This window comes from Cydia amplana, chromosome 10 (genome assembly GCF_948474715.1).
Source record: "Cydia amplana chromosome 10, ilCydAmpl1.1, whole genome shotgun sequence".
NCBI classification, from domain to species: Eukaryota; Metazoa; Arthropoda; class Insecta; order Lepidoptera; family Tortricidae; genus Cydia; species Cydia amplana.
Genome location: NC_086078.1, coordinates 9188063 through 9324930, shown reverse-complemented (window position 1 = coordinate 9324930; position 136868 = coordinate 9188063). Strand labels below are relative to the sequence as shown.

Genomic DNA, 136868 nt, shown 5'->3' with positions numbered 1-136868 from the left:
TGCAGGTAACTATTGGTAGTCTCTATACTATAAGTTAACTCTGTACAAATTGTAAGTACAGGATGAGCAAGATTGTTATCCAGGGGTACTAGTCCAGCCCGGGGCATTGTTTGTTTTTTACACAATAAATTCAGATGTCACATCTCGCGTGATAAATGATCGGCCTGACACGCAAGTCATATGGCGAATTTGCGCACAAGTGCTTATTTCTGTAGTTTTAGGGGCTGGTGTTTTTTTTATGGTTAGTAAAATTGTTAAAGGTTATATTCCACCAATGCTTATTAAGTTCCTGACCTTTTATTTTGCTGTTTTTATGTACGCAAATCTTAATTATTATTCTTAATGTTTTTTTTTATAAATGACAGTGTTACCATCACAGAACATTATTAAAGAGGTTAGAACGGCTATCGCGCGCAGTTAGTATCGGAACCGGTGTCGCCGGTCGTTCCTCTCCACATTTCTCGCGCAACGGTAGTAAAAACTTGTGTGCCTAGTGAATGGATACGCCTCCTTTAGACAGATTTAATGTCTGGCTTCTTAATCTGAACGTTATTGTGGCGCAAAAGGCATGTTTACGTTTTTCGGTCAGCGCGGGCGAGTACTAGCATGCGAGCGTTTGCTCATAACCGGCGGCGACACGTACCCTGCTCGCATCGCCATTCTACTTGTTCTGTGGTTACCATGCTTTCTTTGAATTTACTTACTTAATAACATTTCACTAAACCGTTGTCGTTAAAAAAACATTACAAAGTCTGAGTACATCAATCTTACATATAGATAGGCAGAAATAAGTAGCTAAGCTAAGAGTTCTCAATCCATACATAGATAAAAAATCCATTTATAATAAGTTTTAGGCGAGCTATTCGAAGCTTAATAAGATTTAAGCTTAATAGGTAATTATTAAATTTTAAGCGAGTTTAAAACAACACATACTAATTAAGTAAGTATGGAAATCATTACCTATCAAAATCAATCATTTCAACATTAATAGAGTTCTTATTGATTTAAATACTTATATCAGTAGGTAGATAAATTTCTTTAATATTGTTTTGATACCAATTTCAGTGAAGCGACCCGTAACGCTGATATTATTACCATCATAACCTGGCAGCTAAGTACCCGGAGTGAACCTGAATAAGTTAGTGGGAGGCAAATCCATTTGGGGCGGTTTCCGCGTTTTTTCGCTGCATTATGGCGGCCAATTCTAAAATATTGAATAAGTAATAATAAACTCGCGGAGAGGATACGAAGAGTAGAAAAAGTATAGGCGATACACTGTTTAAAGAAGTAGATACTTACTTATTGTGGATGAAATACTCGTACCTACTCTTACTACCTTAATTTGGCAACGAAATTATAATAACTAGTGACTTTATGAGCTGTAGACCTCGCGGTAAGCTTAAAAATGCAAAAATTTAGAAAATACGTCGTTGTGTCGTTATCGCAGTGAACCTATAATGGTCTTAAGCACCACAGACCCTGGCTGACAGACTGCATGGCGTTTAAGTCTTTTATGCCAACTTTCACCATTGTAATCATTTTCCAAAAAAACGCAACGACAGAAAAGTTATATATCTAACTATTATCACGAGAGATTGAGGACCTGCGGGCTCAGCACGGTTCCATTATCGACTATCACTATAAACGTCACTTTCGCGCTTACATACTTGTTAGAACGTGACAGGCATGGTGACAAACGATAAAAATGCGACCGTGCTACTAGGGCTGAAGAGGAACATCCGGACATACGCAAGCATTTTTGCCGAAGCTCAAACAGACCTTTGCTAACACTCGTTCAAAAAAACATAAGTACTTAGTTAGGTGTGTAAGTAATTACTAATTAGACAACATTTATTTATTTATTAATGTGAGTTAACATTTATTTAAACAGTGACATGTGTCTGTAAAACATTTTGCTTATTTACTCAGATAAGGTTTTACGTTATTGGTTCAGACCACATTGGTCACCTTTAAACTGTCTGTAGCAGCGTATTCATTGGCCCACAGAAGGGCAACAGCTGAACGCATTACGACTTGTTACGCCGCTTCGTCATACACAAAATATTCCACCTCAACCGCCACCGTTCCCACACCATTATCCTGATCCTGACCGTACTACATTGCTATTGCTTGCAGAACGCGTGGGCGGGTGCGACGTTCAGGCTAACTAGTGACTGTGACCTTACAATCTGTACCAATTTGAATGGTGATTTTTTCTTTTCATCTGTCAGTCGATATCGTTGTTTTAGGAACCAAATATCTACATGGAACCAAAATACCTATAAAGACTAAGCGGATTTTTGCAGTGTTTTCAAAAACGCCGTATATTCGTATCTTTATTTGTAAAATGTATCATTTATGTATATACCAAAATGTAAAATGTATAAATATCTGAGCACGCCCTCTAACGCCTTGACAGTAGAGGCATATTCAGATATTTCTGAGCGCCTTGGCCGCTCCGATATATCTGATGGCGACTCTGCTATGAGGTTGTTGATTTACGTCGGTATGATCGCAGAGTTTATATCGTTTACTGGTTTTCAGAGTATTCACTTCAGTCGCGCTCGGCAAGCATTTAGATCAGCACCTGATGCTTTCAGGGAATTTTAATTTTTTACCACGCGGCATGAACGTTTTTACACTTCGCGTAACTGACATATTTCATAGTGCTAGTCTTTTTGCGCCCTGTCCGTTATTCTGACTATTAGAGAACAATTTTTGTTACTGATGTTAATTGTTTTTCGTGTTTAAAATAATATGCATATATTCCCTAGATAGTTTTAGTAATAACAACAAACACAATAATAGTTATATCTACAAAATATGTGGCCAATTATAATATGTTCCAAGCTTTTATAAGTAGTAATAACCCAACCTAACAACTATAATCACATTTCCTGAATATCCCAAGATAAGATGTAGTTGCATTATTCCTATTTCAATTTTACAGTTTCGTAGCCAAGTTGTATTTTCGTGACGTCCGTCCGTCTGTCCGTAAGGACATCCGTCTTTCCGTATGTCACAGCCCTTTTACTCGAAGGTAAGCTATATTTTAATGAAATTTTGAACATACATAGGTGTATTTTTTGAACCTCTACTTAGTTTAGACGTTAAAAAAAAATAACAAAATGTATACATTTAATGTAACAAAGATCACTAAAAAACAATTTGAAGAAATATCTTTGCAATTTTAATCCTGGTATCTGTAATTGACACAGCACGCTGCAACTGTGCGGCGAATCGCAAAGGTAACTTGCGGATTCGTTTTAAAATAAGTTTTTGAAAAAAAAAAAAACTTTTCTTACGACAGACAACTAATACTCATCGAGACAATTCTAAAAACCCCTAACACAATTAGGTTGCAACTTCAACTTCAACTTCAACATTTATTCAGCAAATAGGCCACAAGGGCACTTTTACACGTCAACATTGAATTTACATACAAGCAAAATAATAATAATTATACATCAACAATTATTAAATACAACTACAACTACCAAATCAAACTAACGTAATACAATTACTTAGAGATGTATAAGGTCTCTTAATGTCGAATTACATAAAAAAACTATAATAATAATATTAAAATAAAAACAAAACAGATACATGGAAAAAAAATCTAAACTTATTTAGAGGTGTAAATGTCTCTAAGTGTCAGAACTAAAAAATAACATAGTTTATCAAATTATCCTTAGAGATGTATAGGGTCTCCAAGAGTCACAATCCTGTATGATTAACACATTACGAGAAAAAAAAAAAACATACGAGAACCGAATGAGGCGTCTCACTGCAATTAAATTAAAAAATAAAGTTACTAAATATATTCGTGTTAGCTTAAACAGACCCGTCTCCACAAACAGCACCCGTTCACGAGTACGACGCGTATCTCAGCCATCGCCTCCCTCAACCTTCATTCGGGAAAGTGGCGACCCGATCAACGACGCCACCGTAAGCAAAGACTTTTAAGCGAGCATGACATGTTCAAGCTACCGGCCTATATTAATATTAAAATAGTGATAACACTTAGCTGTGAGACACATCATTTTGTGCTCGTATGTTACATAAAAGACGGTATAGCTTCACATAATTACTAGCCTAAATTGACTTAGAGATGTAAAGGTCTCTAAGTGTCCGAATCATTAAAAATATAAGTATGTACAATAAAATAAAAATAATAAAATGAATAAATACTTAGGGATGTAAAGGTCTCCAAGTGTCAGAATCATTAAAAATAAAATAAATAATTACTTAGAGATGTATATGGTCTCCAAGTGTCCAAAACTAAAATTAAATTAAACAATATAGTCAAGCGAGAACATGATTGTCTCATGTGTCAATTCTACTGGACACTAGCATATTTAATTTACAATGAAAAAACAATATTTATTGAACTCTTATCATACTATCGAAATCAAGCTACAGGCTTAAAGGCATCTCTATCGTGTATAAAATCATTTACAGTGTAGTACGCCTTACTTAACAAGGAGCGCTTAATGTGTGACTTAAATTTGGTAAGTGGTAAATTCGCTATGTCAGTAGGGACTTTGTTATAAAAACGTGTACAGTTCCCGACGAAAGACGTACTAACCTTACGGAGGCGGTGGGCGGGCACAGCAAGTTTATGTTTGTTTCTAGTGTTATAGTTATGGATGTCACTGTTAAGCTTGAATTCGTGGATGTTTTTCCGAACATACATAATATTCTCAAGTATGTATTGAGATGCAATGGTAAGAATGTTAACCTCTTTGAATTTCTCTCTCAGAGATACTCGAGCGCCCAGTCCATAGATGGAGCGTACAGCTCGTTTTTGCAGCACAAATATTGTCTGAATGTCTGCCGCTTTTCCCCACAACAGAATTCCATACGACATAACACTATGGAAATAACTAAAGTATACCAGCCTGGCCGTCTCTACGTTTGTTAGCTGTCTGATTCTCCTCACTGCATAGGCTGCTGAACTGAGTTTGCCGGCTAGAGTGGCTATATGTGCATGCCATTGCAGTTTTGAGTCTAAAGTGACTCCCAGGAAAACAGTTCGATCTTCAAATTCCAGCGTATCACCTTTTATTTTAATCTTGCTGTTAATTACCTGCTTGACGTTAGGTAGCGTAAACTTGATGCATTTGGTTTTCTTGGCGTTCAAAAGCAAATTGTTTGCCGTAAACCAGTTTACTACGGTAGATAGCGCTTCATTAATGCTATCGAAGCTATTTTCCTTTCTGTCCACTTTAAATATAAGGGAAGTATCATCTGCGAATAACACTATATCATGTCTATCTTGCACAACTTTTGGTAAATCATTAATGTATACCAAAAACAGGAAGGGACCAAGAATTGAACCTTGAGGCACTCCGAGGGCTACCGGGGACCCCGCTGATTGAGCTCCATTAATAACTACTCGCTGAGTTCTATCCGAAAGGTACGATGAGACTAGGTCAAGGGCACTAGCCTTTATCCCATAGCGGCTTAATTTTCTCTTTAAATTTTCGTGATCAACGCAATCAAATGCCTTTGACAGATCACAGAAAATTCCCACAGCATCTTGAGCTTTTTCCCAAGCGTCAAAGATGTGTTTTAGAAGTACCGCACCGGCGTCAGTAGTAGATCGACCTCTGGTAAAACCAAATTGATTGCTATCCAGCAGTTTATTTCTGTTGAAATGTGACAATAGTTGATTCAGAATAAGTTTCTCGAACACTTTGCTTAATGCCGGTAGTATTGAAATTGGTCTAAAGTTGCGTTGTTTCATCACAGAGTTCATATGGCCACCTCCTGTCTCCATCATCAGATCAGCTCGATGGTACCATAATATTGCATTGTCACCCGACTTACATGTGTATGCAAAATTTCAGCTCAATCGAAAACCGGGAAGTGGATCAAATTTAACTTGCAAGATTTGATTACAGACCGACAGACAACGGGACGGGACAGGTGAAACTAAATAAAAGCTTGTAATGATGTCGGCATATTCCACCCTGCTAAAAGCTTGACAAGCTGTCAAACCCCTTACTACCTACCCTTACTACTATTATCGCTACTTACTCGTAATTTTGAGCAGAAAGTCTCTGTTCTGCTTGGGTTGTTTTGTCAAATTGTTTGCTCTTTTGTTGATTTGTTTGTCGCAACAGGATATTTTAACCGCAAAGTAGTTAAAAGCTCGGGAGTTGACGTGATTGACACTTAAGTAAACAATTAAACAATAGTTGTCTTGTCAGATTAGCCAATTGACTATACAATAATATACTTTAGTTATTTGGATACCAGTTGAACTTAGAAAGTTAAGTGGATAAAATTGTCAAAACTGCAACGATTCTTGTGAATGAAGCTTATTGTAAGTAAGTACCTACTCACTAATTCTTTGAAAACGCGTAAGTTCAAGCTTCTCAACCGTCAGATGTTCACACTTTTTTGCAAATAAAAACAAACATCTGCGTATCGTGGTAGCGCCGTCGTTTGTTTTTATTTCCGCACTTCTTGTCAAAACCACTTCAAATGCAACTAAAAAAACACTAACCGCGAAATATAATGTTCGCACTAATCAAACCCTGATCAGCTTCCGGTCTCATCTGTCGCGTTGGACATTTCCTGCGCCTTCATAGAAAAGCAATCGGAACGTCGTAAATGTTAAGGGTCTGAAAAGGCCCCCTGGGGTGCAGCTAACGGCAGGACGATGTTTCTTGACACTGCCAGAAAAAGTACTTGGTAGCCCTTAAGTCCGTACAGTCGTCAGGGGTGTTATAAGGGCAGCAAAAAGCGTAATTTAAAGCTGACTTAAGGTTTCGAATTAAAATGAAGATGGGACGGGGTCACGGGTGTATGGGGAGTTAAAGGGATTGCTTTTGATACTAACATCGAAGGGACGATAACAAATTAGATATCTATACAGGGAATCTCTTTGGACATCATTGATAATGGCTTTTTATTGACCTATACTGATTATTTTTATTGAAACGACGAAATAGGTACAAGTAGGTAAATATAAATAGGTTTGTACCTATTTATATTTACTACAAGTAGGTAAAAAAAAAAAAAAAACTTAAGTTTAAAATACAAAGTTATTCATAGTAGGAAAGTCATTAAGTTTAAATAAATAAAATTAATTAATTAAAAATTAAAAAACACGACTGCAGTTTAAAAGCGAACTGAAAAGCTAAAAATAATTTTTAGTTATGTTAGGTACTCAACTTAATGAATGTAAAATATAATATATAGGTAAGTGTTCTGTCAGGGTCGTAAACAGCAAACGGAAAAGTTTAGGCTCATTTAGGATCGTGACTGTACCTGTATATTTTATTTCGATTGCAGTCGGGGACCTTGATATATTGAATTTTTCCCATTCACAGGTCCCCGACTGCATCGAAATAAAATATACAGGTACAGTCACGATCCTAAATGAGCCTAAACTTTTCCATTTGCTGTTTACGACCCTGACAGAACACTTACCTATATATTATATTTTACATTCATTAAGTTGAGTACCTAACATAACTAAAAATTATTTTTAGCTTTTCAGTTCGCTTTTAAACTGCAGTCGTGTTTTTTAATTTTTAATTAATTAATTTTATTTTATACATTTTAGTGACCATACAAACCAACCACATTTTTTATATGATTTAAAGCACTTAAGTTGCTTCAAGGAGCTTTCATCATGTTGATATTTTGATATGTTAGCATAAAACGTACTTAAAAACCTAAATAGGTCGGACCCAAAAACCAGACGTATTGAAAAGTGCTATGGCTTAATATCTCTGCAACTACATAATTATTGGCTTTCGGCCTTCGCAATTAAGATACTTAGGGAAGCTGCAGAAAGCATGCACCTTTCTTACGTTCCGGGCCTTCGGCCCTACGCGAAGCTCGGCCTTCGGCCTTTGTAATTAAGAATCTTGAGGAAGCTACAGAAAACGTGCACCTTTCTTACGCTCTGGGCCTTCTGCCCTACGCGAAGGTCGGCCTTCGGCAATTAAGAAACTTGGAAAAGCTGCAGAAAGCGTGCACGTTTTTTACGCTCCGGGCCTTCGGCCCTACGCGGAGATCGGCCTTCGGCCTTCGCAATTAAGATACTTCGAGCTGCAGAAAGCGTGCACCTTTCTTACGCTCCGGGCCTTCGGCCCTACGCGAAGCTCGGCCTTCGGCCTTCGCGATTAAGATTCTTGGGGAAGCTACAGAAAGCGTGCACCTTTCTTACGCTCTGGGCCTTCCGCCCTACGCGAAAGTCGGCCTTCGCAATTAAGAAACTTGGAAAAGCTGCAGAAAGCGTGCACCTTTCTTACGCTCCGGGCCTTCGGCCCTACGCGAAGCTCAGCCTTTAAGATTCTTGGGGATTTCGCAATTAAGATTCTTGGGGAAGCTGCAAAAAACGTGCACCTTTCTTACGCTCCGGGCCTTCGGCCCTACGCGAACCTTCGGCCTTCGCAATTAAGATACTTGGGAAAGCTGCAGAAAGCATGCACCTCTCTTACGCTCCGAGCCTTTGGCCCTACGCGAAGCTCGGCCTTCGGTATTTACAATTAAGAAACTTGGGGAAACTGCAAAAAGCGTGCACCTTTCTTAGGCTTCGGGCCTTCGGCCCTACGCGGAGCTCGGCCTTCGGCCTTCGCAATTAAGATACTTGGGGAATTTACAGGAAGCACGCACCTGCCTTACGCTTCGGAGCGTTCACCCTATGCCGAGTTCGGCCTTCGGCTTTCGTTATTAAAATACTCGTGGAAGTTGCAGGAAGAGCCCCTCTGTCTTAAGCTCCCAGTCTTTGCTTCTCGTAAAATATTGTTTCACAGCAGTAGCACGTGTGCCCCGGGATTTGCAAAATTTGTCGTGCAAAATTAAAATCATCATCAAAGACCTGCCTTCTACAGTCATGATAATAGTGTCTTCTATTCAAAGTCTCAAGTTAAATCTTATAATAAACAGCACAATATGTTTATTCAGAGTACCTGAGCATTTCTCAAGTAATTTGTACATTTCGATCACATCTTAGATTTCTATAAAAATTGGTATGCTGGTAAAGTACATGAAGCTGAACAATTTCCACCATATTTCCCAAAATGTCCAAGAAAGTTTGTATGAAACATTCCTTTTTTGTTACCAAATGTGTAAGGAAACCTGGTAACAAAAAAGGATACAATTTTTTTGAGAAAGGCTTACCTAGTCAATCGTTCAAACCGTTCCTTTCGTATTTGACACTTTCGCAATTGAAAATAACGTAAGCGCCACGTATGACGTTGTCGTATATAGCTGCAAAGAGAAATGTCATTAGCGCGATGTAGAACATTTCGTATTTTCTCTCCAACGATACAATTAAACATATAACTTATATATATTCGTATGATCGCCTTAAAAAATCCTTTCTTTTAATATCCCATTCAATAGATTTAGACAATTCATTTATCTTTACGTTATACTTATATTTTGTAAAATCTTGTCCTACCAAATTAATAGTTTAAACCATATTTTGTGTACAGTTTTAGAATCGTCTTTCAAAATCCTTTATTTTAATACCCAACTCGATAGGTTTATAAGTTTTATTTTTGTTTCGGTTGCACAATTTGCAGTGCATAATCCGCCATATTGGTTTTGTGATGACGTCACATAGCCTATGTTACTCGGGATGACGTAAGGATTCCAATGATATCTCAAACACCTAAATCGGTTCAGGCACTTAGCTGTTACGGTGTAACAAAGAAACTTACATACCCACATACAAACATGAACCCTGAAAACAATACACTCTTTTTTTGGGGCAGTCGTGTAATAATTTATAAATAAGTTTCGGAGACAATGTCACATAGATCGACCTAGCCACAAACTAACAAGGTTTTTACTGGTATGGGGCGAAACTGTTATCCTGGATTGCATTTTAGGATTTAGCAACCAAAACACAAGATGTTTTGGAGAGTAAAATTAAACGGCTTCGTAGGCAGACTCCGTTAGCCGTTATAATTTAACTGACAGCTTTATTGCATTTATGTGTATTGTATTACTCCAAATAAATATTTTCTTTTTATATTCCACCACGTCGAGTTAGCATGCGCAACCAGTTTCCGGCACCTTACCGGGAACAATGGATCTAGATCGGTATAGTAATCAGATCAGATGCCTAAGCGGTGGTCCGAGGGGAAATTACGCTTGCAGACTTAATTATTTATAGGTTGCCAGGTACTTGCTTGTGTTAATAATGTGTTATGCTTAGAATTTCCCATAAGAATAGGATGAAATCTCAGACTTAATCAGAAATTACATTTTCTAACGACCTATATCTACCTAGTATTCTCCATTTCGAAAAAAAAGTAATAACAACTGAAGAGTTTGATATTGTCTTCGGTTACCGCGATAGTTACTCATGAAATAAAACTATTAAAACGGATTATATCGCGTACCTATATTGAATTTATACTATACTAGCGACCCGCCCCGGCTTCGCACGGATTAACAAATTATACATAAACCTTCCTCTTGAGTCACTCTATCTATTAAAAAAAAACAACGGGTTGCACTCAGGGAGTGCCGGCAGAAGTGAAAACTCAATGACTAGTGCAAAATGCACTATGTATAATTGAGGTTAACGCCATCTAGCGTTAGCGTTAATTACTTGAAACCCCTAAGCACATCACTGTTAGTACTCGAGTTATATTAATACCAGTTAGAGCGAAACTCACTAGATGGCATTTAAATCAATAAAGAAAAACTCAATGACATTACATGTAACAGTTTTTCATGTAATGTTATTGAGTTTTTCTTTATTGATTTAAATGCCATCTAAACGAGTGGCCATCTCAATATTACGGTAACGTGATCGTCTTACGCTGTCTCGAGTTTAACATTTTTTCCCCACCTCAAAAAGTGCACAGCGCCGCTAAAGAAGTTTTCACTTCAAAAACCGCATCAAAATCCGTTGGGTAGTTTTAAAGATCTAAGCATACAGACAGACAGAGAGACAGCGGGAAGCGACTTTGTTTTATACTCGTTTCGAACCCTATACAGCGTTCGTGGTCAACGGGTGAATGAGGAAACGTCGGGATGTAGTATAAATTCAATATACGCGATATAATCCGTTTTAATAGTTTTATTTCAACTGAAGGGTTTGATAATATTGAATGCTGTTGGAAACATCTATGGACGTGAGGTACGGAGCTGAAAAGGTTGATACGTATAAACTTAATGATGTTTGCATTTTTTATTGATTGATTGTTCGAATGATTGATCATTTATTTGTCAATTATAGTGGGTTCACAAAGAAGTCTTAAAACTATTCATGTCATTCAAAGGTACTTGTGTGTGCATCGCAATGGTTGAAACAAAATTATTATTTAAATAACATCTACCATTAGTCTCCTGCCACCGAAGGCATTTTAAAAACTTTTTAAATTTATTGAAATATTAGTCTTATTCTATTGGAACAGTTACATTTAATTTTAATTGTTTTAGTTTGTTCTATCAAAAAAATAATAGGTATATACAGGTTGGCCTATATTGAAATTAAATGAAATTATCTTTATTTTCAGGCAACTATTGGCCCATAGATAAATACCTTAAAACCAGCATAGGTACCTATTATACAATATATCTTCAAAAGTAAAAACACACGCTATGGCTGCGATGCATTTCGGAACCCCGCTGCTGTGTCAGGGAACCATCCGCGGAATCTTCGAAACTTGACACCCTGCGGCCCAAACTCCTCCTTGGTGAAGGTCGCTACACGTTCAGTTGCATATTAAGCGTGACACTGCAAAATTGCGTGGCCATTACTACTTATGTAAATCTATTTTCCTCGACTCACAAAAAAAAGAATTACGTCCACGAGGAAATAAATTTATTTTTAAGCCAAAAAGTTACCTATTGCAAAGAATAAAAATATTATTTGTGTACAGTCAGCATCAAAGGTAGAATAGGATCTATACGTCAAAAGTATCTACCATTCTCTGATAGCGTAACAAAAAGAGATAAAACCCGTCTCTATAATATAAAGAACAATTAAACTGTTGCAGATATATGCACCTTTGAACGTAAACTGTCAGACATACATAAGGAAAAGTAATCGAGGCACTTTTGGCACTTTGTTTCATACGCTACTAGTGATGCAGACTATTTTTTATAGGTGTAGAGTGACGTAGTGAGTGTTGTGTGCAACCCATCGCTTGACAATAATGCCATAAATGAGGGTAGTTTCTCGCCTCCCCTGCCGCCACCGGCGCCTGCGCCGAGTCATCGGGCGCGGAGAGCTGCGGCCCGCAGTCTGCGCCGGTCCGCCACCGTAAACGCAAGCTCATGATGACACTTCTCGGTACGAAGTGAAACATGTCGAGCGTTTTTCGACTTAAAATACGTGAGTGACCCGTTTCTAATATATTTAATGTGTAGAAACACCATTTACGAACAAGTGTACAAGGCAAATTTGACAGACTTTTCAAATTAAAATGGCAGGTTTCTACCTTGGCGTGACGTCAAACAATTCCGGTTCGGATACTAGGTATCTACTTCGATCTACTAGTTAAACATTTTTGGATTTTTTTTCCTAAAGCCATTAAATAACTGCTTACACCCAATCCAGTGAATCTTGTTATAGGTACGCTATATCGCTACTAGTTATAAATTGTCCTTAAAACACATAAAGTCTGTATAAATAATTTACAAAGTAATTATATTTTAGAAAGCACCGTCTGCTAGGTACATATTTTGTTATAAATTAAAGCCCTAATATAGAATTCTCAATACGTCTTGTAGCGTATTCTCTAGGTACAGCGAGTGGGCGTGGCCAGAGGTGGGCGTGGCGGGGCGGTCCCTCCAGACCGCCCAGCACTCAGGAGACCCAAGTTTGTTACTGATGTTGGAAATTTGGGAATTGTTGGGAAAGGTTATTTTGATATCGGTAGTGATTATTAATATATTTTTGAGTAATGAGAAATCATGATAAGTCTTTCAATACACTTGGCTCTTAAACCATGTTCGTCAAAAGCAGAGAAAATACTTATATAACTACTTACGCAATCCGACAGTTTTTATATGTTAGTATTAGTAGTAGTAGTTACATACACTTTATTTATTTCTTGGTATTAACATTATTTATACTTGGTGCACTCGTATTTGCGTTATTTGACACATGATACTGACAACAGCAATAGAACGTAAAATATCTTGCACATCGAAATTACAAAGGAAGACAATTGCACTGTGAACGTTTACGTTCTACGTCTTTTTTTTAAATTTAGGGTTAGCCGGACACCACCGTTATGAATCGGTAGTCGTCTAAGTAAATCGATATAAATTTTTCATTTTAGGTCGCAACAATTCAATTCAATTCAATGTTTTATTTATAAAATATACGTTTTACACGTCAAATTTTTAAACTTTATTTAATCTAGGTAAATTTTGTTATAAATCATTCATATTACAATAGTTATTAGATATTTATAACAAAGCATTATTCAATTTATTATATCTTCTTATTATTATTTATTAACCATATAATTCTAGCTTTAATTAAATCTCAAATAAAAATTCATTAAACGTCACAATTCGATACCTCAGTCTAGGTGCCATCCAATCGTAATCGCTTGCTGTGACAATCGATTTGGGTTAGTTACATCTCTATATACGTCAGTCATAATGTGTCAAATAACGCAAATAAGAATAATTCCACTATAGTATCACTTGGAATGAAAACATGCACTGTAAGTACAGGGCGTCCTTATCCATTGGACAAAGCCGAAACGTACGAACACATTAGGGTATTTAGAACCAGTATACAAAGTATCATAACATTCATAACAATCGGTGCAGTGGTAACGAAGAAATTGACAAATTACGATTTCTTAGCTTGGAGCAGCCTGTATGTAATTAAAAGCTCGTGAGGAAATACATGCATCCTTATTAATTAGTATGAAAACTTCTTCACCCGATTTGATTTTTTTTTATTCATTACACTAGAGTCTGTGCGGAAAGAGAACAGTCGTGGGATGTATTGGGCCTCATACATTTCACGAATCTTTTGTTAGAACATTATTTTATAAATACCTATTTTGTTCTAATAAAAAAATGCGTTAGAGCATTCCTGAGAAGTAACCCTTTAGGGGATTTAAGGCTTTGTCCAACATATATACAAGAAAGGCTCGTTTAAATGTGATATTTACATGACTACGGCGACAGTAACATCACCTAATATTTTCCGTGGAGATCACCCTTGACAAAAATCAAATCACTAGTTGCAAAGTAGGTGCACACTAATTGCTTTCAGTTAAACTTTTAAGGTTAAGAAGCCGACTACGTAGACAAATAGGGAATTAGGGAAATCTTGGAGTATGTTCAGATTTAATGCTAATAGAAATCAAATCTACTATGTTTCATTTTTGATGTTATAAATGTTAGCGATATACGATTCCATTGATATCCTTGCGAGGTTTCTCTTTACAAATGCTATAATTTACCTACGATATTACTGCATAGGTACTTAATCACATCATAACTAATGAACCAACAAAACCTCATCTAGTGGTTAAAGTAAATTCCCAGTGAAATTTCATCATCGTCAGTCTAACGTGGTTTAATAAGTGATCCTCGAGGGCCGTCCCCGGGCGGCTGGTCCAGAGAGATGCTGTGCGTCTCATCTCTAAAGGCATCCCTTACCCGCGCGCCGCCGCACGGTCTCTGAGGGAAACCTCGGACCGACCTTCCATTAGACAACTCGACAACGCCCGCATCGCACGCGAATAAACATTAAAAATCTTTTAATAATAGAAAGATAAATACTGGCTGATTTTTAAAACGGAAAACGAGAGTTGATTAGTAATTTGAAGTTTGAATTGATATAGAAATGTGGCGCCACCTAGGGCGGTCGCGCCGTCCCGCTCGTGAGGCGAGGGCGTGTCCCCTGGGCGCCTCCCCCAGGGGGACGGGGGCTCCGCGGCAGGCACTCGGCGCTCTCCCGCGACGCTTGTTAGTGTTCCGCAAATCCACAGCGGGATCGCCCGTACAACCGGGACTCGATCCCCTAACGCACATACGATAACGAATCCTAGCTGTCATTTGCAAACTTTACACTTGCTATTTTGGGCTCACGTGCAATATTATCTATCTTTTCTAAGTGTTTTTGGATTAGAATTTAAGTAATATTTCGGGTTTTCTAAATTTTTGTCGAAGTTTGAAGAATTATGCAACGGACATTATAAAAATTCCCAACAACTTAACCACGTATACTCTTAATTTTAAAATTATCTTGCAAAGAATCCGTTAGCAAATTCGAAAATATTCGGTTCGCAATTCAAAAGCGGCGCGCTAACCGTTCGTGCGGGTCCGGGAGTGTTCGCGGGTGGTTCGGGCCGGTTCGCGATTCGGTCGGACGAGCTGAACGCGGCGGCGGGCGGGTACTCGGGCTCGCCGTGGCCGCCGCTCGAGCTCGACCCGGTGGGATGGGGACGGAAGCTGTACCCGCCGGCCGCGCCGAGGTCTTCAGGTATTTTCCATAAATTTTCACGTAGTACTTGTTACGATACTTAGTTTTTGGAGTATTATTAGTACTGAATGTTTTATACTTATTTTTGTGATGTAACGTTTTATGTTGGCTTAGTTTTTTATATTGATTTCATTCTTTACATCCAAAAACGCCAAACTGACCAAAGTATTGTTGATTTAGTTTTAAGAGATTAACACTATGAGATACTCATACCTATTAATGTATTTGCTTATTTCTCGCATTATTTCGACATATGGAGGTATTTTTTAATGCTTGACTTAATTTGCTATTCAGTTTTAAGTCCAGTTCTTGATATTATTTATTTTGCAATATGAGGAAGGTAGAAATTAATTTTCAACTTCTGGGCTGCCATCGGGCGTCGAGCTAGCTCCAATTTTTTATTTGTATATATGTGTACATATATAGGATAAGTAGATATTTTTAGTTAATTTAGTAGGTATTATTTCTGTTTTTATATTTTTTATGTTTATCAATAAAGAATTCACATTTTCAATACGCCAGACCCATTATAATTAAGTTAAATTTCTTACATGAATAATTTTATTTATAAATATTATAAAATTTATTTACATTTACTTGGAAAAAACAACTCCTTTATATATAGATTTTTAATTTTAGATGAATAAATAAGTAATTTTATATTATTTAAGTATGTACATATTTAAAGTTTTGTTTCAATGATGTCGAAGTCGCCTAAAGTTTCATTATTTGTTTGCTGAATCATTTTTGATAAATTGACGTCTTATTTTGAGATTTAAATTGCATCACATCATATTTGGAGTATTAAGATAACGGTTTTATTACGGATTTAACTTCAATAAATTGGGTTTATGTAAAAATATCTGGTAAGTATTTTAGCTTAATTAACCATTCTATACAATACACAATGCCAGTTACAAATATGTATTAGTATATATTTATTTGAACGAAGTAGCGAGCTTTTAAGTCTATTTTTATCCTTACACAAAATATTTTTTTGTATTAGAATTTAAATGGATGTTTTCCATGCCTACTCGTATTATAAAACGTTCGTTATTTTTGCAAAATTAAGTTTCTTTTCAAGTGTAAGTATGTACTTGTATTTTATGACATTTTTGTTTTATTTCACTTACTTACTACATTTTGACTAAGAAAGCCGCCATTTTATATCATGAAGATTTTAACTTTTTATACCTAAACGCAAAAATGTATTTCAATTGAAATTTCTATGTTTTTTTTTTCATTTAAACAAAATCAATCATATTTTTTATTTATACCCCAGCTATATATGTATGTACTCGTAAGTACCTACTTTGGCACTTTTCTTTTGTTCTGATGAAATCGACCGCCTACGACCGATGACTAACCGACCGCGAAAATTATTTAACCTAATTAATTTTGTCAGAAGCGACTCGTTTGCGGATTATTGTGTTAGCACCTTCAATATTAATTTATATAAGTATATAGTACCTATTACTTTAGGTCAGTCACGAATACTGTGTCAAATGTTATGTAAATTGGTATAAAAGACTATGATACACCTGCTGAACAGAACGACCACACAATTGATAGTACCTAGTAAGTCTTCTCATAGTAAAAGTTGAAATAAATTTTTTTTCTTAATGTATCTTTACCATGTATTGTTAACATCGTTATGTCCATTGCTTTCTTTCGTGTAGTTACTTACATTTTTATACGTATGAATCCTCTTGAGTTTTTTACTAATTGAGTGTTGGTAACTTGTGCAGGAGGCCTGATGTTTGGCCTGCACCACCAGGACGCGGGCGGGCTGCACGCGCAGCCGCGCGGCCCGGTCACGTCGCTCAAGGAAGAGCCGCTCACGCGCGCCTGGATGACGCCCAGCTCACTAGTTGACAACACCAAGTAAGTCTAGTTCTTTAAGACGAAACAGGAGCTGAGATTTAAATATTTTAGGTAAGTATAGGTATATTCCCGTCTCGCTAACGGAAGCGGCTCCTAAAACTAGTGCGATAAGGACAAGGTGAAAAATCCTGCGTAAAAATCTCAAAAATCGAGGTTTCGTTCTCGACTGTTTGCTCCTCCAAAACTTAAGGAATCGTAACCAAATTTGGAAATCTGAATGATTATGAAAATAACTGTGTTGAACCGTTTTGCTTTTTTGGCTAATTGATATCAGTTTTGAATACCACGCCTCTCATTGCGGCATAGTCAATTAGGCCATTTTGGCCATTTTAGAAGGGCTCTAAAAAACTAAAATATCAAAAAAAGCAAAACGGTCCGACACAGATATCGACAATATTAATCTGTGTTGAAAAAAGCGGCCAAGTGCGAGTCGGACTCGCCCATGAAGGGTAGCCGATTTATGACGTATAAAAAAAAAACTACTTACTAGATCTCGTTCAAACCAATTTTCGGTGGAAGTTTACATGGTAATGTACATCATATATTTTTTTTAGTTTTATCATTCTCTTATTTTAGAAGTTACAGGGGGGGACACACATTTTACCACTTTGGAAGTGTCTCTCGCGCAAACTATTCAGTTTAGAAAAAAATGATATTAGAAACCTCGATATCATTTTTGAAGACCTATCCATAGATACTCCACACGTATGGGTTTGATGAAAAAAAAATTTTTGAGTTTCAGTTCGAAGTATGGGGAACCCCAAAAATTTATTGTTTTTTTTTTCTATTTTTGTGTGAAAATCTTAATGCGGTTCACAGAATACATCTACTTACCAAGTTTCAACAGTATAGTTCGTATAGTTTCGGAGAAAAGTGGCTGTGACATACGGACGGACAGACAGACAGACATGACGAATCTATAAGGGTTCCGTTTTTTGCCATTTGGCTACGGAACCCTAAAAATCATTGCTCTAGCTTCAAATCCCACGGAGGAAACAGTCGAGTACGTTTGTATGGAGAAATTACCACTCCTGTTGGCTCTTAGCAGTCTTGTTTTTTAGGCTAAGAGCCGGCCAGAAAAGGCTAACATAAAGTTATTTGGCGAGTTTTTGACTTACTGTCTGTGACTTTAGCATAGTTACGTAGGTTACTTCTAGTAAAAATCGTGTGTGTATGTGTGACGTTCATTGAATACAATTTACGTATTAAAGCTAAAGTAGGTATATAAGGAAGCTCCAGAATTTTCCATAATACAATAAAGTTTTAATATCCCTCTATATTTACACTTTTCATAAACCTTTTAGCTACCGAAAAGAGCATCACAATAATGTTGTTACAGCAAATCGTATTAGAGCCGCAAAGTGAGCAAACGGCACCAAATGTCTGTGTGACATTAAATAGCTGCATAGGATTAACAAGGGGACTCTATGGTTATTTAAGCCTATGTTTATAAATAAAGATGCTGTTCGGTTAGAATTTACACTTACAGGAATAAATTCTGGAGTAAGTCCCATAAAATTTTGGTTTTTATAAAAAAATGGCTGCCATTTCCTATTGTAAGTAGGTCGGCAGTATTAAAACTGTCGATTCACTAGATAAACTAAAGACATAATTATTTGAGTTAGGTACTTACTTGTAATTGTATTTTTAAATTAATTAAAATTACCCAAATGCACTTTGAATTTTCTGGCAAAAATGTTACCTATACCAATACCACAAAAAATCGTAAAAAGAATAAAGTATGTATTTAAACTACATAAGATCGTACTATTTACAAGCTATTTATGTAAGTGTAATGTAAAACATTGGACCATGTTCCACTCTGCATTTTAAAATAAATATCAAGTTAGCGTAGGCAAAGTTGGCCGATAGGTAACATTCTAAACCGACCCAAGAAACTAAGTCCCACCGAAAACCCGCCTACTATTTTTGCAAACTAAACAAATACTAACAAGAGTCCCAAAAATGTATACACTTCGTAAAACCATTATTTCCCCGTCATTATTCAACCTGCTACCGACCTGCCGATGCAACAATGACTTCATTATCGACCAATCAGGGGCGAGCGTGCGATAATGAACAGTAACAAGTGCGTATTCATAGAGGGCGCCATTAATCATGCGAGGGGGGACACCGGTGTCCCGCTTTTTTGGGACGGTCTGTTATTGTAGCAAAAGCTATGTTGGTTGTATTGTTCTGTACAGTTGACTTGATTTTTTAAGAAATGCAAATGTTGGTTGTATTGTTCTGTACAGTTGACTTGATTTTTTAAGAAATGCAAATACATAGTAAGAAGTAAGAATTATTGTGATTTTTAGAATCTCGGAAATAAAGCGAACTGTAAGCAAAAAGGATAAATAAATATATTATTGTAGGGCCAAAAATATCATGACCGTATATGAATTTAAACAACACAATTGGATTACCTGGTTATTGTAAAAAGAACATACTCGTAGTGAACTATACTATAGGTCATACTGAACAACTTTTATTATGGGACCAATGCCGAAATCCGGTAAAAACATTTGGCTGTACCAAAGAAATCAGCGGCATTACATCATACGCCGAGTGGCTGGTGATTAAAATTTCACCCTGTATATCTGTTCTCTGCTTCTTTAATCAAGTGTTTTATTTTCTGAAAATGTATATTTCATTCAGGTAGGTATGCAATAAATAGTACCTACTACGAGTTAGTATATGCAAATAGAATATGCCGCAACAATATTAAAATTTCCATCGCGCCCATAACTAAGAACATCACATTTGTTTTCCCAACAACCCCCAAAAATAACGTATTTGTGCAACAAGAGTGAGCATTTGGTACAGTTAGCGTATAATATGACGTATCTATTGATGCTGGAATTAGCGCGCATTGTGTACACAGAGCAACCGCCCCATCTGTCGCGCGCGCTTCATGTTCAAGTGTTTGTTATTCTATCTGTACTTAATTTTAATATTTTATTACTTAATTTGAATCAATGGTGGTTTCTGATCGATTGATTTATAAGTGTTAGTAGTGACTCGAGTTTTTTGATTCTAAATGGCTTATTATTAACCGGGCAACTAAAATATTAAACAGGAACTTTCATTGGGCATATAATAATATAATTTGGCTGTGCATTAATATTTTGGCGCCAAAAAAAATATTTTAGCCTCAAATATAAGCATCATATGATTAAAAAAACTGGCAGCAAAATCAAGCCACCTAAAAAAATTATAGGGAACTTAAAGTGATAGGTTGGCATCTAAAATAATAAATTGGCAACTAATATTGTAAAGCGATCATAAAATTTAGTTGTCATCTAGTTGTTCACACCTAAGTAATCAACTAATTATCACAAAACACCTCAAATTAATTTACCAATACGCAATGGTCAGTATACTTATACTTAGTCGAAATTTCTAATCATGAAACGCCTAATGGCCATTATACCATTAGATCTTTAAATTTTTAATTACTAATTTCAATAGTTACCACTGTGTTCTACTAGAGCCAACAGATAGGTGTGACGACGAGCGAAGCGAGTAGGAGCGTGTTAGGTTGACCGTGTAATGACCAAACAAAATATTTTAAAAGAACTTCATTTTTAGGGTTCCGTAGCCAAATGGCAAAAACCGGAACCCTTATAGATTCGTCATGTCTGTCTGTCTGTCCGTCTGTCCGTCTGTCCGTCTGTCTGTCCGTCCGTATGTCACAGCCACTTTTCTCCGAAACTATAAGAACTATACTGTTGAAACTTGGTAAGTAGATGTATTCTGTGAACCGCATTAAGATTTTCACACAAAAATAGAAAAAAAAACAATAAATTTTTGGGGTTCCCCATACTTCGAACTGAAACTCAAAATTTTTTTTTTCATCAAACCCATACGTGTGGGGTATCTATGGATAGGTCTTCAAAAATGATATTGAGGTTTCTAATATCATTTTTTTCTAAACTGAATAGTTTACGCGAGAGATACTTCTAAAGTGGTAAAATGTGTGTCCCCCCCCCCCTGTAACTTCTAAAATAAGAGAATGATAAAACTAAAAAAAATATATGATGTACACTACCATGTAAACTTCCACCGAAAATTGGTTTGAACGAGATCTAGTAAGTAGTTTTTTTTTTATACGTCATAAATCGCCTAAATACGGAACCCTTCATGGGCGAGTCCGACTCGCACTTGGCCGCTTTTTAATTAATAGATAGCCGTTTTCTTTTTAAAATGTGCTTCATAAATGGTCTCCAATATATTAATTCAGTTGCCAAATAAATATGTACTTGGTACCTGCTTAAAAATAATCAAAAGCTGTAACGGCATTAAAATACAACTCATATTGATATATTTTAAGGCTCCGTTTTTGTTGCTAAACTATTAATTTTAGTAGCCGTTTCTATTTTTTTAATCTACCTAAATTCGATTAATTAGTTGACCGGTTAAATACGTGCCATTCTAAATTTGAAGAACACGACCCGTTTTTACGAGACTCGGCGTTTAAAAACTTCTTAGTGTATTAATCGAAAGTCGATTCTAATACCTATTACCTATGGAGTCTCTTTGAAGCGCAGCTCAAAAGGATTCCAGCCTCGTAAAAACAACGTAAAGAAAATAGGCGTTATTGTATGTTCCTACATAACCCATAAATTTTACATGAAGACAATGCATTTTGATTTTTTCTCGGAAAAGAACTCGTCGAAAGAGTCGCGTGTTTATCAATGAAATGAACTCGAGTTTCAACTTAATCAGAGTTAAGAGTCTTAAAAACTGATTTGAGTCCAAGACTCAAAAGGGATCAAGTCTTAACCTATAGGTAGTAATAAAATTATTGAGTTATGTTTAAAACATGTTTCTTATTTCACCATCAATGCCAATGAGGTCTTCATAAGTAATCAATTTAACTTATGTTTCAATAAAACCCCACATGGCACTCAATATTTTTAATAAGTTGAACAATCACAGTGATTATCCTCTATCATCAGTGATCACGCAGGGCGCGATGACAGCGTCATTTGTAACCAGCTCGGATCATTAAGCTCGCTACTAGAAGCTTTTAATAAATTGCATTGGTCTACTTGAACGCCAGTTTAAAAAACAACTGGCGTCGATTAGTTGGAGTAGGAGTGGAGAATAGGTCATGTTGATTAATTAAATATAGCTACTCGAGTAAAGTAAGTTCAAATTAAAAATAATGACAAACGCTGTAATAGGCTAGATGACAAATCTTCATTTATGGTATCAATCAATCAGGTTTGTTTTTAGGATCAAATGTCTATATGGGACCCATTGACCCAAGTCAGAAATGATAGTCAAAGTCCGACAGTCGCACTACTCGTACTTCACTCGCGAAACGCTCTTAACAAATCGCTATGTGAACGTGACTTCAAGGTCACTGAGATCGCATCTTGAAGTATGAAGAAAACAAGAAAATTGCATTTTTGTCGGTGAAACATTGCTTTTATATACAAGGTGTCCCAAGAAGTAGTGATATACTGAAGCTGGGAGGTAGAGGACCTAGAGCGCTATCTGAATCACCCCCATGTATGTTCCGCGATTTTTCGTATTTTCGGAGTATGTTCTTACACAGTATGTTCACAACTTCAAGGGCGCTTAAAAAATAAAACATACTGGGTAATTTTATCTTTCTTGGAATTAATTTTTTTTAAATTCCATTCAAAGATCTAACGATAGTAAATGTTACCATACTGAATTGGCCTATCTATCAGCTTAGCACACAAAAAAAAAATCAAGCATCTACCGCAATAATTCACGTCACCATAAATAGGGAGAAGCCACCGCGCTGCCATTGTGAGCGGTCGTGTTTGCGTTGCATCTCAATCGCTTATCAGTTACAATTATATTGTACCTATTTTCCTGTTACCGGGTGTCGTCTCGGCCACTTGTTTACATAACAAGTGATTGTTCGAGATGGTTCTTGTGTGATCTGATTATTCGTTACGAATAAATAAACCACAGACATTTCAATATGTCGAATTATAAAAGTGATGTGTTAGTAAACTATCCGTACGACACGAATACAAATAGTGACATAGTGAAGTGCTACCACTGTGACACAGATAACAAAATAAAAAACTTCTACGATTGGTTGGACAATCAAACTAAAATTAAAGTACTTTCTTGCGAAAAATGCGACAAAAAATCATGCGTCAAGTTATTTGCGCATACAACAGTTTCCCGAAATAAAGAAACAAACCAAATGATAACAACGACAAAATACTACACGTTCTGTGTTGCAGAGAATAAGACAAGACAGGGGCGTGGCCCAGAGTGCACGGGAAAGGACTGTAAGCAGCCTACTTACACCAGAGTAATAGATCAAGATAGATTCGTTAATAAAGAAATTATAGCATGCAAGTTCTGCGGTACAGTAAACGAAATTACTGCTACGAGCCCTTCACTGAGGGATTCGCCCAAAATACGTCGCGTCGGTGAATGGATCACTATAAACCATCATCAACAAATGCGGCGCGATAAAGAAAAGAGCAACATAGAAAAGTTCAATAATACCCACAACCCAAAACCTAAAAATATTCAGGTGCCCACTCAAAATAGGTTTGATGCGCTCAGAAATCTTGAAGATAACATGTTAGTTGATGAGGAAAACGCGTCACTAAACTCTTTCGACCAAAATAGTGTAGCAAGCATGAGTGGATCACGAAAACGTGCAACATCGCCTGTTAGCGACATAGTCCCCAAAAGAGGTAAAGGTAACAAACCGGGTGCATCGTTTCAACAAGATCGACGGCCACAAGACAAAAATAATGCAAAATTAAACAAACCTTCTTCGGAAATAAAAAGTGATCAGTCAACAAAGAAAGAATCGCAGCAGAAAACAACTCCACATAAAAAACTACCGACTGTTGTATGTACACACGAAGGATGGGTAGAATCAACGTATATGTTTAAAAATATTACCGAAATAGCACGTCTACACAATTCCGACCTAAAAACAGATAAACGTTCCGGGAAACTATTTTTCACACCGCGACAATTAGAAAACAGAAAAACACTAATAGAAGATTTGAAGAAACGGCCAGGCTTTGAATTCCATACACATGGGACCAAACTCGAAAGGAAACCGTCAAAAAAAGTTGTAGCCAAAGGAGTCATAACCAGTGGCTACAATGAAGACGAAATAAAACAGGACATTAAAGAAAGATACGGTATGACACCAGAACGGGCAGTACCACTACGAAACTCGGCACTCGTGTTAATATTCAGCGGTGAAACGGACATGAAAGATATTAAAAACATCACAACTATCCTATACCAAAAGGTAAAAATAGAAAAATACAGGGTAAAACCAACAGCTGTTACTCAATGTAAAAACTGCCTAGAGTTCGGCCATGTTCAAGCTCACTGTGGACGTAAACATATATCCGAAATCGAGACTGAACAGAACGATGAAGGTAAAATCTTAGAAATATGCTCAAAATGTCGTCAACCGGGGCACACTGCTAGGCAGGCAAAATGTCCTGTGTTTCAGGAGGAAATTAAGAAACAACGAGAAAGAAGACTTCGTTTTCAACAAGCTAAAAAAGAAAAATCAACACCTAATGCCAAACCTGGACAACAGAAAAAACATATTTCATCCGGTCTTGCGAAACCAGGAACATCATACGCTCAGATAATTACGAAGGAGGAGGAAACCTTGTTAGGAAAGGAAGATATAATAAACAAGATGTTTGCATTGTTTCAAACAATGCAACAACAATTTATGAAACAGATGCAACAACAAATGCAGCAACTCATTCAACTTATCAGAAATGGATAATAAAGGCAAGAGAACTACAACTAAGAACCTCAGAATTTTTCATTGTAACGTTCAGGGAGTTAGAAACAAATTTGCCGAAATTAAAAACCTAATAACAAAAACAAATCCACACATAATAGTGCTAAACGAATGTAAAGTTGATTTCGAAAAACAGAAATTTAACATAAATGGATATGACAAATTATATGATATGAGAGAAGCTCATCTTGGAACCGCTCTATATTTAAAAAAAGGGCTGCGATGGAGTCAAGTTGAGTTAATACCGGGGCATGGTAACAATGATAGAAAAATCGAGGGGGTGGCTATTAAACTGACGACAAACTTCGAGACTGGAGAATCTATCATAGTAAGAGGCATATATATACCCATAACAGGCTATAGAAATATTCGGGAAGAGGTAGAAGATCTCCTTGAAAGCAGCGATGCAGTTAACATCGGGGACTTAAATCTACGAATGCTACAGTTGAATCACACTAGAACTGTTGGTGCTGGACTAGAAGTGCAAAAACGTATCGACGATGGCCTGTGTACATTAAGACATACTGGTCTACCCTCAAGGCCATGCCATGCAGGAAACGGTATATTGGACGTAGCTCTTATTACTGGAGAAGTAAGACATTCATCCGTACATTGTAAACATCTTGAATCAATATCTTCAGATCATCTGCCCTGGCTTTTCTGTATGAATATTGACATGGAGGAAGAACAAAATGAAACTAGAAACATGCGACTGCTATATGAAGACGAAGGTCTAGCCAAGCATTACATAGAGCTAATTGAAAATAACATCGACCCAAGTGCGCAGCTACAGACCGACGAACAATGTGAATTGTATATAGAAAACCTCGAAAAAACTGTTAAAATGGCTCTGGATATTGTCGTTCCGAAAAAGATTCAGGATAAAAAAGAATTACTACCATTGGAAATACAAGACATGATTAAGGATCGCAACGCTGCAAAACGAAATGTAAAGAGGACTGGTGGACATTTGCAAGCTAGAATCAATTACAATAACGCTAAAAAACAACTTCAAAAAGCATTACAAGACTACAGAGAATCTACGTGGATAAAGATAATAGAAAACACAAAAGATAATAGAACAAAAATGTGGAGAATTCAAAAGTCCTTGAAAAAACCACCGCAAAGACTCCCATATCTTGAAAGCTGTAATACTGAAAAAGACACTATACATAAACTTGTCGATGTAGCAATAGTGAAGGAATCTCCGATACAAGAGACAGACGAAGGTAATGAACAATACACTCCATATCAACCACTTCAAGAATGTAATGTTTTAGAAGTAAAAAAAGCTATTTTCTGTTTTAAAAATAAAAAAGCACCTGGGCCAGACCAAATCAAAGTAGATGCACTGAAGTTAGCGGGTCCTGCATTTTATTGGGCTTTAACTAGAGTTATAAACTACGTCCTAATAACCGGTTACTATCCAAGGAGGTGGAAATTGGGAGAATGTATTTTTCTACACAAAGCTGGGAAAAACTACAAGGATGCTAAATCTTATAGACCCATTACTTTACTAAACGTTATGGGTAAGATTTGCGAAAAAATTATATATAGCCGCATTCTAAAGGCATGTCAACATTTAATTCCGGATTACCAACACGGTTTCATGCACAAACGAGGCACAGGAACACAGATTCTACGAACGTCAAAGTATATTTCAGATGCTTTAGAAGAAGGGCACAGTGTTGCTATGATTTCAACAGACTTGAGTAAGGCTTTTGATTCAATAAACCACAAAGGCCTCACATTCAAACTAATGGAAAAGGATGTCAGTAATAATATCATTAAAATGATTGAAAACTATCTACTAAATCGAAAGGTGCGGGGAAGGTTCCGAACAACCACTGGAGATGAAGTGGAAGTCCCGCACGGAGTGCCTCAAGGGTCTATCCTGGGGCCTTTAATATTTAATCTGTATGTACATGATATACCGAAGGCAAATATAGCAGGGCAGATGCTTTCACAGTATGCCGACGATTTGTGTATTTTAAATTCAGCACTTCGGCCAGATCAAGCTACACGGCGCGCTACATGGGCTGCCAATCAAATAGTCGATTATTATGAACGTTGGGGACTACGCTGCAACGTTGATAAAACAGAGTGCATAATGTTCACTAATAAAAGAGCACGCAGTGTACGTAACCCAAACGGTTATAAACCGACAGTCAAATTAAAAGGAGTCCATCTTGAATACAAAACCTGTGTTCGATACCTAGGTGTCCAATTAGATAAACGACTGAGCATGAACGAACACGTCAAAAGCGTTGTAAGAAAAGCTAAAAGTGTCAGAGGAATGTTAGCACCTATAATCGGCTACTACTCCAATGTAAACATAGAAACCAAACTAAAGGTTGTTCAGGCATGTCTCCTGCCCATACTAGATTATGGAATAGTACAACTACTCCCTCGAGTAAGTAAGACGAACCTTTTAACGCTTGAAAGGCAATACCGCATGGCTCTTAAGTCTGCGGGAGGTTTTCCTCGTTCAATACCAACAGAAATGTTATGGGATTTACTAGATGAAGACCCATGGCATCTCAGAATTCATGACTTACACCGAGACATGCTAGATAAGCTAAATAATTTGTGCATCCCGGGACTAGAAAACCCTGGTCCACAATATATTAAATACGGCCAATACAACCCGATGATGTACAGCAACAGAATCGGCGAAATAGATTACGTCAGTAAAAAAGATAGACATAAATACGTGAGTAAAAGGAGTCTACCTTCAAGGGAACGCATTTTAAAATAAAATTAAGGAACAATAAAAAAAAAAAAAAAAAAAAAAGTGTGATTACATTACTAACGTAGGTTATAACACTTTCCTGTGAGCTGCAAATTGGCTACACGACATAAAATAAATGTATAGATCTTTAAGACACATTACATTAAGGACACACCCCTTTTGGCGGACATATTTGTATGTAACAAAAATGATAAATAATAAAGAACTTTTCTATTCTATTCTATTCTATTCACCATAAATAAAAATCTCATTGTACTCGGCGATAGGTGAAAAATTTTAAAAAATCATAACTCCGAAAATACGAAAAATCGCGGAACATACATGGGGGTGATTCAGATAGCCCTCTAGGTCCTCTACCTCCCAGCTTCAGTATATCACTACTTCTTGGGACATCTTGTATATGTGTAATTGTGTAGTTGCTATACAATCTTTTTTTGGATAAAATGTGAGGAATCGAATGGTATCCTTACTTATTTCGTTTCTGAAAATTAAAAAAAAAACTAAAATTTTGAAACTTTCAGGTGCTGTATTTTTGTATTATTTCCATATATTTTTGTGATAAATTGGGAATTTGCTACCTATCTATTTTACTAGATTTTGTTATAAAATTCAATATGTGTCATCATCCCTATATGAATTTAAATTGGGTGAATCGATATTTGTATTTCACTGTACAGTTCACTAGATTAAATACCTTTACTAATCGTAAGTTCGTACAAACTTACATCTCATAACAGTTTACTTGGTACACTGTTTACAAAAACAGCTCACTACCGCAGCTGAGAGGCAAAAAATACCGCCACACGTTTTCGGTTGCCCGAAAATATTATGGTCATAAATTTTACATTCCTTCAACAGTGAACGTTCTATTTGTCTATAGACACCCGTATTCATGGACCGCAGGGCTGTAAAACGCTAAGAAAGACAATGGGATAGATTATAATCCTTTTAAAAATGATTTATTGAGTTACCGTTACTGTGCAGATTTAGGGGACTTACTTTGTTTGCGTTGTATTATAATTTTACCGAGCTATTGGCAATGATTAGGTAGAATACTGAGAAATGATCTATAGGAATAATTATACAAAAAGTCTAGTCGTCAATGATACTGAGCAGGTAATACCTACACATTACTAATAGGTACACATAGTTTAATATTTAATTTTGCGAATCAATTCACATTTAGATATTGTTTATTTTTTTAAATAGAAGAAACTACCTACGTACCTACCTCCTAGATAGAATTCGTTTGTAAGATTTATGTGCAATTCAACTAAAATATCGATAACACAAAATAGAGTGATGACACACAGAACAGCGCCACACACCTCGATATCGACACGTGGTCTCGATCTTAATAGAGGGACCGTAGTTTTAACTTCATGATACCTTATTGGAAGCAGGCAAGTGCTATTTTAGCTTATTCCTAAAGTCCACAAGTATATGTGTGCAATAAATAATACACCACATCATTCGTCTTATATCTCATTGAGGTCATTTAGAGGGACAAACAGAAATAGTATGAGCAAGTTGTAAAGTTATAAATAAATAGTGTCTATAAGTCGTTAGGATTAGATACGAGTAAAAATGTATTGCACTTATTACTTCCTAGTTCCCATGGCGATTTTTTTAGAACGAACTCTTTATTTTCTAAGTTCAAATTGTATTTTGTTTGAAGCAAGGCATAAAATGCAACATCATCATCATTAGCCCTCAAATGTCTCACTTCTCCACACAGGCCTCCGCTAAAAATCGGGTTTAGACACATGACTTTAATTTACCTGTAACAAAAATTGTAACACAACATTGTAAAATGAAAACATATTTTTTTTAGGTTAGGTACGTTTACACTTGTGTCAAATCCATTTATGGTTTAGCATCGTAACTTAAATTCGTGTTGATTCTGATTCCTTCTAAACACACAACTTAGGGTCTCGTTTCATAAAATTAATTTCAAAAATTAAATACGTATCTCATCGATGATAGGTAACGTTTCCGCACTATCGGAGCATTACCGTACCGTATTACGCTATGGTCGCCCATTCATCTCTCCCCGCTGCAGAATTTGCGTAAACAAATTGGTTTCGCGATTGCCATTTTATACTCTCGCACGCGACACTCCATTGTTTTATTTATCGCAACCAGTTTCGGCACGATGTTACGCGATTAGGTACCATCGGGATTTTTTGTTCACGGGCGCGAGTCTTTTGTCAATCTTTGTTGAGATTTACCTTTGTTTTTTTGTTTGAATTATTTATGAAATACAAGAGTATTAAGTACACTAACACTAGGTCAACATCAAAAACAAATTAGGGAGACGAGGAAAGTGCTTACATACTAATACAGTTACAGATTTAAATGCTTACCATTACCACACAGGCACACACACACATACATATATATTATATTTATAATACTTAAGATAATAGTAGACGAACGTAGTCCCCAGATATTTTTGCTCCTATCTAACTCTAAGTAGTAATTAAATAGCAAAAACCGGCCAAGTGCGAGTCGGACTCGCGTTCCAAGGGTTCCGTGTTACATTAAGTCCTTATTAAGTCCACGCTTGACTGCACATTTCTAATAAGTTTTCCTGTCATCTATTCTATAGGTAAAAAGCTATTTTGTGTATTTTTTTCAAAATTTTAGACCCAATAGTTTCGGAGATAAGGTCATTTTTTGCCTATTTTCACTGCTAAACTATTTATCCTAAATTATAAAAAAAAAAAAATTGAGATTCTTACAATGAGCTCTTTCATTTGATACCTATGTAACACGATACCTATAGTTTGAAAAACTTTATTTTTTAATTTTCTCATTTACCCACCAAAAATGGCCTCCATATTTAAAATTCATTTATTTACGTTACACGTTCATCTTTGGGTCACAAATTTACATATGTGTGCTAAATTTCAACTTATTGGTCCAGTAGTTTCGGTGAAAATAGGCTGTGACAGACGGACGGACAGACAGACAGACAGACGCATAAGTGTTCCTATTAGGGTTCCGTTTTTTCCTTTTGAGGTACGTAACCCTAAAAATCTTAAAAAAAACATCGAACGAAGGGGCATAGTTAAGGTTAATACATTAAATAGTGTATAATATTTTCTATGGGTCGTCAATATCCAAGGCGAAAAATGGGGACCACGTTTGTATGGAGAAACGGGCGTTGCCTTTCCTCTGAATACAATATCAATTGTAATCGATATACTACAATGCAGTTAGATAGACTAGTGATGGTTATTACTATTTTTGCTTGTTCTTTTTGTACAGTACCGTAGGCGTCGGGCGCGCACACTTCGAGAAGCAGCCGCCGAGCAACCTGCGCAAGAGCAACTTCTTCCACTTCGTGGTGGCGCTGTACGACCGCTCCGGTCAGCCCGTTGAAATTGAGCGCACCGCCTTCATCGGCTTCATTGAAAAGGACCAGGTATAGTACGGCCCTTCTGAGGTGAACTTTTCGCTTCAAACCTTAATCTTTCAAACAAAGGCCATTGTCTCTATTATCGCAAAACCGCTAGCTCCAGACTTAGCACGTGCCAGTACAACATTCATATTGAAAAACAACTGGTATCGTCATAGTATTAAGGTTCAAATTTAATGTCACTGATATTCTAGATATTACGTTTTGGTAGTGTAGGACGATAGACCGCGCCGAAGCGATACGGCACTCATATTATTTTGATACTTAGTGTGGTGTTAAAAATGATTTAATCACACATGTTCATATATTCAGGGTGCTTTTATTACTGTTATTTAGAGTACGTTATACCATAGAGAAATATAGTAAGACAAGAGTGCTCACTCCATACATCAATTTTGGTACCAAAAAGACTATTAATTTCAGTGTCTACATCTAGCATCGAGTAGCGGAACTATCAGTACTGCTACATCTATTGTCAAGTAGCAGTACTGATAGTTCCGCTACTCGATGCTAGATGTAGACACTGAAATTAATCGTCTTTCTGGTACCAAAACTGATGTATGGAGTGAGCAATCTATGTATTTTTTTCTCTATGGTCATACTAAACGAGACTCGAGGTAATAGATGGCAGTTTGATACATTATGATTTTGACCTCGAAGTTTAAAATGAGAACTTGTTACTTTGGTGCCAATTTTGTTAGTAAACAATACATTTACATCGCAGTTGCGAGAAAAATTCCTACACCTTGTGTAGACACATAATGAAAAGCACTTAGGTACACGTGCATAAAAACATGGACGACAGGAGTAAAGTCATGTAGGTATGTTTATTGTTCGTTATGGTTTACGTGATTATGATTGCTTTTCTACTGCGGTATTTCATCAGATTTATGGATAAAAACTTGAAACAGATGATACAGCATTTAATAAAATCTCGATCCCATACAGTCCATACCGTAATTACATATTAAACTCACACGCACAATGGTCGGCTGTCATGCGCAGCCTGATTGATGCTCCACTGATTTCTGATATCATCTACATGTCCAACTACGAAAATGTGCTGTTCGAAGACATTAAGCGAGGAATATACAGACTAGAGAGCGATTTAGGAGACATGATCGGAAATCAACTTTTCCAAGAATTTATATTATTTATAGTAGGGATTTCAATACATATTATTTTATGCATTTTATTCTGACCAAGTAACCCCTGCAGGATATATTTTTATGGATTTTCAGTCCCATCCTGAGGTAGGATTTCCAGTGTTAAGGAACCGTCGCTTCTTGTTGTGGTTTCAAGAGCATTAGTTACTTTGTGTGCATAAGGTAAATGCAGGTATTAACGCCCCCCTTAAGGCTATTTTAGAATCGACCATAGTTTTTAAGTATACAGGTTGCCCTCAAGAATACTTTTCAATTTTTATATGCTAATATTATGTTTATAAAAGGTAATTACAAAGCTACCTGTACCTAAATAAAGGATTATGATGTAAAAATTAATTTATAAAGTTACTGAGTCGATTGTTACTATTGCCGACCCATAATAATGGCTGTGAAGCTATTAACGATTTTTAAGCAGCTATTTCCGATCGTGATAAGCTGATAAGAGAAAGTATGTGCCCAGCAGTGAAACTCATATATATATATATATACATATATGTATATACCTGGGCAGGTGTGGTGACATAGTTTCCATAGTGAATTATTTTAAAAATTTCTAACACTTTATAACTTCCAATATGAACGAAAATTTCTAGGAATTTTCACGCATTGCTTAGTTTGGGGAGATTGATCTGTGTCAGTTTGAGTGTGTGTATTTATAATAATGGGTACCTATCGTGTCACAAGAGTAAGTATAAAATTAAATTATATATCTACGATCGGTAATAGCTTCTTATAGTTACTACTATTACCGATCCCTTTGAATCGGTGATAAAATAAGTAATTTTACAGCGTTAAAATAAGAAAACTAGATGATGAAGTGTATGTCGGTAATAGATTTTTAAAAAGACTAATTGTTTGAGTTTATTCGGGTCCATAAAAATACTTGTGTTGGTATGTTATGATAATATAAAATAACGCAAAAATTAAATATTACGTTGTGGCCGTTACCGACTTACGGATCGTTGATAGCTGCTACAACTAAAAGTGGTGATGCTATCACCGTTCTATTTTAATTTAAAGTTTTATGGTTTTCAATGTAATTTTTTAGATAAATTGTGATGTTAAAACAAGAATTTATAATTGAATTGATACATTTAGTAATAAAAGGTAAAGTACAGTAGTCAATTATTTCAAGAAATGTCTTAAGCAGAAAAGTCACGTACTTACTTGAAAGTACAAGCGCCAGTACTACATAACCTGCGTCCACGCTACCCGCGCCGTAATTGACGTAATTTATCTTTTTTTCGAACCACCACTCAAAATAACGTTAACCTACCCGATACCCAAGGAACAAACGCTTGTAGAAGTCTACCTACCTACCGCTGAAATGGTTCTGGTATCGAAAATACATCTAATTACCTAAATAGATCGGTAATACCTGCAGTTTTTCGAGGGGTCGTTAATAGCTGCGTTTACCTTAGTTTTCTTTAAATAGAAAATATGTGCCTTTGTTTATATTTAGATGTACGAATATACACGCCATATACGAACATCCACATGTGGCATTTAATTATTCAGGTTGTAAACTCGCGCGTTTTGTCACGCCATCATGGCGATACTATTTGTAGGTATTAGATGTACTTGTACATATAATTGTATGTTCAACTGCTAATTTATTTATTTAAACTTTATAGGATTAATTACTTATCTGTACAAATATATACCTATCTGGTTTAATGTCTACTGATATTCTCTACTAGAAAACCATAGAGTTAAATAGAGCCAGTAAATGAGGATTATTGTACCATCTCGAACAACTGCCCAATACAATATTATCGGACAATCAATAAAATTAGTTATAACTTATAATTATGGTGCTGACCATTATTTCTCTTTTTGGAGGAGGTTCTTATTATTTTTTATGTCGTTACAAATATATTCATATTCGTGCACTACCTGTTGACTTTTGTTTGATTTCTACAATTTCTACATTTCCAGCTACCCAAAGGTTGTCTGGAAGAGATCGCTTTTTAACGATAAGACCGCTTGTTGTTACCTGGTTCTATTTTTCTGTTAAAATTTCTTTGTAGTTTTACATGTATGTAAAACGTATATAATTATTGGTGCAATAAAGAATATTTACTTACTTATACACACTTACTTACTTGTAAAACGAGATATTTACATATATCTTTTAGAAGTTATTTTGTATGCATTACTTAATAACGATTGTGCTTTCAGGAAGCCGAAGGCCAGAAGACAAACAACGGAATCCAATATAGGCTACAATTACTTTACGCTAATGGTGAGTACGACAAAGTTCTACACGATATCTCATAACCATTGAACCTATTGATCTTAGAACCATTGACAAATAAACAGACACAAGATTCAGTTTATCAAATCCAGTGAGACAACTTACACGTCACTTATTCATAATGTCATAGTCCGGCTGCACACAAACTAGACAAATCTCGAATAACTGCTTTCAACCTAATTTTAACTCTATACCATTGAGATAAGGAATTTGAGACCTGAATAGGATATTTTGGTATTAAACGCTCTGCCAAATCTTAAGCTACCTCCAGAAACCTAATTTGAACTTTAAATTCATTGTCATAAGGTTATCGGTAGCTGCATAAGATAGCTTGGTGTTTGATAGATGTCGAAGACAATACAGACGTCGGTCGCATTGTAAATATTTGCCGTCTTGCCGTTAGAGCGGGATAATGGAAAATTGGCACTGAACGTACGGTCTCTTGGCCTATGAATGATGATTGCGTCTTCTCTTAGACTATGTTTGCTGTCAAGAATAGAGTATTGGAAGATAATGTGATCTAGTTTAGTTTGTATTTGTATTGCCTGCTCTCGGTAGTTCGGAAATGATTTGAACATGGAAAACAAAATCGTCACATCCAAAATTAGGTCGCAACATGTAAATTAAAAATGTATTACGAGACATATATGTATGACATTATCACGAAATGTATTACATTGATATCAGAATGATGTCATTTAATCATCGTGTATTTTGCTCGTACTTGTCCGTACATGTATTGGCGCAAGCGAAATGCGCGATAACTGAATGACATCATTTAGATCTCATTTTGACGTACATATGTACCTACATTCGAATGCCAATTCTTATGTAAAGTCATAGTAAGGAATCTGTGTATTGGATGGCATTGAATTTGAATGAATAGGTACAGTATACAATATCGCAATTAATGTATTTAGTTAATTATTGTTTTTTTTTTCACTATTTTTCGCATATCGATACCTTAAGTACACACTCGTACCTTCTAATTATGTACGGCAAAAATTGTGTTGTAATTAGTACCATAGTGCACAAACAAAAAGTCTTCATTGCAACCAAATATGTATTTACGATTTATCAATTTTAAGCAAAAGTTTTCTGTCTTCGAATTCTAGAATTTTGTAACGTGGCTCTTCTGCGTCAAATCCAGTAGTTCTGATTTTTTGCAGACTTATTTATGATGTTGGCCCAATTAATAATCCAGGTTTGTGATCTCGAGCGCCGAACGCAATTGTATGAAAATGATATATAACTTGCCCTAGTTGCTAAGAGTAGAAAGAATTATAGCAAAGATTGGACTTGGGGATCCGACCTTTCCCCTCCCTTTTTGAGGGGGTAGGCACGGTACGATCTCGTAGCTACTGGGCCAAATCAGCTTTGTTTGACCTTAGGAACAATCGTGCCAAGCGGCATCGCCTGAGTCAAAAGTGCATACTCACTGCACTCACTTAGCTTACGATCTCAATTTCAAAAAAATCTAAATTTTGAAAGCCTTTATCTCGGAAACTGTTCAATCTACAGAGACAATTCTAATCTCGTATTGTAGCAAATTTAGTCTTATTTAAAAACGTCTGAGGAAGGTACTATCAAAAACTAGACCTTTAGGGTTAGAATCGCCCAAAACTAAAAAAAAAAAACGAAATTACCGCGGTTTTTTCGATTTTTGACAAAGTTGCGTTCGGCGCTCGAGGTCACAAACTTGGATTATTCATTGGGTCAACATCATAAACAAGTCTGCAGAAAATCAGAACTACCGGATTTGACGCAAACGCAAAATGTATAAAATTACTGGGTCACAATGTGTATGTTTCTGTTACGAGTAGGTACTAAGTATAAACTCACTTGCTTGCGGAAAACTTTTTCTACGAGAATTTTACGTCTAGGTATTTTAATTCTTGTCGCGTGAAAAATGCAGAGAGGAAACGACTAGTGCAGGCAATTTCAGGAGGTTAACAAATTGTACAATGTCTCTACACTGCTACGAGTGCTACGCCGTAGCAAGCGCGTAGCCGGCTACGTGCTACTTTTTGTACAAAACTTAAATGGACTTTATGTTATGGAATTACGACTGATATTAGTTTGATCCCATTATTTCAAGTTGCAGGCAATAACTGCCAATTGCCAAGTGTGTCAATAAATATATCAAAATGGACTTTATGTAGTTCAATTAAAGTTCACAATTCATTGTGGTATATTTACAGTTGTTTTACTGCCAGCTAGTTTAATACTTGTGCCCTTATATTTATAATATTTTTATTTACAGGTATCAGACAAGAGCAGGACATATTTGTTCGACTAATAGACTCAGTGACCAAACAGGTAAGATGACGTGTTATTTGTTATTATTTGTTACGTGTTCGAAACCATATTTTCTCTTATTATTACTATTAAGTAAGAATAATTATGAAGTTAATTTACCGATTGCATCATTTTTAGGGTTCCGTACCCAAAGGGTAAAAACGGGACCCTATTACTAAGACTCCGCTGTCCGTCCGTCCGTCCGTCCGTCCGTCCGTCCGTCCGTCTGTCACCAGGCTGTATCTCACGAACCGTGATAGCTAGACAGTTGAAATTTTCACAGCTGATGTATTTCTGTTGCCGCTATAACAACAAATACTAAAAACAGAATAAAATAAAGATTTAAGTGGGGCTCCCATACAACAAACGTGATTTTTGACCGAAGTTAAGCAACGTCGGGCGGGGTAAGTTCTTGGATGGGTGACCGTTTTTTTGCTTGTTTTTTTTGCATGTTTTGCTCTATTTTTTGTTGATGGTGCGGAACCCTCCGTGCGCGAGTCCGACTCGCACTTGGCCGGTTTTTCTTAAATGATCATGTTTATACTTTACATAAGTACCTTAATTAACTAAGTAACTTCAAATAACTTAATTGCAACAAGATTAAAACAACGTATTCAGATTTAATTTAACATAGGATACCAAAAACCAATTGCACTAAACCGCTCAACCCTCCCACTGGCCAGAGTGCCCGGGTGCCAAACTGGCCCAACATTTGGCGCCACGCGCGCGCCACGTGGCGCTCAGATTGTCATCGCCGTCGCCCGATTAGAGCTAATCCCCACCCCGCCATCATTACCACTATCTCCGGTTGCAATTTTATATTCGATAGAATTTGAGGCGTGAGAGTCGTCAACTCGTCACAATTTTAAGTGACAGATATTTGGAACGGTATTCGAGTTGTTTTTATTTTTACCTCCTGTACCACTACCACCAGTTTGGCACTGACATAAACGTCATCAAGAACGTAATTTACTTTCTATGCATCTCGCTCGTACTCGCATATTAGTGCAAGCGGGATGTATAGAATGTAAATAACGTTCTCGAAAGCGTTTATGTCAGTTTTGACACTGTCAATGACTCATGGTACGGGCTCTGTTCGTGACATACCTGACCATTTAGGATCATTTTATGAAGAATGGCGATATAACCGCCCAAATATTAAAATTAGTAAATTTAAGTTTCCATTATCGTATCTTATCACTACAGGTATCTTTAATTCATTTTTCTTAACGCAAGCATTTTCCCTCTTCGAGCGAATTTCATTTTCATTAATTAGGTCTAATCATTTTTTTAGCATGTTGAAGTTGAAGTAGATAAATGTCAAATTTAATGTAACGGACTGTCAAACAGTAATGTGCAACTGTACCCTTGGCCATGGACTTTTATTATCATCTCGTGTTGCAATTTCATATAATCGATAGAATTTGATACGTGGGAGTAAAGTTTTTGACTGACAGCCCGAGAAGGGTTTAGTAATTTAGGGATTAATAAAGTAACGTGACGAGAAGTTTAGATAAATATTCTGCAATTTATATTTAAAATAAATATTTTTATTGCAAAGCCGTCATCATACCATAAGTTGACCATTAGTACAAACAAACAAAAAATATTTAACATTGTCTATAACGTACACTAAATAAAACAATTACCTTCAGACACACCCATTCTACAAATCCATAGGTACATGTACCTACAAAATAATAGGAAAAAACAATCGTTTTAAATAATCCTGTAGGTACCTTTAATAAATCCATCGAATATTAATAATATTAATATTCTAGGGGACACCTTTCACAGATCAAACTAGCCCCAAACTAAGCAAAGCTTGTACTATGGGTGCTAGGCGACGATATACATACTTATATAGATAAATACATACTTATACATATACATAGAAAACACCCATGACTCAGGAACAAATATTTGTGTTCATCACACAAATAAATGCCCTTACCGGGATTCGAACCCAGGGCCATCGGCTTCATATGCAGTATCCACTAGGCCAGACCGGTCGTCTTATATAATATAGCTGACAAAAACTTTATTTTAAATCGTTTCTGTACGTTTATATATAATATATGTAGGTACCTATATATCTAGCTTGAAACATGCCCTTACAGTATTCACGTGCGTAAATTCATAAGCAAATTAAGCGTAAAGATCATGAAACTTCGTCCACATATATAATTTCAACACGTCCTACCTCTCAGAGTTGCGTAACCAGAACCCAATTACTAGAGATTTATGCCGGCAACATAATTAACTTACGAACGTTAAACAAGAATTACGTACGTTTCTAGTTGGTGCAGCGTTTCGGGGTGCAGCCGACTTTGTTAAGATTAGGTTTAGGCGTGAGTTTACTGCTTGTAGATACGAAAAACTTAAGACTTATCCAATAACAAGACTTAAACTAATATATATTACCTACTTTAACTCGAGATGTTAACTTTGTAGTTGTTTTTTGTTTAGAACATTTTTAACCCGCATAAATGTCAATGTGGTTCAGTGAAGGGGACGGACTGAAAATCAGCGCTGCGCAGGCAATTTGTAATGAAATGACTGACGCAGCGTATGCTGAGCCCGTTCCTTTTGCCGCACAATTATTCTTTTTTTTTTCAATCCTTATGTTTTGTAACCTGTATGCTCTTTGTGTTGCAATAAATGGTTTCTTATTCTTATTCTTATTCTTAAAAGTTACGTCATTATACTTCAACGGCCTCTTTAGCCTAGTCGGTATATTCTTCTTCTTCGTGTAGAGGGATCAAACTTCATTAAACTAAATTTTTGTCTGCCAATGCTTTGCAGTACTGTAGTCGGTATATAGTGAGTACCTACGGAGCAGGAGGTTCCGGGTTCGAATCCTGGTAAGGACATTAATTTGTGTGTTTATCATAAATATTTTGTTCTTGAGTTATGGATGTTTGTATTTATATGTATATATCTATACGAGTATATTATATATATATCGTCGTCCAGTACTCACAAGATAAGCCTTTTTGATCTTACCTACTGTTGGACTTGGTCGAATTGTGAAATTTGTGTGCCAAGAACATCGATAACTAATGTAAGTATAATGTTTTTTCACTACAGCCCAAAGCAACGTCAGTGTTAAATTGATTGTCTAATTTTCATTAATAAACCAGCTCTTGTCCGCGACTTGGTCCACGTAAATAAATCTACTTATATTTATACAGGTTTAAAATCCTCATTTCCTCGGATATGCCCATAGGGGACAATTTCTAAGATATTATAAAGTAAATATGCTATGTATTCAAATTACACATGATATGTTTACCTTTTATTCGGAATATTTCAGCTATTTAACGTAACAAATTGTATGTAAGATTTCACAATGTCGTATGATCAAATAAGAATAGCTAATTAAATAACACGCATTTAAGTACTAATAATAAAGGTACACTAAGTTCGGGTAAAAGCTACACGATTAATAATTACACCAACATAACTGTACCACTTTGTCACCGACACGCAAGACAGTCGTTCCACAAAAATAGCGATTTCAAGATGGCGTCTAGATAATAGAGGACGATTTAATTGTATTAAAACGTTAGGCCGAGGGCACACGGCAATCAGCTAATGTTGGTGCATGCGAACGGGACACGCAACTCTAGTTTAGGAAAAATGTGATATTCGTGTGGTTCATGTAAGCTGTTCTGCTAAGCAAAACGCTTATCACGGATTGATTTATCGGAGATGGCATATCGAAAATTTAAATTGGTCAAGGTCATACACACGAAAAAAAAAAGCCTTTCTGTTCCTGGAAAGTAACGATAATGGAACCTACATCTGGTTGAAAAAACCAGTTTGAATCGGAATCTTTGTATTGATTCATTACTATAGGTTCTAAAATTTTGTTCTCAATAAAAAATATATACGTGAGTGAAAAGTCATATTTGCAAAAGAGAGACCAAGACTTGGTGTTTTTCATTATTGTATCCATTCCGATCTAACCTACCCCAATCTAACTTAAATAACCGGATTATTTGTGTTCCCATACTAAATCACTATCATATCAATATCTAAAACATCAATCTACTACCCTCTGTTTGAATTTAGTCTTAAGATTGTGACTCACTGGAATGAGATTCGGGCAAATCCCATACGAGCTGAATGGCGAGCCGTGCGCGGCGCACGTGGCCGACTGATTATGTTTACTTAACTATGTTCATACAACATATTAATTTGAAGCTTTTTGTTGGGAAAATGACTTTCGGATGCTGGGGTGGTATAGTATGTTCTTTATAGCGATAATTATAGTGTAGTAAAGTTGGTATAATAATTATTTAGTTGATAGGAATCATTGATTTGAACTCTCGATCTAATAACTAAATAATTGGTTTCACATTTGTCATTTGTAGACTACTATATTTTTGAATTACAATTTGCCCAATTTTGTACAAAATCGCATCTCCAATAAAAACCTAATCGAGTAAAAACTAGTAAACCTAATATATAAATAGTATTTAAAAAAATCCTTAATATGGAAATAAGGAATTACTCTTCAGAGAATGTATATCGTGTGCATAGGTATTTCGACTGGCTACTATTGACTAATTGTATACGCCCATTGCTTCGTTAGACCCAATGGAAAATAGTAGCTCCTAGTCATTAAAATGAGCCTGTAACCTCAAGGTCAGACCTAAACCTAGTTCTGGGCATATTATGGGTTAAGGAAAAATTAGGCATGTTTATTTTTGCTTCTAGATCTCCCATTTATAAAACAAAACTGCGACAATATGACAAATGTAAATAAGTCGTACTAGCGTCGCGCGGAAGCATAATATTGTCTTCAATTTAAAAGTCTCGGTGCGTTGTCGTTCATGTAAATCACGCTCCACGTTGTTTGGTGCACACTACGTCTTGCCGCTGCCTCAGTTTTTATTTCTTGTTTGTCCATAAATTGAGAACAACGTTGCATCCGGGCAAATAAAAGTTTATTTTTGAACATTTCAAAAATATATGGCGGTGCGCGCCAATGTTGTCTTTGTCTACATGTCGTGCCGTTTACTAGTTTTCTTAGTTGGGGCAGGCGTGTCTCACTCCGCGATTTCGTCGCTTTGCTACAGGTAGCTAAAAGTACATCCGTTCGGCCCCAATTTTGGGGAAAGCCATAAGCCGCGCGTGGCGCTGTCGCCACCTAGCGACCATAATTATCTGTGCTGATCGTAACAGACGCGTTTTGTTAGAGAGTGAGTCTTCTGTACTTAGTACTATTATTTATTCTGTGGTTGGGGAACGAAAGACATTTAGATGACACTTGGTTGCTTTTGCTGAATCGCGTCGCAAATTGACTATCACTTTACTTGGAACAAAATACTCAATTATGATAGTCTTGCAGCACTTTGTTAACTATGTACATCTGCGCCTTCCTTATATCTGTATGCAAAAAAGGAATGCATTTAAAATCGTAAACAAAGGTGCGTAAATGTAATAAGACAAGAGATGACAACAAGGAATAATCATTAGGCATTTTTTATTCGTTATTAGTCAATATAGAGATCTTAATTAAATATTAGGTGACTTTAAAAGCATAGAAACAAATAAAAAGAGAAAAAAATCACTGATTCAATTCCCACCCAAGACAGTGAATTTTTCCACTTTAAATTTATTTCTAAATTTAATAGAACCGTTCGCAGACGTTTCTGCTTGATACTAAATTAATTTAAAATCATAGTTTGAATGTATGACTAGACTACTTATATACTTATGTTCTAGCCACAAAATACATAAAAATGATATACAGTGTGTGGCCTCTGTAACACGGGCGAATAATCAAAACGTAGATTCTACTCCTCAGACAATAAAACTTTTGTTCAACAACTTTTTGAAATTATGTAGTCTTAAGATTGTCCCTTTTTCAAACAAACTAAATAATATTTTCAATGTACTTTAAATTCCGTCTAATTGACATTGCATGTCAGCCTTGTCACCGTACAGGCATAATCAATTTCGTAATACATTGCGTGTTCGAATAAATTATAAAGTGTTTTAAAATCCAAACCACAAGTTATTTTTAAAAGTCGCTGAACAAACATTGTCTAGTTTGAGGAGTAGAATCTACGTTTTAATTTTTCGCCCGTGTTACAGGCCACACACTGTATAATCGTATGTAGATTATAGTTAATAATAAACTAATCTGAATGTTATCTAAATTATGAATATGCATAATACTTAATATTGAGTACCCTCCAGGACAGTAGCGGGCACCAGTGTCTATTTTTTTTAAATCCCCCCAAATTCCCAAGAGATTGAATCCCATGCGACGGGCATGCCCAGCGCGGCATCCCACAGGAGTTGAGGGAATCAACTTGAAACGGTTCAACTATGCCACTGGTTTCATTTATATTGCGGCACTGACGTGGTTTTAGCTAAAGGACACTTCGCGACAATACTCTAAGGAGTTTAGTGACTTAAAATAATAGAAATAAGGAGAGGTACCTATTTATTAAATTAGTTTTTAGGGTTCTGTACCCAAAGGGTAAAAACGGGACCCTATTACTAAGACTCCGCTGTCCGTCCGTCCGTCTGTCACCAGGCTGTATCTCACGAACCGTGATAGCTAGACAGTTGAAATCTTTACAGATGATGTATTTCTGTTGCCGCTATAACAACAAATACTAAAAACAGAATAAAATAAAGATTTAAGTGGGGCTCCCATACAACAAACGTGATTTTTGACCGAAGTTAAGCAACGTCGGGCGGGGTCAGTACTTGGATGGGTGACCGTTTTTTTGCTTGTTTTGCTCTATTTTTTATTGATGGTGCGGAACCCTCCGTGCGCGAGTCCGACTCGCACTTGGCCGGTTTTATAAAACGCTAACCTTTTTAATATACCTAACTCCGACTGTAACGTGAGTTCAAACTCTAATTTAAAGTTTATTGTTTTCTCTTATGATGAGATGTGTCATAAATACTATAATATTATATTGTAGCTATCATTATACCAAATTAAATTTAACTTCCTATAGACTTTAAACAAGTTGACATGATTTCGCAACGACATTCCAGTACGGATATGATGGTCGTTCTTGTCTACGTGACAGCGTGATAAAACGGTGTCCGTCACTTTCTTTCCCACGGTGTTAAACAGTGACAGTTATTTTATCACGTGGATAAAGATGGATAAAGCTATCCATAATAGGCTGGCTGGTTGCCGCATTTAAATTTAATAACAGTTCTATTTAAATCTAAACGCATTATGATTCCAATCGTACCTCATCTGCCGCGCACCTGATGCCCCCTAACCTTAAGTCCGACCCCTAATGCTAGCTATGCTTAAATACTTTTTTCTGACCCTTGAACACCTATTATAAGACCCCACGAATACAAAATCCTACGAAATCCCTGCACAAAAGACTAATACCCCGTCATTTCATATTCAATTAAATATTTTGTAGGACGAAAAAATGATGTTTTGGATTTAGGGTGTTATATCATGGTAATGGTGGTGGTATTAGGGATGGATTACTAAACTGTAACTAGGCGACTCAGAGGCAATTGCGTCTTCACAACTTAGGGTAGCACGTTGTAGTAAATATTATATAAAACATGTATAAGTATTTTTTTTATTATAAGATTTTGCTGTCTCCATTAGTAACTATAGGTATATAACTTTCTTCGTCTCCTTTTTCTCTTTTTAGTAGGTTTTAAAAATTTGAAGTAAAATACATCTGAACAAATATTGAACATTTAAAATGACAAGAATATGATGAACTTGATACAAGTTATGAACAAGTGTCCTTCCCATATCTTCGTCAATGTAGATATCCTTAGACACACATAGAAATAAAATGTGTCGTTTCTTATAAAACTGACCTTAAGGCGGTTGGGTTTTACGTCTTAAAAAATGGCTTAATTTGCGACTTAATACCCATCGTCCTAAAGTTCCTTTTTGTACGGCACGACAAAAATGGTTTATGTGAACGATAAATAGTGTGCTAGCCCTGCAGGGCAGCTCAACCCTAAAAATAACATTGCACATTTGGTCCATATCGTGTAGGTCGGATTAGCCCCCTAACGCACTGATTAGATATTAATGTGCCAGCGCAGTGGGGCGCCCTGAACTACTGGTATGCTGCTCGACTCAATTATGGGTAAAATTTCAAGTGCAACTGGTTGACATCTTAGTTTGTGGTTACAGATTCACCAATCAGTCATACAGGGAATTCATTGTGTTTGTGTCAGTCAAATTCTCGTTTGAATGCCATGTACATAAACAACTTTTTGATGTCTTATAAAATTTTGATTATTTTGTATAATATATGTAGATACCTACAGCTGTTAAGAACATTGACGTTGCATTCGCTTTTTTAAAATTCGTAAAAAATCTTTAAATTATCAATTTCCATCTACATACATATATGTACCAACTATGTGCGTGTCACTTGTGGGTTAGTTACATGATATTTACCGAGTTTCTGTTTAACCTGTTTGTTATTTCACATTTTGAGCATACTAACACGTATTTTAATCGGTAATTACAACTTGTATTACCTATATACAGGGTGCTTCCTGTAACAGGAGCAATAAATTAAACTAAAGGCTGTAATCCTCAAACTCATCAACATCTGTTCAGCAACTTTTAAAAATTATGAATCCTTAGACTTCCTCTTTTTCATACAAAATAAATATTGCCTTCAATGTACGCTGACATCAGTGTGTTTGACGTTGCTTGTCACGCTTTAAACATAACAAAATTTGCAATACATTGCGTCTTAGAATAAACTTTAAAGTGTAATAAAAATCAAAACGAGTTATTTTCAAAAGTTGCTGAACAAATGTTGGTCAGTTTGAGGAGTACAGCCTACAGTTTAATTTATTGCTCCTGTTACAGGAAGCACCCTGTATAATACAACAAGTGTCTCTTATTAGACACATTTTGTGGTCAAATTTATAAATATTTATTTAGATAATAGTATTTAGTAAAATAAATAGGTATTTTATTAGACTTGGATATAAAGTAGCGCATGTTAATCCGGCTCGTAGATAACGCCTCGCGATTATGCGGAAGGGGTACATAAATTAGCAAAAATAATAACTTGATGAAGATGAAAAATGTTATCTTGCCGCTGATTTTTAATTAGATAACTCATTTGAGCGTGAAGATATTACTATTTTTCACAGATCATATTTTATAATAATAAAATCCTACATTGTTTAAGATGCAAAAATATAAAAATAATAATGTAAAACGTTACGATAGTCGCGTTTTACAAATAAAAAGCACGTAAATATGATGATAATGTTAATACAAAGTTCTAAACAAATTGACCTGTTTCCTTTTTATTTATTTATTTAAACTTTATTGCCCAAAATATATACAAAAATGTACAAATGATACATAAAAATCTATCTAGGACATAAAAATCCTTTTTATTTACGAATAAAATCTTACTAGTTTTGAAATCAAATCTAGTAGCGTGTAGCGTATACATATTAAAGTTGTTATGAACAATTTTGCCCTTTAGCAAGATTCAAATTAAAGATACATTTTCTTTGTTACAGCCAATAGTGTATGAAGGCCAGGACAAAAACCCCGAAATGTGCAGAGTTCTACTAACACACGAAGTTATGTGCAGGTAAGAACCTCACCAAATTATTAATTCCGATTATCTATGTGTTCAAACATTCTGAAGGAAAAAACTTTTAGTTCGTAGAACTGTCAAAACGTTCATTTGTCATAAACTTTGTATTTTCTGCGTGTCATCGTTCATACTAACTCACTATGCCACACATCAAGCTTTTTACTATATCAACAATGCATAAGACACTTATTTGGAACTGAAATCCAGACTTAAGTAATGTATTGTTTTGTATTTTTTATGCATTTAACTACCGTTTAAAACAAAATGTAACGAAACAATAGTAGTGACCAATTAAAAAAAAAACAAATCCTAACCCCGAGAACTAACTTCAAGTCCTAAATCCTAAACTTCACCAAAACAGCGAAGTGAGTCCACACTCCGTATTAATTTAACCATTTGTTTGCGGTTGTTTTTTCGGTCATAGGCTTTTATTTATATCGCTTACCTTGAGTAGGCGAGTCGAATCCTCACGTGAACTAGTATAAACGCGCTCTGCTATTACACATATTAGCAACCGGATACTAGGTCACAGTTACACTAGTTCGCGAAAGCGTTGTGCTAGGTAAGCTTAGGGAATTTGCGGCCGGCAATGAGTCTCGCCGTTGATGTGAACGATGTGTGCGTGGAATAGTAGCGTATCGACACAAAGCTGCATCTGTGTGAGCAATTAAAATTTTATTCCACCTTAGACGCAATATCGCGCACTCTTTCTGCGAGATATGTGCGTCTCGTCCGCACGTCTTCAGGGGAGGAGTCTCGGGGGAGTCTGTCCTTTCAATGTCTTTGCCCTTCGCGTCAAGGAGGCCCGGTAGGGCGCGCAATGTACACAACGCAAACATTGTGTGGAGTAGGCTTCTGGACAATGTTTTTGTATATCCACGTTCTGTAATGGATTGCCTTTTACTGATGCACAAAATGGCATGGTGTAAATGTAGAATCGAAATATGTACCTACCTGGTTTTTAAGAATAAACATCACAACCGGTCACAAACTTTTAAGAACGGATCATAAATACGTACGTATCAATAAGGACACAAAATGGTTTGTCATTGAACTACACGTTACATTACTATTTTTCCTTAAAAAGCCGAAAAAATAAGGTGTTTAGTTGGTCCATTCATTTTAACATATTTTGACCTGACAGGTTATAACTTATTATATATATTAGTTTAACGTTAAGTTTTCTATAATTCTTTACGCTTTTATCCAGCTCCGGTTGCGAGGACTTACGAATCCCTAAAATCTCTATCAAACAGCATTTGCGCGGGATTTTATTTAATTTAAAGGCCACGTAACCTTTCCACTCGCGACGCATTATACTGGGAGCACTATAAATGATACGGAACCCTTCGGCACAAATATTATTGATTTTCTTCCCTTCGGGCACAATTGCAAAGACGTGGAAAAGTCGACGAAGATTAAAGTTTGTGCAACAATACCTATGTAGTAAAATAATAAAAAAGAACTAGCTGGTTATGTTATGCGCCAGAGACCAATAACAAAAACTTTTAACACATTTCAACAAACAAATCATACTAAGTATAATACAATATATATTCCTACCTAGATGGAACAATAATCTAACAAATCATAATGTAAATAATGAATTACTAAATTCATAAATTTTAATGAAATATTTTTTATAGATGCCAAATCAAAAATTCTAAAACATGTTGTTGATATTGACAGATTTTTGTAGGTAGGTACCTACATATTTAATTTGATCTTAACACAAACAGATAATTGTCAACATTATCATGCTGCCCAATAAGTACTAGTATTCATGTTCACTTTATGATTATTATGATAAGGCAAATGTTAAAAATACTATATGCCAATCACAAACTAGATTAAACTGGTACAATTCAGGATGTATAGTTAAACAATTATATCCTCAACTAATTGACGATATTTAAAATGTAAGTATATTTTATTTCAGTCGGTGTTGTGACAAGAAGAGTTGTGGCAACAGAAACGAGACTCCTTCAGATCCTGTTATTATAGATAGGTAAGTGATTGTTTACCTTATACCGGACATTTTAACAAAGATGTTAGTATCCAAAAGGTATGTAATTTCAGGACGATACTAATGCCTTAACAAACCACTAAACCACTAAATTCAAAACCCGACGTCATATAAGTAGTAGTAGTAGTAGTAAACTCTTTATTGTACAAAAAGACATATTAAAAATAACATACAATTAGTAAGAAGTGTTGTTTGTTGACTTTGTTTATTGAAGTGACAACATACATCAATGGAATACATAATGTGTAGAAGAAGTATAAATTCAAAATATTGATTAGCCAGTATTATACAACATACTCCCCCGTAATCAAAATTATGATTATAAACATAAACCTATACCTTTCACACAATTCTGATGCTTTGTACGAGCTAACGGCTTAGTTAGCACATCAGCCCACATCTCCAAAGTAGGAGTGTAAATGACATTAACAATATTGTCATTTAATAAATCACGTATGAAATAAAATCTTGTATCTATGTGCTTGGTTCTGTTATGGTGAACTGGATTCAGTGCCAGTTTTTGCGCAGACTGTGAATCATTATAAATTGGTATAGTAGTCAACTTACCAGTAAGTTCAAACATCAACCGCCTCAGAAACACAGCATCCTTCGCCGCACTCGACAAGCTCATAAATTCCGCTTCACTTGATGAAAGGGCTATGGTGGACTGCTTCTTACTCTCCCAAGAAATAGCGCCACCGGCCATGGTGAAGAAAAATCCTGTGTAGGAACGACGATCTACAGGACAATTGGCCCAATCTGCATCAGCATAACCGTGTAGACATCCACCGCCTTTCCTGTAAATAATGCCCAAATCGATAGTGCCTTTTAAATACTGCAACAGTCGCTTTGCGGCAATCCAATGACTTTTGTCATATTTAGTGTTAAATTGACTTAAATACGATGTCGCATAAGCGATATCTGGTCTCGTATTTACAGCCAAAAACATCAGTGACCCAATTAATTGCTGATATGGATATAACGACGAATTGTTTACATTACCATCTTCACACGGTAACAACTTTTTTGCTTCCAATGGCGTAGGTATAGACTTGCAATCCGACATATTAAACTTTCGCAGTAAATCCTTAATGTAAGTTTCTTGAGATAATTTAATCTCATTAGGTTTGCTACTAATATTCAAACCTAAATAATAGCTCAACGGGCCTAGCACTTTTAAGCTAAAATAATTCTTTAAGTCAGTTATGACGTCTAACGTTTTATTTTCTCTATAGAATATGACAATGTCATCGACATGGAAGGCGAGTATTATAGACTCGGTACCAACCTTCTTAGTGTAAACGCATGATTCAGAAGGAGTTTGTTTAAAACCTAAACGATTTAAAATTTCGGTTAATTTTTTAAACAATGCCCTCGGTGCTGACTCATGTACACCTAAATAAAATATATTTATTGCCTTGAAATGAAGTTTCAGGCAGGGGACCACAGACATCTGAATGAATAAGTTCCAAAACTGAGGTTGACTTTTTGTGTGAAACCTTTTTAAAGGGTTTTCGACTTTGCTTACCTTCAATGCAGGAGATGCATGGTTCCTTGTCTACCGCTGTGTAGTCGACGCCTACTGCATTACCCTTTTTAGCTGATCCATTCCAATGCGGCACAGGTGACCTAAACGTCTATGCCAAAGCTTAAAGCTAGAAACATCGGAGTGTGTCTCAAATGCGGATAATTGACGAGGTGGGTTGACTGTACAGTCTAATGAATACAGTCCACCACAATCAGAACCATGTAAAATTACATCACCTTTACAGGAAAAAGCATCAGAATCATAAAAGTTACAACCAGTTTTATCAAAAACTACGCTAAAGCCTTTATCAACCGCCTTCTTGACTGAAATAAGATTAGACTTCAAGTTCGGTACGTGAACTACATCCGTAATCTTCTTTATATCAGTATTGTGACCGCAACTGGTAATAGAAATATCTCCGACGCCTTTGCTGGGTAATACTTCACCATTTGCAATAGTCACGGTCCCAGTTAAAGAACCTCGTACGTTTTCCATCCAATCTACTCTTGACGACATATGCGCCGAAGCACCAGAGTCAATAAAGAATTTATCATCTTGAAAGCCGTCATTAACATTCAGCGCACATAGAGAATTCTTATGATTAACGGGTTGTCTCTTCTCCTTCTTATGTGGACAATCTGGCCGCTTATGTCCTGGCTCCATACAATCATAACAGACTACCGGCTTCTTTTGTTTCGATTGAGGCTTGATCGGGTTCATTCGGGTTCGAAGAGCAGTACTAGGGTTATCTAAGGCTGGCTTATTCAGTTCATTCAATAATTTCGTCTTAATAAGGTCTACAGTAATGTCTATATTCGAGTTTTCTAAAGCCATTACTAAAGGTGCATATTGAGGACTTAAGCCACCAAGAAGAATTGCAGCTATTGAAGCATCTTCCATAGTTTTGCCTATATCGGCTAAATCTTGCACAGTTGACATGACAGCATTTATGTAAGTCTCTATATTAGAGTCAAAATCATCAAGGCAGTACCTGTACAGCTTCCGTTCGAGGCTTATACGCCGCCCTAAGCCTTTGTCCTCGTAAGCGGACGCCAGGGCATCCCAAGCTTCTTTAGCTGTCTTACATGACCTTACATGGGTAATAGCCATACCATCTACAGTGAGACATATTTTTGATAACGCCTTTTGATCGTTACGCAACTTCTTCTCAGCTGAGATATGATTACCTTCAGGGTATCCGATGACGGTCTCCCATAAATCTTCATGTATAAGGTACATACGAATTTTAAACTTCCATGATGAATATCCCTCTCTATTTGTAAGTGGTTTTATTGCACTAAGAGTATTATTTGACATGATTACAGCTGTTCCAATGTCAAAACAGAAAATATTGGAAAATTTGTGAACTGTTAAATCTTCACGGATTTTCACAAAATATACACGCACATATTGTAAAAACTTGCCGATTCACTTTTAATGCTAGAATACGCAGTTTTATACGTGTAAATCTATTTAAAATATAAATTCGTGCTGATAACGAATGTTGTTTGTTGACTTTGTTTATTGAAGTGACAACATACATCAATGGAATACATAATGTGTAGAAGAAGTATAAATTCAAAATATTGATTAGCCAGTATTATACAACAAGAAGTACAAAGGCGAACTTATACCTTTGAGGGATCTCTTCCAGTTAACCATTGAGTACATGAGAGGAGAAAGTGAAAAGTATTTATCATTTTTCTTCCCCTTTTAATCACAAACGAAAGGTGTGAAATTAGACGTGTACCGAAATGTTAATCAATCTCAAAACTCAGGCTAATGCATTTCCCCGATTCGGTAACTTTGTGTTCGGTTCGGTTTGCACTTTGGCTATTTTTGTTGCCTCGAAGTCTGCGGGGCAAAAGTTTACCTTCATTACACCACTCAATCATGATTTGAGAACAATGAAATGTAGAAAGTACGCCATATGCCACTTATTTGCGAATCTCTGAAAAAGTTGAAACCAACTGCGGAAGTATTTCTTAAAACGAATTATATTTATAAATGTTGCTGTGTATTTTTCACGTCACTAAAAGATGTCACTGTATGTACCTACATTTTGTATTGACTCATGAGTCTCATGAAGTCATGACAGAGCGTTTGAGGCCTACTTGGAGAATTCTATTTTTTTTTTGTGATAGTATTGGCCATCGCAGTTTACCTTAATTAGCAGTGAATAAGCTACGAAAATTAAAGTTAGCATTGAAACCTAATTTTTATTACAAGAGGGTCATGAGCAGGCCATTTTGAGCACGCCGTTCGCTTACATACGCCTGCGGCTGGCATCATATTTGACAAAAATCAAATTTAGAAAATACCACTAAAATACGCCCTTTAATTAGCTGCCGAAATAAAAACAAAAGCCGCCTAAAATACCCCATCGCGCTCACGCTGTGTCATTCATAAATTTGAATTTCGAATGTTTAGATTAATGCCCACGAGCTACTCAGACTGACAAATATCGAAATTTCAATGGAATTGAACTATTGGTAGGTGCTGTCGGGACGTGCCTTTATTTTTGGTCCTTTTTCGGGAATTCAATAGAGATAGGCGTCTCCCGATCGTACGTCGTTCGATATTCAAAATGTAGGGTTGCGAAAATGAATAAGTAAATGTAGAGGAAATTGATCGCAGAAAATGTTTAAAAATACTTATGATAGGTCAACGTGGAGAATACCGGCATATATGTAAAATACATATATTGCATGGAAGGCCGTCATAGGGCAAGAATTCTCGTATTACTACGCGTACGTCGCCCAGACACAGTCAGACAGGGAAAATTTCACTCCTGCTCTATGGACCTTCTGTAAGCGGAGTATGTGTACAAATGCAAGAGCTTGTAGACGGTCTTCCCTTATAGACGGTTGTCTCCACATTGACCTTATATCTGTATACCTTTTAATTGATTTCCACATCTTATTAGATGTCGAACAATCTGAGTTTAACAAATATCGCTTGAAATTGTGAAGTTAGGTAACAATATGTTTACTGAAATACATATTAAAATATTGTAAACATTGGAAACTTTAAAGTAGTTTGTTTTTACTGCTGCTAATAAAATCTATAGTCAATTTATTTTCATGTCGAAAAATGTTTAGATAACCATTTACATCGGGACAGCCCTGCCGACCCGTTCGTCGGTTTTTGTAATTCGCTCCATTCAAATTTTTCCTACCTTTGGAAACAAAAAAATGAGCGGCAGCCTTTGTGCGCGAACTTTCCTTTGCTTTTCGGCGAGGCATGAAGTTGATCGTGGAAATTTCCTAACAGCTAATAAACTTGATTCAACGTTTGATGTAAATTAAACTGCGGTTCAAACGCGTGAGATTACAATCGATTTTTCTTCATTGAATATGTATTGGTTTATCGCTGACGGTGGTGGCGTGGCTCTCAAATGTTTACGTGGGAGTTCTTCATTGCAATGCCTACGCTAGTTTGCATTAATTGAATGACAATTGCGAGGTACTATCATGGTCAGAAGCCACTAATGTACCCCTGTATAATCCATCAGGCCGCGCCCTGTACACTCGCGTACTAATGTGATAATTGAAATTGTGCAATTGCGTGCGAAACGCCGCGCCGAATTCATTACAGTCGTGTTTTTCGCAATTTGCTGCTATCATCCTCCTTTTTTATATGCCGCCCCGGCGACATGATACTTTTTTCATGGTTTAATTATTTTATGCATGCGTCATAACCCAATGGTTTTAGTAAATTAAATTGTAGCATACTGCTGCTATTAAATTATATGAAAAACATGGTCGTTTAATATAATTATTATTGTCCCTTAATTAGAATTAGTGTAATTGCTGCCTTTTTACGTTGAAAAAAAAAACAATCACATCTTATACGTTAAAACAAATCCTGAACAAAAAAACATGCCCACAGGGATAGGTATACAACGCAACGGGCGTCCGTCATGAATTCAAAATTTGATACACGCCGGACGCGCGAAACAAAACAGTTTAACAGAAGCGTTCGGGTATCGATAACACGGTATAATTGACGTAACGGTAAAAGCGGCCAACAATCCAGAACCCTTCGAATCAGCAGCAATTTGTTAAGTGGATTTTTGGCCGAGACACGCGCGGCTCGTTGCGCCTCTGTACACAATTTCATTATCTCTGCTCGCGCCCGCGGCCGACTACTATTAACTTATGCGATGCTGTATTTCAGCTGTGTAATTTTTTCCCAATTTGTATTTCTGTTTGGTCAAAAATGTTACCGGTTTTTTAAGGCAAGATATTTTTTTGGTTATGTGTTTTCTTTCACTAGTTTTTATTTTATGCTTTTATTTATCTGTGACTATGTTAAAAATACGAGTTCACTCGCTCACTTGTCCTGAAGTTATTTGAGCTGATAAAAGTGGAGGAAAATCGACTAGTTCATTTTGGTAAATTTAATGACAATTGCGTGTTCAAGGGGTTTGGATTACATTAAAAGATGGACTTTCAAAATCAATTCGCAGCCACGCAACCGTCCCCCAGGCAATCACTTAAGAATTTTATGAAGCGTAATGATTAAGATGTTTCTGTTTGACTGTAAAACGAGGGGACTGGTACTAAACCGAATTGTTGTGTTAAACATATTGTGACCGGAATAGCTATTAAAGGATTAAAAGGATTCCATGCTTTATAGTGAGTCAATCATACCTAGATTGATGGGGTTGATGGGAACTTAGTCCACAATCGTTTTTTTGTTTGTTTTATTTCTGAGCACTTTTCATTGATATTGGTATATGTTAATAAATATAACTATTGAGGATTTTTGAATATAACGTTAAAACCACTTTGTTAGTTGCACTTCATAGTGATGATATCATAATGGGTATAAGCTATTAGACTTGCTACATGCATACGTTTATTAGGTAGGTCAGCAAAAATTAGCTTAGCAACCGATGCACCGAATAAATTCAAAAGAATTGGGACATAAAAATAAAGTTGACGAATTCTGCCTTTGTTATTTTTGATGCGAAAATAAAATTGGTAACATTTCTAGAGGTCGACGCTAAAGGGGCAAACATGGCTCGACATATGGCTGACATCTATATTACAATGGGATCTTTACACCCTATTTCGGGAGCAACAAAATCAATTTCCAATTCGATATGACCCTCCTGCGCCTGGTATTCGATAAACTTGAAATCGTTCATTTTAGTTTTATGGTTAAAAATGTTACTTTAAGATATTAATCCTTATAATACCATAGGTACCTAGGAAGTTGTGTGGGGCTAATTAGGCTGAAATTATTTTACCAAAATCCATTAATTGTTATTTTTAAGGACTTAACAATTTTCCGTAGAGAGTTATCGGTTTCGGGCATTGGACCACTAGTGAGTAACTGGATATAGTCTACGGAGTCATCTGTTTAAAGTTTAATTCCCTTTTACGGCTATAAAAACGACGAACTGTCTTTAACTTGAACACAACTAAAGTTTACCCCGATCCTGTTTCCCGTTAACTACCAATTTGCATTGATCTTAAAATGAGATGTAGATACTGAAACTCTTTTAAATAAAACGCTTGCTATTTTGCAGAAGCTCGCTTCCTTGCCTGCAGTTTTCCGGTAATTTTCGGTCCCGCGAACGGCGCTGCCGAGAATCACGGCTATTATATTATCTCATTAGATACGCCCGCCGCCGCTGCGCCTTTTCGCCAAATAAATTCTTTTTTGAGGGGCCGATTTCTCCATTAGGTTATTTTTACATAGATACCAAGCGCTTGTAAAATGTTTGCGATTTTAAGATGGGGATGAAGTAAGTCAAAGTTAAAAATGTCTCTCCTGACCTTTAAAATGCTGCGTTTTGTGAATTTCTTGACACTCTTAGTTATTATTCGACTCTACTACCCTACGATGCCAAATATTTTGATTAATTTTAATGAAGATTTTGTGTACAAAACAGTATAAAAGTCATTTAGTAAATGGCATTTATCACACCGTAAAAAGATTGCCACAATAACGGTTTTTCCGATTTAATTATCAAATAATGATATGAATTAACTTTCACAATCAAAGAAAGCAAATTCGATTTTAATAGTGTAATAAATTTGCAGTGTTAACGTATAACAAGAACAATAAATTCGTATTACAAATAGTTTGCAGCAAGTTTGTTGGTGCGCGACCCGGTGCAGTTACACGGGAAAGTTTCGATAAGTTCATAGTCGCTTTATTAATAGCTTTGGGGTTGCTACTCGTTGAAAAGGCTTTTATAATTCCTGTTTTTCTTCTACAAGAATTACAAGAAATAGATTTTATACTGTATTATAATTTATGCACTAAATTTCTACGTGGATGCGATTTATTACACCATTTAAATAAATTAACAGTAAAGTAATGTAAATAACACTTATAACACAAATACACTATCTCGAAATCGTAAAGACAAATCACAAATTTCCGTATAAAAAGCGGGACGCAAAGTAATTCGGCACACTTACAACGTAATGTAAACCAAAAAAAGAATACTGGTCCCAAAAGCTTACCCTGGGGAACGCCCGCGCGCTCGCCGGCCCGATACAGACGCGACGGCGGTGATTAGGCTTCTTATCCACGAGATAGCGACAGAAACTGTGTAAGACTGTTAAGTCTGCTTGGTTGGAGGGAATAAGAAAACGGTCATAGTTGTTAAACTATGACCGTTTTCTTATTCCCTCCAACCAAGCATTTTCTTGCCGCCGACTCGACTTATCTAATGCTCGACTTAAAATTCTTATATTTGTAACTTTTAGTATTTATACATTTTGTTTTTAAGAGCTGCATATTTAAAACCACCAGAAATCTGACCTTAGATCAATAAATCAAAGCGGCAGTAATGAGACGTCTCATTTCTGATTTATATCGGCGGAGGTACTCAGCCCTCTGATTTTTCTACTCGATAAGTCCGGGTGACGATCGTAAATTGAAATATGATAAAGTCGCAGTAATAAGCCCCGGTAATCGTATCGACCCTCGCTGCACGAGACGCTCCATTGACAAAGCAAAATGTCATGCTAATATTCCTAATGTATTGAAATTTAAACCAGTAAGTATGTACCTTTCTTCACACTCCTCTAATATAGAGAATCACAAATATACTGTTACCAAAATTAATTATTTTTGACGGTTATTAAAATTCAGGGAATAGAACGAATAAAAATCTATATCTCATTTTTTATTATAGAATAACTTAATATATGAGGCGTTTTGAATATTTAAACATATCTCATACCTGGATTGTTTATTAAAAACTTAGAATTAGCATAAATCTTTTTGACATTTCGAAGAAAGGGGTGGGTTTTTGAGTTTTTTTTCTGTATTACGTTTACCCTTATGCAGTTTGAAATTATACATACTGTATAAATATATTATACATATTTGTATTGTATTAACAAACATATACATTAAACTATGCTAGGCAACATGCGGTCTTATTGCTAAAGAGTGATATTTTCAAATTGGTACGAGTACTTAGGCCTTTGTCTTATTTTCGATTTGCGAGTATTATACTGTAAGTAAAATATATATTGTATACTTATATTTCAGTATGTATATTCTTTAATTGAGTGACCTTCCTCTCCAAGTTCCTTTTATAGCATCACCATGTTCAGCTCTTCTATCTCAATTCCGACCTCATTCCCGATTCCAATACGTGATTCGTCGGTTCGCAAATTATTCGGTGAAAATTCACCATCTCGTTAGAATGTGCGATCGGGGCGGCGAGCCGAGCCAACCGCTTGATAAATTGTCTGGAATAATAATGATGAATTGCAACTAGCCCGATCCTGGTGTTGATTCAAATCTATGGAGCAATTCTACTGCCCCTTATAATACGGACTTAAAAGAATGCGATCGCGCTCCGTGAAAGATTTCTGGACTCCTTAAGGAATTATGCATTTCTTCCAGGTATAATATTCCAGTAAAGAGTAAATCATGATACATTTATAGCTGTAACATAAACTTACCCTTACAGTAACATCACGATGACAAAGAATGTGTTTTAATTATGCTTGTAATATACAACAGTAAGTAGTATTCACATTCGAGCACAAGTTAGGATGCCGTGCGCCATAACCAACGCAAGTGGTATATAAATAAATGGAAACACAAGCGGACCACGCTAATGCAATTTACAAAGCAGGCAATCACGAGAGCTAGCCACATTGTTGTACAGTCGCCGTCAAAGAGCAAAGGAAGGAGCTCTGTCCCTTAATAATTAATTGGCGTTTAAACGCGCTGACGTCTTGAGCTCCGCAGGGGCTGCATATGCTCTTGTAGGTGTGTTCCGGAACATCTGCTAAATTCCTATTACGCTGCTGTTTGGTCGGGGATCGCTTTGGCTTTGGTAATGGGTGCGCGCATTATGGAGCACTGCATATTATTTAGCACTGGAATATTCAATAATATACGCGTATTTCTAAAAACCATATTGAACTTATATTCACCTTCGACATTATGGCGTTTTTTGTGAGGAACCTCGTAAAAGTGATTTCTTACTTAATGGACAAAATAGTAATTTAAATGCAAGTGCATTTATAAACCGCAATTAGAGGGACGTAAATTGAAGAAGATTGGAGACCATCAATCAAACAAAAAGGCATGATTACATCCAAATCTAGATAACTAATTGAATGGGCCACTCGTATAAATTGAATTTAAGTGATGTTTTGCTTTTTGCGGTTGGATAATGATGATACCGTTGTCATTAAGTTAATGAATATGAAAATGAACTACCAGGTTTTAAAAATAGAAACCGTTTTTTATATCAAACACAAAACCTATTAAGGAGACGGTGCTACTGTAAACTGATCGTTATATTGAGCATACGAGTACACTGGAGGTAAAGATTAGTATGTACATTTTATTTGATTATATTACTCAATATCCACTTTGATTGCCATAAATAAATGAAAAAGAAAAAACGTTACAGTAAAAACTCAAAATTAAGATTAAGATCCAAGCAATATGAAATTTTAAATATCAATATACATACCTTATTAAACGCAAAAAGACATAAAATACCGTATCCTATGATCCCCATAATATAGTACTTCCAAGTACTGGAGTCACAGTAACAATTTGTTTGCCATCTGACCCGCCTCACGCGAAGCCATCATAAAAGCGACAATGAACGTTAGTTTGTTTTACTGCCAACTGTGTGTTTGTCTTCAAAGATGGCACGCATGAATTCCATTCAACTTTTACAAACATCAGAAATACCATTATGAAATACTCAAGAATCAGGAACAAATTTCTGGAAACGAGTTTTTATTATAAACTGGAGAGAATAGAAATTTTGCCATTAAGTACATCCAATTTAAGCTTTGCCAATATGGCGGTATTAGAGTTGAAATTTTCAACGAACAGAGACGGCGGAACAAAGAGGGCGGATGATAAAACCCCGTCACTAATTAAATGGGCTCGAGACGTCCTATTCTTAATAGATAGGTATACATGTCGCTAATTTGGAGTCATTTTGTCGAGGTCTACGCAATATCAGATTCCGAATTGGAATTTAATTATTTTAGGGAATATTATTTTTAAGCCGAGAATTAGGTTAGTTAAATTAAAATGAAGTAATGAAATTACTGGTTGAATATGAAATATTTAATTGGCTTGTTGAATATTAAATATTTAATGCTAAATTCATCTATCCTGAATGAGAGTCAGACTAAAAAAGAGTATGTTGATGTATGTATGCAACAGGATTTCAATGGAAAGTATACTTTTCAACTTTCTTTCGTGGAAAACCAGTTTTGGTATACATGTGCAGGGGTTGCCTTTGATGGCAGCGTCTTCGATAGTCGCTTGCAAATTCAATTTTCACTTTAAAATGCCACCTCGCATCACGTGGGGCGTACAGTATATCGTAGAGCGGCAGTTACGCAAGTTGACGGGAGGGAGGGTAAATAGTTATATTTTTTCGCTTAGACATTTCTGAATTATTTACATCAAAATTAATTATCATTTGCTACATGTATTTAGGTATTTTTTATTTTATGTATATCACATATCCTCTTGTCACGGTTAAATGGTGATTTTTTTTCGGATTAGAATTGTATAAAAAAATGCATTTTAAAATTTTGTTTTATGTATACTTATTACTTAACCTGATATTCCTAATAATTATCATCATTGGTATCATTCTTATCTTAGTTCTGATAGTCGAATCTCTTTCTAGTTTTAAGCATTTTAAGTACGTGTGTAGGGAAGTACTTTCCTTGTTTGCTTTATAAAAGTGTCAAACCCTTGAAACATTTTTTTTACTGAGACAAAATTACAAGTTTTATTAGTTTACTAAGAACGAACACAGCTTACACAGCAACGAAACGGATTGACATTATAAAACGTAACACTTTCCCCTTCTAAGTTACGTGACACTCTCTTACAGTTACAACAATAAAATGTATCGATTTATTCCGATGTCAATACGGGACTGCAAAAGAAATTCGGTTAATACCAACGGGGGTATCTTAAATTGCATTGAGCTCCCATTAACGCCTTGTCAGATCGGATTTCGATTTATATTATTGATAAATGGAATGTATTGGTTGTGCTGCAGTAGAAAATGTATAAAATGAAAGTATCTACGTTATTGCATTTAGATAAGTTAACAGCTAAGTGAGGGTGAGTTTTGGTTGCGAATTTTGTTTGAGAACTCTGGTTTAACTTTCAAAATATGTATTCTACCTCGGGTATTGATTGAACCTGAATTTCAAAAGCCGATTAATAGTTCTGATACACCTTGTACATTTAATTCTTGTCTCTCGCAATCTCTAGTTCATACCGGAACAGGTGAAACTTCAATACAATTTGAAATGAAATTAACTTGATGTTTTTTAGAGTTTTTTAGAATTTACTAATCTTCTAAGTAACTTAATATCGTATCTCAACAGTTTTCCTCTACACTAAAAACCTATAACGCACATGCGTAGGTACAACTGTCGACGTTTGTTCTCGTTTGCCTTACAATCTCTCCCGTTGTCACGGCGGCTAATGAAAGAATTAGCTTTCATTACAACTGATACGTTCCTTGAAGGGATTCCCGAATGAAGACGAAGTGCCTTAGTAACCTTTCCGATGGAGGATCAATGAGGGACGAGAGGTCGCTTATCTGTGATTAGTTTTTTAGGGACCTGTAAAACGCGCTTAAATATATTTACACCTATCCAGCGTTCTGTTGTTGAAAAGCATTTATAAAAAAACAACGGGTTGCACTCCGGGAGTGCCGACAGAAGTTAAAACTCAATGACTAGTCCAAAATGTCTGCAGTATGTATAATTGACCCATCCTCCTTTCTATTGAAAAACTTTAGTTCCGAAATTGCTGGTCAGTGAGCTTGTTTAAGATTCGAAATTAAAATTTGTAGCGTTAATTGTTTAAAATTCGAATAGAAATTGTAAAGTTACCACGCAGACCTCGCATCTAAATATATTTGGTCATGATATTTTGAGTTTTATTCACCAGTAGAGTTCACTTTTATTAGCGATTTCATCAAGATGTAGCTTTATTGAATTATGTAATTGAGTTTTTCTTAATTGATTTAAATTCCATCTAAATGAGTGGCCATCTAAACCTTATGGTCACGTGATCGCCTTACGCTGTCTCGAGTTTATCATTTTTTCCCCACCTCAAAAAGTGCCCAGCGCCGCTAAAGAAGTTTTCACTTCAAAAATGTTACAGATCTGTAGAATAAAATAATGAAAATAATGTGAAGTGTATTTAAGTATGTAAGAGATAAGCCTAATTGACTACAGTCCGTCTCATTATGTGGATTTTTGAACTAAGGACTTTTGTCAAAGCTTTTCGGGTACCGGCAATAAGAATTGAAAAGCGTATTAGAGACGGATTTTCAACTTAAATGCATGATTCATTAAATCGTCTCGATCCCCCCTAAAATCGTCGAGGAACTCGCTCTGCTTAAATTAGTGCGGAATCCATTTTCTTTTTTTAATTCTTCTTCCAAATTCAAATAACCTTTTTTATTACACCGCACAAAAGGGTGGACCAGGACTCGGTTTCTGTGCGCTCTCAAACGCTAATTCCTTCTCGTTCCACGGATACTGATTGGACGATATATTTAACAATGCCACCGACACGCTTCTCTTCGAGAAAATACATCTTACGTATTTTTTTCTCGCAGTGGGATTCCTTTATTTTCTTATTTTCCATTCGTATCCGGCACCAAAGGTTGGAAAAACAAGCAAGGTTTATGCGTTAATGACACTAATGGCAATTAGTGGAAGGTCGTGTTTTGCTTGTACGGACGCGGTGTTTAGTTATGCGTCGTTTGGGCTATACAAGCATATTACAGGGCACCCAGCCCATGGAGGGTCTTAACGGGAGGTCGTTTGCTGCGCTGCCAGCCTTCTAAGATTAATGGCATTACGACAAGACCGTTTGTAAGAGACAAACGTGACAAAAAACTGAGTTGTAATTAAGTTAATCGATTTTTATAGGGACCACATATGTACTTAATTTTTTTTTGTGCCCAGTTAATGAATTTTCAATACCTAATAAGTACCCTTGGCCTTTGATTTGTACTAATAATCAAAAGATCTCTTTACATTGTACAGTGCGTTCATATCACATCAGTAGTAATTTGTAAATAATAGCTGTATATAGTAGGACCCTGCTGTCTTGCAAGTTGCACAGTTTAGGATGACTCACGTTAGAACAGCCCGGGTCCGGGCCGAGGCATCCGACATTTCGTTTTCTATACTATAGAATCTATAGAAAGCATCACAGGATCACCTGTGTGTGAATAAAGTGTTTACATACATTCATACAATACCGACAGGTAGAAAACGAAGTGTCTGTTGCCTCGGCCCGCACCCGGGCCATTCTAGCGGCAGTTATGCTTTATACGGTTGCTAAGTCAAGGATTATTTTTTATAAAAAGATGGATGAGCGATGCAGCCTAGTCAACATCGACACTTTGGACATCATAAAATATTTAGCACTCATATCTCGCGGCGCGGTCCAAATATTATCGACTCTCTCATAAAACAGGAAACATCTAGCGCGAGAAAGATAGAAATAGGAATTTTATAATGGTAAGAAGAGGATGCATTTATTGTACGATCTTTGGAAATTCGATGGAAACGTTTGCTTTCTTTTCCATCGGGTTTATCGCGGTCGTTATATTTTGATAGAGCAGTTTGGCTGGATCGCCGATATAACGTTTATGTTCTGGTTTCGGCGTGTTGCTCACGTTGGTTTTTGTTTCAACATTTCGTTACCGGTTATTGTGTCTATTTATTCCGCTCGAGAACAGGCTCCATGTAGATTGTTTCGGTCGTAAAGCCTTCGCATGTTTCTGTAAGGTTCAAGTTTTCCTTTCGCAATCATTGATGAAAATCCTCTCTAAATTAATTTTCTACGGTGTAAAATAATCTGCTATAAAAGTAGATTTTTTGACGTATATGATAATGCAGGGATCGGAACCGGTTTTTTGCAAAAACATAGAAATAACCATATTTTTCGAATTATTTTATACTCAAAATGTAGGACTCAGTTGTGTTTTTAGGTTACGACTTCGTATTATTAGATTGCCAAATTAGAAATGAAGTAATTAGCAAAGAACGAAAAAATACCGTTTCCGTTCCCATACAAGAAATACCGGTATCCGATCCCTGTGATAATGTACGTACTGAACAAAATTCGAACTTGCCAAACCTTCTGAGATACCGACCCTACCGCTCTACTAAGTTAAAGACAAATAATAGTAATAATACCTACGTTTAATGCCATAAATTAGTTTTAATCTCATACCCACCATTCAAAACATTCCTATTTTTAATTTGAACCTTGTTGTATAGTAAATTGGGATGAATTACGTTTGTTTGAAAAAGCAATACAAAAGAAATGCTACTCTATTTGGTTTAAGAAAGGTTCTAATTACAGTAATTACGTATGTAGATTGAAACGGAGTGTACATTGTAATGCATATTGGGCCTGTTAGGTTAAAGGACTTAAGATAATAAAAAAATATAATATATATGCCCGTTATATTTAGATACTTATTACCTGCTTTAATTTGAACTAGTGATACTTTCGATAAAATTATGATTTTGTTGACTAAATCGGTATCACAAAATTGGGTCAAAGTGAAGTTCCCTTTTAAAATAATTTCCAGATCGCAAAGAGCTCAGTCACCTTGAAAGTTTTGTAATAAATATACTGCGGGTTTCGCGAATATGAAACGACGTACAATCGCGTCCGCAACTATTTTAATGGTATTTATGTATAAAAATGAGTTATTGCGGTTTTTTCTACTTCAAATGTATTTTTATAGAGTTTAGTTGTTAATACTTGTAAGAGTTATCAGCGACTAAACATATAAAATATTTTTACAGTACATATGGGGCTACATTTCCGCACTAGTGCGTAAAATAGCACTTTTCGTGCGTATGTCGAAACTTTAAAGTGCCATATGTACTGTAAAACGTTGTTCGATACACGTGCGAATAGGTAATTCGCAACTCGTGTCGATTTATAACACTCCCTTCGGTCCGTGTTTTAATTTATCGCCACTCGTTTCGAAAATAACTATTTCGCGCTACCCTACCCCTACTTATGTTTTATATGAAATATAAACAAAAATCAGGGTAATTAGACGTCTTTAAGTGTTTGTAAGTACTATTAGATATTAGATTGGTAACGCATAAAGAAAATACTCAAAGTCAAAGTCAAAGTCAAAAATATCTTTATTCATGTAGGCCTAGCAACAAGCACTTATGAATCGTAACATACTTATAAATTATCTTAAGCTAATTATCAGAGCAATTTATTGATGTTATTATTCCATAATAATATTGGATTATTATACAATCGACACCAATTTAAACGTAAAACCGATATTCGACGAGTCAACGCAGTACCTACTTTTGTTTAAATGACATAACAATTAAGATTTTTTTTAAAGTTAGAACGGATAATAAACAGATATTCATCTTTTATATATCTTCGCAGACTGTACGTCTCGGTATAATAACTCCCCGCCGAGGGCCGGCCGAGATGATACAGTGCCGCAGCCGGCATATTTCTTACTCCACACGCCAATATGTAATGACAAAATGCCCATTACTTTATCTAACGTTGCTAACAACTGCTGCAGCGGGCTCAGCACGGTTCCATTTTTATCGACTATCACTATGCCCGTCACTTTCGCACTTACATACTTGTTAGAACGTGAAAGGCATGGTGATAAACGATAAAAATGCGACCGTGCTACTAGGGCAGGACTCATAGGTATCTGGTTAACTCTTACATTATCTGTACACATTACAAATACACTCCAGCTGCTATTGTGAACAACATAGCTACTGTTCTTGTACCTTTCAATTAATTTTTGTATTAGTCCGTACTTATTGGGAGGCAAGAAATTATAAAGAATGAAATAAATTGTAATATTATCTGTTGTTGCATAAAACAATTAGATTGTAACAAATACTTTTGAACAAGGACCAAGAATTAAATATCTCTCTAAAAAAATAAAAGAATGAAAGGTAGTTTACTTGTAAGTACATGCATTATACGACGGTAATATAAAAAAAACTATCAATAACATGTTCAATACAAAATTGTCCTTCTGATACTCAACATGCTTCCATTGTGTAAATAATCGATTATACTTAAATAATATAATCTCCATAGTACATATAGTTAACATCCCAAACTGCGTATTTTCATACACCCGCGAATTTCCCAATAATAAATTATACTCCTTGTCCGCTTACCTCGGGTTAACCGGCTTTTATAAACTACCCGGGTAATTTATAACTATTACCCGGGAAACGATCACGTGATATCACTTTATAGCATATTCGGCGCGTAAATATGAGGGTAGTCTGCAATATGTTGCTGCTTACTTAGGTTATGTGGCGCAGGTCGTTAGCTGAGGCTGCTTTACACGTGGACAGCTTTGAATTATGTTAGATTCAAGGTACAGCTAGCTGCAAAAGTGCATAGACACATTATAAATGAAATCCATTCGAAAAAAATTGCGGCCCGGTGTACATTATACCTATAGTTACATATACACGGTTTTTGTGAAAATTAATGAATAACCAATGAACAAGACTTGTAGATTAAACTAAAATTAACTACTTATTAAAATACGAATGTCATATGGTATGCAAACAAAACATGTTTACAGCAGACAAGTGTTGAGAACTCGTCCTCGGATTAATATGCACAATTCTTATCTATCGTTAATATACTTTGAAAATAAACCTCTGCTTTAATTTACCAAACAGAAACTAAAATTAGTCTATCAAGTTTATTCTTATTTGAGAAAATCCGGCTTGGTCTTAGGTTAGGTCAGATATATTCGATTAGAAGCACACGTCGATAGCTCGAAGTAAATGAAACCACTCTATCGGAACACAAACGCTTGAAAGCAAACTTCACCTAGCTACAACTACGTACTTAATGTAATCGCGCAATATCCTTTGTTCACTTTCAGACTCATTAAAAAGGCGATGCAATTTAATGAGTTGATAGTGTGTGTTAACCCCTCGCTACGTTTGCAAATACTGCCAGGTAACTTTACTTAAAATTGAGCTTTACGCTGATATGGTTAGAGTGTAAGTTTGATCGTAGTTTTTCGGTGGAGTATTGGTATGTAGGGGTCGAAGATTAGTGGCACACGCCTACCCGCCGGAGCGCTGAGCGGCTGATGGTGCCCAAGAGTGTAGTTACAATTAGAGCGGTGCCCACAATGAAGTGATGCCCGCGTAATGTAGCTTATGTAGCCCCTTGTCTTTGTATGTTGATTGTGCTGGAAAGAGGTCGGCTTGATAGTGCCTGGTGTGTGTCTTAAATGCAAATGTGGAATTTTTATTTAACAAGTTTCTGCTGCGTTACTGTATTGGGTGCGCAACACACGCAAATTGAGGGACGTGTTTTGTCTGGGAATCGCATACCTACCTACTCACTTACTATTAATGACACGTAACATAATTATATGTATAAGTTTATTTGAAAATAAGTAAAACTTATTGATTATCGTGGAGTACAATTCGGATTATTTTATTTTTTTGTGGGTAGTATGACTAATGACGGTTGTTAAGTCCTAAAATACTTTTATAGTACATATGGGGCTACTTTTCCGCACTAGTGCGTAAAATAGCACTTTTCGTGCGTATGTCGAAACTTTAAAGTGCCATATGTACTGTAAAACGTTGTTCGATACACGTGCGAATAGGTAATTCGCAACTCGTGTCGATTTAAAACGCTCCCTTCGGTCGTGTTTTAATTTATCGCCACTCGTTTCGAATTTCCTCTTTTTTGCACTTGTATCGAAAATAACTATTGTGTCATTGATTCATCTACTTTCTGCATAAGGAAAGTATTCGAAAGTCAGGAAAACCTTTAAACTTCAACCATAATCAGACAAGCTTAAAGAACACAATTCCTAAGTACCTACATAACATTATTTTATCTGAATTCTGCGGCGGGGAAAGGCTTACGGCCCGCGAGCGATTGCCCGATGTTGGCTGTAGGTATATTGTCAATTGGAAACTACTCCGACCCGAGCAAGCGCTTTTAGATTTGAAAGAGTATCTCTCAAATATACGGGGTAAATTTCAGATGAATTTCTGCCTCAAATGTGGCGTATTTCTGATGGTTTGCGGCATATTTTTTAACCAAGGCATTTTTGTTGTTGTTTTTATAATTGTAAGGTGACAAAAATTAAAATTCATTTATTTCGAACAATAGGGAATTCAAATAACGTATACTACAATCTTATAACTAAATTACATTCAAATTAAAATTTTCAAATTCAATTTATACTGTAGGTTCTTACTGTAATTTTTTTTTTCAATAAATTATATCGAAACACCCGACCAGTGGCGTAACTAGGGGGGGGCTGGGGGGGGCACGTGCCCCGGGCGCCGTCCAAGGGGGGGCGCCAAAATGGGCAAAAGACCTCCCATAGAAAATGGACCAGCCAAAATGTAGGAAACAGTCAAATTTTTTTTTCGCGACTTAGGGGTTGGTAGTAAAAATTGCTCAGTATAATCCCAAAACCTCCCTGGCAACGGAAATGCAAGTTATTTTTTAGCCACCCTGTGTACAGGGTGGTCCAAACCTTGACGTCCAAAAATTTTTTTTAGAATCCTCGTCGTTGGTTATCAGAATATACCCCATGTATGTTAGCCGATTTTTCGTAGTTTTCGAGTTTAACTTTTAACTTTTCTTAAGAAATTCCGGGGTGAAGCTTTGCGTTGCTTTTATGCCTTCTAATAATTGTTAGTGGTATTTGCACTGATAGCATGAAATAGCGATGGGGAAGTGACCCCATACAATAATAGTAGAAATAACAAAAGAGGATTTTTGTAATGAATTACTAATTTGGAAGCTTTCCACCTCAGTTCCTTTGACCGGCTACTCTGACAAATTATGACTATTAAGTATCACTTTTTTGCCCTTTTAAAAAAAAGCGGCCAAGTGCGAGTCGGACTCGCCCATGAAGGGTTCCGTATTTAGGCGATTTATGACGTATTAAAAAAAACTACTTACTAGATCTCGTTCAAACCAATTTTCGGTGGAAGTTTACATGGTAATGTACATCATTTATTTTTTTTAGTTTTATCATTCTGTTATTTTAGAAGTTACAGGGGGAGGGGGACACACATTTTACCACTTTGGAAGTGTCTCTCGCGCAAACTATTCAGTTTAGAAAAAAATGATATTAGAAACCTCAATATCATTTTTGAAGACCTATCCATAGATACCCCACACGTATGGGTTTGATAAAAAAAAAATTTTTGCGTTTCAGTTCTAAGTATGGGGAACCCCAAAAATTTATTGTTTTTTTTCTATTTTTGTGTGAAAATCTTAATGCGGTTCACAGAATACATCTACTTACCAAGTTTCAACAGTATAGTTCTTATAGTTTCAGAGAAAAGTGACTGTGACATACGGACGGACAGACGGACAGACAGACAGACAGACAGACATGACGAATCTATAAGGGTTCCGTTTTTTGCCATTTGGCTACGGAACCCTAAAAACGTAGGGTCAGTTTCTAAAATAACCCAAAGTCCTTGAAATCGCTTGTATATTTTATTTATTTACGTAAGGGCAACATCTAAGCTTGACATGCTTGAACGTAAAACTTTGTCTTTTTTTCCCAACTCAGCCAAGTGAGGATGCTGATTTTTTTTTAGCAACTGCGCCGTTCGTCAATGATTATGTTACAAAAAGAAATATTCAAAAAAGTTCAATAGTTTTTTTTAATAGATAATTGCTTCACCCCGGAATTTCTCTACAAAAGTTAAAAGTAATAAAAATAAAAATCATAATTCGAAAACTACGAAAAGTCGGCTAACATACATATTCTGATAGCCCACAGCGTGAGGAATCTAAAAAAAATTTTGACGGCAAGGTTTGGACCAACCTGTATAACACATGCCGTGCCAACATCGCTCGTTCTGTGATACTAGAATGCCGTGAAAAACCTGTGTCAGGTATTGAGAGCATTCTATCCAGAGTTTCGGTGTGGGATCGGGAGAATTTAGTCCAATTCAATCCCACCAAGGCTCAATTTTGCGCGTTTACCGCTAAGAAAACCTCATTTTTCAAGGCACAACCCTTCCCACGTCAGGGAGTATTGGGAGCCTCGGTGTTGACATCTCCATCAGTGACGTCCAATAATTTCGTAGCCACCTTGCTGGGTAGGCTGCGCTCGTATCCTAAAAATTCGGTGTGTTCAATAAAGGAAGGCGATACTTTACTCTGGGGCAGACAGATCCATGCGTACCCACGGTGGGGCAAGGTGGGGCAGTTGTCCCACCCTGGTCTCTGACCATAAGCTAAGAATCTCTGTTTCAACTGTACCTTGTTACAACGTCCCCAGCCTCCCCTACTTCTGCCCCACCCCTTAAAAAATGCTGCGTACGACCATGGACAGATCCCATACAATGAGTACTGCTGTCACCTTTGGGCAGAAGCACCTAGATGCCACCTTGGTCCCTTTAAATCAGTCCAAAGGCGCGCTATGAATAGTCTACGATCCCAAACTTACAAGCGATATTGAATCTTCAAGTCTAAGGAGATCTCCAAAAAAGAAGTGTATAAGTTTTAAAATGGTCGGCAACGCGCATGTAACGCCCCTGGAGTGTAGACGTCCATAGGATGCGGTGACCGCTTACCATCAGGTGAGTCGTAAGCTTGTTAGCCACCGATGGACTAAAAAAACACTTATTTGTCTAAATCAAAAGTAAACTTTAATAAGTAAAAAGTAACCCTTTCGTTAGTTCATTCCATTGGGGGGGGGGGGGGGAGGGTTGCCAGATCGAAAGGCGCTAATATCGGGAACAAATATCAATTTTTCAGGATTTTGAGACTTAAGTCGGGAAAAAAAACATTCAAATTAAAGTAGTTGTATTAAAAACAACGATATTTTACATTATTGGCACTACGTCAGCTGCTCTGCCCATTGACGTTTTTATAACGCTGACGCGCTCAACACGGGTGCACCGGTACACGGGTCGCTCGCTCGCTCGACGACAGTTCGGAACTTGGAATTATTGTTTTATAACGTGTAGCTGTTTTTCGGGACAATTTCCACTTTGTCGGGAATCGGGAACACATGCTAAAAATCGGGAGAATCCCGCCAAATCCCGACCATCTGGCAACCCTAGGGGGGGGGGGGGGGGCGCAAATTTGGTGCCTGCCCCGGGCGCCATATCCTCTAGCTACGCCACTGCACCCGACGCAGCTTTTTCAGAAATTTTGTAAGTTTTGTAATCTATAAGAATAGAACACTTTTACCTATCACAGCCGATTTGAGCAATACTCAGGGTTTCCTAAAAATAAAATAAAGCCTTTGATATCCTCGAGTGTACTGGCGGCTATGAAAGGCGGTTTTATCGCGTTGCCATGGAGACGGGCTGCGTCGCGATACGACCTCCGAACGCGTCCAAAAACTACCATTGTGATTGTGACTCATATTTACTATGTGTGTGTGTGAGTAGGCAGGGTGTTTACATTAATTCTATAGAACTGATTTCGACCGAATGGACACTCACATTTGTAGAAATCACAATTCGTAGAAATAATAGTTATAAAGTTATGTACCTAATTCTGAAAATTGATTTTTGTGACACGCATAATATAGATATGTGCAGTTAATTGTTTTAGCATTTCAATACTAATACATCATTGGCGCAGTTATACTCTAGAAAGTCTAGAATATTATTACAAAATGATAATATCAAGTCTTGAAATATAGGTAGGTAAATGCAACTTTTCAAAGTATGATGCGGGAAAATGCTTAAAGAAAAAGTAGTATTTAGCAAATAGGTAATATAAATTACATTTGCAAATGGCTAAAAGATTGATACCAATAAAAGTTATTCAAATGGTTTTTAGTAATGAACGGTAGAAAGTACGAGTATAGAGTACTTACTTGTCTATTTGCAGTGCCGATGAGACGGGTCAGTTAACCCTTGAATTTGGTACACACTGAAATATTAACGTTTGGCTATGGACGCACGCGGAAAAACAAAGTCGAAAACTGGGCCTGTTATAGGCTCGTCGCATGCGCTCAAAGACTAACACTTGCCAGACTGGTAGTTTCCGTCTGACAAGGAAGGGTACCCAACTGTCCGGCTCCCTCATGTTCTCCAACATACATTGAAACCAGTAATTAACTAGCAATTTGCTTGAACAAAACTCTCTATAAAAGTTAGAGCGTTTCGCCAGTTTTCAGTACTTTGGAGTCCAATTTCTCCCAGTAAGTTGAGTATGGGCAGCTAAAAAAAATACGTGTCTAATATTTTAGACTACTCTATAACATATATCAAAATAAATCAAATCGGAGCCGGACAGTTGGGTACCCTTTCTTGTGAGTTTAATGGCGTTTTGTATAACGTTTGTCAAATCTAAGAAATCGTTGATAATCGTTTGGCCTATACGTCATTTTGACATTTCTGTTTGTTAGAAAGAGACAGAATTTAACAGAGGCTTGTAAGAGGTTGCAGAAGTTGTATAAATAAAGGAATCAATAGCGGAACATTTTCAATGCATGACCCAGCTGAATTAGCTGAATATCTTTAATTTTCGTGTATCCATTTTAAAGAGAAATTAAGGATTATATCGAAGTTTTAGCAAGCTACATTTTATAAAGAAGGAAATGTTAGTTATAAAATCGCGTCGTGATTCGCTATAATGAGAACTTTATCATTTTATAATGATCAAAAGGTGTGTAAAGTAGCTGTACCTAGATATACTATACTGAATAACTATGGTTTAAGGCTGTTATAAGATGTTACCATCAACACAATTTTTTTAATATGCATTATATATTTCACATTTTTGATACTATGTACCTAGTATTGTGACGACTCTTTTACCAACTACTGACAAATATGTAAATCAGACTTCAACTCGCTCAAAACAAAAACATTCGAATGTGTTCAGCAAAAGTCCATTCTAGTGTACCTGTCTAGTCTTTGGAACGAGCATGCCGTGTCGGTATTGAGTGGTGGCACGGGAGGGCGTCCCCCGGGACCGCCTCCCCGGGGAGCTGGAGGGGAAAGGTTAAAAGGGAAAAGTTATAAGAGACCGTTGTCAGTGCGCGAATGTTCCACGATGCGGTTTTTCCGAAATTTCAGGTGAAATTGATATTTTGCGGCTACTATTTTTAGCCTCGCGTGCGTTTAGCTTCTATGTTCGAATATCTAGTTTGTTGTTATTTAATAATTTTACTTAATCATCTGAGCAGTGATAGACAGTATTCGCCCATTCAAAATGGTAAAATAGCGTTTATAGTAATTGTCAATAAAATGAGAACGTAAGTATAAAATGAGTGCCTAAGCAAACATTTTATTGATCATAACGCTCGAAAGACACAAATCATAATAAAACGTTAAAGGCCACCACACCAAAATACCGTAAGTCAACTTTTTGCTCGCTCAAGGAATGTCCGATGCAAATCATGCAAATAAACAGAGAATGTCGCTAGGGTGCGGGTGGCGCCCCCCCCCCCCCTCGCTGGTCTCGAAAGAGGGCAACCTCCTCGCCACTATACTGCCTTAGTGGATTTTTTCCATCGAGTAGTGCGACGTGGTAAGATGTTGATGCGGAGAGGAACATTATCTTGAATGTCGGGCGTTTTTAAGATTGTCCACATACAGTGTGTGGCCTATAATGCGGGCGAAAAATTAAAACGTAGATTCTACTCCTCAAACAATAACACTTTTGTTCAACAACTTTTTGAAATTATGTAGTCTTAAAATTGTCCCTTTTTCAAACAAACTAAATAATATTTTCAATGTACTTTAAATTCCGTCTAATTGACATTGCCTGTCAGTCTTGTTACCGTACAGGCATAATCAATTTCATAATACATTGCGTGTTCGATTAAATTTTAAAGTGTTTTAAAATACAAACCACAAGTTATTTTTAAAAGTCGCTGAACAAACATTGTCTAGTTTGAGGAGTAGAATCTACGTTTTAATTTTTCGCCCGCGTTATAGGCCACACACTGTATATAGTTACGAGCGATACATATATTAGTAGGTAGATTCTGTTCCAGATACCTTATCATTTTTTACTTGAATTGATTTTATAGACTTGCTTAAGTACCATAAATGATTTATGGAACTTACTGATTACCTACCTACTATACTACCTGAGGAGTAGTAGTAGTAGTAAAATACTTTATTGTACAAAGAGAAACATAAAACATGAAAGAACACACATCATTAGTACAAAGGCGAACTTATCCCTTTCAGGGATCTCTTCCAGTTAACCCTTGAGCAATTGAGGGAGAATTGGAGAACGGTAGACATAAAAGCTGTAAATAGGAATAGGAGTAAATAGGAATGATTGTGTTAGTAAAGTGTCATTCAATAGAACTTGCTAACTATGTAAACAAAAGTTACTAGTAAATTGACATTCAGTGTCAATTTTAGTATGGCGGTTTGTTTACATAGTTAGCAAGTTCTATTGAATGACACTTTAGATAGGTATCAGTTGATTTTTTTTTAAGTTAGGCATAGGTACTAATAAATACGAGTAGGTATATATTGACGAAAATCAGTACTTACATATATCAGAAATAATTTCAAACTTCATTTGACCAATACTTAGATAAAAAAAACAACTGGTTGCACTTCGGGAGTGCCGACAGAAGTGAAAACCCAATGACATCTTACGTCTTAGGGTAACATTCCATTTCTGACCGCAGCTGCACTACTGGTACTGAACGCGTCGCTGTTACTGTCAATTTCCATAGTAAAATGAACAGTAGTGCAGCTGCGGTTGGAAATGGACTGTCACCATTACGTCTTGCGCTCTCGCGAGTTTAACATTTTTCCCCATCACAAAAAGTGCACAGCGCCGCTAAAGAAGTTTTCACTTCAAAAATGAAGATTGTGCGGTATAATGTTATTGAATAAATGCGTGGTATCATCGTGGGTCGTCCCATTCGTTTTTCGTCAAGTTCTTAAATTAGTCCTATTCTGCTTTCGTCACTCATTCTACATTGAAAGCCACCGACGATTGTGACGAATGTAGAATGAGTGACGAAAGCAGAATAGGACTAATTTAAGAACTTGACGAAAAACGAATGGGACGACCCAAGATGATACCAAATGCGTCATACTTTCTCGCTCTATTTTCTATTCCATATCATTCATAGACAAAGCACTTGATAACACACGCGAGGCATGAAAAGTGGGGGTAGTTTTTACGAGGAAAATGGAGTTCCCTCTCTGTTCTTGATGCGATAGGTAAATATTCGCGTACTTTTGTTGGGGATGGTTTGATTCGCTCCCCGGTATAGGGCAGGCTTTAGTTTTTATGGAAACTGAAAGTGAATGCGTTACGTGTGGATATTGTTTGGGCTGTTGAAAAGTGTACGGAATAGAAGCCTACAAGTTTTATATAGAAATACGTTTCTACAGTTTAAGTGAGAATTGTGAGATTAAGAACGATATAACTCTATATCTATTTAGAATACTTCCATGCATGTTAGAAAAATGGTAACTGCTTAATTGTTCCTTAATATAGTTTTAATTTTTACAAATTTATAATTTTCTTATTTTTCCCTGTAGTTCTAGTGTAACACGATATTACTTGTCAAATTTCATAGTTTTCTAGTCAACCGAAAGTACCCTATAAATTTTAATTCCCTTGAAAGCGTCGACATAATATAGGTACCTACGTTCTATGTGTCTCAATAATACTAAAATAGTATCGCTAATTTTAAATCACAACATTATGACGTCACCCGTGAGAGGTAGACATTAGGGCGTGTGCAGACAATCGTAAATTGCGAGCGGAGTCGAATAAATTAACGCCTGTCGCGTCGCTCGTGTGAATGCGCCTCTAGCAGATAAAGACGAACATATGAATTGGTTTATTAGGTACTTTACGTAAACAGATGTTGAATCCTAACTAGGTTTATGTGAGACAGAAAGTTGATGTCAGAAACCAAAGCTTTGTATAGTGAATATATGTAGTATGTTATGGATGTCGGCGGCCGATCGTATTAAGATCAGGCAGATCGTAATGTTCCTGTGTAATGTTTTGACGATAGTGACATTAAACCAATATATAGGTAGGATAGGTTCGTTAGGTTGCTTTAGATGCCCGAAGGGCAAACTGCCCAGAAATAGGAGCCCCGACGCGGGCTCCGTCGACTCAGGGAACAGGTCAAAGATTTTCACGTTTCACGATATGCCTAGGAATTTCACTATATGCCTGATCTTACGATCGGCCGCCGACATGGATAAGTGTATATTTTTTTAAAGCCTATAAGGCCTGTGATGTGACCAGTTTCTTTCAGTTCAAAGCGGATGCGTCTAAGTACGTATTACGAATATTTTTAAAATGTTAAATGAAACCTTAAAATATAAACAAAACAACAAACTACCTACTAAATTCCGCCAAGTACTGCAATACATTTTTTATCCATGTCCTCGGCCCAATATTTCAGTATCCCCTTCCCATGCTTAGAGCCTTCTTATTAAAATCAAGGCTGCCATAGATAACACTTACCTCCCTCGCCGTTACTCTTAAACTATTCATATTCATCGCCTCGCAAGCATTCGACTTACCATAGCTAGTATAAGCCAGTCTCTGTTTACGTATACTTGCTATGTAACTCGTGGTCACAGTTATACAAGCTTGCTTCAGTTGGACGATCGGCAGCTTTTGCAATATAGGGCTTGGACTTAGTGGTCACCACGTACTGAGGGATGTCCTGTCGGTGACCCTCTAGGATATTAATGGTGGTCTTAACTGGATTTTTCCGGTTCCATTTTTATGGTTCGGCGCTCTTTGTAAGTGCAAGGTGCATTGATATTTTGCGTTTTTTAAATAAAATATGACGTTTCTGGCAAAAGTTATCTATTCCATTATCGGCTCTCATGTGACTAAGTATAATTTATGCCAGTAGCACCTTATTGACAACCGTCTTTTGATTGTATGGGTAGGTACAGTTGTCTTAGGGCCACCCCACATCTAGCGTCTTTCGAGCGTCGGCGTCTCGTCGGCGTCTACATTTCTATGGCCCTGCTCGACGCAACGTCGACGCAACTGCGCAGCGAAGTCATTTTCCATAGCGCTGACCGATGCCGACGCCCGAAAGACGCCAGATGTGGGGTGGCCCTTATACTTTTTGATATTAACATATGTAGATCACACATAAGAGGCAGTTTTTGCGTTAAAAAACGATATTTACAGTATATGCCTGAAAATCTCATACAATCCACATAAAGATAAACGTAGCCAGTTCAAAAGCTCGGCGCTCCTCAACTCCGTTCATTCACTCGGCACATTCTAAATAAAATCTCCATTCATTCCGTCGCTGTCGGTTGACAGTACTAGAGACGAGTAAGTAATAAGAAGAAGTAATGTCTAATGTCTAGAAAATGTCTTTAATGCAAAGAAACGAAAAAAAATCGAAAGCTGATAAAAGATAATCTTACCAATTGAAGAAGATGAATTCATATAAGGAGTTGCAAGGATCGTACTGATGATCATCTGATTAGATTTGATATGTCAATAGCGTAACGTAATGTGTTACTTATAATCTCTTGGTCTATGTATGGTCTTGTCTTGGCCTGTCTTAGTCTTGGTCTTGGTATTGTTATCAATAAAATTTTCATTTTCATTTTCATTTTATGGGAATTTTGCCAAAATACATATATATAACTATAGCTAAGTATTACATTTTAGGCTCTACGTAGGTCTGTGTAAAATTGGATAGCATTAGGTAAGGTGTCAGGACGAGTTCCTAGTACAAATGTACAAAACATATGGAACAGAGTGCTTTCGAATGTGATGTGATCTATGTACTTATGATAATTTAGGCAACGCTACTCCAATCTTCTTCTTTGACCTAGCGTCATCGTCATACTGGCGTTTGTCAGGAACTTTGTATAGAAACTGAAGGTTTCGATTTATCAAAAGACCAGTCTTTACTTTTACTTGTCATTGCAGTAGGTAAACTCTAACTCGCGATATTGTGACATAAGGTGTTTAACATAAATAATGCGAACAGATGTGCCGCCGCGGGCGGAGCAAATACTACATGGTTCATATCTGGTTCGTTTTTTGGGGAATACTGGGAGCAGTTATGACCACCCCTTGTTTAAACAAAGATATTTATCAAACATGTGACTTAAGTTTAAAGATATGCCACACGAACGCTGAATGACGTTGCGGAATCTGCGTTGCGATTTGGACATAAAGTAGCGTAATTTAATTTGAAGTTAAATATTATAGTTCTAGTGGCCAGTAATACATCGTTACTTAAAGCATGTACATATTACAATCTAGATCTAGAGCTCAATGCACTTGGATGCCTCAAAGCTAGCCTTTAGTAAGCGGTAAGCATATTATTCGATTAAATAGTTGTGTATACATGTGGGGTGATCCTAATAATCTAACTTAATGCTGACTGAAAAAGGAAGTGTTAAATTATTAGCCGCTAAAGTCACAGTCGAAGGCGTTGCATCAGCTCAATATGCATCCATCTGTTGGCACAACAATATTCGGCAGCGGCGTTGCCCGCGGCCATGTAAAATATTTCCGCTGAAGCATTCATCGCGATCGCCTGCCTGATCGTACGCTCAACGTTACGCACCAAACTTAACAATACACCTCCCTTCACCCTTATCTACTTACGAATAAAGAGTACTTTTGAGTGAATCCAATATAGGTTAATGTGGTAAAGTTCCGCTATTGTGTGTAATCCGATACGCCGATAGTTCCAATCGACTTTCGTATCGAAATTGTTTGATTTCGTTTCGAAGTTTTCACTGGCGAGAGTAAAATGCGGTTTGTTCTTTGGTTATATAATCCAACTTGTACTCTGTAAAGGTGTTTTAAAAAACTTGTATGTCAGCTTGATGACCAGCATCAGTACTAGCATGAGTCATTTTACTAAATAAATATTATTAAATACCAAATAAAAGCAAACTCACGCTTAACCTGACTTTTCATTGCCATAATTTGCAAAATCATAAAGATTTTAAAATGAAGTTAAAATAAAAACTTGTTACTAATCGCAAGTGCTGCCAAGTGAAAGGACATCATAGTTTTAAAATCACCACAAAGTAACAAAGCAGTTGAAGTGGCTATTAAGTTGACACTATTGGCGTTAATGGAGCAAAAACTGAACGGAAGGCGGTAAACAAATTTGTGAACAGCAGAAACAAATTAATGCCTAATACGGGTGTACGGTGTAAAGTGGAAACAGCTGTGCTGCCATTAGGTGACATAGTTTTATCGTTTCGAACCTCCGGTGTTCGGAGAAACTGTTCATTCATAAAGTGCTCTCAAGACCAAAAAAAATAGATTTTGTATGAACCGGTCGCCGATTTTGGCCAAGAATATAAAGACTCTAATTTTTCATGATTACTCGACGGTTAATCTATTTTGAAGAGTTCACTAAATCTTTGTCGATTATTTGTTGCCGATTTATTTATATGTAGTTTTAAAATCTTTGGTAGTCGATTATTTTAACCATGTTGCCATTACCATTTACTGAACTAGGTAATTTATTGACGAGTGTGCATCTGCTAATTTAATTTCGTTTGTTTCAGATTTTTCCTGAAGTTCTTTTTAAAGTGCAATCAAAATTGTTTGAAGAATGCCGGCAACCCTAGAGATATGAGAAGATTTCAAGTAAGTTATAATTCCTACACAATCTAGAACGCTCTTAACAACCTTAACCTTTCTTATGCTGCTGACAAAAATTAGCCATTTATATAGAGGTGGACTGATCAGTTCCTGCGAATATTAGCTTACTCAGTTGCTTTTGGATTTCAGAAATGGTAGCGTAAATTGTTTCGCGATTTTAAGCCAATGTCCGCGCGATGCAGTCTTTATTGAAAAATTAATTAATTGGCGTCTAATGACCCATTTGCTATGATTTTTTTACACAGAAATAGTTAATTAAACAAGGAATCTGATTCCGTTGCTTAATGTATGGGTAATTAAAATAAAAATAATTATAAAAAATGCGTAAACTTGACACACTAAAAAAGTCGAAACCTTCAAGCAGAGATGTATTTTAAAAAAAAAACTAAAGCGATAACACCTATTTTTTAAACCGATTTCGTTGTCACCAAAGTCTTTGCGTCTATTGCGCATACCAGACAAGCTATATTTTTTGTTAGTGGTGAGTGATTTAATGTGGCAATGCACAATGTTTACTGAGAACAACTAATGCAATATGCAACCTTTTACTGTCAATTATTTTGGAATAAGAGCATTTCTCAAGTAATTTGTACATTTCGATCACATCTTAGATTTCTATAAAAATTGGTATGCTGGTAAAGTACATGAAGCTGAACAATTTCCACCATATTTCCCAAAATGTACAAGAAAGTTTGTATGAAACCTTTTTTGTTACTAGATTTCCTTACACATTTGGTAACAAAAAAGGAATATTTCATACAAACTTTCAATTTCAATTTATTTCTTGGACATTTTGGGAAATATGGTGGAAATTGTCCAGCTTCATGTACTTTACCAGCATAGCAATTTTTATAGAAATCTAAGATGTGATCGAAATGTACAAATTATTTGAGAAATGCTCTTAAATGTTTTCTGTGTAAAACTTAGGTAGGTAATATCTTTACTGAATAATGAGAGGTAGTTTTACACGGGATTTCAGTTTTAGTCCAGAGGCTGAAGTCACGTTTTAAGTTTAGTAAAGTAGTGAACTAGAGAAAATAGTGAATAACATTGCCTCGAAGGCCAGTTTCCAAGGTTGCATGGTTTCAAGGTCTGGAGCGATAATTATTCACGGCAGACGGGTAAATGGTCGCTTGTTTACCAGACGTCAGGAAAAATTGCCGCGTTCCTACACGACTGTCTGCGTCGAGTCGTTAAGTCACGAACTTTCGCGGGTTACATTTGTTAAACTCTTCGAAACTCTCTAATGAGAGTAAGCAAGCTAATTACTACTGTCTGCTTATGATGCCTTAGTTTGCGTATACATCGTTAGTTGTAGCTAATGACTACTGTCTGCTTATGATGCCTTAGTTTGCGTATAATTATCAAGTATCAACATAAAAAAATACCTTTTTATTAACAGATAAAGTTTTCTGTCGCAGAATATAAAGAGACAGGTCTTTAATATTAGTTATACATATAACATCTTGGCATGGAAGCCTAACTGGTGCCTGTGTACAGTAACATACGTGATCCTTTATATGTCATTTATTAAATACGCTCTTTGTCTAATTAACGTAAGTTTTGAAGGCGAGGCATAACAGAGCAATCTTTTTGTCTGACTTAAATACTTATATTATGTAATTTATACTATAAAATGGCACCATCGAATACTCGTAATTCATGAAAAAAATTATTTGATACCTCAAACCTGTATTGTTTAGTTCAGCGGTCGGCAACCTGCGGCCCGCGGGCCGCATGCGGCCCGTGAACCTGTCACTTGCGGCCCGCAAGCCTGCCTGGCTATTTTGTATGTAATATTGACAAACGGCAATGTCTGATAAAGTCATAAATATTAACAAAGTACGGCCCGCGTCAACTTCGTTAACTACTATGTGGCCCTTGGCGGCCAAAAGTTTGCCGACCGCTGGTTTAGTTCATCGCTTGTAATATGCCAGTGTACTATACACGATACAAGACGGTACTGACTCGCCCGCTCTTCACTTGTCACATACAATAGCATCGCCCTTAACTGTACGAGTAGGAAGGGTTGCGTTCACGACTCTTGAATATTTGAAGCGGCTCCAATTTGGGGGAGGGATGAAATTAAATTTATTTATACGAGTTTATTTATTTACTTACAACCCGACCGTGCTCGCTTATTTTTTATAATTGGTTATTTGTTTTTTGCACGAGTGCTTGTTTATTACCCTTTCTAAAATCCTTTGTTGCTAACTTTTAATTGAGTGCATAGAGCGTTAGCAAATAAATTATAATATTTCATAGTTACCAACTCAAAGTTGCAGAAACTAATTAGTGACACCCCTAACGCGACACGGTAAAGGTGCATTCAGTTACTTATGAGTACAAATTTGCTTCAGTTCGCCAAGGTATATTTGTCTTACGCCTCTTTGGAAACTTAGTACAAATATAGAACTTACTACTATACACACATAGTTCGTAGTGGTGTAATGGTTATGTGTATGTATGGGCTTTCTGTGTGTCATTGAATAATTCAGTGATCGTACCCCAACGTTTCAAGGGTAAGATTGTCTGGCATACATATATGTATATACATAGTGTGTGTGGAAAGGTATAATGGGTAAGAATAGAAATACACCAATTGAAAAAGATTAGGAAGCCTAATGTAAAAGTTACAAAGGAATTACATCCTAGATAAGTATTGGTATCCAGCAAATAAAATGTATGTAAGCAAAATTTAGAAATAATATTATTAGAAAGTAACTTCAAATTTATTTAATTTGGACTTTGTAATTTAAATATTTTCGTTGAATTTTATTTAACATCATTTTATAGAACATTATGTAAACCTACCATTATGCAAACTTAAAAACCTGAAAGCCTCCCCAATACAACTTACTACATAAACATATCGATTGGCCGTCTATCAAAACGCACGCACACCACCACACGATGCAAGGAAGTGCATATCTATTGGAAGAGTTCGTCCATTTGGGCCCCGAGACACTGGCTCCTCCTCCCAAGGGACTCTCCCTTTCGGGCCCCGCGTGTATGTGTGTGTAGGTGTGTGATAAATAGACGACGGTCGCACTCAATCGAGGGTTTTATTTTTGGTTGACTGTAGTTTTTGTGATCTTGAACTTCAGTTCGAAATAAATGTTGGTAGGAATGGTAGGTACAAAAATAAGAACGGTAGATGCAAAAGCTTAAACTTAATAGGTATGGCCACGTGAAATAATCAAGTGAATAATATAACCCAAGAATTGAAACACAATTTATAATTGGTAATACATTTTGTAAGACCTGGATCAGTTGAAGTGGTCATATTTAAATTTTGTTAAAATATTTGAAGTTGCATCGTATAGGTGAACGATGTCGGTTTGATCGATATCGAGAACAATATCGAATTTATGGCCTGAAAGCCTAATAAAGACCGTTTTTGGTACTATTTATACAGGGTGACCTTAGTCATTGGAGAAACCTTGAAATCCTACGTAGGGTAACCGTAACCGCTACACCGGTTGTTATGATACTTTGTATACTGGTTCTAAATATACTAATGTATTAATACATTTCACTGTACGTTATTTAATGTCTTTTTCTTCTTGTCTGTTACCCTCCGTGATTCTTCTCACTTGATGGTCTCATCGGAAGACCAGCGCTGGAAGCCACCAGCAACATGCTGAGATGAGGCCATTTCGTGGCACATTGTCTATGCTTACGAATAAATTATATTCTATTCTATTTCGGCTTTGTCCAATGGCTAGGGACACGCTGTATGTGTGTATTTTAATTAAACGAGCATTTTCTCCCAGGTGGTAATATCAACGCAAGTGATGGTCGACGGCCCGTTGCTGGCGATATCGGACAACATGTTCGTCCACAACAACAGCAAACACGGCCGCCGCGCCAAGCGGCTCGACCCGACTGAAGGTATTGACGCCGCCTCCGATACCACCTGTACGTTTTTGTTTTTTATTTTTCTTTTTCTCATTTAATTTGTGGCCAGTCATTAAACTGCTAAGTTATAAATACTGGCCAGTTATATTTTTATAATGCTTTTGGAAAAGTGAATAACGAAAAGTTGTTATATTTAATAATGTTTAAGCTTGGAGAATACAACTAAACGGAGTAGCCATTAACAGGCTTTCCCCTCTGTCGAAAATAGGCGGCCAACGGTCATACACAATGTATGGACTGACGTTTATCTGACATGGCTATTTTTACATTACGCATACATTTGACGTTCCCCTCCCCCGCAAAAATCGGCAGACTGTTTTGTACAGAAAATTACAGACATGGCGTCTCCGTTTGATTATATCCTCCAAGTGTTAAAGTATAATAAAATAGACAGATTATTTAGAAATAATCAAAAAATCCTTCTCATGGTGCAGTGATCACGAATTAAAAGGAAAATTAATAACATGTTCTTGACAACGAAGACCGGAATTTTACAACTTTTTTCGTCCTACAAAACGCATGAAATGAAACAAAAGAGACCCTTAATGTCAATATGTAATATAAACTCACAGTCGATCAAATAGAACAGTGTAAAATTCATAATATAAAGTTAGTCATTTGTATGCAAGGAATCAAAGTAGACATTTCGCAAAGAAGTTGGTGGGAGGAGGTAGTAGGGGTGTTGAAGCGAGCATGAAGCGAGTAGGGATAATTTAGTGCGGAATTATGCTCTGAAAAAAAGAATACTTTCAGATTATTGTTAGGGTTGTTTTATACGACGTTTCGGAGTAATGAATTAGGTCGAGGTTTGCGGAAACATTATAACAAGGATTATGTCGTTAGTTTAGTTTTAAAAGTTTTTAATTTCTATGATGTGATAATACTTTTACAGTACATATGGGGCTACTTTTCCGCACTAGTGCGTAAAATAGCACTTTTCGTGCGACGTCGAAACTTTAAAGTACCATATGTACTGTAAAACGTTGTTCGATACACGTGCGAATAGGTAATTCGCAACTGGTGTCGATTTAAAACACTCCCTTCGGTCGTGTTTTAATTTATCGCCACTTGTTTCGAATTTCCTCTTTTTCGCACTTGTATCGAAAATAACTATTTTGTGGCTATTTGGTGCACATAAGAAAAAAATATTATTTGTGGTCTTCTGTATCTCTGATTTGTGACATTATAAGGCCAAAAGTGACGTGTCAGTTCGCAAAAAGACGAATTCTAATATTAGCTATATTGTAGGTACTACGATACATATATAAAATTCTTTCGACTTCAAATGATTTTTTGATAACGAATCAGCATATAAATGAACAGTTACCTCATACAAAAATAGGTCACAATTTGAATAAATTTATATTAATAGACACGGACACGGTAGGATTGAAGTCTAAAATCAATTAATCATCATCATAGGTGAGGCACGAACATAACATTTATTATTAAAATTTGCTAGGTAGGTAAAGTTTAAGAAGTTCGATAAGTATCAATAATCATATTTGACGTGGGATACCTTTATTCCGGGATATTGTGAATAGTCGTAGAAAAAAAAGGTAAAGTCATTTAATGAAAGCGATATAAAGAATCCTCTCCACGTTGTGTTTGCGTGTAAAGTTTCCAAGAGGCCAGACGGCGTGAAACCGACCGAAGGGATTACGCGGTGCGAACGAGAAAATTTGCACAAGTACTTTCTGTTAGCTTTACTACGGAACCTTCGGAATTTCACGCTTTGTTTCCCCCTTTAATGTATTCAGTAAAGACTTGCCAGTTTTCTGTCTAATTTGATCTTTGTTCGAGTTTGCTTTAAAGTCCCTACGCCTACGACAACTTTTAGTGTCGTAAGAATAGATAAACCAAAATATAGTTAAGACTAAACTTTAACTTGGTCGATTGATTAATTTTGACTTTGTAAACCAATAACGAAAATCCCATTAAAATTGGAAATAAAGAAACATCAGTACCTATCTATATTTTGCGCAAATCGATATTGTCTATCAGTTATAAGTGGTATAACTACATACTTATAAGGTTTTATTTAACTATCATTGTGTGGCTTTACAATTTTTTTTTTTAATTAATATTTTGTAGTAAATTTTAGATTTTCTGTTACATACCCATCTATAATTTTATACTATGGCCAAAAAAACCTCTTATGCATGCCATTTCCTAAAAATTATGTACCTACAAATTTAATGAACAACGAGATTTTATTATTAGTCAAATTAAAAAAGAACCTCGGGCGTAATCTTCTTTCGTCCCTTTAAATTCACTTTCTCTTCTCGTCTTTATTACCGCGCCGTTTTGTTCGCGAGATTTCTCCCCCTTGTCTTACGGCGCGTATCCCCCTCGCAACAACCTTCTTGCATTCCAACTACAACGTCAATAACGCCATAACAACCATTAAATGACATGCAATCTTTAACTTTAACACGTAGCATTACATTTCGTTTTCAATTATCACTGCATCGTGTTTCAGTCCTTGTCAACAGTGGAAAGCAACTTTTACGGTCTGCAATTGTCCTTTTTCTTAAACAGTCAAAGATAAACGTTCAAATAGGACGGAATGAGTTTTAGTGGTCTGGCGTTTATTCAACTTTTAAGTTGTAAGACGTACTTACTTCAGCCTATGCTCCTGCTTAGTTTGAAAAGGAGTTTATGGAAGCAGTTTTTGTTTGTAAAGTTTGGAACGCGTTAGTTGTAGTTTGATGAAAATAATTATATTTTTAAAAGGTTAATATTTGCTTTTATTAAAAATAAGGCCCCAATCCCAATAAGACCTAGTTTCCCCTCTGGGTTGGAAGGTCAGATGGTAGTCGGTTTCGTAAAAACTAGTGCCCACGCCAATTCCTGGAATTAGTTGCCAAGCGGACCCCATGGGAATGAGCCGTGGCAAAATGCCGGGACAACGCGAGGAAGATGATTTGATTTTATTAAAATATATTTATATAAAATAATATGTGATTTTGAATTGAATTGACTATTAATATATATTTTTTACATTCCAAATATTACAACGGTACCTTTCCAATCTTTACTTTATCTCTCTAACAATTTCGATTATTATTTAGCAAGTATAATTATCCCACAGCGGGTCTATATCCCCCACTGCCCGTGGCGACTCCATGCATAAAAGCGATCTCTCCCAGTGAGGGGTGGACGTCAGGCGGCTCAACGGTCATCATCGTAGGGGACAACTTCTTCGATGGATTGCAGGTCGTTTTCGGGACGATGCTGGTTTGGAGTGAGGTGAGCTTTAAAGTCTCAAAAAAGTGTATTTGCATACCAAATACGACTACAAATAAGTATACATTGGTAGAGTTGAAATATTAATGCTATACAATAAAAAATTACCAATATTAATAATAATAATAATGGTCAACATGATGAAAATTTATTAGTAATAAAAAACCATTGGTGACATTCACATTTTGACACTGCCTTTACTGTTCTGAGCTATCTTCTTGCCCTGGGGCTCCACGGAAGACCAGCGCTATAGCATATACATAATATTATGTTAGAGCATATGCTGAGTAGTGTCCAATTGTAGCCTATATAGCAGCATCAATACTGCGTTTATTGCCTATTACTTTAAGCTACTAATAGTTTTAACTGTTTAGTGTATAAGATCTTCTTTTTTATATTTATATGTATGGTGCTGTATGTAGATGGTTTTTGCAATAAACGTTTTCTATTCTATATAACATAATATAAAATTTCTATTAAATGTCCATTTAATATGTTAGTTCCAGTAAGTACATGGCTGTGCTTTATTTTTTTGGTCCATGCTTAGTCTTTAATATTGCTTCCTCTAATCTTTAGCAGCTACATATATTTCTTAATATTGACAATAACATTATCTTCATCAGTTAATAACCTCGCACGCGATCCGGGTGCAGACGCCGCCGCGACACATACCTGGCGTCGTCGAAGTGACCCTATCTTACAAGAGCAAGCAGTTCTGCAAGGGGGCGCCCGGCAGATTCGTCTATGTTTGTGAGTAATTGACACTATATAATTCTCTGATATCCTGGTTATATATACATAATCAGCGCTGCTTATTCGGAATTTACATCGCTCTTGATAGAACGAATTTTTAAAAACAGGAAATCCTGAAGGTTTTTTTTCTGTTTGTTGGTATTTCAGATACTTCTACTCTTTTATTATATTCCCAACTGATCATCCAGTTAAGACTAAAAATATTGAGCTCTATCTATATCTATATTATTCAACACTGTCTTAATGAAATAGTTAAATATTATGCTATGAAAATACTACCTATCCCTTCTTATGGTGAACCATCTTAATATACACTTATGTACATTGATCGAAACCGTCGCTCGATCAATCAAACGTATAAAAATACATAAATACTTTCCCAATCTTAGCAAAACAAAAGTCTTCACCAAAAAACAGTAATTCGGCAACTCGAACGCAATCTTGCGCGATCCATCAATTAGGCTTTCATTTGGTAGTGGGCTAACTAATGATTGATTCTGTTTTTCTTGTTCCGCATAGCAGCGCTGAACGAGCCAACGATAGATTACGGGTTTCAGAGGCTACAGAAGCTCATACCGAGGCATCCTGGCGACCCGGAGAAGTTACCGAAGGTATGTTAACAAAAACACTTTTTGGAAATATCAATTATTATCATGGAATCGAAGAATATTACAATTAAAGTGAAAGTAACATAACAACACACTCTACCACACGAACACAGCTCCAAATAAATAAGAAAATTTCATTGTTTCATCAGATCTCAAAACACCAATTCTTTCCCAGGAAATAATCCTAAAAAGAGCAGCAGACTTGGCAGAAGCGTTGTACTCCATGCCCAGAAATAACCAGCTCGGTCTCGGCGCTCCTCGGTCTCCACCATCGAGCATGCCTTTCAACTCCTACACGGGCCAGCTAGCTGTCAGTGTGCAGGATACAGCAGCATCGCAGTGGACTGAAGGTGAGAAATCGCTCTATATATAACTTATAATTTTCATTGTGAAAAGGATCCAAGGGAAAAAAATCCACAACCACACAAATATCCCATTTCAAAAAAAACCTTGGAGTGAATTATCTAATAAGATAATTGACATTTGCTATCTAATGCATAAACTCTTGTTGGAGTAGATACCTCCAGTTACTAAGGTGAGCTTCCTGTCTTTCAGTCTTCCATTTATTTACGATTTAGGGTGCTATGATATCTACCATACAGTATATGTCAAGTCAATGTCAACTCAATCTCAAAACTACAAATCTGTTGCCTTTATATGGGTTATGGCCTTTATGGCAAATTCTGGTACTACCACATTACCATTTTAGCATATTATTATATGTGTTCATTCATATTTAATATATAGTTTAACTTCGTTGGCGAGTACAACAGAAGCCTAACGATAATTTCGTGTTGACCCCAGGCTTTTTCTTTTAGAGGACTACGCGAGGAGCGGCGGGTCTGTGTCTCCCCGGTACTGCTCGGCCGCGTCTACCCCCCACGCCGCGTCCTACCCGCACCCTCAGCACTACCCCGCGCCGCCGACGTCACTCTTCAACACTACCTCGAGTAAGTTTCATGTGACGTAATGACTGTCTCATCAAACGTAGTTGTAATTGTAACACTACTTCTCATCGCGTTATACCCTGATCTCTAGCACTACATGTCAAGAGTACCTATAAGCTCCAAGAAGTTTAGGGTTTTCCTTGCATTGCCAAAGTTAAGTCTTCAACATCACCTGCAGTGAGAAGGTAGTGTATTAATACGTAAGGTTTACTGTCTCACCTCTCTGCAAAACTGGGGTCCATGGGTCTGGTCATGTCTTCTTCGGGCAGCACTTAGGTGAGTATCTGAAGTAACTTTTTATAGTCAGTGACTAACTTTTCTCTACTGTTTGATGTCAATCTCATTGTTTCCGTTCTCGTTCTTTATTTTCTGCTATTTCATATTAATTAAAAAAAATGAAAATAAAAAAGTAAAAATAGTAAAGTGTTTTCTGAAATCATAACTTATTCTTATCACAAATGTTGCCTATAACGAGTTTGATTTTTTTATCACATAGTAAATCAAGCCAAGGTGTCATTCAGGCCTCACTGAGTCAACACAGCCTTTAAGTTCACATTCGCCACGCTTGCACGCTTGTTTGACTACGACGCTTTGTGTTAACCCCTGTTTTTATCCCGTCCAGTGTCCCTGGGCCCGTATCATCCTGCGAACCTGAATGGACATTTATCATCTGACCATCACCACTATAACGCGTATAACACGAAAGATAGCGGGCATTACAGTGAAAGAAACGAGAATTCAAAAAGCTCGGCTGACTGTCCGGCAAACACTCATACAAAATGCACCGCGAGCGATATGAAAGGGGAGGAGAGTAAAGAGACTAAGCTAAGGAGCGCCTTTGCGGTCGTCAGGCAGAGTCCGCCGCGCGCCGCCAATTTTCAACATCATCAGAACTGGCAACACCTCGCCGTTCAGTGTTAGTAGTTTTTTTATTTTATTCGCTTTTTGTCTTGTATTATTTTGTTTGCTTGGTTTTTTATTTTGCTCCTGTTACGTTGGCTTTTCCTCATCTTATAATGCTTTTCTGATTGTACTCTAAGAGACCTGTGTGACCTAATCGCAATAATGAGTACTTATAGGTATCTATTACATTAAAAGTTAAATTACCTTGTATATTTGGCTCGCTAATGAGAACTTAAAGATAAGCCATTTGTGTGCCTCCGTATCAAAGTTTATAACAAATAACTTGGTTTGTTTAATCTGATTCTGATTCTGAGATGGATTGGAAGTGTATGTGTATAAATGTATTGTAAGATATCTAGCGAGATGTTTATATTATATTTGTTTGTTCACAGGAATGGGAGGTCTAGTATCATCGCCTTTTAGTGTAAACCCCTTCTCGCTGCCGACGTGTAGCGCGCAACAGTACGCGCAACAGGCGCAACTAGCCTCCAAGTAACACAACATGTAACACTTAACCACAACCTGTAACGTAAATAATGGTCCATACTTGTAACGGCTATTACATCGCGTACATGTAATACCCAAATAGTAATCTGTAAATTGATTTCGGTACTTTGTAAATAAAATTGTATTTTATATGTAAATAGTAGAATAATCATAGGAACTCACACTTATTAGGTAGTTTATTTGCTAGATCAGAAAAACAATGTAGATTTTATATAAAAAAAAACAGATGCCCAAAGTTAAAGTAAGCCAATAACCTGCTCAAGTCTCGGGCACCGCATTCAGAACCCACCAGAAAGATTGTATCGTGTGTATTTTTTTTGTAACATCTGTGATATATTTATTGTAAGTAACGTTGTAAATTTTACTGTAACTCATGTATAAAATTTCTTATTATTAGAACTAATTTCACTTCATGGCTTTAGGTTTTGTGAATGTGACTTCGTGTGTAAATCTTAAAATTTTATTCGGTAGGTTTATTTTGGGACATTTTCCTAATCGTTTATTAATGCAAAAACATTCTCGTCGTCGTTAAAAATAAACGTATCCTGTGAGGAAAATGGTACAAAAATTGTCTACGGAGTAAACCTACATGAATGTTGATCATATCTATAAATCGAAACAAAACATATCCTGTTTGGTAATGTACCCACAAATGGAATTACGGAGCGGTAAAAAAAAAACAACGAAAAAGTCTAAGTTGAGGACAATGTATACGAAAAATATAAATTTCCTTTAGAGCTCCTGCAGTGTGGAAGATTTTCATGGATTTCCTTTCCGAATATGAAATAAGTAGTCACGTATATTGTTTATCTGTATCGAATAAGATTTGTACATTGTAATCGTTCAGGAGACAAATTATCACAAAATACAAAATTAAAGTTATCTATACTTACACAATGGTTTTATTCCAACAAATAATAGATGTAGGTAGTAACTTATATAGCATTAAAGCATCCCATGCAATTTATAACAAACTAATTTAATCTGTAACAAGCAGAAATGTCTGCGAACGATGCTATTAAGCCAAGAATAAATTTAAAAGTGGAAAAATTACTGTCTTAAGTGAGATTTGAACTCCAGAGGCTGTGCGTTCAAGTCAAACCCAAGACAGTAGGCAATTATTTTTTCCACTTTTAAATTTATTCTAAGTTTATAACAAACTGATTATAAAGTGATTTGAGTGGCAGGCTCGGAATAATTCCTCCGAGGTGGCAGGTCATGTCAGCTTGATTGGAGAAATGTCATCTTTATATCCAGTAGGTAATTGACGAAGATTAATTTACGTGCGACGACACGATCACAGACAGTCAGTAAGCACCCCTTCATTCGATAGCGTGACGTGACGTACGCGTTTGCGTTACGTGTCATTCTGTATGGGATTTTGAGTTTACAAAACGTCCCGCTTCGCGCGCTGTTCAGAATCCCATATAAAATAGACATTCACCTGTCCCGTAGCCTGTGTGCCTGTAATCAAATCTTGCAAGTTAAATTTATGAGAATAAGAATGATTATTCTTATAAATTTGACCTACTTTCCGGTTTCAGATGAAGCTGCATAAGTATTTAAGACGGGTGACAATGCAATATTATGATACCATCGAGCTGATCTAATGATGAAGATAGAAGGTGGTCATAAGAACTCTGTGATAAAACAACCCAACCTAATGTGTTTGTGATTATTACAATTGTCTCGATTAGTATTAGTTGCAGTCAGCGATAAAAGCTTGCACCAAAAATGTCAAAAACTTATTTAACTGTTAATTTAATATATGTAATTTATTTTAACAGACCTATTCCTATTCTTCTTTAACCGGTATTTACTGGGTGGACAATATTATCATTTTATAATAAGAATAATTATAAACAAAACATGATTTTAATGGCCCATATAATTCAAAACACCAACCCATCCATCACAGTCTCGCGTCATTTTAAAGCATATCTCCCATATGGTACATTCGGCCCCCTTGAAATATTATACTAACAATTTTTGTGCACAAGGGTGCATTGTGTCTCTAACTAGATAATGCACAGGTTTATCTCTACTCCTAATAGTACTACTAAAGAATGGGGATCGTGTTACTTGTGTATTAGCATTAAAATGGCTCCCAGTCATTCTGTTCATAAATGAAAATTATGATAATTTAGCATTAAATAAGGGGTGTGATAAATAAATGGACGTTCAATTAAGTTTTTTTTTCTGTGATATAGATACAAAAAAAGTGAAAATAAAACTTTCCAAACTGTCAGGCCCATAAGTACCTGTATAAAAACGTAATTCCCGTAGACTCGACATAAACGTAACGTTGACCCGATTGTATTATGTGATTTAATATGTGTTCAAAACGCGAAACTTTTAAGTGTTATAAAACCGTAACTATTGCATTTTTATTGACCAAAAAAAACCTTTGAAATGTTTCGTAGGCAGGGCCACTTTCAACTAGTTTAAGTTGGTTAAGGTCGTAAAGGCATATAGCAATAGAAGCCCATTTTTCACAATCAAACGTTAATCATAGATTAACGTTTCAAGTTAATTGAAATTCGATAAGGGCACGCGCACACCGGCCGGAATGTAACTAGATTACGGAACAATATTGTTAATGAGTAGTTTATCGCCGTGTGTGGCGCACGCGCCGTCCGGATGTTGTGGCGTATTTGGTAGGAGTCATCCTATTGTTAGCTTATTCATAAATTCTGTACTAGGTTTCTTCTTTCTTATTGTTACAACTTATGGCATTATTCATAATATAGATCAGAATTTGGGTTACTATTACTACATTCTTAAAATAAAAATAGCAATTCCAGAACATTATAGAAAATTTATCGGACAATCTAAAAATTAAATCCAAATTAACTAAAATACTTTACACAAAGGCTCATTTTTTCTGACTAGGTTATAACTATAAGGTTACTTATCACAATAATAATAAGTTCAACAAGGTACCTAGCCCTATATCATATTACAAGAGGGCGGGATTGTCATTCCGTTCATATTTGTCTGTCCTTTTGTGATAAACAAGTTAAGTGAACAAATCGGCCGGTCGCGTCAGCGTCGCGTGGCCGCGACACGTGCCCGTCGCGTGGCGATGTCGCGCATTACTAAATTAGCGTCCGGTGTGCAACTAGCTTTACAATGTCGGTGGATGTTAAGGATAAAAATCTTATCATTTGGAATACTCTAGTACTTTAATAAAAATTAATGCTTTAGGTACTTGATTATCGATGGGTCTCCATATTGAAATTGAGTACTTATCATGAAATTTATGAAGGTTTGAATTGTATTTTTATGAACATTTTATAGGGGATTTTCAAGGGGGTGGTAGGGGGAACGGCACCACTTTTCAGCCCGGCAACATCAGGTTTCTTGTAGCCTAGGAGCCCTACTACAAGGATCCGAAGTCAAATTGCGGTCTAACAATTTTGCATACGACACTCTTCTAGAGATCCTGGTCTATTGGGATCCTCATTCATCTGAATTAATTTGTTCTATATACTTAAACAGAAAGCAAATTCAGATGAGCTTTTCTTAATAGAATTTTCTTTCACATACATATTTAACATTAATGAAAGTACATATAACAAACATTAGTAAGGTAGGGTAGTGAAGAAAACATCGTAACTTAAATTTGCTGCTTATTTAGAAAACATAACAGGGGCCTATTTCTCGAACGATATTAGACTAATATTATTAATCCACGAACTGTCAAATCGTATGGGTTGCCATGACAATACACTGATAATATTAGACTAATATCATTCGAGAAATGGGCCCCAGAGCATGCCATTCAATGAATTAAATCAAATTCCAAAACAATGAAATTGAGTTCAACAAGTGTTCATCGCAATACAGATATCAGACACCTCTAATTTAAGCCCGTGAGCCTTCGGAAACATACAACGTAAAACGCGTAAGAAAGAAGGGGGCGAAGGAGGCAGGGGGTGGCCGACAATAGGTGTACAGATAACTTTCCTGCTATAGTAGAGTCAATACCGACCCTTGGGAGTTTTACCCTCGGGGCACGGTCGCTTGGGAAAACTAGACCCAACAATATGGAAAAGGATGGCGCGATCTATTTCCGCGGGTGGAAGTAGTACGCCCGAGTGTACTTATGTATTAATAATATATAGAGGAAAAATGTCGAGGACGTGCGCGTGTGATATGTTGCGACTGTTAGCGAGAAAGGGATGGATGACATCAATTTGTCGTGTCGTGATGGGGGTTTATTTTGTTTCTACATTTGCCATTTTTCAAGGTTTTTGAGTTTGAACGTTTTCGGAGCGTATAGTTTTTTTTACACATTTTATTGGACATCGATTTTCGGTCTATATTATTGATAAAAAGGCGTGGATAACTTTTTTAATTGTCTATGTCGTTGATACGGCCTAGGACAGCTACTTATAGGACAGCTACTCATAGGATTTTCCTGCTAATACTTGTCAAAAACATTATTAAAGTATTGAAATAAAGTTTAGACTAGTCGTATAACAGTAATAAAGCGATATCGCACCGTGTCAACGAAGCGTTGGCGAAATTGAGTGAGTCGAGTTAAAGTATTAAAAGTTTTCAGCTAGCGATCTTTGCGCGGAGACGGCGCCCGCCGCAGCGCTAGGGCGACGGAGTGTCGATGAATTTATCTATAGAATAAGAAAACGTTTATAAACGTAAATACTAAAATATATATTTAAATTAAACCATCATAAGTATCATAACATACAATAACACAATTCAGATATTCATTTTGTAACGCTGTGACATCTGACATAGTAGTCTTGTGTAGATTCATAAGTAACCTGCCAGTATAAATCTATACATACTCAACACAGTGGATCTGTAAACTTTATTTATTCATTAATTTATACCTATGCCGGAAATGCGATTATTTCTTCGACATGCTACGCCAGTCTTACGCTGCGATACAATAAAATACGTTAAATATAGTATACCAAAAATTTCATTACAATCGTACGAGTTTCTGAACGATGCGTTTTGACTTTATATTATTAATTAACCGTCATTGTCATACGGCTGAATGACGTTTTTCTGTATCTTTATTTTTACTAACGACGTGAAAGGGACAGATCGAATTTATCTATTTCGAATTTTTATGAGGCACGTTGAAACGACATTTGAATGTAAAGGTAACTTGAATGTAATTTTGCCTCTGAGGTTGTAATAATATTTATTTTACTTATATAGTTTAAAATTGCAAATATAACAATAATACCATAAAACACACATTACAATAATATCATAAAATACTAAGTGCTCTTTTCCGGCATTTGTCGAAAAAAATAACATAAGATTTAATTTTTTTTTCCTTTTTTAAGTAAAAATATCGACTCATCCCATCCCTACTTCTTTTACACGGTGTAAGTTAATAATGTAATAGAATTACGAGGGAAAAACTGTTGAACTCTGCCCGAGCGGCTCGCAACTTAATTGTAGCACTTTGTTTTGCGTGTCTCACTGACGTACACACACAAAACATGCACAATAAAGTATAAGAAGTTGTGGTGTTTTGATACTTCACTCGTTATGTGGTCTTGCTGAATTGATGCACGTCGAGCGAGCATATATTAAGAAGACTACTTTTAGATAAAAGGTATGCTATGTTGACTGACTTTCTAGCTGTCTTTAGACATCGGTTAAAAGGGAACATTTTAGAAATAAAATGGTAGTGTACGTACTCGTAAAATTTAGTTTCATTCTACTTCTTAGTCCGTACCATGAGTCACTGACAGTGTCAAAACTGACATTTACGCTATCGAAAACGTAATTTACTTTCTATACATCTCGTTTGCACTAATATGCGAGTACGAGCGAGATGTATAGAAAGTAAATTACGTTCTCGACGGCGTTTATGTCAGTGACAAACTGGTGGTAGCCGTACTAATGATAGCAACGATACATATAACTTGAGTAAAAAAAATGTCAACGCAGTATCACTGACACTGATGAGATACTGATCTTAGTATCTAATTGGTAGTACCAATTAGATACTAGTATATGATTTTTTTACATATTTGTTAGGTACTGACGTTACAAGTATCTGTGCGCTTTGGGTCTTTCAAACTATTAATTTCTACTACCTCTTTCATGTCACTTCGCTCCTAACTCAATAAATACATAAATCACAGGTCATAATGGCAGTCTAGGGCTCAGTATCGATTCAGTATCTGGTATCCGAGGTATTTGAGTTTATTTTAGCAACATAACGATGGCTACCATAATGTGAAGGTGTTGTCTTTCTGAAAATAATTACCGAAATATCTCGGTTCCCGGTACAAGTATCGGTCGGTACTCGGAACGAATGGCCCGTAGTGTTGCGAACATAACTTGTTGGAAACAAAAACAGACTATTTGAATATGGATAGTGTCACGAATAACGTGAATGTAAAATAGTTAACGCTCACAAAGTTATTTGCCGCCTTAGGATACCTTTATTTTATACCTACTTACGCTCATTGAATAATAAAAGTATATGTATTTATAGTAAACAAATACTTATATTTTGTAACCTACTATTAATTTTGACTTATACTCTCATACGTTTAATAATAAAATAACTATTTCTTTCTTCAACGCACAGACAGATATCCTACGCTGTGATAGGTATTTTATATATACGTACGACCGACCGGTCCCGGCCGCTGGTCACCTCGCCCTTCCGTCGCGCACCGCGGGAGTCCCCGCGCTCGCGGGCGCCGCGGGTCGCGGCATTCCGCTCCCAGCATTGCTACGCACAGGCTGCGTCCCTTTATATTAAATCCTGTCCGCGGAGCGATCGCTACTGCGCGGACGTGTTTTATATTTAATTAAAAATTAAATTATTCCTTAAAATCAGTGAATCCCATATTGGGTAAGTGTTGCATTAATCATTTTAACCTGCCTAAGTTGTTTTAGCCAATTGATGTAACGTAGCAACCGAGAAATACCGCTAGCTGTAACCTTTGGACTTTCTTTGTCTAGATTGTACACGTGTTAATATTCGAGGCTATCCATACATTTCATTTAAATTTGTTCATGTTTAATAGTGGGAATTATTTATATTGATTAATGTGAATCAGTAGTGCTGTAGAAATAATACTAATTTCATAATTTTAGACCATAAGCTTTTCTCCTGCATAAAAGGGCTGTTTGTTTCTTCTATCCTTACATTTCTATTTCTTTCTTTTCCGCTTTTTCTTCGCAAGATGATTTTGCCCGATTCAATTGCGTATTGCTTTTGCTTATAAATAATACCTAAGATGTGCTACAGCGCTTGTTATTAGAACATAAAAGATATCTGCTTAATTCGCAACACATTTAGGCGTTGTTTATAAGGAAAGGTTCGCTTAACCATAAATATAATCACTCTTTTACTGTGCTGCACCGATTTCCTCTTGTAATGTTACGAGTATCTGATATTGCTACAACCTAATACTAGCGTTATCTGCGGGTTTGCTTGCGCAATTTATTTTCAAACCGCTATTTTAATTATAGTAGTACCTTGTCTTGCCATACTGTGGTATAGTTGTACCAGTATCTGATGCTCGTTTCACCGCACCGCTTTCTCATGTACCTGGACTGCCCATCACACTCAATGATTGCTTCATTGTAAATAAATACCCACCCTTGTTAGTGCTAGCGTGTGATGGTTACCAGTCCAGGGCGAATATTGAACACAGGCCTAATTTTACTATTGGACGCGTTCCAGGAACTCCCTACGGGGTTGGCATTTTTGCCACCATGACCTTGGGCTTGATGAAGCCTTAAGCGCTACCTCCGACGGCTCAGCTACCGTCGTGAGCTACCTCCGTGTCGACCTTGGGCGACCTTGACCTTGGCTGCGCCTCGTCTCTTGGCCTTAAGTCAAACTCCACCACGCTACGCACATCCGAGGGACGTGGGGTATTGTACTAGAAGACCGGCCAACTCTCTAGTAGACAGACCCAGAATCTAGGCTTCGAACCCACTCTTGTTCTAGTATAATTATTAGCCTTAACTTGTTAAATAACTCTTACTTTACTACTTTAAGCTAAAAACTTAATTGCTGGACTCAAACTTAATCTAAACTTAATACCTACAACTTACTTCTAGAAAATTTAACCTTATCTTTAAACTTAAACGAGATAGTGTATATTAGTATTAGGGTAAATTAAATAAATTGTTATTAAGATTTAAATATTCTTGATTATTTACGTCCCAACAATATCTCCCCAGGTAATATACGGTTAGGTGATATTTTTAGGTGACAGTTTGGCGCCCAACTGTTTTGTTTTAGATTTTGGGTCTACCTGAGGGTTGGTAAGTTTTCTTTTTATCAGCATTATTGGTGTTGGTGTGTGCATGTCGCAGATTAGTAAATACGTAGTTATATAAGGTGTCATTATTTTAGTTAAGGATTATTAAATCACTGTAATTTCATAGTCTCATTTCCTAGTATTTATCACGCTCACTATATACTAAATCTGATTTTTGCAATACTTACCTACACTTATATAGTAAAAAAAAAAAAAAAAAAAACAGAATGTTTCGCCCAATTAAGTACTTACAGTTGACTAAGTCAGAATTAATTTACGAGGTAAAAATACGGGCAGAGGAGCCTAAGGATAAGGTGGAGGAGTTAAGGCAGCAAATATCTAAGCTTGCGATTAGGTATCCAGCAGAGGATATTCTCGATTCTTGTTATGAGTTTGATGATGATATCGCCGGTATAAAACACACTTTAGCTAAAGCGGCAATTAACGTAGCTTGTCTCAAACAAGACCCCCATCAAAAGAATTTACTCGAACGTACCCAAACTTACCTTAACCACATTTATCACAGGCTTAATCGAATTAGTCTACTTGAAGCTGCACCTGAAAAATCAGCCTTGCTACACGAGACACAGCAGTTCTATAACGAACAATGTTCGTCCCTTCAGGAAATCTTGGCATTATTACCTCAGGTTGTCACTCAACCTGCTTCTATCAAATGCAATACAGCCCAAGTTACTCCTAGCTTTTCAGCCCAAGGTAACTTAACTGACGATTCCAACGAACTTCCCACTGACGCTGAAGCCTCAAATGCAGACGGTATAAATAATTATAATATTAAGGTTACTTGTGACCGCGGTCTAAGCTCAGATATATCTAAACTCAAATATGACGGCAAGTCTTGTGTTCGAGCTTTTATTGCACGCGCTAAAGAGTTCCGCCTTGCTAAAGATGTTAATGATAAGAAGATGCTTTCATTGGCTACAGAAATATTTACCGGGGATGCCTTACACTGGTATCGCAGTGTTAAGGACTCTGTTCATTCCTGGGAGGACTTGTTGATTATGCTAAAAAGTGATTTCGATGCAGCCAATTTTGATTATCTCATGCGTAGGGAAATTAGTAATCGTAGCCAGGGTCCTACGGAGTCAATCACTGTTTACCTAGCGATCATGCATGGCATGTTTAGTAGATTAGACACAATGCCCAGTGAAAAAGAACGCCTTGAGATTATTTTGCATAACATACGCCCTTGTTACTCGAGCGTTCTTGCTACTTGTCCCAACTTAAGCTCGCTTGCAGACTTGCGCACCCTTTGTAGGAACTACGAACAAATTAAAGCTCGGTCAGACAATTTTAAAGAACCACCTGCGGTTACTTCAACTACACTAGCTCCGGAGTACTCCTACCAGCCTAGGAAGGACATTACAAAGAGTAGCCCAAGGGCCGGCCCTACTAACTACCAGACCCAGCCCACTGCAAGCTACTCACAAGCATTCGCTAAACCTAGCTTCAATAAAACGCTTAACGTTTCAGCTGTTACAGACAACAAGTACTGCTACCGTTGCCGTGTAAATACGCATTCAATGAGGGAATGTACAGCAGAGCGTACTATAATCTGTTTTAAGTGTGGCCTTCAAGGTTACCGTTTTCCTGACTGCCCGCAGTGCAATCCCTCAAAGAAGAAGGAAACTAGTGCCATCGAATCGTCTGTCGAAACGGTTCCAAAAAACGGATAGATGAAAATTGTTGCACACCACGACACGAGAATTCAGATTGGAAAAATTGGCTCGTGACCATTCGTCATTTCTTTAACACTTATAAGGTTGCAACAATTTTCAATTCAAAACCCACGGTCGACCCTCGACCATTCATTAAAGTAACTATTACTCCTGAGCTTGAAATGTACGGCCTCTTAGATTCCGGGTCCGCTTTAACTATTATTAGTAACGAAACTTATTTGCATCTCTCTAAAACTAATTCAGACATAAAGTTACTACCTAACGTAACAAACATTACTGCAGAAGGTGGCAACAAGTTACACTGTCTCGGTTATGTACCATTACCCGTTAGTTTCAACAACAAAACCCATGTATTGAAGGTACATGTAATTGTTAATTTAGAAAATTCTCTCATCCTCGGCATTGACTTTTGGAAAGCATTCAAACTTCTGCCTAAATTGCTAGACAACATTGATTATCTTTCCCCTAATGAATCTAGGTCTACTGAAATAGCTTCTATCCGTCAGGATATACACCTGCATTCATACAATAACCTTGAACCCTCGCAAAAACTAGTGGCAGATGAAATAATTACACGTTTTAATGACATTTCGTTCGAGAAAAAGGGCCTTGGTAGAACATCGTTAATAACCCATCGTATAGATACTGGGAATGCGGAACCCATCAAGCAAAGATATTACCGATTGTCGCCTGAAAAGAAACGGATTATTGCTGAACAGGTCGATGAAATGTTGTCGTTAGGAGTTATTTCTCCTTGTGAAAGCCCTTGGTCTTCTCCAGTTTTAGTTGTACGTAAGAAGGACGGTAAGCCGCGCTTTTGTTTAGATAGTCGAAAACTAAATGCGGTCACAAAGAAAGATGCTTATGGTTTACCCTATGTCACAGAGATCCTAGACAATTTAAAGAACGCGAGGTTTTTGACTAGTATTGACCTCTCTAAGGCATTTTGGCAAATACCTATCCACGAGGCAGATAGGGAAAAAACTTCATTTTTCGCACCAGGTCGTGGAACCTTTATGTTTAACGTCACAGCTTTTGGTCTCACTAATGCTCCGGCAACGCAGCAAAGATTAGTAGATTCCCTCTTTATGCCAGACTTTGAGCTTAAGGTCTTTTGTTATCTAGATGACATCATCGTCATAAGCGAAACTTTTGAAGAACATGTCTCTATCCTTGGGCGTGTCCTTGATAAACTTAAGAACGCTAATCTTACTATTAATGCTGAAAAGAGTAGATTCTTTAGGGACTCTTTAACATACCTTGGTTACGTTGTCGATCAACAAGGCCTGCGGACGGATCCAGACAAAGTCTTAGCTATGGTAAACTATCCGGTTCCAACTAGTAAAAAGGAAGTAAGAAGCTTTTTAGGTGCTGCTTCCTGGTACCGGCGTTTTATACCCAATTTTAGCACCATAGCAGGGCCTCTCAATAAACTTACATCAACTAAGAAGTCGTCACCACCCTTTGAGTGGACGACTGATGCGGCTGCCGCTTTTGAAACACTGAAAAAATGCCTCGCCCAGGCACCTGTCCTAGCTTGTCCTGATTTTAACCATCCTTTTGAAGTCCACACGGATGCCAGTAATTATGGCATTGGCGCTATGCTGTGTCAATCTATAGGTGGTGAGGAGCACCCGGTTGCTTTCATGAGCCGAACACTTACAGGTCCTGAAAAAAATTATAGCGTAACGGAAAGAGAGGCCCTTGCTGTGATTACAGCCCTTGAGCACTGGCGGTGCTACCTAGAGAACGGACGTACTTTTACGGTCTTTACTGATCATTCTGCGCTCAAATGGTTTCTCTCCTTGACAAACCCTACAGGCCGCCTAGCCAGATGGGGTGTTAGGTTATCAGCTTTTGACTGTATTATTAAGCATAGGAAGGGCAAAGACAATGTAATACCAGATAGTTTATCTAGATGCGTCGTAGCTGCTGTAACAGCCTCTACTACCCCACCTGCCACTACTGATAACTGGTACTTGGGCATCTTCAGAGGTTGTTTAAACTCTCCGGCCAGTTATCCGAACTATATAGTAGAAGGAAATAGATTGTACAGACTTATGAAAAACAAAAATCCTCTTACCTCTGAGTTCAATTGGAAGGAGGTCCTTTATTCGGAACAACGTGTAGATGCGCTGTCTAAGTGTCATAGCGAACCAACTGCTGGTCATTTCGGGGTTTTCAAGACATACAAACGCGTCAGTCTTTCTTATTACTGGCCCAAAATGTACGTGGATGTTGTCAATTATGTCGCTAATTGCGAGGTCTGCCTTGCTCATAAAGACCCTACGCACGGAACCCTTGGTAAAATGGGCAGGCCTAAAGACTGCCGCAGGCCCTGGCAAGTTATTTCCGTAGATTTAGTTGGACCTTTGCCTACTAGTAGGAAACAAAACAGTTACATCTTCGTGGTAATGTGTTGTTTCTCAAAGTACTGCCTCATATTTCCTTTGCGTCGTGCTACTGCTGAGGCTACGTCTAAAATACTCGAGGACAACGTGATCCTAGTACACGGGGTACCTCAAACTATTATTTTAGACAACGGGTGTCAGTTTGCTAGTCGGGAAATGGATAATTTATTTAAAAGGTATAAAATACCAAATGTCCACTTCACTCCTAAGTACACTCCCCAAATTAACTCGGTTGAAAGGTACAATAAAACTATTGTCACCGCTTTATCAACATTTGTGGGAGAAGATCAGAGAGCATGGGACGTGAACCTTCCAAAAATTCAGTTCGCGATTAATACTTCTACAAATGAAGTAACTGGCCAAACTCCAGCGCTTCTCGTGTATGGTCGTCAACTTATTACGTGCGGGTCGCATTACATAGATAATGACAACCCAAACGAGTTGATATTTGCTCCCAGAGAACCATACGCGGAAAATCTTGGCCATTTAGCCGTAATGTTTGATCGTGTACAGACTACCTTATGGCGAAGTCACCAAAAGAATGCTGCACGGTACAATACTAGACGCAAAGATGTCGAATTTCAAGTCGGGGACATAGTTTTTAAGCGTAATTATTTCCAAAGTGACAAGGGCGCTTATTTTAGTAAAAAGCTCGCGCCCAAGTTTCAGAAATGTCGTGTGAAGGCAAAGCTGTCTCCCTTAGTTTATGTAGTAGAAGACATGTCAGGGCGCGATCTAGGTGCCTGGCATATAAAAGATTTTAAGATATCTAATAAGGCCTATTCACCCTGATTTGACATCCCCGTGTAGGGACGGGTGGAAGAATACGTCTCCCTACCGCCGCCAGAAAGCGTGACGTAAGAGCCGTCTGATCTGAGCAGCTGCGTTCGTAAATTTCCGTAGAACCAGGCTGTAGTTTACAATTACTTAGTCTTAGTTAAGCAATAGTTAGTTTATTGTGTCGTTTTTTTTTTCTTTTTTTTCTTTGGGTTGCCCTCTTAACAAGCCTTCACCAGAGTCATTCTGTCCCTTAGAAGAATGCCCCAAACTGAAGCGGGTGGTGACTTCGACGTCTAGTTTTAACCTTATAAACATTTAACTTAGTGATTTAGGCGGATTTTTATTAGGAAAAAATCCTATTCCGAAGAGAGGGGGTACTGTCACGAATAACGTGAATGTAAAATAGTTAACGCTCACAAAGTTATTTGCCGCCTTAGGATACCTTTATTTTATACCTACTTACGCTCATTGAATAATAAAAGTATATGTATTTATAGTAAACAAATACTTATATTTTGTAACCTACTATTAATTTTGACTTATACTCTCATACGTTTAATAATAAAATAACTATTTCTTTCTTCAACGCACAGACAGATATCCTACGCTGTGATAGGTATTTTATATATACGTACGACCGACCGGTCCCGGCCGCTGGTCACCTCGCCCTTCCGTCGCGCACCGCGGGAGTCCCCGCGCTCGCGGGCGCCGCGGGTCGCGGCATTCCGCTCCCAGCATTGCTACGCACAGGCTGCGTCCCTTTATATTAAATCCTGTCCGCGGAGCGATCGCTACTGCGCGGACGTGTTTTATATTTAATTAAAAATTAAATTATTCCTTAAAATCAGTGAATCCCATATTGGGTAAGTGTTGCATTAATCATTTTAACCTGCCTAAGTTGTTTTAGCCAATTGATGTAACGTAGCAACCGAGAAATACCGCTAGCTGTAACCTTTGGACTTTCTTTGTCTAGATTGTACACGTGTTAATATTCGAGGCTATCCATACATTTCATTTAAATTTGTTCATGTTTAATAGTGGGAATTATTTATATTGATTAATGTGAATCAGTAGTGCTGTAGAAATAATACTAATTTCATAATTTTAGACCATAAGCTTTTCTCCTGCATAAAAGGGCTGTTTGTTTCTTCTATCCTTACATTTCTATTTCTTTCTTTTCCGCTTTTTCTTCGCAAGATGATTTTGCCCGATTCAATTGCGTATTGCTTTTGCTTATAAATAATACCTAAGATGTGCTACAGCGCTTGTTATTAGAACATAAAAGATATCTGCTTAATTCGCAACACATTTAGGCGTTGTTTATAAGGAAAGGTTCGCTTAACCATAAATATAATCACTCTTTTACTGTGCTGCACCGATTTCCTCTTGTAATGTTACGAGTATCTGATATTGCTACAACCTAATACTAGCGTTATCTGCGGGTTTGCTTGCGCAATTTATTTTCAAACCGCTATTTTAATTATAGTAGTACCTTGTCTTGCCATACTGTGGTATAGTTGTACCAGTATCTGATGCTCGTTTCACCGCACCGCTTTCTCATGTACCTGGACTGCCCATCACACTCAATGATTGCTTCATTGTAAATAAATACCCACCCTTGTTAGTGCTAGCGTGTGATGGTTACCAGTCCAGGGCGAATATTGAACACAGGCCTAATTTTACTATTGGACGCGTTCCAGGAACTCCCTACGGGGTTGGCATTTTTGCCACCATGACCTTGGGCTTGATGAAGCCTTAAGCGCTACCTCCGACGGCTCAGCTACCGTCGTGAGCTACCTCCGTGTCGACCTTGGGCGACCTTGACCTTGGCTGCGCCTCGTCTCTTGGCCTTAAGTCAAACTCCACCACGCTACGCACATCCGAGGGACGTGGGGTATTGTACTAGAAGACCGGCCAACTCTCTAGTAGACAGACCCAGAATCTAGGCTTCGAACCCACTCTTGTTCTAGTATAATTATTAGCCTTAACTTGTTAAATAACTCTTACTTTACTACTTTAAGCTAAAAACTTAATTGCTGGACTCAAACTTAATCTAAACTTAATACCTACAACTTACTTCTAGAAAATTTAACCTTATCTTTAAACTTAAACGAGATAGTGTATATTAGTATTAGGGTAAATTAAATAAATTGTTATTAAGATTTAAATATTCTTGATTATTTACGTCCCAACAATATCTCCCCAGGTAATATACGGTTAGGTGATATTTTTAGGTGACAATAGACGCTAATAAAACCCAGTTCGTTACAACAGGGACAGGTAAATAATATGGACTTACTTATTCATCATATTGCACTTGCGTAGACCATGCTATTAATAAAAGTCTAGGACAGGACACAGATATTAAGACAAAACTTCTCCCTCGCAAAATCCTCACTACTCAATGACGTTGTGCTTTCATGTCTATTCCATATCATGTATATCAAAGTGAATTTTTTTAACAAGCAGTTTCGTCTGCGAGCGATATTCCAAATTTTATATTAAAGGAAAAAATGGAAAAAGTTACGCTTCCGGTAGGACTTGAACCCGCATCCTCCGCAATCCGTGCGTTGCTCTTAACCAATTTTGCTACGGAAGCCTACCAGGACATCGCAAATCTTTCCATCCCTTCCTTTATGCATACACGCCATAAGGGTGGCGTATAGCGACATCTACCGAGAGACGATTACATCTCTTGACGGCACCGGAGTCTCAAGTTGCATAACTGCCGGAAGCGTAACTTTTTCCATTTTTTCCTTTAATATAAAATTTGGTATATCAAAGTGGCTATTACACTACTATGCTGAGACACACAATTTTTATAGATATTGACAGTCTTATCTATTTACGTATCTCTGATTGCGGCTTGGACTTTTCTAAACTAACGCCTCGACGGGCCGGCCAGCGGACAAAAGTTAGTCTCAAAAATCATACGAGCGTAGTGGGAACATTTTAAATTTAGATGAATGTCTGGAATTCATGTTAAATGGGCATGAGCATGTATGTACCGCGCGGTGTTTTACATTTTAGGCGCGGGTTACATGCGAAGCGGAACGCAGTGAACATAATAGGTAGGTACTTGCCTCAAATTATGCTGAGTGATACATACAGGTTATGAATGTGAGGTGTTATCTAGTCATTCAAGATAGATATACAAGGTAGACATCAGTTAATTTTATATCTGCACGGCTACCATGAGTTGACACTTGACGTTTAAGCCAGCAACAGCGTAAACTTGATCGCAGTCGATCTCGCTCGCAATGATGTATTGGTGCATTGGAAAGAAAATGTCAAATAAATGCCAACTGTATCATAATTTCGTATCTTGTCACAGTTATGAAAGCCGTTAAGGATCTCTTATTATTGTCACTATTATGACAACGTGGTATAGAAATAAAATTCCTAAGCCGTAATATTAAACGAAACAAGTAGTAGGCATAGTTATGTAGAAATCGAAAATGGTTTCCTTTCCTCTTAAAATATCATAACATCAATTTTAGGCAATACCGTTCGACTGGTTCCAGGGATCATTTCATTAGCCGAGTTCCATGAGATGAACACTCGGGAGAACTAGTATACGAGCGCTCTTTTCTTTCGAAAAGTTCTTACGAATCTCGGTCACTTTACACTGGTTTTTTCAAGGACTTGACTCGATAGAACTCGGGGTATCAATGGGAATGATCACGTATCGATATCGCTTTAGCTATAAATTCAACAACGCAATGAGTACCCATCGTACATAGATACCCCGTTGGCCGGTTTTCGCGCGCACCTTATCAAGATCGCATCCAGTTTTATGGGTCTAATCGTGGTGGCCGCAAATTGGACCCCCGTGGCTAATTTTCTAACCTGGCCGATTATAGGATTTCCACTAATTAGCTATTACCGATATATCCAAACGAGTAACGATGTTGCAGTGCGTAATTTGGATAATATTGAACGCAAAGTTGGTTTCTATGGTGTGAACCAAATTTTGCAGTAACCAGTTGTAGGATTTCCATCAATAATGTTTTATTTTAAGTATACATACCAGTATATAGATTTGTAAATTCTCTAGTAACTTTAATATTTAAAAATCACGAACTTAAGTCTAAAATGCACCACTACACATTTGTAATAATTTTTGCACAAAAACTATTAACATGAAAATGGCTTTTAAAAATGCGTAATAAGAGTCAATTTTGATTGCAATAATATTCGAAATCCCGGGCACGCATGGCCGTAGCTTAGTGCTCGCTCAGTGAGCTGCGTTCGGAGAAGGACCTGAACTCATTGGACCTTATTACACAAGTTCAATAAAATAATATGATTCATTCCCTAGTTATATATTACGCTCCTCTTTGTGCAAGGTAATATTTTATTATTGTAAGTACCTACCTAACACTACGACTGTGAGAAATAATCTCAAAGACAATGTCTATCTGGAAGTATTTTTTTAGGAAAAAAAGGCTTATTTTCCCATACTCGTAAAAATAAAGGGCCAACTCTTGTGAGTCAACCGGTATGTGTAAGACAATATCAAAGTGGCTTCGGTTGCGAGTACTGAGATCATCACTAGCGACCTAGCTAAGCCCTTATAAATTGGTAAGCTGCTTACCGCTGATCGGTTCCACGCTCCGCCATTATTTCAGACCGCATCTTGACTTGACGGCAATTTTTACGAAATAAGTAGGTACCGTGTAAGTAAAGTAAAGTAAAGTATTTCAGTAGGCTCCATAATAATAGAATACGAAAGCATTTTTAATGTTCTTAAATTTGTATTTACGAGTATGTCTACTTCGCAGCTAAGTATATTGGAGTATTGCACGAACTTATAGATTACTATAAGTTCGTGCAATACTGAGTGCTATAATTCATAAGAGTGTGATTTATAAAATCAATCATTAGATTGATTTTATAAATCACACTCTTATGAATTATACTTGTTAACATTGTATAACGTGCAATCATCTAAAGTGTCATTCTATGGAACTTGCTACTATGTAAACAAACCGCCATATTCAAACTGTTAAAAATATTAATTTACTAGTGACTTTTGTTTACAGTTAGCAAAGTTCCATAGAATGACACTTTAGCAAAAAAATACCCCGACGCTAGTTAAAAAAAAAACAACGGGTTGCACTCCGGGAGTGCCGACAGAAGTGAAGACTCAATGACTAGTCCAAAATGTCTGCAGCACTATGTATAATTGACCCATCCTCCTTTCTATTGAAAATGATTAGTTCCGAAATTGCTGGTCAGTGAGCTTATTTAAAATTCGAAATTCAAATTTGTAGCGTTAATTGTTTAAAATTCGAATAGAAATTGTAAAGTTACCTTGCAGACCTCGCATCTAAATATATTTGGTCATGATATTTTGAGTTTTATTCACCAGTACTAGAGTTCACTTTTATTAGCGATTTCATCAAGATGTAGCAATATTGAATTATGTCATTGAGTTTTTCTTTATTGATTTAAATGCCATCTAAATGAGTGGCCATCTAAACCTTTACGGTCACGTGATCGCCTTACGCTGTCTCGAGTTTATCATTTTTTCCCCACCTCAAAAAGTGCCCAGCGCCGCTAAAGAAGTTTTCACTTCAAAAATTAGTTAATCCCACCCACTCGTAACCACTTCAAAACTTCCCAACTTCCATACTGAACTTCGTTAAACTCATCACAATTACAGATTTTCAGGCGTTCGCGACGCCATCTTTTAGAACAACCTTGCACGTAGTTCAGACCAAAACTCACAGGTGGCGTTATTGTCGATGCCTGCACTTAGATTCAAACCCAAATTCGACAGCACCGTCTTGAAACACAACAAAGCAAATTGAGAAAGAGAGAGGTGAATTCTCAAGGCTCTGTTTCGCGTTGTGTTTTGGGACTAACCGGGCTGCATTGAAGTTGTTTCCTTTTTGTTGGCGCTGTGGGTGTGTCCAAGACGGCCAATAGGAGGGACCTGCCTCACAGGACCACTCCCACCCGGTTTCTGATGCCTACTGGGAGTTGGAAGGAAAAATGTTGGCAATAGGTAATTTTGAATGTCGTTTGTAGGTGACGTAATTGAGAATTTATGATCGAAAGTGCTTTATAATTTAGATCGGTCTCCTGAGTGGCGGCTCGTAAAATGTTAGCAGCAATAGGTAGTAAATAGAGCCGTAACAATGAAAACACGATCACTTCAAAGATATGTCCTATATCGGTTTATTGTTATTGTTAGATGATTGAATTTTTACGACTTTAAAGAATAAATAAAGCAAACTCAACTTAAATTTTGTTTGACCGTGTCATAACTATTGTTCAATTTCCTGTTAGGATATATAACATTAGAAAACCTGTCATGTCTATCGGTTGGGTATCGCAAAAAATTGCATTATTCGAGCCACCTTTTTTTATGGCGCTTTCAATCCGCTAGTTGGACGGGTACTTATACCTATCTATATGATTTTTTTAAAGGTCGTTAGTATTTTTTAAAGGTTTACCTATTTAAAACTATTACAGTAGTACGGAATTGTAAGTCTTATTAACAGAAACTAAGTAAATGGGAATATATTACAAAGCAAATCTTCGCTACGGACAGGTCTTAGAAATATAATTTTACGAATTGACTAATTATAAGATCAAATAAGTAGGTACTCAAGAATAAAAACATCGTAGAAATATCAAAAATAAATATGAAATCGGACCTTTTACTCCTAAAATCCCACAAGAGCTAAATATCACAAGTAGATAGTAGATAGGTAGACGCGATTCCGAAGGCTTTATTCACAGTAATAAGGATCAATATACTAGTGGCTCTGTGTCCTGTAGACCTCACGAACCCCCCGAAATTTTTCAAAAATTGAGTAGGAGTAAGCTCACAAAATGACAGACATACGAAAGGAGGTCTATTTACCCAGCCTAACACGGAGACCTTCGCTTCGCTTCCCTTAGTGAACTACAGAATTTACCGCTTTGCTTCACTGAGACGAAGACGTCGGTACATAACCGAAAGACTTTTTACAGAAAATACCAACGCAACATACTGGGAACTATTTATACAAACACACATTACTTGCTTTTATACACAACTACGAGTAGGTACTAGTTATGCGTACCTACACGTCTACCCACAAGACGGGTGCACTAAAGAGCACTCACACGTCTACTTTAAACTGAAACTCGGGTTACCCTTAAAAGTGCTAAGCCGTGTCGGGACCGCTCTATTCCCCCGGCCAGGCATCCATCAATATCTTTGCATATGTAGTTTGCAGCTATTTGTGGTGTTGTTAACCTGCCCGGAGATATTTCTGAGGTTTTTGTTTATTTTAAACTTTGAAAAGATAGTTGACTTTCCTTTTAAGGGATAATATGTCTTATTTTAGACAGCGTTAGTATGTTCCACGGATTTAGAGTTAATAAACTGGATCGAGTACATTGACCAAAAAGTGTGTCCACATGAGAAGTCAAACTAGAGCCCTGCATCTCGTTCTAATTAGGGTGACCATAAGACATCTGTATGTGGGATATTAGGATAACATGGAATATATCAGTAGGGTGTGTCATTTTCTAAATAAAGTGAAATTTTAAGTGGTCAGGTTTTTTTTTCATTTGTAGTCGGCCTCTTTCGCACTCACTCATGGTATGTTCATAAAGGTAGGCTTCCCTTTTGTCCACTTCAGTTTTTTTTAAGTATAAGCGTCATTGAAGATCTGTTTAGCAAATATGACGTTTTTTTTAAAGTTGGTGCCTTTTTTCTATTGACAGAAATGTGTCCTACCTATAAAGAATCGATGTCATATATAAACAGTTTAACACACCTAACAAAATATTATGTATAAATGAGAGTCTGTAATGTTTAAGGAGTTAAGCACTTTGGTTTTAAATTTTGGCAATTGAAGGGATGTTTACAAAAACAACATACCTGACTACACTGGTTGACACCTGAAACGATTAACAATGTTCTTAAAAAAGTGTCAACTGGTCTAAGCAGTTATGTTGTTTTTGTAAACATCCCTTCAATTGTTCTACAACAAATCTTAAATTAAACATGCCGAAATAAAGACATAAGGTACCTATTATGTTAAACTTACTTTTACATTACCTACGTTAATAATAACTAATAAGAATTCTGTGAGACCGATTCAAAACGTGCCGACATCATAGTCACCCTAATGAGTTTGACAATGTTGTCTTGTATTTTTATAGTAAAATGTAATAATTGTGGCTTTCTTGTGAAACAATATTCCACAATTAGCAATTATTTCACTCCAACAACCTTTAACACAACATTTCTTCACAATTTTTAAGAAATTTCGTATTCACGTGTTTTGAAGAAATGTCATCAAGTTGGGGATACCAATTAATATTTAAAGTTACTACAACTTCTACCATACTAAAATTTAGTTTTTTTTTGCTGTGTATGCGCTTGGTTTAATCAGTTAATAATATTGGCATCATAATTATTTACAAATTACTTAAAAGATATCAGAACTGTAGTCTGAATATAGCACTAAAATTGTATAAGAAGGTAATTAAATTCAGTAGTTTATTGATATAATTTCTACCATAATGGTATCTTTTTAACATTGACAACATGTGCGAGTGAGACACAGGGCTCGGGTTTTTCTATCTCAAGTGGACCGTTTTCTCTAGTCTGGTACGAACAACTTTCTGTCTCGGTGATAAGGTTCAAATTAGTATGGCAAAAAAAGTGACAACTCGCTCCAGTTTAAAAAATATAACTTCATGGTATGTTCTGATGAATATACCTTGGTGGTGGTGAAAATGCATAGCTACGTAGGTATTTTTATCGGCTACAAATATAATGACCACCAAAAAATACTTTGGTACCCTAAATAAAAAAATCATGCTTACCAAAAAAAATTACTGAGCACCAAAAAAATAAGGCCTAAAATTACAAAAGTACCACCGTTTTAATTACGACTGCACTTCAAATTGTATTCGAATACCAAATATATTGAATGATTACCAAAAATCATTAATGATCACCAAATCTTGAAGACCAAATTAATGCGATATTTTCACCTAAATAAACCACTATGATTACCAAAAATGTATACATATTACCAAATAAAGTAAAATGATGCCAAAATTACTAGGTTTGAACTGCGACTCTTACGGAAACGAAATGCTACTAGAAAAGTGGGTTAAGTTGACCGATACAGAAAATAAATGCTACTAGAAAAGTGGGTTAGGTTAGGTTTGAACTGCGACCCTTACAGAAAAGAAATGCTACTAGAAAAGCTAGTTAGGTTAGGTTTGAACTGCTACCCATACAGAAACGAAATGCTACTAGAAAAGTGGGTTAGGTTAGGTTTGAACTGCGACTCATACAGAAAATAAATGCTACTAGAAAAGTGGGTTAGGTTAGGTTTGAACTGCGACCCTTACAGAAAAGAAATGCTACTAGAAAAGTGGGTTAGGTTAGGTTTGAACTGCGACCCTTACAGAAAAGAAATGCTACTAGAAAAGTGGGTTAGGTTAGGTTTGAACTGCTACCCATACAGCAAAGAAATACTACTAGAAAAGCGGCTTAGGTTAGGTTTGAACTGCGTTCCTTGCGGAAACGAAATGCTACTAGAAAAGTGGGTTAGGTTAGGTTTGAACTGCGCCTTTACAGAAAAGAAATGGTACTAGAAAAGTGGGTTAGGTTAGGTTTGATCTGCGACCCTTACAGAAAAGAAATAGTACTAGAACGATGGGTTAGGTTAGGTTTAAACTGCGACCCATACAGCAAAGAAATGCTACTAGAAAAGTGGGTTAGGTTAGGTTTGATCTGCGACCCTTACAGAAAAGAAATGCTACTAGAAAAATGGGTTAGGTTAGGTTTGAACTGCGACCCTTACAGAAAAGAAATGCTACTAGAAAAATGAGTTAGGTTAGGTTTGAACTGCGACCCATACAGAAACGAAATGCTACTAGAAAAGTGGGTTAGGTTTGAACTGCGACCCTTGCGGAAACGAAATGCTACTAGAAAAGTGGGTTAGGTTAGGTTTTAACTGCGCCCTTACAGAAAAGAAATGGTACTATAAAACTGGGTTAGGTTAGGTTTGAACTGCGACCCTTACAGAAAAGAAATAGTACTAGGACGATGGGTTAGGTTAGGTTTGAACTGCGACCCATACAGCAAAGAAATGCTACTAGAAAAGTGGGTTAGGTTAGGTTTGAACTGCGACCCCTAAAGAAAAGAAATGCTACCTACTAGAATTGTGGGTTGGGTTAGGTTTCAACTGCGACCTTTATAGAAAAGAAATGCTACTAGAAAAGTGGGTTAGGTTAGTTTTGAACTGCGACCCTTACGGAAACGAAATGCTACTAGAAAAGTGGGTTAAGTTGACCCATACAGAAAAGAAATGCTACTAAAAAAGTGGGTTAGGTTAGGTTTGAACTGCGACCCTTACAGAAAAGAAATGCTACTAGAAAAGCAAGTTAGGTTAGGTTAGAACTGCGATTGTTACAGAAATAAAATGCTACTAGAAAAAGGTGACGAAGTGGATTAATTAATTTAATAGGATAACGATCTATTAAATATTTGCCTTTTTTAATTAAAATGTGGTTACAATTTTGGTGGTCATTTACTATTTTTGGGTTTACAATGATTATTTTGGTGTCATTTTCTTTAATAGGATAGCAAAATTTAAAAATTTGGTTATCATTTCACATTAAAATCGGGTTTGAAATTTGGTAATCATTTACTATTTTTGGGTTAATAATGATTAGTTTGGTGTCATTTCCTTTAAAAGGATAGTAAAGTGTAATAAAATTGGTAATCATTTCACATTAAAATGGAGTTACAATTTTGGTGATAATTTATTATTTTAGGGTGGTAAAATATATTTTTTTGGTATTAAATTTTACTAAATCTGGTGATCAGTTAAATAGCAGCCATTTTTATCTACTCTTATATTTTCTAAATTTCTATCCACACCGTTCATATATTATATACTTGATACATAAGTATCAAGATCATTCGAGTCTCATAGCTCAATCGTCAATTGCCAAAACTATTAAAAGATAATAGCAAACACGTACTTATATGCGTAATGCTCCTGTCCACAGCTGAAAATATGGCATGATTTTTAGCTTCGTCCCTTAAATATATAATTTCAATAAGTATATACCCGTACCTATACACCAAGTTCATAATTATGATAATCAGTTTACGATTCCTATTCTCCACCGCCACACTATTACAAGAATACTTTTTGCAGCACCTATTTAAAACCCTGTTACTGCCATTGTGACTGTTGTGTCATTATTTCATCTGTCACATTCACCCCTTTCAGTCATAATACCAGCTGTTGGAACAATTACTGGCCACATACACTAACAAGTGTTCCAAATTTTGACAAGCAATAAATTCGATTTGGACTTTTGTGTTTCTATTGCCGTTCAATGTACGGTGAAATGATAGTTAGGGTTAGGCTGGTTTTGTTTGAGAATTGAATCTAGGGCGATTTGGGGTGAGTTTAGTTTAAATTCACTTGTTTCTTTATCTTCCTTAATGATCTTTATCTTTAAAGTGTCATTCTATAGAACTTGCTAACTATGTAAACAAACCGCCATATTGAAATTATAAAAAATATGAATATGAAATATGACTTTATGTTTACATAGTTAGCAAGTTCCATAGAATGACACTTTATGTAAATTTGATGTACATTATTATTTCCTCACGTGAAAAATTAAATTATCGCGATTCTAAAAATTAAAAGTCAGCTCACAGCGGCTCGGAAAATGGAAGAAGAACATCCTTTATAAACAATTACAACACAGATTGGATTCTAAAGCTCCTCACTTGGAATATCTATGTGTACGTTTTTAGGGTTCCGTACCCAAAGGGTAAAAAACGGGACCCTATTACTAAGACTTCGCTGTCCGTCCGTCCGTCCGTCTGTTACCAGGCTGTATCTCATGAACCGCGATAGCTAGACAGTTGAAATTTTCACAAATGATTTATCTCTGTTGCCGCTATAACAACAAATACTAAAAATAAAATAAAATAAATATTTAAGGGGGGCTCCCATACAGCAAACACGATTTTTTTGCTCTATTTTTTGTTGATGGTGCGGAACCGTCCGTGCGCGAGTCCGACTCGCGCTTGGCCGGTTTTTTCGTGTTTTCAGCTTCGTATCCACATTCCCCCGTGCGTTAGCGTCATTAATATCGCCTGTAATGCGGCGCGACAGGTACGCCAGATTGAAATTCTTTCGCGTAAACACGCTTATCTGATTTGCTCTTCTGTCTACATTTAGCTACAAGCAATTCAATTCTAATTCAATTCAGTTCAATTTAGTTATATGTTACGTTGTTCTAACACGTTTAGATTTTCGTAAGAGCACCTATTTTGTATGAATTACTTACCTATCCACTTAGTACTTGGTAATTTTTACCTACCTATGCGAGAATTGAACCACAACACTGCGATTTTACTAACGTAGGTTTTTATCTAAATATGTAGGTACATTCTTACTTTGTAATTTGCTTCACCTACTAAGTATTATTAAGGACAATAAACATTATTTTTTGATATGTTGATAATAATAGGTATACGTAGCTGGTATTTTCTATTACGACAAGAAGAGGTTATATTATTATTTCATCTTCAAAATTGGTCGTGATTTAAGCGGATTCGGATCGGTCAGAGAATGAGGTCAGCCAACCACCAAGTCAGACTAGTTACAATCATCACTCATCACAAATCATCTACACAGTTGACAAAGAAAACTGCACATCATTCAACTCCGCATTTTCTCGCCTTTTAACTTCAAAATAAGCAACTAAACTCCATCTAATCCCGATCGGCCACGGCCCATTGCTTGTTCTAAACAGGGCGACATAAACACTGCATTGAATTGAAATCGTATCGCCTGCCATTCATCTTGGTGTCACCCGCGCATTGTAGCAGATGTATTGCATTACAACTGTTTTACTGTTGTGCGGGGGGCGCTTGGTATGGATGGGACTGGCATTGTATTTTTAATGCATTTAAGCAAAATAACATTTTCTAATTGCAGCCATGGATTTCTTAATGTTGGATAATCGTGTCTGCTCACTCATAGGTACTTATAAATAATTTAACAGTGACAATTGAGGGATCTAACTGTGGTACGAACTACGAAGGTGCGAAGTAGCCTTGGTTTATGTTTATATAACGTAACTAAAACTATGGAAAAGTAAAAAAAAATACATATGTACGACTCAACATACGTACCTACCTACTTGGAGTATAGTATCCTAAGTATCAGACAGGAAATTTAAAAAAAGGGTGTCATTTTAACGTTTTCTATTTTAAATATAACTAACCCCTTACAAGGCAATACAAAATATACCCTCAAGCCATGTCCACATTATTCCTCAGCCCCAGCGCGTACGCACAAATCAAACTCAGTATCAAAAAGTCAAAAGTCATGACAATTAATAGACTCTGTCATGTTGCAATAAGGGTTACGATCTCAGTTAACTACGTCGACAATTGTACCAACGGTATTGGACTTACGCTCTTTCAAACGATTAAAGCAGAGTTGTGTAAAGTACGAAATAATTTCACGCATCACATGCCCCCGGTAATGACCCTGGCAGGACAAACATGACATTAGACTCCGGACGGAGAAGAATGTGTGCTTTGAGGAAATTACACAAAACTCGTACGGGTTACGGTATTTGTTTAGGTCACTGGGAGGTTTTCTGTATTTCATCTTAGAGTTGAATTAAGATAACTGGGTAAAAAATACAGCATTATATATAGCACCTATGTTCGGCACGAATGTTCCCATTTATTTCAGACTTAGAATTACCAATTTAGTTGCGGTTTTCAGTAAGGGATTTGTAAAAATTTCGTGTTTATAGCCAAAATGACAAAACCCTTATAGTTTCGTTATGTCCCGTCTTTCGTCCGTTTGCCCAAAGGTCACATCACAGCCATTTTACTCGAAAACTATGAGATATTATTTTAATGGAATTTGGAATTTGAAATACAACTACTATATGTATTGTGAGACTCTACTTAGTTTAGAAGATTTTTGTTTAATAGGGGGATATGTACTTCATACGATACCTACATAATATGTATAACTAAAAGTGAAAAACAAAAACAGCAACAATCAACGTGTGATACATGATACATCATTCCATAGGTCCTTAAATACATCTTTTATGTTATGGTTTCAATTGGTTGCAACAACTTTTATCAGAAACATAAAATTTAGGGTTTTCAAACAACAAACTACTGATGGTAGATAAACACATGTTCATTTCATATTGTTCATTGCCTACTAACCCGTTGTTATAAAAACCTGTGTTGTTTTCCTAGTTTTTTTAAAATAAATATTAGTGATAATAATGTCTGATTCTTTGAGCATGCCTTAGATACTTACCTACTAATATATTTGGAATGCACGCAATATTCAAAAAACACTTGCATACGATTAAAAAATTCGTTTTATGTCAACTAGCTACTTTAATGTCACTAACAAATGTCACCTCACCACAATAAAGCTATTAAGATCATTATCTACATCCCGATAGCCAATTAAAATCCACCGACAAATGTTTGGCTTGTCAGCAATATTTTTAATTGAGACAACCACGTATGTCGTCAAATAATATTTTGAAGCGCCAGTGACAGTAGAGCTCTTAGCCCCTTCTGGTGCTTTAAACTGTGTTCGCGAGAATGGGTTTTGAATGCAATTGTGGGGGTCTGTTGAGGGTGGTGGTGTGTGTAGGGTCATTGTTTACCCGAACGGCAAATAATTAAGAATGTTCATTGGTTTTGTCAACACAATCTGTGGTGCCGCCGGTGTGATTGCTAAGGGATTGCTTTGTTTGCTCTCCTTCAAATATGTTTGTTGGTACGTCGAACTTTATTAGTTTTTGCGTGGTGCCTATTGATATTGCCTATTTTTGTATTCCAGATCTTTGGGGGATTTAAAATTGGTTGCAAAATATAATCAAGAAAATAAATAAATTATTTTAACACCCTGTCATATATATCCGTCTGTTTTAAGTAGGTAATCGTAGATATAAGTAGAAAAAAACTAATATAGATATGAAAAGAGGAATTTTAAGCATAAGGAACCATAACCATAAGGACCATTGAAATGCTTGTGTATGCACACTGCACACTCGTCCAAAACCGAAGTAGACAGGCTCTCAATTAGGTTGAGTATTTAGTTCAAATGCTGCTGGGGTGCGAATAATCGTTGAATTTTGTTCAAAGTACCTACTTAATGTACACAATTTGGGTTTTTATTTTTCCTCGGTTTACATACAGTGGTAGGTAGAACTAACGTATATATTTTGTAATAGGTAGATCTTAAGGTACAATAAAACTACTTTCTAAAATAGATTTCCGTCATACTAAATGAATAGCGGGTCAAAATAAACCAGTACAATCGTTTAATATCGCAATTATCGCCAATTATTGGACATCCGCATTTAGTTAATTTTTTACATTCTAATGAGTACCTAAAAACAAAACATTAACTTTTCTAGAACACTCATTTTATGGTCATCATCAGTAGTTAAATTTTACCAAATGAGTACCGAAATCATTAAAAAACGTTTTGCACTCGTTCATAATAGAACTGAATTGAGAATGTCCGTCTTCAAACTCTTGAAATCGGTGGAGTCCGTTTGTCGTTTTGTTAGTTAAAATATATATTAGAAGCATAATAATTAACAGAAGTATGTGAAAACGATTTGACAAAAGCTTAATGTTCAACATAATTGTCAATGCTTACGCAAATTAAAAATAATATTTATATCGTTAATTAACACCATACCACCGATATTCCCTAAACTCGAAAGGGTCCGATATTCGGCTTTTACCGTTTTATCTCCGGTCGCAGGGCGCGCATATCTGCGGCCGCCATCTTGGGGCTACTGTATTCCTATCGCTTACCATAACATGTACCATAAAACAACCAATATATTTATCTCATATTGCGAATAGTTGTTACAGAGTACGTCAAGGCTCAATTTATATTGGTAACATGGAGATAACAGCTCTGTAAATTGGTCAAGTCTTCGGACGCTGTCAAGATGAAAGCTTTTGAGGAGGGTTAATGAGTATGGATATTTTGAAGTTCAGTTTCAATGTTTGTGGTATTTGTATTGTTTATTTACTTTTAATAATTTATTATATTTAGGTGTTATGAGGGCCGCGGCCGCCCGCCTAAATCGAAAATCTCTAATATCTCTATCGCCCAAAATATGCAGAAGTGATAGAAATGTCGATTTTAGTTTTTGCGGTAGACCCTATGTTGTTGTATCTACAATCTACATGCGTTTACCGACCTATTAAAGCTGTTTAAAATACATCCCATTTTTATTTTTTGTATGTATGTATTCTGTTCTCGTAGTAACTAATTATTTTCACTGTGAGTACAAAATATTCCCAACATTATCAAAAGCAAAGCCATGACATTTTCGCACAGACAAATCCAACATTGTTACCATTATAAGGAAAATACAAAAATACCGGTATTATATTGTTTCTCTTGTCGCATGTCAACATTGCCAGCCAGCCGTGACGCGAATGCATAATCAATCAGTAATACCGGCAGCACTGTGACGTGCAAATCGCATGGGATTCCAATTTCGAACAAGATTCGAATCTTTATTTTTCTTTATGGTTTTCGGCGTGACAGGCGTTTTAAAAATCGAACTCTTTGCGGTTACCGTTAAAGGGAGGTGACAATGAAACGGTATGAATGGCCAGTAATTTTTGAAAGCATTCTGTTTTTCGTTTGCTCTTGCTCCTTAGGGATGCTTTTTCGGATTATTGATGTTTTGACAATCCGTCTCGTCTTAATTATGATAATGGATGGGAAATGTTTGACTTCGGAAAAGTCAGTGCCTTCGTTAGATGTTGTAATTTTTTTTACTAATACCTAATTTTTAACAAAAGTCAATACTTCTTATATCAATCTTTGTTGATGTCGCCTTAGTTTATAAGTGAATTTTGTCCGGATATTGTAAGAGTACCAAGTACGAGTAACGAACTAAGATTTAGGATTTGAAAATAGTAGTAGTGTGCGGATGAAATCACGTGCAAAATTTAATACAGAAATAATTAATTTTTCGAAGCCTCCCAAAAGCGAAGCGAAGAAAGATCAGACAATATTTCAAAAATAGCAACTTGTAACATGATATTGCAGGATAGTAAAGTGAGCGTATTAGAACACAAAGTTATATTTAGATTGCAAATGACAAAATTTGAACTTTGCGCAAAAGTAATAAGAGCTATATGGATTGCAGAAATAGGCTTGTAAATATAAGCGCACGTCATAACCTCTGAGCGAAATTGGGGAAAGCGTGCGAGATAAATCTCGTTGCTAATGTGCGTGTTCAAAACGGTGGATTGCATGTTTTCAGGCATTAAAAAAACTACTTTTTGCCCATACTTTTCAGTTTCCTTGACCAAAAATTATAAAACCAAATACTTCACCGCGATGACTGTCTGTCTGAATGTCACGAACTTTTTTTCAATAGGTACTAGGTACATGATTTCTGGATTCGTGGAAAAGTATTGAAGAATTATGTATGTCGACACTAGTTTAACCAATAATAATTATGATATAAAGTGTCATTCAATAGAACTTGCAAACAAACCGCCATACTAAAATTAACACTGAATGTCAATTTACCAGTAACTTTTGTTTACATAGTTAGCAAGTTCTATTGAATGACACTTTAATGCCATTAAGGTATGATTAGACTCTCCAAAACTCAGTACAAAAAACAAAAGCAGTACCTAGGCACGGTATCGCAATGCGGACCTCGGCGGCCGATGAGCAATTCCGCCTGCCGTGATTGGCCGAATTTCCCATGAGGCGCGATGCGACAGAACTCTTAATTTCTGCTTCGGACGCGCTGTTTTATCGTCTTGTCGACGCATTTGAAGGGTTACACTTGATCATTACCTGTTGATTACTTACCTGTTAGAAAGAAAATCCTGTTCACTAACAGTCCGTAATGATCAATTTGTTTGGCGACCTAGGTGTATAAATACCTACAGCCCCTACAGTGGCCCGTTTCTCAAAAGCTTGTAACTTGTAATAGAAGTGGAAGTTCTTTTCTTCCAAAGCTGTCAAAAAGTGACATGTCACTTGTCGCATGCGCTTGTATTACAAGTTACAAGTTTTTGAGAAACGGGCCCCGGATATCTTTATTCCTGCCTCGGACGCGCTGTTATTATCTGACGGGAACTGTTTTAGGGGTAGGTACTAGGTTATAGTTTGACAATCAAGTTACCACATCTATTTTGACAGCGTCACATACTTCAGCTGTTAAATATGCAGCAACAATATTTTGCACAATTTTTGACGTCATAATATTGCTTCATCAATGCTGTACGGTGTTATTCATAAACAATTGTCAAGTTTAACAAGCCCTTGATAATCGTCTGTCCTTATATGCCATTTTTAGGGTTCCGTAGCCAAATGGCAAAAAACGGAACCCTTATAGATTCGTCATGTCTGTCTGTCTGTCTGTCTGTCCGTCTGTCTGTCCGTCCGTATGTCACAGCCACTTTTCTCCGAAACTATAAGAACTATACTGTTGAAACTTGGTAAGTAGATGTATTCTGTGAACCGCATTAAGATTTTCACACAAAAATAGAAAAAAAATAATGAATTTTGGGGGTTCCCCATACTTACAACTGGAACTCAAAAAAATTTTTTTCATCAAACCCATACGTGTGGGGTATCTATGGATAGGTCTTCAAAAATGATATTGAGGTTTCTAATATCATTTTTTTCTATACTGAATATTTTGCGTGAGAGACACTTCCAAAGTGGTAAAATGTGTGTCCCCCCCCCCCCTGTAACATCTAAAATAAGAGAATGATAACAATAAAAAAAATATATGATGTACATTACCATGTAAACTTCCACCGAAAATTGGTTTTGAACGAGATCTAGTAAGTAGTTTTTTTTAATACGTCATAAATCGCCTAAATACGGAACCCTTCATGGGCGAGTCCGACTTGCACTTGGCCGCTTTTTATTTGCTAGAAAGGTACAAAATTTAACAAAGGTTTGCTAAGTTTTAAAGTAATAGCGTAAGTAGTTACACGTAGCATTCAGCTTACCACTAAATGCACCCTTTTCCTTGCCATATAAATAAAAACAAAAGCGCACTCAAATCTAGCGCGTACGCATTGGACCGGAAGAGTGCGCGCTCATTTTGAATTTAGAATTAATGAATATTAAGCTACGTACTCGTTCGGTGACGCCATCTCGTGGAGTGTGACACAATATACACGCCTCCTGTGGGAGATGGGGAATTTAAATAAATTGAGACAAGCGAATTCTTGAATTTTAGGTTATTTATACGAAGTAATGTGATGTGAAGTTGGGGTTTCATTTGAGTGATGTTAATTGTGATTTAAATAATGTTTTAAGTTTCTTATAGAAGTCAAGCTATTAATATGATATAAAATTATAAATTAAAGTTGGATAAAGTACTCGTAAAACGGATGTACTGTAGATTAATGAGACAAATACAAATTCTATTTTCAGACGATTTCAACCAATGCCAGATTGTCTATGTCCATGCTGAGTTTGAGAATACATGGAATGACCACAAAAACTACAACATAGCTTTTAAATCATTCACGAATCACGAATCATTTTCTACCTAGAACTAAAGTGTCATATGGAACTTGCTAACTATTTACAAAGTTACTAGTAAATTCATATTTTTTGACAGTTTCAATATGGCGGTTTGTTTACATAGTTAGCAAGTTCCATAGAATGACACTTTAGGTATCAGTGTGTCGGGATACCCATACCGACTTACATAATTTAACATACACGTGACCTACTAGGCGGGTTTCCTATTCGTAGAGGTGCTTTTCGCTACAAAGCGAAAAAAACGCGATATTGGCTACGAGCAAATCACGCGCTGGCAGTGAATGTGTTAAGGAATTATAATACATACTCGTATATCACTACATAGTATAAAACAAAGTCGCTTCCCGCTGTCTGTCTGTCTGTTTGTATGCTTTAGATCTTTAAAACTACGCAACGGATTTTGATGTGTTTTTTTTAATAGATAGAGTGATTCAAGAGGAAGGTTTATGTATAATTTGTTAACCCGTGCGAAGCCGGGGCGGGTCGCTAGTTATCCTATAAGGTAAACGTACTGGTGCTCGACGCGGTCCCAGTACATGTCATCTTGAAACTTAAGTCATTGCCAATAGAGGTGACAGCAGGGTGCCATCTATTGGGCATTAGCATGTCGAGCACTAGTACTACCTTACATATAAAAAAAAAAACACAGAAAAACTATGCCAAATAAGTTCCGGATTGGCCAATTAGTAGATAATATGTATCTTCTATTGTAGCCAGTATCGGTAAAGTGTCATTCAATAGAACTTGCTAACTATGTAAACAAAAGTTACTAGTAATTTGACATTCAGTGTCAATTTTAGTATGGCGGTTTGTTTACATAGTTAGCAAGTTCTATTGAATGACATTATATTTACTAATGTATATTTACTTTACTTTGTTGTATAAATATAAATAACTCCGCGGGTATGATACCAAGTATACCAACGCCGTCGGCCATGAAATTCGATTGTCCGCTACAAAGGCGCACAATGCGACCGTTGCGGGTTATTCCGTATTCGAGTGCATTATTAGGGTCTCGGACGATGATGGATTGTGAGCACAGGGCCACATGAGATTTGAGGTGCCCTTGTGACTTGGTACACAAAACGGGCAATATTTCTGTTCGGCGATGCGAACAGTACTTTAAAAAATATCTATTTGTTTTATATAAATATCTTGAATTTGTAATTTTAGATAGTAATTAGGTAAGTGCTTCGTAATTTTGATGATATTACCAACATTTATACCTAATGCTAACGTCCATCTACAATGTCTTAAATATAGGTACTTAATTGTTTTTATTTTTCATTAAGTACTTGAAGTTCACATAGCTTATTAAAAATATTAAACATTCTCATTATTAATATTTAATTTGTTGATATGATAAGAAACTGCAACACATTTTAACAATATTAATATGATTCTAAAAATATGGGATATATTATGTATTACGCAGTCCATATCAGTAGCCGTACCACAAATTGTCACTTGACGTTTACGTTAGCGACTGCGTAAACTCGATCGCAGTCCATCTAGCTCGCACTGATGTATTAGGGTTTTTTAATTCGTGAGCCCCACAGTCCGAAGGCTGTTTTCTCCTTCAGCCGCAGGCTTTGTAAATATTTGACAACACGCACCGCGAACTGTCTCATGCCTAATTTATTTTGACAAATCATCTTCCCGCTGAATAAAGGTGAGGGGGTACTTACTTATTACGAAAAAATGAACTTTTGGCCTCACGTTATTTCAATATTTACTTATATATTTAGCATTATTAACTTAGATATTTAATTTTCTTCTTGCCCTGCTCTTAGAACATGTAATCTCTTATTTTACTGTATTTTACTCATCACAATTTTGCGTTTTCGTGACTTAAGACCAAAACTTCGCAGCAACAGAGTAACTGCCATTAACGTCCTATAAAAATATGAGAATTACAGTGACACTTCCACACTTTGTCACTTCAAAGTCTAACTATTTATGAAAATGCTGGTTTTAGAGTTACACGGGGCCTGTAGATTAAGACCAAATGAATACCCAATATAATTGAATATAGTTTGAAGACTTTGAAGCTAACTAAGGTAAGTAAACGTTGGTTGGGTCTCGAGAGGACAGCCGTCATCTGACGTACGTAACGCGCTTGTTAACTCGCCTCATCCATTATGAACGCGAGTCAAACGTATCTCGACCGAAGGGTACAGGGCGATGTTTTACGTTACTTCTATGCAACTTAATATTATTAAGTGTAAAGCGAAGTTTTGTTCGTTTACATATATATAGCAGGTTTGAGACGAACCATGTGGCTTAAGGATTCGGATCAGTTTCATCAAAAATATTTGACGTAATTTGGTGCCTTTATTCCTCTACAACTTAGTTGAGTTCTCCGTGTAACTAAAATTGGTCGTACAATAAACTTTTTACATGCGCATTTTCTCATTTTAAATTGAACCTTGTGAGAAAATCTTAAAGTGCAAACATAATTCGTTAGTAGCGGTATTTTTACCAAGTTAGATTATTTAGAGGTAATACAATAAAATTGATGACATGAAACGATTTACATTTAAGACGGGAGTTTGCGAAAATTTTGAGTAAAATATAGTCTGCAACTATGATTGATATTCTTAAGGGGCCCACTGATTACCAGTCCGCCGGACGGTAGGTATCGGCCTGTCAGTTGTTCGGAGCTGTCAACTTTTTGTTCTAACTGACAGGCCGATACCGTCCGGCGGACTGGTAATCAGTGGGCCCCTTTAGACTTTATTATAATTTTAACTGTCACTAAAAACTATCAGTCACAATTATATCTCGTGAGCAGCCTGTTACTAGCTGGATAAAATAAAGGCTCACCGAATGTCGTCTGTCGCGACCTCTGGGACGCTCGCGGCTAACTTATTTAACTTTGACTTCAACTATCTCGGTCCAATATTTGCATACATACTGTACTCGTATGCTGTTTTGGTGAAATTTCACACAAGAGAAATTAAGAAACTATAATAAAATGCGAAAATATTACACTTGAACTTTTATAGTAATATTAGTTACTTTTATAGTAATATTAGTTACCTAGTGCTTCGCTTTTTAGCAAAACGCTCTATAGAGAATAAATAATTCATACATCAATGTTTAAATCCAATCCAATCCTTATTCAGTTCGAACATATGTTTTTATGTTTTTTTTTGCCTAAACGTACGAAATTATTGACGAAAGAAATATACTTATATATCAGAAAAACTGACTAAGTATACCACTTATATAATAATATACCTATTCATTTCAATCATGAATCGCGTCCACAAAACATGATTCGCCGATGTTTACCTACATATAAAATAGACTGCACGACCACGCAATAAAATATCTATCAAGAAGGTTATCGAAACGATACGGAGAGCAATGAAAATACATGTTTAAACAAATATGGCGGAATATCCAATTTGAAGTCCCATCTAGGCAAACGTCCGTTCGTCCTTCTTTAATGTTTTACAGAATCGTCTAGTATCGGTAGCCCTACAAATACTTAATGGTGAAAAAAAAAATGATGCTGTTTTACTTTTCAGGATATTCACGATCATAATTGATAATATAGATTTAGTTACGTAAATGCAGAATGATTAATAAAAAACTATTATCACAAATTAAAGGTACCTAGCTTTAATTTGTGATGACACACACGTTTGATGAATAGGTCTGGTAGAGTAGATGTTTGGAGAGCGCAAACAGTTTGGCGCTTAAGCTATTTTATAACCAAAATTATAATAAATATTTCATATTTATTTTTCAACAGTTTGAAAATAGAAGGTGCCGCAAAATACACCTACTTAGTATATAGATAGAAATTGAAAAAATAGTGAAATATTTATTCGCGTACGTTTCTATGGCGGAGCGGCCTTGTCTCCAAAAGTCAAGGAACGACGTTATCTGCGGGTAGTCAGATACGATACGAATAATTACGTGGGGACCGAACGTAGGTTTCTACGTTAATATTACAGGAGGTCGTCTCGTTCTGAACTGAGTTTGTTTTCGTTTTAGGGGGATTTTTGAGTAAATTATGTGTGTGTAATTTTGCTCACAGGCAAGAAATTGAGAGAAATTCTGAAATGATAGCCTATGGAAAAACACTATTGGATTATTCATTGTATGTTTTTGGTGGGAATCATATATAGGAAAGAGTTTTTTTTAACTTTCAAGTACAGCACATGCGGGTGCATGAGCAGTGCAGGAGCTACTTTAAGGTTAAGTGTGTGTAAATTAAATGTGCGGCATCTCGTGGTGCGTCTTTTTGTACTAAAGACGTGCATCTTAAGTCTCCGGTTGACATCATACGCTGCGTAGAGCGTCACGTTGTATATACATGTTACTAGCTTCTAATATAATATCACATTTTCCGTAGCATTCGCCTTCAACGTTCCATAGTTTCATTCTAAGTGCGCCCAACAAATCGCCATGGCAATGAATAAGGCCAAAGCTACTACTTTTATTTATTGATTCCAAGTTACACTTAAATCGTAAGATTATAATTAATAGCAATATTATAACCCGCACAGGTAACAAGATGAGCAGGGAGCGACCGCTCCTGACCAAAACTAATCCGTCTCCCTAATTGTGTTAGCGACAACTTTGATCCGTTCTACCCACTCTCCCCTAGGATATGATCTAACAACGAATTTGATTAGTTATACTTGTTGGCTTCGCTAATAAAGGGCAAAAAGTTCACTTCGGATAGTTTGCGGAGTTGTAATGTTATTTAATCGGCTTTTGAAGAAAGTGAGTGGTACATTCTATAGAGTGCCTATAATTATTTACAGTCCATGCGAGAAATTTGAGGGTTTGAGGAAAAGGAATTGGAGGAAGGATGTGCAGTGAAGCCTATACTACCGTTGTTCAATCCCTCTAAGGAGTGGCAACTGACGTAGATGAGGTTTCATGTTATCAATTTAGGTTCCAGAGAGGAACATGTTCATAAAAATCTTTGACTGGTTCACCGTCCACAACATGGATCATAGCTTCCATACCATTTTACATTTCTAATCATGTTCTTGTAATTTATAAAAAAAAAACATCCGAAACCATAAAATTTCAAAACTTTTGTAAACGACATTACATATTCAAAAGAACGGCCGGCTAACGTGATTGGATGTATTTTTTATAAACCAAAAGCCACACCCACACTCCGCTTAAAAATAATAAACCAAGCGTAGCGAAGTTACTCTTCAAAATGCATAGCCTATTACAAGAGAAACTTTATTGTGATTCTGTGTTTAAACAAAGAGGGGTGTTTTCACAGACATATTATATTTCAGAAGACGACGATGCGGGAATATATCCTGCGAACATTGTGGAGGGAGGAAATGAAATGAAATGGATAGTGTACAATTGTACACTTAGTATTCAGAGAAGATTGTTCAGATTCCTGTTCTGCAATTAATATGAACACTAAAAGTGAAAAGAGACAGGGTGAAAATACTATCGGAACAATAACCAAGCACCAATAACCAACAACGAGCATTAAGTAAAGGCATATTAACTAAAATTGATACAATATAAAATAGCTATTTGATTTAACATTGTAAAATTGGTCATACGTTATTTAGTAGAAAATTGCTCGACATGTTTCGCTTCATAAAGCGAGACTTCATAAATTGTGTATGTCTGGGTCTCACGGAGATTTACGTATAAAAATCTTGGCACATCATTAAAATATCCTACATATGGCACGTTTGATTATGGTATGTTTGATTAGTATACTAATAGATGTAGAGCGTACGATGTCTATAAAAATATATGTCGTTGGCTGTTTTTCTACCGCCCCATAATGAATTTCAGGAGAGACATTCTTTTCTTACATTTGGCCAAAAATCGGATACTCCTTAAACTAAAGGAATAAAGGTCATTTTTCAAGTAAATGTGATTTTTCAGACGTTTGATGGGTGTTAAAAAATGTACTGAATATTCAATACAATACAGGAATATCGTACGCCTCATTGAATAGAATCGTTTCATGTAGGTATTATTTTTGATCAAGTTTCCTTTTTAACATATGCTTACCGGCTCACGGTTGGAATTACTTGTTTCAAAGCATTTAATATTTTATTGTTAATTTAAATATCATCTGAGTCATATTTACAGATGTAATTCAATGAACTTCGCTTGTTACAAAAATAATCGTGCCTTATTTTATACCACGACGGTCTAGGCGTGCGAATTCCTCATGTTAAGCAACCACCGCAGCCTAGGGACGCTTGTAACTCTAGTGGAGTCACACGCGCGTTACTGATCTTACACGCTTACAAGGCTTGCTTGGAAGCATGGAAACATTATTTAATCACCATGAGGAATACAACACACTACATACCTATAGAGTAAGTAGCAGTGCTATTATGACTGTTTTCTGTCAGGTGGAGCAACTTTACCTACTTGGGGTGCTCCAGATTCCAGCGAGAAAACTATTCACTGAGTCCTCATATCTTTAAGATGGACGTAGTTTAAGGACATATCTTAATATCAAAAAAAACGTTAATATCTGGAATTATATATAATTATACTGTAACACCTAATTACTATTCATAAGTGTTTGTTGCTAGGCCTACATGAATAAAGTATATTTTTACTTTGACTATATGACTTATTTTTACCCAGGTTTCGATCGATCTCGCCAAACTTAATCAAGCGCGTCACTTCGTGTACACTCATTGGCGTTTGGCTCAAAGACGCTCGCCTTCATTTCTATTTCATAATATGTGCTCCTATATGAGGCTACACTTTATCTCTGATTTCCCGTCCTATTTGAATCCATACGGAAATGCAGAAAGGATTAGGCGGACGGCCAGAAGTTGTAATGCGATGCACCGCCGGCGGTCCCCAGAGCCGGGACGTTCAGAATGTTCAGATATCAAATTGTCTCCGGTCATCTTGGCACAATAGAGGACAGTATCAGTACGCTATACATGTTACAATTTATATTGCTATATAATTTGTTTTATTATAATAGTTAGGTATAACATGTTCTAGTATTTAAAGTAATTTACTCTAACTTAACTGTTATTAGATAGGTTGGTATTAGCATTAAGGAAACTAAGAAATACTCTTGGCATTGTGGCAACGATCACATCCTATGGAGTTGTGTTGTGTCGTCAGTGCTTAAAAGGCAAGAACATTTAGATCAGGATCTCTAGAACTGTGTCGTATGCATAATTGTTAGACCGCAGTTTGACTTCTGATCCTTGTAGCGGTGCTCCCAGGCTTCAAAGAACTGGATACTGCCGGGCTGAAAAGTGGTGCCGTTTCCACCACCAGCCCCTTGAATTTCCCCCTTACAATTCTCATACATTTCGAATGTGCTGCGAAAATTTTACACATTATACCGGACGGGGATGTACATGCTACGAGCTACGGCTACGGCGTAGCACTTGACTGCGCTTAAAACTCCTTCACACTCGCTCGGTCAATTATTTCATCACACGGGAATTTCTCAAAACCATGCAGTCGAATTAAGGATTAGGTACCCCTTTTGGGAAGTCGGTTAAAAGACAAGCTATTCTTTAGTGATACTTTTTATAGGAAGAAATAAATATTTTATAATATTAGTATTAAATAAAGCGTTTGCGGTCGGTGATTTAATATTTAATGACATGACTATCGGTAACTAACTGAAGGGACCTTTTAAACGAGCCGTGAAACATTTCAATTTGCCGCATTCACCAGCAAATGAAGCGGGTCTAGCCAATTTCGGTATTACTGCAGTAATTCTTATTCCTTACCGAGAACGGGGGAGGGAAGGCTCAAATGAACCAGCATAAGTGCGCTCTCCGATTACGCATAACTGTTATGGATCTCGAGATTACGTTAGACTGGTTTGCACGAGAGCTCGAACTGTCCGAGCTCGCGCATCAAATGGGAATACACGGCCTGGCCAAATTCCTGATAATACTCGAATAGTTGCCACTCCAGGGAATATTATTGGTAATATTCCGCGCTAATGATGTGAAGTTACAGTTCGTTACATGCTTATGTTTTACTGTTTATCGGGGTATACCTTGTTAGGTTGTGCTCAAAGGTAATTGAAAGGTAATTAAGAGGCACTTCTAGTTACACTGGTTTTAATACTACTTACGGGCTATAATGTAGTTATTGACAAGTCTAAAATGGGCAGAACGCACTCTGCGCCATCATCTGGATAGAATCGGCATTCCATAAAAAACTTGGTGGTCTTTGATGTACCGTAAAATGTATTTTATTTTGGAATGGTATGCCAGACTTCAACCTCACTCAATTTATGTAATATCCATATATTCTGCCAAAAAAATCTTACACACCGCCGAGAACGCAAACAACATTTCACACGATAATTTCGTTTTAAATAGTCATTATTTGTCGATAATGAGTCAATAAATTACGCGATAAAGTTACCGCTTTATTATTTACCGCGTTTTCAGACAAATGGGCCGCCATTGTCGCTATTCAGCCTCCGCGGTATTTATGACGCGAGACGAGAAGCTACGAATTAAAAATTGCGGCTTGTTGTTACCGTAAACCGGGGTGACTTTCAAATGCAGGGGCGACTTCGATATTTCAGTTTTTCAGCCGTTACATATTTTTATTCGGATTTTTTAGTAGTAGGTAAACAAGTATGTATAATAATCTAACTTGTTACACGAACAGTTCGAGAAAATAATGAATAATGATAATTTAGTGGCAGTTTTAAAACTATCAAAGTATCCCCAAAATTTCCTAAAGTCACCTCGTTTTACGGTAACGTAAAATGTGCCTACTTTACTCTAAATTTTAATTCTTAATTTTAAATTATTATATTGTACATAGTAGGTATTTTGATATATAAGTGTGCCGATTTAAAGTAGACTGTCACTTCTATCACGTTGTAACACTTAAATTAGGTTGTGTGTGTTTTCATATAATAAATCTGTTGGAGCACAAAATTACCCAGTGGGGAGCAAAGTAGGCACATTTTACGGTATTGTATCGTATCAGTATTTATTAATGAAACACCGAAACGACTAGTTTATACGAAGAAAACATTATACTTAAACTAAGATATAAGAAACTGACAGCGAACAAATTTTTCTGATACCTATTAAATTTTTATTGATTATGAATTATGATGCACCGTACAATTGAATTGACTACCCGTTTTTTATCCAATGTCATTAGCTACTTTTTCAATAAATTAGTTAGAGACGTCTTAATAAACAATAACGTTCTGTCGACTATCATTTTCCAACAAAATATTAGCAAGCAGCTGCAACTTTACTCCCTCCCTTCAGCAATCCGCGTCGCGGCCATAAACAGTTAATATTGCATACATTCATGCGTCGTAATTAAACGCATCATGTTAATTGCCCGCACTACTGCTGCGTTCAATTCGGGCACATGTTATGGTAACGCTAAGGTTGCGTGGCGGTTATTATGTTTACACAGCTAGAATAATTGCTATACACGCTTCAGTCAAAGTTCAAAGTACATGCTTCATATTACTGTAATACACAAAAGTTATCATAATATGGATGCTTGATTTATTGATTAATGAGACTACATTTCTGGATTAGAGACAAAAACCAGTAAGGAAATACCATAATAAGTGAAAACCAGGAACGAGTTCAAATCAACAAGGAAAGTTTTAGGTCTTACGTCTGGTGAAGCCAAATTACTGAAAAATAAGTATCGCTTTTCCGAAACGAAACTAAAAGCTTGATAAGCTTGATCGGAGCTAATCGTCTCTTTTTTTATTATACTCTCAAGTAATATATGTAATTAAAAAAAAGGTTACTTACATACCTACCATTACCTATACAACCAAGCGTAACTGAATTGACGTGACCAAAGTAGTTCATTTTGACTGTAGTTGGGAGGGTTTACATCATTACATGCCTATGTAGAAGCTCAACACTTTAGACAGACATATATATACGATACGAAATGCACTCGTGTGTTCCACATTGTACCTACCACCCTTCTTTTCAACCCTTCCAAACCACGCAAGAAGTACGATCTATCTAAAAAAGTTGAGACAGGTGAACTGGTGAATTTAAACGTTTTTGGTTAAACAAATGCGGGCATAAATTAGCGAAGATTGACGAGGGTTGCCTGACATGTGGACGGAGGTGAGTGGGCATTCGTGCAGGATGGGCGAGTGTGAAGAGAAAAGACAGAAAATATAAAACAAACTTTGTAATAGCCATACATACTCGTAACTTAAGAGATGCGGTTGTCCGGAGTAGGAAGTACTAACTTGTGACATTAATAAGACGAAAATACATAAATTACTTTTTGTCAAAGATGGATGACAAATTCGAGTTTGCCGGTTAAAACATAGGTCGCGAAGTGCGTAGTTTATGGTCAGTCAAATGTTTAAAAGTTAAAAACATCGAAGTCTCGATTTCGAGATGTGACGACAATAAATTAATAAAGCCATTTTTGGGAGAATTTAAATATAACCAACAATTATTTTTTATTTTATGCCGCTTCATCTGAATATACGTACTCATTAAAGTGAGAATGATCTAAAGCCGTTCTAAGTTTACTATAACAACTTAAAAGTTTTCTACAAATTGAATATCAAATACCCTGTTAGATGCTAGTAATAATCAGTAACATGATGCAACTGTGCAATACATCTTAACATTTGACAATACGTTAGACGAGGTCCCGACGGACCACTCAGGACACGATTCGACGGACATCATGACGTCTGATGTTCAAACAATATGTACAGTAGCTATTTACCCATCTGTTATGTATGTATCATATAAAGGATATAATTACTAAAATAGTTGAATTATAATATTAAGAAAGCTATATAGCTAACGTATTTATTCTCTGATATAAAAATATATGTCATTATAGTTAAGGTATGTATATAGAAATTGGTACCCCCGTGTTGACAAAAAACGGGATCATTGACTGTTACGAGTATTATCAGCCTGAGTTAAAAAATGAGATCCGTTAAAATCTCATTGACAGTCTATATATAACAGGAACGTGTAAGTAATATATTATAGGGTTTGGTCTAGTCTAGTCACTATAGTACCTACACACATCTATTTCCAAATACATAACCCGCTCAATAATGCCGTAGTTCGGACGTGCCCATGTATTTGTAATTGCGATGCACCATCACGCAGCAAGACTGCACAGCACTTTGCACGCACAACTATACTCGGTGACATTGACGGCTGGCCGGACAAACGCTTCCCCAAACATTTATTAACGAACAGGGAATGGAGTGGAGTCGTGTTGTTTGTTTGTCTTAGGTTAGATGTCTAATCTGTGACAAGAAAGTGCCGAATAAATATATAATTTGGATTGATTGGCAATACGTCGCATATTGTCAGTTCACCTGTATAAGGCGTGATTACTTTATTTATTAAATTTCCCAAGTTAAGCATAGAAACAGCTAGTTTAGTATACAAATATATATCTGAGCACTGTCTTAATCCGAGAACTGAGTTTTGTTAAAAGAAACATTGCAAACACCTAATTAGCAGGCTATACCTAATAACACCAGGGTATTCTTTAGAAAATCCTAAAGCCTTATTTGAAACCCCTTATCATTAACAAAATATTTCCTTGGTTATAAAAGTTCAGTAAATCTATTTTGTAACTAATTTGCAATCATTTTAAGACATATTTTATAATTCCTGGCCCTCACCTATTGTCTGTCATATTACTTTATTTCACTTGGAGTTATTCAGAAACGTTCGTTAAATGTAACATTTATCATTTCGAAATTTGTTAGAAAGAGAAAACATTTAAAAGAGGTGTGCTAAGATTTATGAATGAGTGGTTATAATTTAGCTAATGCTAAATTGTAAAGTTAATCATGACTTTCCATCTCAAGTCTCAATAGTTCAAGAAATAAATATCGCAGGCGGCTCTATGGTGTTGCTAGCCATGTACGTCGTGCATACATCACGGGCGACCATTATTCTAATTGGTCACAAATTATGCCTGATCGGGTTAGCGTTTAGCTTGGTTTGGCGGGGGCACTAATTCGGTTTATTACGCACTATTGTGGCTCATTATTATCATTGATTTCTGATTTGTGACCCCCGATTTAATCGCATATTATCTACGTATTAAATTTTTGGATATACTTAGTACAAACAATATATACGTACACGTTGGGACCTGTCAGTATCTACTTTACACTTTTATTAAGCTTGAATTTTTAGCAGATTTATAAACGTAAACTGTACATACAACGTTAAATTTCACCCCACCATCCGCTATAATTTGCTTATTCTCCCCAGCAAAACTGAAATATACATTAAACCGCAAACCGGCAAAACAAGCATAAGCATTAACATAACACGGGAATCCCATAAGCATATGACGTTTTTTAACACCCTTCGTAAGTGACGATGGATTGTCAGTCGCCCTCTAGACATGTCGCTCGAGAGCCTATTTAAATGTTTTGCTTGTCTTTCTTTGAAAATGTACGAGTGTAATCCACGAATGAAAATAATCAAATCCTTGGTTAACAAATATCTACTACAGTGATACCTTAAGCGTGTCTCTCTTTCTCTGTAGAAAGAGAGACACGCTTAAGGTATCACTTTCTCGACAAAAATTCACCGAAACTCTGTAGTTACGGTGCATTTTGCGACTTTCATGCCCGAGTAAATTAATGTGTTCCTATGTGAATTATGTTTTTTTTTCATTTTTTCATTTTTTTTTCAAAGGTACATATACATAACAATTTTTATAATTCCTCGCCAAACTGCTTAACATGCAGTTTGTTGGCGAGACAGCGCTCATTTTTACAGTTTTATGCACCTACTTTTATATATAATATAATAATATAATATAATATAATATGTATTATCGCGATTTCAACAGGAATAGATACTAAGACCAAATTAAAGGTATTTTTACACTGCGACTATCTACTTAGTGTAGTAATAGGTATTATAGGTACCTACCTAACTAAATTCAATTAAATTTTGCCAACTATCCTTAATTAAAAGAATAGTACACATAACGAGTCATACGCTTTCAGTGAATTAAAATGGGTAATTTTAATTAAAACATGTTAGATTGTTGTCTTGTGGATAATAGTAGGTGGATGTAACCCTTCCGTTTAAAGTTACTATATCACTGTCAAACTGTCGTGTTTTATTGGGCGTGGTAAGTACAGTCAACACTGAACACAATTTGACCGGTCAGACACATAATAGCCAGTCAGTATGAAACTTTCTGTAAAATAATACGGTACCTAACAACCAAATTTTCTCCAGTCAGATACGAGATTACGAGTAAGACCAATTGTTCTTATTGGTTACCTACTAAAAGTCTATTTTTTTTATTCAGTAGACTAAAATGACATTTCATAGTATGAACATCATGTGTCATTTCATACTATGAAATGTCATTTTAGTCTACCGAATAAAAAAATAGACTTTACCTATTAAATAATTTACTTAAGAAGAGTAAAACTTACTTGGTCAGCTATTAGCTTCCTTCGTTTAATCCTACTATTTTCTTCCTAGTTTTGACATATTATTTCTTTGTCATGCTCACGGGAGTTGCTTACAGTCTATAGTTGCTGCTTTCGCGCTTCTTCACCACCATTTTATTTACACAACGAACGGTATTCTGCCAAAATGAGTTTTGCTGCAGCATGTTTCATATGAATCATATCCATAGTAATCAATAATTATCCTCAAACACTTACAATTATTATGAAGAGAAAGTCAGTGCTGGGTAGATAATTTCAACAATATTAATAATTAAATTACCAGCAAAAAATACACACGGCTTTACAATAGTTTTTCTATCACTGCGAAAAGTCAATTCACATCATCATCAGTCATAAATGTCAGCAGAACTCGCAGAATCTGTCAGTGACTATTAACTAAGAACATTAAGAAA

The 136868-nt window shown here is 36.6% G+C and overlaps 1 protein-coding gene across 1 annotated transcript; it reads left to right on the top strand.

The window, feature by feature from the left end:
• The first annotated feature begins 15314 nt into the window (after positions 1 to 15314).
• Positions 15315 to 90226, top strand: LOC134651339 (transcription factor collier). The gene is made up of 16 exons (XM_063506414.1): positions 15315 to 15445; positions 17194 to 17329; positions 31147 to 31303; positions 34645 to 34708; positions 36984 to 37039; positions 46544 to 46617; positions 48563 to 48631; positions 79229 to 79310; positions 83102 to 83219; positions 86341 to 86498; positions 87119 to 87245; positions 87771 to 87859; positions 88032 to 88206; positions 88675 to 88806; positions 89426 to 89719; positions 90099 to 90226. Coding segments are annotated over exons 2-16 (1725 nt in total). The 5' UTR covers positions 15315 to 15445; positions 17194 to 17201; the 3' UTR covers positions 90101 to 90226.
• Positions 90227 to 136868: the final 46642 nt, after the last annotated feature.

Bases quoted from the DNA above. Each gene is read 5' to 3' on its own strand.
- LOC134651339 (XM_063506414.1), top strand. From the start codon at position 17,202: ATGTTTGGCCTGCACCACCAGGACGCGGGCGGGCTGCACGCGCAGCCG. The intron at 37,040-46,543 runs GTAAGATGACGT...TCTTTGTTACAG, and splicing joins TAGACTCAGTGACCAAACAG to CCAATAGTGTATGAAGGCCA. The intron at 46,618-48,562 runs GTAAGAACCTCA...ATTTTATTTCAG, and splicing joins ACACACGAAGTTATGTGCAG to TCGGTGTTGTGACAAGAAGA.